We start from the raw sequence: 125,944 nt of genomic DNA, 5'->3' as shown, positions 1-125,944 counted from the left end.
CACATGATCAGTGCTCAACACTTGTTGAGTGATAAAATGCAATCACTTAGAAGTCCCCACTTTGATGTCAGTCAGGAACGTATGACTTTTGCTCTCTACATTGTAACTTTGGAAAATCCATTGACAATACACAAAATGTGAACTGACCAAGGTGTGCTCTTTTTGGTATTGTATTTGTTGCTGCCGTCATCACTAATATCATCTGTGTTAGGTTTGCCTTTCATGGTTATGTGACTCAAAAGAACCACTGTCTCTGTGACAAATATATGAAACCAAGGAAGTTTAGGGATTTTGCTTAGATTTGTTTTGTGCTGCTACTGAGAGTTTTTGGATTTTGTTCTGAGTTCAATTATTTACTTCAGATCATTCTGAATAAAAAAGAAAAGAATAAACATTGAAAAAAATTTAATATAATAAGGCCTACTTCCTTACCAACTGATAAGGGGAACAAAAGAAACCTGAGGTAGTACAGCATGAGTCAGTGGGTTGAATCATGTTACTTTTATTTTCTACACAGAGAGGTAGCTTAAACATATTTTGAGGCAAAGAAGACATCTTCATCACACGTGGACAAGTGGCCCCTTCTTCCCTGCGTGTTTCTAGCCACTATGGCTGTTTAGACCCTGAAAGACCTATTTTGAGACTCAGTTGTGATTCAATAGACAGTTTGACTTTTTTTCAGCTCTGTATATTCTATATGTGGGTTTTTGCACCCAGGTGACATTTGCCAATGTCTGGAAACAGATTTGGTTGTTACAACAGGTTGATTCGCCCTCTTCTCTGGAGAATTAATTTCCCTTAACTGAAATAGGAGATTCTCTGACTAAGATGATGGCCCCCATACAATCCCTGACAAATGGTACCGATTCCAGCCCCTTTGCTCCAAGAAGGGATCAACTCTGGTGCTCTTTGTGCTACAGAGATCCCATGGGACCAGGCTGAAGCCAATTTCCACCTAGACAGCAGCCTCTTTAATTTTTATTTTCTTGCCCTTTTCTGTTTGCCTCGGACCCCTTCTACTGAAAGCACTCTCAGTAATTCACTTGCACATGAATCTGTCTCTGAGGTTTTCCTTCTACAGAACCTGACCTATGACATTACTAATCCTGCTTTCTGGTTTAGTGTATGCAAACTTCATGTGAAGGTTCCAAATATGCCTTAAAAAGATGAGCATTCTACCGTTGTTGGGTGTAAGGTTCTACATTAATGCATTAGGCCAAATGTCTTCATCATGTTTTTAAAAAGATTTCTAACTTTACTGACATTTTTGGTCTGTGACTTTTCTGACTTATTGAGATGTGTTAAAATCATTTTTATATTTCCTAGTATGGAAATTAATATTTTTTTCTGTTCTTTAATTGTTTATATTATAAATGACAATATTTAGAATTAAATCGTGAAACTGAAAATTACTCACCTTGCAAAACACATCAAGAACTTTACAACACTTCATTTATATCCCCACCCTCCTTGAATTATTTTATGTGAATTCTAGCTTCCTGTTTTGATTCCAGCGTACATTATCAGGATTGTTTCATGCTGTCAATATTTATTGACTGCTTCACATATCGACTGCTGTGTTGTATCTTCCTTTTCTTTGTATTTCAGACTTTCTAACTGGGATCTCCTTACTTCTGCCTTCAGTGAAGTATTTAGAACTTTTTAAGAGTCAATCTGCTTGCAGTAAACTCTCCTCCGAATCTGAATTTTGCACACATTTTTGGAAAATTTTTATCTGCATGCATTTAGTTTGACAATTATTTCTTTTCCACCTGTACCATTTCTTTCATGCACTATCGGTTGCCTTTCATTGATGCTACTGAGAAACATTGAGATCTTAAGCCAACTAATGGGCAGGACTTCTGCTCTTTGTGGGCAAAAAATTCCACTGATATCAGACATTTAGGGTATGGGGAACCCTATAATAGAATGCTGTAATAGGTAAAGTAGACCCCTCCATGCTCCTCCCTAAAATTTCCCAACATATTTTAAAATCACAGGATACTTGTCAGAATCTGCCCAATAATTTTTAATCACTATGCACAACATCAGAAATACATATCCACAGTATCTGTTACTCCCTAAACAATGTGATCTATTTTTACTTACTTTGTAAGGTTCCCATAGATTATAAGCTGCATGAGGACATGATCTTTGCCTTTTCCTCTTCACGGAATCCAGGACAAAGGCAGGTCAAAAAGAACAATTTAACAAACTGCAAATAATTGAAACTAAGTATACCTTAATGAATATTAGCATAACTATGTGAATAAATTGTTAACTATTTTTGAAAGCCTTTTGATTTGCTATTAAGAGATCAATGCATGTTGATTTTTTAAAAGGAAACCAAAATGTTTCGAAGAGATATGTGCACTGCCATGTTTATCACAACATTGTTCACAATAGCCAAGACATTGAAACAATCTAAATGCCCATCAATGAATGAATGTATAAAAATGTATGGTATGTATACACAGTTGAATATTATTTATCCATGAGGAAGGACATGGATGGACCTTGAGCACATTACACCAAGTGAGATAAGTCAGACAGAGAAAACCAAGTACTGTATGATATCACTTATGTGTGGAATCTAAAGCAGTTTTAAGCCTTTTTCTTTCTGTTCTTCAATCCGGGGCATCTCTGAAGGATTAGAACATCTGATTCCAGCTCTCAATGGGAACAGATATTTCTACAGAATACCTTGCTTTTCCATTAAACCCTATTATTTATTGGGTTCCTAAAAAAGCAAAGTCATTATTTCTTCTGAACACCTGAAGCCACAGTTGGTGTAACACTTTAAAATTTCCACTGCAGACGTGTTAATATCCTCACGAAGGCACAGAGACTGTGACACATGTGGTCACATACAGGGGTGTACTTCACCAGAAATGTTTCTGTTGTTCTGCTAACCTTAAAATCACCCTGGAGAGTTTAACCTGTTATCAGAAATCCAAACTGTGTATTGCCTCAAATCTTTGGAGTGTTCATGGAATTCTAGCAATTAAAAACAATCATGCATGTGTCAACATTTTTTTTTCCAGAAGATGCTTTCAGTACATTCTATGCCTAAACATACTCCAAGGAGATGTACAGAAAACATGCAATTGTTCCTGTCCTCAGATTATTTTTATTTGAAAAAAAAATTACAAGACCGCAATTAGTTGCTCCTGGGTGAGGAATGCATTTAATATTTGGATCCCGTGTAACCCTACTTTAACAGGGAGACGGTGATGTCTTTCCCATATCTAGTATCACTGCCACTTATATCCTGATTCCTAGCATCTTCAAATTGTTTGGGCATCCCAATTTCCCCAAGACACAGGTACCAAGTAAATGGGCAGATGTCCCCTAAAAAAAGGGACTGCAAAAATCATTATCATTATTCCTTGTCCCCAGGTTCAGGGTCCTTTGTCTTGGAATCCTGTCCACCCCACCAGAAGACAGGCTCAGGTTCTCATATTGGCTTAGGTCAAGGCTAGTTAGGGATGGAGACATTTTCTCGTGACTACCTCTCAGCCTCCTGACACACCTAGATTCCATTTTATTGTTCTCTTCCCCCTCCCTTTTGACTCTGCAGATCCCCTGTTGTATTCACCATCTTCAAAATTCTTTGTATTCAGGCTGCAGACTATCACTCCAACCATGTTATGAACTGAATGTTACGTTCCCTTAAAATTCATTCGATAAAACCCTAACCCACAATGTCCCAGTGTGATGGTATTATATTTAGAACTGTGGCTTTGGGTAGTAATTTAGGTAATAAGGGTGGGACCCTCATGAATCCAATTGGTGTCCTTGTAACAAAGAGTCATGAGAGCTTGCCCCAACTTTTCCAACATGTGAGGACAGAGCAAGAAAGCAGCCCTCTGTAAAGCAAAAAGAGGGCCCTTACCAAGAACCCACCAATGCTTGGCACACTGACCTCTCATTAACAGCCTCGTCCAGAAATGGGAGAAATAAAAGTTTGTTACCAAGCCACCCAGTTTATGGTAACTTCTTATAGCAGCCTGAACAGACTAAGAGAAACCATAATGCTCATTAGTATAACTGTATGTACATGGCTCTGATATTTAAGTGCCAACACCTGTCCTTCATGTATCAGGGTTTATCATCCCCAACATTATCAGGGCACCCAGTTCTACAATGGCACATGTCCCTCTGCTCTTCCTTACAGCAGAGAGGCCACCACTGCACTTTTAAGGACGATGGGATCCCTCTCGAGATGCATAGTCTTAAGCTGGGTAATTTGTTTCCAATAATTTAAAAGCATAGTGCAAAGATAAGAACTAGAGGCTACTCTTCTGAGATTTGAAAGGGCAACCTGAAAGTTTATATCTTAGTTTTAAATCAAATGTAAGAGACTAAGAACCAGGGCCAAAATAAAAACAAGATTAGTATATAAATGTTATGCTTTCTCTCACACTGATCTTAATCACAGACGCTTCATTGTTCAGGCTGATGCCATTTCTAGAAGCAACGAGCAATTTTATCACTGAATAGCCAATTTCACATTCTTTTCATTAGTAGTAGTGGTGGTGTTATACTTTACATTTTTGTTATTTATGCAATGGCAATATAAGTTTTATTTACAATATTCAAAAAATAGAGTATATAATGAAAAGCATGCTTCTCTTCCACCCTGATGACACTGAGTTCTCCCCTGAAGTAACCAAGGATACTAGTTTCCAAAGAAACTTTCCAGATATACTCTATGTGCACATACATATGTTTGCACACAATAATTACATTTCTTACATTATACTCATCTTGTGTTCACTTTATGGTATATTTTCAAAACTGTTCTATATTTGCAAAATAGAGTTACGGTCTCAATTTATTTACTGGCTACACAGTATTCCAGTATATGTACATGCTAAATTTATGTTACCAGTTTATATGGATGAATATTTAAGTCTTTTCCAATCTTTTGTCATTTAAAGTGAAGCCCTAATGGAATGCTCGTGTATATATATATATATATATATATATATATATATATATATATATATCTGTTATCTTTCACATATATATTTCTTAAAAGTGAATGTGCTATATCAAAATGTATGTGTATTTATTCTACCTAATGTGGGCCAGGCATTAAATCCTCTATAGGCACTTTTTATGTTTAAAATTTGGCTGAATGAAAGCAAAAGGCATACATGCCAAAAATAGGACAGAACATAATTTCTTTAAAAGGAGAACTATTTGTTTTTAAGTAGTGAGCTCAAGCCTGACACAAGCTTACCAAGAAGATTAGCAGGAGCAGACAATATTGAAGTGACCTCCCTGCCAATTTTTTCTAAAGTTCTTGCTATCCAGGGAGTATTATCATTTTGAGTAGTAGCAATCATATTTTTCAAATGATTTATCTCTGCATTCATCTCTTCAGATTTTTCTCTAAATCCTTCAATAAGTAGATCTCTTTGGGCCTAAAAATAAAATAAAATAAAAAAATAAAAGTGAGGAGGGAAGTAAAACTTTAAAAATAACCCATTTTCTAAGAATCACATTTTATATTTAAAAAGTTGGGCAAGGTATCCTTGTTTTACAACTAAAATTGTTCTCTCTAGCAAAAGCAAGGTGAATTTTAGAAAAGGAATATGTCATGCCTAGAACCTGAACATTGAGAGGAAGCATAGTTTACAGCCTTGTTAACATTCACAAACCATTAGGGTTTTGTAAGAACCCTAAACCTGACATTAGGACAAATGTAATATGTTCCAGTCAAAAAACACCGGTTGAGAAGTAGCCTGGTCTGTGGGCGCTAATTCTCAGTTCCACTGGGATACTACAATCAACCAAATTTTAGAAATAATGGGAAGTTACAAGCTGTTCTAGAAATCTGTTATAAACATATAATTCCAGATAGACCACCAGCATTACACCTGTGCCATATGATAACTTGGATAAACTATCCACATTGGGGGACAATGCAGCAAGGTTAGATGCTGTCACTTCCCTGTATTTTGAAGTCTGGACATTTCTGATAATTATTGTCAGCGTAGGTGGACCTCAGGTCTCTGGGTGGTAGTAGGGTTCCTAATAATTGGCAGTGATCTTGACAAAGCAAAGCAGTTGCCTGCTCATATGAAATACACAATTAGAATATCTGTCTAATCAATCTAAAATCTCCCAAAATAACAGCTCAAACCAATTTATATTCTCCAAAGACTTGGAGGAGCCATACTTTCCTCCAAAGTCTATGAGTTCAAAGGCTGAGAAGGAGAAGAAGAAGGAGGAGGAGGAGAAGGAGGAGGACAAGAAAGGAAAGGAGGAGGAGAAGAGGTCAGAGGATTCGGGGTTTTAACAAATCACAAGCAGTAAATGGCAACGGGACTTCCCTCCATGGCCTTGCTGAAACCTTCATCCCTCCCACCGAGGTACCAGGACAAGGACCATGGAGCGCAGCTGAGGCCGCAGCTAGATTTACCTTCAGTTTATGGTCCAGCATCATACTCTGCTCTCTTATTGCATTTTCTCTTTCCCTCTCCAGCTTCTCTTTCAGTTGGAGGATGTTTTCCTGGAGACTCCTCTCTTGTGCCTCCATCCGCAGCTGCTGCTCCTGCAGTTGCTGCCGCAGCAGCTCCTGTTCCTTCTCAGCTGCCTGCTTCCTGGCCCGCTCCTCTGCCACAGGAAGGTTTTAGAGAGGAAGGAAAATTAAGTGAGGATGGACCTTTACCCTCCCGAAGAAAAAGGAGACGAAACGAAATTGGAAGGGCGGGTGGGAAATCTCTGACTTCCCCCCGTGTCCACACCAGCATGAGCACACTGCAGAATGTGATGGGAAAGGCCCGGCCTGGCTGAGGTACTACTACAACTCCCCTTGTGGTTTTCAGATTTAGCAGACGCTGTTCCACAGAAGAGGAAGTTCCTTGTTGCAGGAGGGTTTTGCTCTCACACCTGCCTAAGGGCACTGCAGGAACCTACCTGCCCATTGTGAGCCCAGACCAGCCCCGTACCTGCTATGGCCTTCTCCCCATCAGTGAGCGCTTTGTCTGACTGCAGGATGGATTTCTCTATGGCTGCCTGTGACTGCAGGAACCTCTGAAACACCTCATTCGCCTGAGGAAACAAGAAAGAGCAAAGGACTTCCATCTCCACTGGGGAGAATGCTGCTGCAGAAACTAGAAGGTCCACATAGTTTTTTCCTTCATGTTTAAAACTCTACAGTGGCTCCAAACAAAGTGTGTGCAAGCTCTGTAGAGTCACCACGGGTTGTCCATATCCCCTGCTTCCTGCCTCCCTCCTGTCTCTCTCCCAGTGCCTCTTACTTCTACCCACTCCTGGTTCCAGCCAGTGAGACCCCTGTTCAATTCTACAAACCCACAGTCTCAGGTCTTTTTAATATTCGCCTTCCCATTGTGAAAGTTTGTCTCTAGTGCTACTGTTCTCCTCTGCCACTTGCTGGCCATGACTTCAGGCAAGCTGTTTTAACACAGCTCTGCCTCTCAGTTAAAATGTAGAAAATGTTGACAATGGTGTAGATGCTTCTTAATGCTATTTGAAAGATGAAATTCAATCATCTAGACAAATAACATTATGCCTATAACAATAGCAGTTCGATATATATTAGTTGCATTGCTATGATCATTATTGTTTTCATTGTTATCGTCACTTACATAGTTCGTATCCCAAGTTCATAAGTGTTACAGCTCTGCATGTATTGTCTATGTGTTGGACTTCCTTTTTCACTTGAGGAGCCTTGAGTGCACAGACTCTGACTTTAATTTGTAAATTGACAACACTTGGCACATTGAATGTCATGTTGTTGAATGAAGAAATTAATAACTTCTCCACTGTCTCTTGTGGGTTTCAGAAATGCATACTCATTTTTGAACATTTCTACTCTACTAAGGAAGAAAGAACAAATGTGGACCTTAAACGCTGTCTCTGTCATGATATCCCCTTGCTCTCTTATGACACACAACTGGTGCTTTCCTCTCAGATTTTCGGGAGAACCCCTGCCCCCCGCCTTGATTTTAATCTGTAGGATCCCATGCTCCCCTTCTTCCTCACCTTCACTCCTTTCCTGGGCACTTGCCAATAGTTCCGTTCAATCCTTTCCTTTGTTTCCAAGTAAAGCTTGTGACCGCCAGAAACAGAGAATATTCCTGCTGAAATACTTTCCAATAGGGACGTTGAAAGTTGATCAAGTTTAGCCTGGCAGTATTTAGCAGATGCCTCTTCATTCTGCAGCAAGAAGTTCTCTTTCTTATTTTTTAGGATTACCTGCAAGGGAAATGTAGAGGGATGTCACTGGAAGAAAGGAACAGAGAAGATTAAATTCCAAAGAATCTGATAGAAAGAAGTCTACCTGTGGTCCTTATGAGAAAAGCATTGTGTTGGGGAAAGACATGGAATAAAGTAGGAATCACCAGACTTGATTTACTCTGAAACATGAAAACTCTCTACAAGACTATGGAAGTTTCTTAACTACCCTGGGTTTCAGGTTCTTTATCTGAAAAAGTAGAATTGCTTTACCAACTTTCTATGGTGAGTTGCAGCTGTAGCATTCAGTGATTCTATCTTCGATGATCTAACAAGGGGCAATAGAGTTGAAAAGGGTCTGGAATTAGGGTCTGATAAAATTCTTGGTTCCTGGAAATGGGAGAGTATTCTCAAAAAATTGACCAGCTCAGGACTGACTTTGGGTGTTCTGGGTAGGCTTGAAACCAATAGAAGTATTCACTTCAGGAGGCTCTTTATACTGATTATGTATCAGAGAACACAGAGATTTCTGGATAAAGAACCTGAGTTTGTGTGTGGCAAGGGTGGGTGGGGGACGTAGTCCTACGAAACTTCATCCCCATGAGTCCAGACGATCCATGAGTGAGAGAGGAGCCATGGGGTCAATAAAAGCACTGCTAAGCTTTAATTCTTCAAGAGGAAGGTTAACAGAGTAAAGAAGTACTAAGACAAAGTACCACAAGATTCTTCTGGAACTCCTGGTTTTCATCCTTGAAGGAGTGCTTCATGAAGATTTCAATGGCTTCCCTCTCACAGGCTGCGTGCAGGTCCAGCAGCTCCTGGAGCGTGTCTGTGGGGAACCTCACTCGCTGGGCCATCTGCTCACTGTAGTGGTCGGCTGCCTTCTGCACAGCCGCTGAGTTCTCAAGCTGGGCCAGAGTTGTCACTGCATTTTCCAAACAAGGTACTGCTCCACTATTGATGGCATCCACATAGGTCACCACCAGAGTCCCCAGCCCTGAATAAGCCAGGAAGTTTAGAGGATGAATTTAAAGTTATCACTCAAGAGGATCCAAGATTCTTAGACTACATTTCTGAATATTTCTCTCTCTCTCTCTCTCTCTCTCTCTCTCTCTCTCTCTCTCTTTCTCTCTCTCTCTCTCTCTCACGCTCACACACACACATACACACTCTCTTCTTCTATCATCACCTTCAGTTTTCTACTGACTCTTGAATTTTATAGTTCTTCAGACCACAGGGCTAAAAAAAATTAAGTATCGACCTTCATCTATCATACTGAAGGGTATCTGGAAAACATAATTTCCCATTAAAAAATTAAAAGCAAAATTGTTTACATAGGTAGACAGATAGGTAGGCAGGGTAAATGAGATATATAGTTTCAGGGATTCATGGGCTAATATTTGTTAATGGACTGTTCTAAATTCCCAAAATATCTTTTGTATTCTCCTTACAAATTACACTTATTGTACAGGACTTCCCTTGAGAAAATAGTATATATATTTTCATAACTACTTAGAGAATTCATTATCAGTAAAGAATTTTATCAGATAGGTGGAAGCCACAGATATTAGATAAAATTTACAATTTTGGACAGGAATTAGTAAATAAAAAAAGTATGGTAATTATGAAATACAAATATTTCTTCATTGGGTATTTAATATTAGTAGACCTATAGTTCTATATAGAATCAAACTAAAATACTTGAAAAAACACATCGCCATAATTTATTCAATATGTATTAGGCCTCCCAGAAATGTGAAGAAGAGACTCACGTTTCCCAGTGACCATGATTCCCTCTCTCAGGGTCTTGATTCTCGCCTGGCTGAAGATATAAGAACAGAAATTCTTCGTTTGTTCCTGGAATTCAGGTTCCAGCTGTGTTTCTGTCACATTCTCAATATTGGCTAGGAGTTCTTTGTCATTTGTTGGCCGGTCAAAGACAAAACACTTCCGTTTTGGGAAGAAATGCCGGATGGCCTCTCTGGGAAGATTGGACATTCGGACTTTGGAATTTCTGCCTAAAGAAAAAAAAAAAAAAACAGAGATGATTACAGGAGGAACAATCTGAGGGACAAGGAATGCAAAGACTTGAATGACAAAGATTTTTGTATCTCTGCCATCTATTGTATCCTTGCCATCTATAAATAGAAGTTCTGTTTATAACTCCCTTAATATAGAGATCCAATGCTTTTTAAAACATCAAACGTACCAATGATACAACTCTGGGTAGAAATTTGAGGAGAGATCTAACATGGCAATAAGAAGCCTATTGTCGTTATTTCCAGGCCTAAGCTGTCTATATTGTTTACTGAATAACTAACAGAAAAGGAGTTCAAATGTAAAAGTTTGATCTACTTGATTCCACGTAGAAACTGAGTTGAGGGACAAAAGGAAGAGCCACAAACAAGGGATAATGGAGCAATATTAGGAATGACATCCTGATTATTTACAGTAAACTGTATGAATGCTAAAAAATCTTGTGTGAGCATCAGCTTTTGTTTTTAGCAAAAACCTCTGAAAACCAAATAAAACTAAAATGTAATTTTAAGATGTCACTACTAGTATCTATATTCTTTAAAGAACTGTATTTGATTTGATAGTATTTTTCTTCTGCCTAGCCAATTTCTCATCAAGTGTTTTTATAAAAGCATAAATAGAAACATGAGGACAGGAATGAATAAAATGGAATTGATATTTCTCTCACAGTCATTAGATACTCACCCACATAAATGTTACCCATTAAAATAATTTATTATTTTGAAATTATAGCATGGGGAAATTAATAGAAATCTATGACATAGAAAATAAAATATTCTCATAATTATTAGAAATATTGTAAAAGCATAGATTGAAAAGACATACATTTCTTGAGGTTCATTTAAAACATAAAGTCATGGGAGGCCAGATGGCTCAGTTGGTTAGAGTGGGAGCTCTGAGAAACAGTGTTGCCAATTCGATTCCCACATGGGCCGGTGAGCTGTGCACCCCTGAAACTAGATTGAAAACGGCAACTAATTTGGAGCTGAGCTGTGCCCTCCACAACTAAGATTGAAGAACAACAACTTGACTTGTATCTGATGGCTCCTGGGAAAAACACACTGTTCCCCTTCTCCAAAAAAATCTTTAAAAAAACAACAAACATAAAGTCATCTTTGTAGATGACGTAGGGTGTTGCCCCAAAAATAAACCCCAGTTAAGATCTCAGCCAGACGGACACATTTAGTACGTTATAACCATGTTCCGAAGATGACATGACTGTATTTGAATAAATGTAGATTGTTGTACATGAAAAAAATAAGACATCCCCTGAAAATAAGCCCCAATGGCACAAAAATTAATATAAGACCCGGTCTTATTTTCAGGGAAACACGGTATCTATACAGTCAATAGAAAGTTACATCCCTATTTCTAAAGAATAATATCTATTTGTATGCAAATTTTTTGTTTTTATTAGATAGGCTTTTCATTGCAATTTCATGCATAACAAGTATCTGCTCAGTTGTTTTCCTCAACACAGCAAAGCAGAAGCCAAAATAGGAAACACAAGTGTCTGGTCTTTAGAAGGTTTTTAGCACCCACTGTATTCTAAGCTACAATTGAATGCTAAATTGTGTGAAGAACAAATTGGTTTTAAATAGTTATACTCTACTTTAGGCTCTGCTTTTCTTACCTGCACTCCAGTCCCTAGAGCTTTACAACCCATCTTCCCATCACTATTTCTACAGACTTCAATCTAATGTCAAATACATTGCAACCCCAGCGATGATGGACAGTGTTTGGTACCTCTCACCCCCTATTGGACCATCCACTGCCCAGGCCGTGCTCTGATACCTGGAATCAGCTTCAAGGCATTCTCCAGGTACTCATCTTCTGTGATAGGGAGACCGTTTAACTTCAGCTCCAGGGTGAAATCCCGTACAGACCAGATAAAGTCTGGAAAGAAACTCACAAACTCTGAGGAATCTTCTACTTCTTCTGGGGAAGGGGAAGACTTTGCCCTGATGAGTTCTGTCAGCTCTGTCACATAGCTACAATTTGGCTAAGGAAAAGGAACTTCCTCCCCACAAATCCCACATTCTCTAACAAAAAGTTATTATAAACACTCTCTTTTGCTTTGGGTTTTTCTGCTTCAGCAAAGGCAACTAAGTGACAGAAGGAGAATCTGTGTCGATCTCCAATCCTATAGACTCAACAACCCAGGGGTTCAGTTCCTGGAAGGATACTGCAGCTGCTCCAGGGCCTGGTGGTTGATGGTCCCCATGCTGTTGTAGACAAAGCTGCTGCTCAGAAGCACGGCCAGCGCGAAGATCCACGAGTCATTCTTGGGGTCGCCCTAGAAAGAACATTCGAGTAAGATGTTTAGGAGTTTACCTTGCAGAAATTCATTCAGACAGTAAGTCTATCAGTCTTCCATTTATTATTTCAGCTAATATATTTACCATGCAAAGAAATAAATTTGAAGACAGACATAAATACAGATATCAGCTTTGACAATTACAAAGACGTTTCTTGTGACTGTGTTTTATCATATACAAAGAAATTGTACTCTTCACAGAGCTTTCTTTTAATTCAGTTGGATGAAATAAAATAACATATATAGAATAGCTAGTATAGTACCTGGAATGCAATTAGGTATTCAATGGTGGGTGTTAACACAGACTCATCTACACATATTGATTGGTCATAGGCAATGTCAAATATACCATTGTTGGCATATCTGGGGATTCAAATTATATCCAATTAAATTCAACAAATGTTTATGGGAAGTACTGAATGTTTCCCACTGTTCTTAAATTTCTTTTTTTTAATTATTTTTATTGTTTTTGTGTTCTTAAATTTCAAAAGCAAAGTCTAAAATGACAATGACTACTTTCATGATATTTCAAAGCAGGGACAAATATTCATAAGAATAAACACAACAAAGATGATAACATCTAAGGAGCTTACATCTTAGTATGTTTATAAACAGTGGAACTTATAGTTACAATATTAAAGTTTAGAAATCCATCAAGGAAGAACAGAGCTCTGAAAGTTGGAAAAGCATACCTGACACGAAGTTTTCCTTAATGTGTTGAACTGCACATTAAAGAATTGATAGAATGTGGACTTGAAGAAATGAAAGTGATCTCACAGGTAGAAAGACTCACAGAAGCAAAATTATATATGGCTGAATGCACAGGTCTTTGAATTATTTGATTTGACTGAACCAGAAGTAACATGCAGAAGTTAAGCCTCATGCAGCCCAACAAAGGACTGTAAAGGCCAGGGTGATTTGTTTGTATAACTTATAATAGCACCTAAATAATGACGTAATCCAGAAATTATTTCTGTTACAAACAGTGTTGAAAGTTGTGCCCTAGAGGAAATGTAAAACCTTGGATTTACATCTGGAAGAGTACATACAAGAGTTTGGAGGGAAAATAGCCTACTTCTTCGTTTATTTCCCCAACCACAATTTTTTTTAAGTAATCAATTAGGATAAGGAGAAATGGCATTTATGACAAACAACAAACTATTTAAATAGCAAGACTATATCATTGTTTAATATATGAATTTAAAAATAAACATAGAATTTATAACTCCTCTTTGAGTAGAAATAGACAGATATAGAAATTTAGATACTATTTTCAAATAAGTCTCAAAGTAATCCAAAAAAGGAAATATCATTCATTTCACCAGTTAGTATAAAGCTAAACTATTGAAAAAATGCATCTTAAAATGTTTGTTGTATAACAAACAAATGCTTTTATAGAACCAGCACACTCAGACATGTGTCAAAGCCTTCCAAAATGCTCTTTGGGCACTTGATGAACTTCACCATAGAACTGCAGACTCACTGAGGGCAGGACCTTAACTTTGGTCACCAATAGTTACAGTGCTAATCCCAGAGACCTTGGAATCAGGTATTCAATAATCATTTACTAAATTGAATCAAATCATTTACCTCGTGCCAAGAAATAATAGAAAATTTGACTTATATACCATGAGGCCTTACCTAGAAGTGTGTTCAAACAAACCAAAGTTTGCCTCATTTACTACAGTTGGATTTCTAGATTTCACAAATAGACCACAGGGCTTAAATGATCAAATATCATGAAGAAATAAGGAGAAAATCCAGGTTACAAAGGACTATCTGTGACTCTTTGCCTTACCTTTTCCACATCACCCAGGCCCTCGGTGTCCAGAAGGACCAGGGTGTGATTTGGCTGGGAGGGGTGGGGCACACACCACATCCAGATGCCCTTGGTTTTAGACTGCACAGTGGAGCCCAGAGGGAAACCTGCAAAGGATATAGAGAACAACATATGGTGAGAGCAGATAATCGAAGCAGCCAATTGGTTACAATGTCAGACTCATTAGAATTACGCTACCCCAACATACAAGGTGCTGCTTTCTCTATTGCATAAAAATGTTCTACTTTGTGCGTCATCTATTTCAAGGAGGAGGGGATGTTAGCTGTGAGACTGATACCAGGCTAGAGCTCAAGATGGAGACAAAGAGATATCCATGAACTGGACAAAATAGGGGTTACTGATCACCATAACAAGAATATTTTGAAAGAATGGTGAAGCTCAAAGCCAGAATGAAGTGTGTTAGAGAGAGACATTGGAAGGGAAAAGTGAGGAAGGAAATTGTTATAACGTGATTTTTTGCCAAGCAAAGTGATAAAAAGAGGGTGGGGTTAGTAGCCACAATGGAATATGAACTCACAAAGTGTTTAAGATAACAGATATTCAAAGATCTTTGTATGTTGATGGGAATATTCCATAGAAAAAAACAAAATATGTCGAGAGGAAGAGAGAGAGAGAGAGAGAGAGAGAGAGAGAGAGAGAGAGAGAGAGAGATCAACACAATTGTAAGATCCCAGTGTTTGCACAGGTAAAAGAAGGTAGGAATCTGAACATTGCTAAGAGAGAATTTCCTTAACAGGAATAAAACAAGAAATATGGTAACAGATTATAGTAAAGTAGTAATTTATTGGCAAGAATTAGAATTAAAATGTTGGGTTATTGAGAGGAGTTTGGTTCTCCCTTCACGTGACCAGGAAAGAAAACCAAAAGCTGTGATATAGCTAGAGCCAAAGATTGGCCCTTGCCTGAAACAACACCTACCGTGGTTCTGTCCTGCAAGACGGTTCATCAAGTAGGATTTGCCTGTACGATATAGTCCTACAATGGCCACGACCACCACTGGCTGAGAAATCTTGTCAAGAATCTGTAGAGCTTTCTGGTTCACTGACAGCTGCTCATTGTTGTTTTCCACAAGACAAATGGGGGCCGTCATGTTGTGTCCAGATGCCATGGCAACCTGCCAACCTAGAAGAGCCTCCCGGTAGAAATAAGATTGCAAATTTATTCTCTGACTCAGAGTTATCCAAAGCACCCAACAATTTAGGACTGAGTGAAACTTCTGTACTTTCTAAGGAAACAAAGGTAACCTTGAATTAGCAGACTGTAAAGGACTTGCTCTATCATCCCACCAAATCTCTGATGATGCTAGTGATGAAACATAGGATATTATCACTCTCCCAAGTTTTGCTTCCATAGTATAATAAAATTCAATTATCATATACTGAGGATCTATAATATACCAAGCCCTCTTATACATACTTGGCCTCATTGATACTTAGAAGAATCTGCAAATTAGAAATTTTATATCCACTTTGCAACAAGACAAATGAGTCTCACAAAGGCTGAGTGAATAAGTTACAGAGCCAGGGTTAAAACCTAGACAATCAAGCAAAATGGCAGACTAGGAAGACTTAAGCCCTTCTTCTTCATGGAGACATCAAAAAACAAGGTCCAAATTGGCTAAAATAACTTTATATTAGTTTTGCAAAACAGTCAAAGGCCTAAAGCAACCAAGCAAACACACAATCTAGAAAAAGCCGCATTCAAAATGGTAGGAGATTCTGTGGTATTTATGTTGGTCCTTCCCCCACACACCCTCCGTGTGGTACATACAGTCTGTCTACAGGAGGTGGCAAGCCCATTGCCAAGCTCTTCCTTTAATTCAGAGGGAACAGGAAGACCTTGTTTGCAAGGTTCTAACCTGTTTGGGAGCTAAGCTATCTCTTCAGGGCTTTGTTCTACCTCACATGGGTTTCCAATGGCCAGGGGAGAAGAGAGTGTTAAACGCCGATCTGACAAGTTTAACAAATGCTACAAATGACTCCAATGTTCTTAATGAAAAACAAAAAGAGAGAGAGAGAATCTGAAAGAGAAGGGGGAGCAGGGAGAGAGAGTCTTGACTAGATAGTTACTTTCAAAAATAAAGATTGGAGATGTGGGGACTAAATTTATTTCTACATAGAGATTACAGAGCTCTCACTCCAAAGCTTCCGTAAGTATGACTAATAGAAAGATTAAAAATAAACGATCTCTTTGCATTATAATGGCCTGTAAGTTTCTTGAGGGAGAGTGTCCTGCTCTGCATTCCAATGCCTGCCCCAGAGCCTGACAGAGCAAGGCAGACAGGCCCCCACAGGGGCTCTTTCCACTCTACTTGCTGCTGCCCTGCTGCCCTGAGTTGATGTTAGGAGAGCAGCACATCCAGGCGTCACTATGCACTTGGTGTTACTTTGCAGAGAGGCTGAGCTTCCCCCAAACTAACGCTAGCCACAGACCCTTGCAATCCAGACAATAGGCCACCTGCCTTTCCTGCCCATTCCTTAGTTGTCACTCTGAATGAGAAATTAAGTTTTGAGTTCCAGATGAAGTGAAGTTGGAAAGGAACATGGACATACCTGCTCTGTAGCGTGTGAGTCCAAGAACAGTTTCAGCTGCCTCTCGGCACAGACTCACTTGCTCCTTCACTTTTCTCTCCCTCCCTTACAAGCGCTAAGAAAGAGACTGAGGAAGCTAGGCTTTGTACCAGTGAATTGGTGTGATAAAACTGAAACTAAAAGTAAAAGCAGTTTGTGGTATTTCTAAGAGTTAGCTGAGACACGCTGAGCCAGCTGAGAAGAGCATGAGTATGGGAGTTTGGTGCAGGGTGAGAGGAGGTTAAAAAAACCCAATTACTCGAGTCACACCATAGTAAACACATTCCACCAACTGTCTTGTGTCTTTTCCATCTTGAAAGGCTTTCACTATCTCTCTTCTCAATACCTCTCTGCCAATTGTCTTAAGATTCCTTGGTACACAAGAAAACCAGAAAATCCATAGCAAAGCTATATAAACCAAGTGCATTTAAAGCCATGTTCTCTTTTGGGATTCCTGGGGACTTTTGTTAGTGAAGAGCTTTTAACAGTTTAGATATGTTCCCTAATACATATTTAATTAAACAAGTATCTTTTAAAATAAAATCATTAGAAATTAAAGATAAGTAAAATAGAGATGAACAACCATTAATTGCTTTAGCCAGAGAAACTGCCATTTGGCTCAGCATTTATTCTTATACTTCCCCAGCACATGGACTCTCTCCTAACGTAAGAACCCTTCTTTCTGTAGAAGTTTAACCAATTGGCCCAGTTCCAAAGGAATTGATTCAGTCAGATGAATAAGTGATTGGATGTGTATGTTTGTTTGTGAGGAAAGAAAGGAGCAAGAATATAATAGGAAAATGAAAGGTGCCGTAGGGAGATGCAGCTGGGCTAGTGAGGATGAAGAGAATTCTCCTTCCTCGTCTTCTTCTCCAGTTATCTCTCCATCCTCCTTACCAATGGACACTTTTTCAGAAGGGGCCAGGTAATAAACATTTTAGGATTTGCAGGCCATTGGGTCTCTGTCACAATTATTCAGTGACAGCATCATAGACAATAGGTGTAGCTGTATCCCAATAAAACTTTATTTACAAAAGTAGGCAATGGGGCAGATTTGGCCTATGGGCCATAGTTTGCCTGCCCCTGATTTAGGTCAATATGCTACCTACTAGAGGTTATCATGGGGTGATTACCTCCTGTATCCATTGGCTTACAGGTCAATGGTCCAGTTCCAGAATAACAGTCTAGGTCTGCTCCTAGGGACATTTGGATCACACGGGATATGAAAATTCTTAATGTTCCAGAGCAGAGATATGGAAAAGGAATGTATTTACTCCATCTGTCTGAGTATCATCTAAACGAGTTCCTCCCTGGGTGCCTGGGCCATGCGTCCACATGTCTGTACAACTAATTGTCTAACTCCCAACAACATAGCACTGCCAGTAGCTTCTAGGTAGGCCAAAGAGAAACCAGTAGTGATAGAATATAGTCAGTGGTAATGAAGAAGAGGCTGATTTCTGGGGGAGAGGGGGAGACACCTGCCCAGGAGACACCTGCAGGCCTTTGTGAGTGAGCGAGGAAGCCTAATGTTTGGGTACATGTCAAGGTGACTTCAGCTAACCTGAGTGAACTGGGCATTAATGAAGGTTATATGGAATTTTCTGGGGTATTTCTGCCTGCATTTTCTAGATATGGCCTGTCTACTCCAAACAGAATAAAAACAACACAGCTGCCATGGATGTAGCACAAGGCCAAACCTAAGATATAAAGGCTTGCAGGCACTGCCATCATGTGGTAACTCAAAACCATAATTTATCCAGTAATATATGAATGAATGAATTTCTTATGAAAACTGCTTTATTGATATCAATATAGAATTTATAGAAATTTGATTTTAATAAAGTAAAAATCCACATGTACAAATATATCATGTGCTTGTAATGATAATTTTGCCTCTATATGTTTCCTAACATAAATATTGGCTTTAATTGTAGGTTCTTTAAAGGTTAATTGAAATTATGAGAGAAGCAGTAGCTCTTAAGGTCCTATGGAGAGAATGTGTTTTTATTTGGGTTCTCACTCCTAGCAAAAGAGATTTGGATGCATTATAATTTATTTGGGAAGTGATGGCAGAAAGCCATAGGAAAGGAAAAGAGTAAAAGGGAGAGTAAGACAGATGAAATAAAAAGTCAAAAAGGTGAATTGTTGAGCTTATTGCCATTGTGGGAAACTGGAGATCTATCCCAATGCAAATATTCTGAAGAACTACTGTGGGGACAGAGCCAGGAGTGCAGTTTCCAGGCTCTCGCCTTCACGTGGAAAGGTGCTCACTCAGGTAGTAAATGGCCATCAACTGTGATTGGATGGCCATCAGCTGTGGCTAGTTGGCCGTCAGCTATAACCAGTGAGCCATTGGCCACTAATATAACTGCTGTGGCTACGCTAGCAGAAAAATGGGGGCTAGCAAGAAAATGGTGGCTGAGCTAGCAAGCGTGGATTGCAGTTAGCAAGTGGGGTCGGTTGGTTGGCAGAGAAGCAGATGGCAGGTTGCAGATCGTGTGGCTCCTGCTTCCTGTGTCTCCAACCCAGCTGCCAGCGAGACTATAGTGGTATGACTCCCCTACCTACAGCTCCGTGGGTGTTCCTTTTTGGCCTAGCCATATCCTGCGTTCTTGTGTGGGGAGAGGGAGTTGAGACCCTGCATTACACATGGTGCAGCCAGCAGGGTACGGTGCCGGCCAAAGCTCTCAGAAGGACTGTGGAGCAGTTTGTGCATATGAACACTCAGTCTCAGGAACACAAGGAGGAGCAGCTGCCGGAGAGCTGGACCCCCGTGGAGGGGTGGGAAGACGTGGACAGTTCCCCAACCAGCACAGGCTGGAAAAAGCGAATGTTGTTGCGGCCCTGTGGGCTGGGAAGTTCTTGCTGAGGCGCTCACCCCCAGGATGGGGACGACTTGGAGCCCTCACCCTGCAGAGGGCACAGATTGTGAGGCTAACGCAGAGCCCTGGCAAATGACTGTGGACTATGGAAAATTACCTTCCATCTCTGATTTGATGGACCGCTTGACTGTTTGCTTGGAAACGTACCACCATGCAGTGGAACTGGTGGATGTTTGCTTCTTGTATCTCGACCGACGGCCATCGAGAATATGTAAGCACCTTGGCTGTGAGCCACTATTGTTCCAGCATGGTACCCTAAGAAACCCTGGCTGTGTCCAGGAAGTCTGGCTGTACCCAGAGATAGTGGCAGTGCCCTGAGAGGCCCTGGTTGTTCCCCGAGGAGACTAGTGGTACCCTAAGAAGCCCAGGAAGTCTGGCTGTGCCCAGAAGGACTGGTGGTGCCCTGAGAAACCCTGGCTGTGCTCAGAGAGCCTGCCTGTGTCCAGGATATTGCATTCACCTCCAGGCTCCTTGCACAGGGCCCCTCACGGAAGACGCTTGTCGCGTAGATTGTGAGGCGAGTGGAATGTGGAGGGGTGGAATGTGGGGACCAAGCCAGGAGTGCAGTTTCCAAGTTCTCACCTTCACATGGAAAGGTGCTCACTCGGGTAGTAAATGGCTATCAACTGTGATTGAATGGCCATCAGCTGTTACAAGTGAGCCACTGGCCACTAATATAACTGCCGTGGCTACACTAGCAGCAAATGGGGGCTAGCAAGAAAATGGGGGCTGAGCTAGCAAGCATGGATTGCAGTTAGCAGGGCAGATTGCTGCTATCAAGTGGGGTTGGTTGGTTGGCAGAGAAGCGGATGGCAGGTTGCAGATCATGTGGCTCCTGCTTCCTGTGTCTCCAACCCAGCCGCCAGCGAGACTATAGTGGTATGACTCCCCTATCTATGGCTCCGTGGGTGTTCCCTTTTGGTCTCACCATATCCTGCATTCTTATGTGGGGAGCGGGAGCTGAGACCCCGCATGACACCCTGCATGACAACTACATAGAATGCATTTCAGAATTATCCCTTTGAAAGGCAGTATGGGATTTATCCAATAACCCGTTTCCCATTGATAGAGAGTTGCCATTGGGGTCCTTAACCTCTCCCCCTAAACTTACAGGCTCTGCTCATGCAAAACGGTCTGCCTTTCACAGCTTAAAGAAAAGCTGGAGAGAGAATAGGAGAAAAACACTTCCAATAGGATATAGGTAGCATTACACTGGCTGGTACCATGACTGCCTATTGCAATGGGTTAGAAAGTTGAGGCAACAGACAGAATGCACAGACCATGAGTATCAGAAATAACTGAAGCCTAGGGTTTGGGAACTGTAAACAATATTTAAAATTCTGGATTAAGAAAAAGTTTAATCTTTTCAAAAGCAATAAAACAATTGATGACATCACTAGGCTATATTCCAAGGGAAAATAAGGACATGAAGAGTTAGGTAGAGCACTGACGCTGCCTTTTCCTAGTCCCATTTTCCAAACAAGGGAATGTACCATTAGTTTTGAGATAAGGAGTGGAAGTTCAAAAGCCAGAGCTTGCTCAAAGAAGAGTCTCTGGGGATGCAATGTGCAGCTTGGTGACTGTAGTTAGTAATAGCCTATTGTATCTTTGAAAGTTGCTAAGAGAATAGATCTTAAAAGCTTCATCACAAACGAAAAAATGTGTGACAATGTGTGGTGACTAGACTTACTGTGGTGATCATTTCGCAACATATACACGTATCAAATCATTATGTTGTACACCTGAAACTAATGTAACGCTAGATGTCAATTATATCTCAATTTTCAAAGTTAGCACAAAAGCCATGTATCAAATTAACAAAATAATATGATTCTTGGATCAACAATTGCTAGCCTATTGCTAGCAATAGGAAAAATAAAAGGTAGGGGAGTTGGTTTTAATAACGTGATATTAAACACCTGTGAGAAGTAAAGTCAATAGAAAATGGGATGGGTAAGTCTATACTCTTGCTCCCAGGAACACTGAGGAATAACAAGATGACAACACAGATCGATTTGATACAAGAAGAAAGGTGATGCTCCAATAGAAAAGTGTCTTTATTAATGAGAAAATATGTTCTGTTTGAACATTAAAACACGTCCAATGTTAGGAAAAACAAAGTAAAGAAAAGCAAGGTAGACGACACCATGCGGAAAAGAGCAGACAGATCTTATGGGATACTCTATAAGAAAACAAATCAAGTTTCTTCAAAAAGTCATTAAAAATGAATAAGAAGCTAAAAACATAGATGACTCTTCTAGACGGAGTCTACACAGATATACAAATAAATTACCAGCCATGAAACTTGCTTTGGTCTTGGTTCAAAAATACAAGTAAGCAGCTTTGAATATATTTTTAGAGGCAATTGGGGAAACTTGAATAGAGGCTGACTATCAGGTTATATTAGAGAATTGTTAATTATTATAAACTTTCCTCGGTGTCCTAATAGCATTGTGCTTATTCAAGAGATTGTTTTTATTCTTAGGAGATGCATGCTGAAGTGTTTAGGGGTAAAGTATCATAAAGTCTGCAGCTTATTGTTAAATGGTTCATCAAAAAAAAAAGTATGTAAAGAGGGAGAAAAAAATAAACGTGGCAAAATATTAACAAATTTTTAATTTTCATGAAAGGTGTATGGATATTCATTACACTATTTGTTCTATCTTTCTGTATGTTTAAAATGCTTCAGCGTAATGTTGGGAGGCAGGAAATGTCCGTGTGCATGAAAACTTATTATATAGCGCTGTAAAAATATTAAAACACTGGGCACAATCTAAATATTCTGCAATTAGAAATTGCTTAGGTACATTTGGTACGGTCAGTCCACCCATAGAATGAATTCAATCAGTGAGTCAACAATATCACCTGAGCAAATTCTTCGCATCAGATACCACCCTAAGTTCTGAGGGTATAGTGACAAAGAAGACAGAGAAGGTCTCAGCTTTCAGGAAGCCTACATTCTGCCAGGAGAAAAGCCCCAAACAAGCAAACAAATAAATGAACGAGATCATTTTAGATAAGAGTAACACGTGACATGGAGGAAACGATAAATAACTGAGGAGACTCCCTAGATGGAGGGGTTAGAGAAGACTACATTGGGGTGGCAGTATTTGAGCTGAGGATTGAACAATAAGGAGCCAACCAGGAGGACACCTCCTAAATCTTCCTGTCCTCACAAAGCACAGCCCAATGCGAAGGCACTAATGGGAGCATGAGAGGGGCTACACAGCATGAAAGATGGTGTAACATACATCATAGCATAGGAAATGGATGCGATTGCTGTTGTGTGAAAAGAGTGATCTAAAACCACTTCTATAACAGAATACAATTGTTCAAAGATGTATGTATAAATAAGGTGATAATGCAAACTGTCAACAGCATGACAGTATGTTGACATTCACAGGTGACTTTTATTGTTTCTGTTTCACTATCTGCTTTTCCTAAAGAATGTACACATAAACGTGTTAACTTTTATAATAGAGAATAAATTATTCCCCACCTTGGGGGTTAACAAAAAGCAACCGAAGTAGCTTTACCAGCAGTAACTCCCTGGTGCCCAGAATAGAGATTCTGGACACCAGAGAAGGACTATTCTGATCCAGTCTGGGAACACTTCAACAAGTGTTAGGCTGCCTGGTCCAAAGTGAGAAGTCCAGTCTCCACAGGGAACGGCTTCATACATCTTTTAATAAAAAAATGTTTTTATTTTCTTCCTTAACTTCAAACCTTGGAACTGAGACGGGAAAATAGGAGAAATTACTTTTATGCTATCAGCAACAGGAAACTAGCTGAATCTATCAAATTAAACCAAAGACTAGTGTAGTGGTCGCTGTGGGTCAGTGTCCTAGCTCCCACCAGAGAGGAAAGCAACCTGCAAGGAGCCCATTTGTGGGAGGCAGGTGGTAATTCCACAAATTCTCTTTAACTATTTACCAGCCAATTTCATTAGCTTTGAGGAGCATGCCTGCTAATCAGCGGATATCCACAAGAGGGCAGAAGAGGGTTATTTTGTGCGTTTTTAATTTTTAATTTAATTTTAATTTTTTATTAGTTTCAGGTGTACAAAACAATGCAATAGTTAGACATTTCACCCCTCACAAAGTGATAACTCCCCTCGCCCAATCTATTACCCCTCCGACATCGTATATATCTATTCCAATTCCATTGACTCTGTTCCCTATGCTGTACTCCATATCCCATGACTATGTATATTCAATTATAGTTGACATACTTTGCTTTGTTTTTAAAGGCTGCAGCCTCCTTTACAGAAGTTGAGGGAGAGACAGAGGTAGACGTTGGGCAGAAGGAGGGAGAGGGGAAAAGGTTGGGGAGGGGGAGAGAGAGGGAGATTTTAAAATAAGTTTATAAATAAGCAAGTTTGTAATAAATTTACACACTTTTTGTAAAATTTGTAAAAGTTTATAGGAAAAGATTCAGGGCAAATAACCCGAAGATGGTAAAAGGAAGAGGTAAAGAAATCTGATCCACCAGGACCTGCTATTAGTAAAGCAAAAAAGGGATGAGAACAAGTCAAGAACAAATAGAAATCAACTTTTGGGGAGATGGCAGGAAATAGTAGTCAGCAAACCACATATTTCAGGATATTGTGTTCAAGGGTAGTTTTAGATTCACTTGGGGACAATTGATAATATAGTGGCATCTGAGGGGTCCCATAAGTCCTATCTGTCTATAAATATCTCCCCTTCAAGTAACCAAAGTTTTATTTCCTTGTGTTATTATGATGATTTGGGATTAGAGCACCTAATATATATATTTGAAACAAATATATTTTAAGCCTTTAATTTATGTGTTTATTTTTTTCTCCCTGTATTTTTTGCCTTTCTCACCCTCATTCAAACAGGTAGCTGTCTCTGCATTCCATTGCTTTTAGAGAGGTCTGTAGCAGAGCCAAAACCAACCATTTCCAGGTTTCATTTCACAAAGCCCAAACCCTTGGGACAATTTAGATTTGTAGAGGAGAGATGAAGGGAAAGGGAAATTACAAGCAGAGTCTCTTGGAAAAAGCAAGCAGGACAGAGGGGCCAGCCCAGAAAAAGGACATCCCCTGGGAGGGGAACAAGAGAAGATGTGGGTCCCTGAAGCTTTAGGTCCAAGGACAAGCCAAGACCCCAGAAAGCAATGGTTGTGCCATTTTAGACAAATGAGACAAAGGCCAAACTTGCCAAAGGCCTTGTGGTAGAGCCTAGAAAAGCCCATGTAGGTCCACGCCAGGCCCAAGACAACCATTCCTGGCTGAAACATGCAAAGCCGTAGGTTCCCCCTTACAGTGTGCGTCCTTACAGGGCTCACCCACAGCACCGTTCCCCCAGCAGTAATGACCATCTCTCATCACAGAACTATAGGCTGGTCATGCTCAGAGACCCTCACAAACAGGATGGAAGAACAAAGGGAGGAAGAAGATGGAGAATACCATCCTCCCCAAATCACGTCTAAGTCTGATTTTTTTCCCCCAGGCCCTTCACTTTCCACTTCAAACTCCTTTCACCCATTTCTATGATCACAGGAGCAAAGATGGTAGAAAAGGAGGCAAGAACACACAAAACAGGTGCTTCCTGTTAATGTCTAGTGGGATAAGGGGTGAAGTATTATAATGTTGAAAGTAAATATGGTATGTTGTCTATGGGTTTCGTTTTTTTCCCATACCGTTCCTGTTACTTAATGGCAATGAAGTGTGGAGATCTGCCTGCATTTTATTGAATGTTTGATTAAAAACAAGACCATTCGCTGTTGTTTTCTGGACTGTCATAAGTCCAGGAAGCCTAGCAGGCCCAAAAGTATGAATAGCCACTGGAGTAGACCCATATTTTCTGACCTCTTAAGCATTCCAATCTCTTTTTCCTTTAAAGTACCCCCTTCTCTTTTCTGTGCCCTCAGGCCCCAGACACACACACCTCCACTTCCACTCTCTACTCTGTCCTCAATAATCACATTCCTTTGGATCCAGTGCCTGGTGATAGCTATCTTGTCTGATCAACTAATCTATAGCTTCATGTGTTTTGCACTCTCTGGTTTCTAGCGTGGAAGTGACTGGCTCTTAGAAGGCTTTTTTTCCCTGTGAACTTAGTCTGCCTATCCTTCCACACTGAGGGACCTCATAGCATAGCCAGAGTATGAAGTCACTCCCCAGCATTAGTCTGCTGATGTTATCCCATCATTTAACAAATATTCATTATTTATTATGTGTTGGGCATTGTGCTGCATGTAAGGGAGTCAAAACGAGTAAGTCGTTGTGTCTATCTTTCAGGGTTTCCAGGTAACTAGGAGGGGACAGAGTAGAAGTTATTCAGTCCCACAGTTAACTTTCTGAGATTTTCACCATAAACAAGCAGTGCATGTCCAAAATCTGCTGTGAATCATTTTTCTCTTGGTCCATGGTTGAGGAATGCATTCTTGTCAGTCAGGGCATTTTTGAAATGGTTGACTGTGTCCCCAATGCACACACATACATACAGCTTTGTTAATCATTTTGCCCTGCTCAATCCGTGGGCAGCTGGAATGGCAGAGTTTTAGAAAACACGCCCCAAATCCTGAGCTGAACTCAGCATGACCCCTTTTGCCCACTGGCTCTTTCCAACCCCAGGACAGCTTTGGAAAGTTCAGTTCACACTTGGCAGAAACTTGGTGCTGACTAACTGTTGACCTAAGCTTTTTTGTCAAAGCTTAAGTTGAATCATTTTGAGTAAAATTCAACCAAAACAACCATCATGTTTCTTACAGTTGAACTGCTATAGTAGTCAAGGGATATTTCTTCTGAACTTACTGATTTAGTTAGAAGGAACCTCTTCTGTGACTGGTTACTTTTCAGAGAGGCTGACTAAAACCATATTTTCTTTTTCCTTTTATAGGCAGTTGTAATTACCTAGGACAAATGCAAGGACATGACCCTTGGAATTCCCACGTCTTAGAAGGGCTTTGGGCCAGCAAGGCCAGGATGCTGGGGTGGGCCTGGCCCTCTCATGCTCAGCTGCCTCCCGACTGCCCTGCAGAAGGACAGGAAGAGAGGACAGTGGAGAGGAGTAACAACCTTCACAACATGCCCCGACACTCGCAGCAAAGCTAGTTTGTTGGGGCTGGAGGGACAGGGCAGAAATGACACTGAGTTTTGTAGTTGCTACAGGCAACCTGGTAACAGTACGTTTTAAAAATTAATGGCAAGTAGAGCCAGCCAGGTTTTTTTGCTTTTGCTGGCACCCTGCCCTTAGTTCTAAAGCTGAGATTGTGTATAAATGGAGCGTGAGTTACAATTTTAGGGGCTTCAGAAGAGATCACTGCCCAGCTGCCCCTCTCACCTATCCGTATCTTCAGTGTGAGACTGAGATTTCTGCTCTAATGCAGATAGTGTTGGGAGAGCAAACCGTTACACCTTATGGCTCATTTACCCCTTGACCTGAATCAGGTTTAGATTCCTCCTGAAAGCCAACAGACAAGGGCCAGAAAGACTAAGAATCTGAGGAGTGAGAGAGTGAGCACCTAAATGGGAAATGAATATAGATCTATACACACACACACAAAATCTATACTAAAGGCAGATGGGGCTACTGTACACTGTTATGCCAGGCCAACTCTATTTAGAATGGAGGAAAATATCTTCTGGCGGGCACCTTTCCATGGCAGCATGATTTTTTTCAGAATATTAGTTGCTAGAGATAAAGACCTGCCTTTGTGAGAAAATCAGAGAGCTTGTGTACCATGGTAATATTTAAAGAACTGTGACTCCAGAGGGAAATAAATGTTTAGATAACTGAAGATACACATTCCACAAAGCATACATTTAATCTCTTGCTCCAAAATGAAAGCTTTGGGCTAAAAACACATCAGAAAGTATCTGACAGCCCACAGGGCTCACATTATGTAGAAAGGATCGATAACCATGACCTCTCTGAAGTTGGGAGACTGTTTGCAATTGTGCATGTACATGAAAGGACTTCATGAAGTACTATTTTAATACTATAATTTATGACTACAGAAGCAGTCTCATAACACTGCACCTTTTGCTGTAATTGCAGGTTAAGCAAGAAGCCTCAGTTTATATTTCAAAGATAATTCCCAGTCGCTATGCATAAATGCATTATTTATCCTTCAATAATTTATAGCAAATGCTGGAAATAATTCTCTAGTAGTTTTAGACATTGTTCTTAAGGTCTCATCCAGTGCCAAGAATCAAAGATTACATGTGTCATTTTCACTGAATTCGAATCAAAATTGTAATAGAAATTTTAGGATACCTCAGCAAATTTAGGATGTAGAAGAGTAAAAGTTCATGAATAGCAAAAATTGTTCTTTAAGTATAGAAAAGAGGAGGACTCTGTCTATTAGAAATTAAGACATACTACATACATATAGTAATTTTTAAACGTACATGGTACTCAACTAGGGATGGACTGATAGATCAACGGAATTAAATATTGAGTTCAGAAACAGGTCCATGGGGATGTGGAAACTTGCTATATGATGGACATGGGACCACAGGTACGTGGAGAAAGGATGTGTTCCTTGTGAGATGGTATTAAGAAAACTGGTCATTACATGGGAAATAATTAAGTTGGATTTCTACCTCATGTCATACACAAAGGTGAGTTTATAAGGACTGAGGAACTAAAAGTGTAAAGGAATATATAAAGACAATAGAAAAAAATATAGGAGAGCATCTTTGTTATCTTGGTTTGGAAAGTAAATTTTTAATAAGATCCCAAAATCATATACCATAAGAAGGAAAATTGTTGAGTTTCTTTTCATCAAAGGAACCTGCCAACCTTAAAATACAGGTGACGGGGCACAGATAGTTACAGTATTTATAATTGACATGCTATCAGAGTATATCTAGAATATATGTCCCAAATAAAGTTAACCAAAAGGTGAAGATTTGGACAAGAAATTTGAAATGTCTAATACCAACAAAGAAGTAGCATCTAGAACATTCAAGGGACACCAGTAAATTAACGAATAAGTACAAAAAGCTAGTTAAGCAAAAAAAAAAAAGCAAAGAATTTATATCTATATAAACTGTGTATATATATATATATATATATATATATATATAAACTGTGTATATATATATATAAATATATATATATATATATATATATATATGGTCAGAAAATTAAATTTGTGAACTCGTCCTAGAAAAAGTGCTACATACCTCATTGCTGAATATCACTATGGTCACCTTTGAAGTACTCCCCTTGGGAAGCTATGTACTGATGCCAGTGCTTAGTCCACCCTTCAAAGCAATTTTGGAACTCTTTTTCTGGAACGGCCATCAGAGCTGTCGTCGTATCACACTTTGTATCCTGAATGTCATCAAAATGTCTTCCTTTCAATATTTCCTTTATCTTTGGGTAAAGAAAGAAGACATTGGGCCCAGATCAGGTAAGTAGGGAGGGTGTTCCAATACAGTTATTTGTTTACTGCCTAAAAGCTCCCTCACAGACAGAGCCGTGTGAGCTGGTGCATTGTCGTGATGCAAGAGCCATGAATTGTTGGCAAAAAGTTCAGGTCGTCTAACTTTTTCATGCAGCATTTTCAGCACTTCCAAAGAGTAAACTTGTTTAATTGTTTGCCCGGTTGGTACAAATTCATAATGAATAACCCCTCTGAAATCAAAAAAGGTTAGAACATCATTACAACAAGCTCATGAACTTAATTGCCAGACCTCATATATATAAATATATATATATATATATATATATATATATATATATATATTATATATATATATATATATAATTACTTGTGTTAATAGAATGGAGAAACCTGAAAAACAGCAAGTATATAAAGCTATGCTTAACTCCACTAGTTAAGAAATCAAAAAAGAAATAATAGCACTTTGTACCCATTAGATGGCAAAAATCACAGTCAGAAAACACCAAACATCTGCAAATAGTAGTTATGAAGAACACGTGTTCTACTGGTGGAAGAAGCAATTCTGTAGCCTTTTTAGAGAGCAGTCTGTCAATGCTTATCCCAGGTCCCTCTTCCAACTATTCTATGCATATCCCAGAGTAACTCTCACACAAGTCTATGAACGAGCATGTGGACCAATATTCATCTGTAGTACGTGGTAGATGCCAGTTGCCACAGCGTGGATAACTAGCCTGTGCTGGGAGAGACAAGTCTTGAACAGTGCAACCATCAGTGGCAAAGGAGGAAGCTACAGACCCACTCTATAGCCCATTCCATAACATTTAATTTGAAACATAACATTTAATTTAATTACCCAACAGTGTATATTTTAAAAGAATGTTTAGAAATCCAAAGACACATAGCAAGCACATTAGAGAGAAGACAGTGGAAGAAATGGGAATGAGAACCAGAAGAAAAGAGATGAGAGGTCCAATTTTTAAAAATAAAACACATAGAGGAACTTGCCTGAGGTCACACACTGAATTAGAAGAAAGGCCTGGGGGTGAGTAGTGTCGATTCACTTAGCCCTTGACCTGTACTAGTCATCATGCTAACAGCTTGACATACATGATCTCATTTCATCCTTGAATGAAAAAAAAAATCCATATTATGATTCCCATTTTACAAATGAAGAAGCAGAGACTCGGGGAAATTCTGTTACTTGCCTGAGGTCATACAGCTACTAAATGGTCTAGCTGGGATTTCAATCTAGGTCTATATGACTCTGAAGTTCATGCACTAGATCACTTGTCGTCTGTTCACAATTCGAAGAAACAAGTGAAATTTCCAAAACCAAGTTCATTCTTTCCTACTCTGTTGCCCAGGCCTGTGGCATTGACCACTTCGGTTTCTGTGGTTGAATAATGCTGCCACCCTCCCCACTCCCCGCCGCCCCATATGTCCATGTACAAATCTCTAAAAGTGCTAAATGGTTCCTTAATATGGCAAGAAGGTCTATGCAGATGTGACCCAGATGATCTCAACTATTCAGGTGGGTCTAATGTAATCACAAGCGTACTTATAAGAAGGACATTGAAGGAGTCAGAGAGAGGAGTAGGAGATGTGATAATGAACGTGAGTTGGGAGTGATGCCCGGAAGAGGCCATTCGCCAAAGAAAACAGGCAGCCTCTAGAAGTTGAAAAGGGCATGGAAGGGAATTCTCCTGTGAACTCCTAGGAACTAACATCTTGGTTTTAGCCCCATAAGACCCATTTCTGACTTCTCACCTCCAGAACCATAAGAAACTTCATTTGTGTTGTTGAAAGCCATTAAGTTTGTGGTAATTTGTTGCCACTGTCATAAGTAACTAACACAGTTAGAAGTATTTCAGACCCAATTCAAGATCTTTAGAGGTGTCAGAGAGGTAGTAGATATGTTTCCAACAAGGTCTAACAACTAGTTAATACCAAATGTGGAACTGGCATCTGGGTCTCTTGATGCCTTAGTGCTAGGTTATTTCCAATACATCTTTCAGTTGACATGCAGTCTCTGGAGTAATAGCAACAGGGATTTTGAAATCAAATAAAAGGTAGACAAGGGAACACATGTGTAAACACCAGACACAGAGATAAAATAATCCATGATTCTGTTACAGAGAATAGCCCAAGATACACAGAGCAACCTTTCCTTGCTTAACGTCCCATACCTAGCTATTTGTGAAGTAGAATGACTCAGGTTTGATTCAACTGCTCTCACAGTGCTATCTATACATATTAATGGGTTGTGAATAATCTCTTCACAAGGCAAGGACAGATATAAATAATACCATTGTGGAGGCTACTGTAATATTGTAATTTTGAAAAACTGGCATTGAAATCAGAATTGTATTCAACTTCCAGCTCTGCCATTAGGTCTGCCACTTCGGTAAGTCAGTTCACCTCTCTGGGTCTCAGACTTCTCATCCATGGAATGACCTGCATCATCCATGACAGCTCTTCCATGCTACACTAAGTCATTCGGAGCTCTCCAGGGAGACGCTGCTGTCCTAACACCAGCACCAGGCTTGGGGCCAGAGAGAGGAGCCCCGATGTGCACCAAGGGCCTCCTGAGAGCCTGGTGCTGTGCTCACACTTCCCCCTCTGTCATGTTGGTCAATGCTCACAGCTCCACAAGGTGGTGTTATGATCCATATTTCACTGCAGAGGACACAGAGACACAGGGAGTTCAAGTAACACACTCAAGTTCATGCAGGACATGTTAGTTAGAACCAGTTCTGCCTGACTTGAAATGGTGTGATTTAGAATCCTCTGCCATCTCATATCTCCTCCACAAAGGTTACATAAGGTAACTAACATTTAGATACACATTCAGGTTACAGATAGCTCCACACCCATTAGTTCATTCAATCCTATCAGCAACCCTGTGACAAAGCCAAGGCAGATGAGGAAACTGGCTCAGATATATTTAAGAATCCTGTTCAAAGTCACAGAGCTAGGAAATGGCAGAGATGGTGATACTTGAATTTGAGTTTCTCTGACACCCTGCTCTTTCATTAGGTCCCAGTACCCGACTCTGCCACTACTAAAGGGACCTCGGGTAAGTCACTTAATATCTCTAAACTTCAGTTCCTTCTATTCTAAAATCTTAATTATAATACCTGCTCCGAAGCCATCCTGAGGATTAGATAAATCTGTTTTGCAGGCTTTTACTAATATACAAATGACAGGAGTGTTTTAGCTCCCTTGAGTTCTTTGTTTGAAAGGTTAGACAGAGCTATCATAACATGTTAGGAACTAAATACCTCTGTGAAATACAATTTGATAGTGCCTGGTACAGGCTGAGGCCTCCATAAACATGTGTTTGCTGTCGTTAGTAGAAGAGCCTTTAATCAGTAGCTGTTTCAAATAACAAGCTAACAAATGCTCCAATCATCAAAAACAACAGCATGTAGGGCAATAGCTGTCCATTAACTGGTGTTGAAACCAAAGTTCCATGTCATTGCATTTCAGTGCTAGGAAAGAATCCATTTGCCAAAATGAGCTTTAACTGGGCTTGCTGTGGGATGGAAAAACTGAAACCAAATTAAAGAAAAATTGTTGTATTAGGACAGGTCATACAAAGTGGTTTCTTCTGCCATATTGGTAAATGAAGCTATTATGTAGTTAGCAGACCTATTGTGTATTGTCAACCACAAAGAAAGAGCTGTGTGTCATGGCAAATCAGTCTTATCAACAAGTTCCTAACACACAAATGCACCTATCATATGAACTCATATGAGATATAACCTGGTATTTGTTTTTCATGAGATTGACCTGGTTTTTGTAAATCATTACATTTTCTTCAGAGCAGTTGTATTTTTTTTTTTTTTGTAAGAGAAGAGGTAACATCTTTTGCTTTTTCTTAGAAATGTGTACATAGTATGGGGAAGAAAACAAAAGAGAGGGAAGGAAAGGAGAAGCAAGTGGGTAGGAGAAAATAAAGGAGATAAAGAGGGTCATTTCACAATGATAAATATTTAATTCGTGAGAAAAAATATTTCTAAGATTTTATACATATACTAACAGAACCTCAGAATAAATTTTCAATAAATTTCAAAGGATTGAAATTATTATAGATTATACCTTTGGCCACAATAAATTAAGCTAGTAATCAAAAATAAAAAACTAATTAGAAAAATATTTATATATATTTTAAATGATCCATGGGTCAAAAAGAAATGACAAATGAGAATTAGAAAATATTTTGAGCTCTTCTTTGTAACGACAAATGATATACGAGTATGCTTTCTTAACGTGAGTGACAGTCTCTGGATTTACTTTTTGCTATCTAAAATACAGGGCATATTTCTGCTCAGCTGGAAAAATCCAACATGGTACTTTCACACTGAATGTAATTCCCTGCTTCGTGAAAACACATTCTGAGAATCAGGATTGAATCTCCATTTGCTTCACATTAATAACCTCCCACTCTTGTCTCAAGTTAGTTCTTCTTGGCTAGAAGTGAGGCTTATATTTTAAAATAACAATGGAAGAAAAAATAGATCCAATCATTTTATTCCAGCTTTGTACCATGAGTGTCAATTGCGGAAGGGAAAAAAGGCTCTTTAATGTGATTTTCTGTATGCCTAATTACATGAGTTTATGGGTAAAGACACTATGCTAGTCAAAATAATTTCTCAACCTGATATATTGACTATCAGCTTGCTATAATGGTAATAATTTAATTTTTAAAATCTTATTAATAACTAGGCAAAGAATGACTTTTTAAAAGTCTTTCTTTAATGAAAGACTTATCTGTTGATGAATATCTTTGACTAACATTGTAGTTCACTTTGATTATGAATTAATAACATATATTTAAAATAAACCACAGATCCCCCATGAAAAGTTGCTGAAGAATCACAGATGGTGCATTTTAAAAGAATGTTACCAAAATATTTTTATTAGAAATTTTGAAATATGTAGAGTCATTTCAAAGTATTCATAGTGATAGGAATCGGGAATAATTTAAATTCATGTACATCCCCAAAGCAGCTTCTTCTATCAAACCTTTTATCATTGCATAGATTCTGGAGGTGGAAAGTGCTTAAGTCTTAGCTCTGCCACTCACTAGCTGTATGCTTAAAATTTCTAAGCATGTTTCCTTATCTGTCAGATGGGCATAATAATGATACCTTAAGGGTTTATCTTTATCACATTCTGTATTGACTATGAAAATGTTTTATAAATTATAAATGTTAATTAATATTGAATATTAATAAATAACAAGACACTTGTTTGTTCAAATTCTAATAGAAGTTATTAGCTCTAGAGGACAAAGAGAATACACACATTTTAAGCTCTTCCTTGTCCTATTACATATTGAGAAAACAAAGAAAGGTATTCAAAACACTCAGCAAATGAAAGGCATGATTTAACCTGGATATAACTGAATCTGTGGAATACTAAGGCCCTCTAAAAGTTGTCTCCAGGTTACTTCTCAAGCTCACTCTACAGGGAAAGCATTAATACAACTAAGTAAAAATTATATGAATACTCTACTACCTGGAGGTGATAAATAGTGGTCTGTGTTATGGACACTAGAAAGATAATAAGGTAAAGGTAAAACCTCTGTCTTCAAAAGCAAAGAATAATGAATAGTCTAGTCCTAAATCATCATTGGGATAATTGTTTCAAGAGTTATTTCCTCCATCTCTCTCTCCCTCTCTGTCTTTCTGTGTATCTATATACATTTAAACATACAAGCATATATGCACAATTGAGTATGTACTCATATATCATCTTAATAGCTTCTAGAATCATTTCTTACCCACAAAATTACTTATCCCAAAACATATTCTTATTTCAGTCTTTCCCACCTCATTAAATGGCATCACCATTCACCTGGTTGCTCAAACTACAGGGAGCCTTAAAAAATAAAAGTGAAAATAAACATTAGTTTATAAATGACTTTGAAATCATGAGAAGATATGATAATAGTTAATAACGATGGAAGACTTATGTATCAAATAGTTCCCATCTCACTAAAATCTCAGAACTATGCTATAAAATAGATATTTCTGTCAACCCAATTTGCAGATGAGAAAACTGCAAATAATAGTTTTGGTAGATTACCCAAGGCCATCCCGGTAACGTATAGTAAAAGCTGGCATTAAAATTTAGATCTGTCTTATTGTAGAAACCATTTGTGTTTGTGTGTGTGGTGTGCCTGGAAGGAAGTATGTGTAGTTATTACAAAAAATGCAATAAGGCAAACATAAACATCTCATTTGTAATGTGGCAAAATATAGAACAAACCTGTGCATATTAACGATCATCAGATAAAAATTAAAAGGTCAGATTCCATAAAAGGACACATTTTAGGGGAATAAAACTGATTCCTTTTTAGGAATAAAGGAACTCATGAAAGAGATGTTTTAATGGACTGCTCTTGCTGTCTTGAGACGGTAAATTGTTTCCACAGATGGCCACCTTCCTCTCACCTCTGAATACCCAGGCCACTTCCTCCTGAAGAGGTGGAATCTATTTCTAGTCCCTTTGAATTTGGATTGTCCTTGTGATTTGTTTTATCAAAAAGTATATGGCAGAAGTGACTCTTTGACAATTCCGGGTCAATGTCTTAAGAAGCATCATTGTTCCCATTTTTACTCTATTGGAAGGTAGCAGCCATATAAAGAAGTTCAATTATCATTTAGAGACAGAAGTCACTTGCATGGATAAATGGGTGCATGGATGGGTGAGTAGGTGGGTGGGTAGATGGATGGATATAGACAGATAATCCTAGATAGGTACATGATAGACAGATAGATAGATACACAGACAGACAGACAGACAGACAGACAGACAGACAGATAGATAGATAGATAGATAGATACCAGGTGTATAAAGAGAAGCCCTGAATAATAAGAGATTTTGAAGAAACAGAGAGAAGCCCAGTCAGCCCCCAGTTGATCCAGTCACCCCAGGTGGGCAACAGACACGTAAGTGAAGCTTGTAGACCATCCATTTCCAACTGAGCCACCCCAGACAATACCATACGGAACGAAGACAAGTCATCCCCACCCAACCCTCACTAAATTGCAGAATCATGGGCAAATGAATAGTTATTATTGCCTGTTGTTTTAGTTACCTATCGCTAAGCCACCCCAAATCATAAGCAATATGCAGCTGAAACACCTAGGAAAGTGGTTCATATTATATTTCACATTGAGCAACAGAACCAAAAGTCATGAATATATAATGACTTGCTAGGTTTTTTCATCAATCTGAAGCTAAATAAGTTTTTATTACTTGCAGCTTAGTGGTGACTATAAATCTTTTGTTAATATAATGCCAGTAGTGACTTATTTTTGTTGTTCAAATTTGGAAATTGCAGGGCTCTGGGCAACCATCCTATCTACCTCTCAAGGGAAATATGACAGATTTTGAAAGCTTAAGATAAAAAAACCTGAGTCTTTTAAGGGATATGATTAAGAAACTGGGATACCTAAACCAATTATAAATAGAAAATATTCCTCCCAAAACCTCTTTTCCAATCTGTTTAGTTTAAAACATCATAAATTAAATTTATTAAAGCTGGAAAGTTTGCAAGGAGAATAAGAAAAGGTAAAAAAAAAAATGTCAGAAATCATTTTACAATAGCTGGAGACAGTGAAGTTAATTTTCTTTCTTTTTTTTTTTTTTTTTTTAATTTCTGCCAATCTGGGAAAGACACAGATGAATAAGCTCCAGAACCAACCTCCATCCTCAGACTGAGGCATTAGTTTCAATCCACTCAAATTTAACAAAAATTTCAACCACTCAAATTCAACACTATTTAAAAACAGTGTATCTCTCTGGATTGGATTTCAGATCCCAATCTAACTTCCCTGGTTATCTAGTGGAACTCGAAATGGCCAAGACGTAGACAAAACCAAAGGCTAGGAAAGGTTCCTGAATAATTAAGAAATACTTTACAGGACTGAAAAGTTTACTCAGAAAACCTCTACATAAATTCAGGCGGTACAGGCCATCTGGCTGCCACGTGTCACTCTGTTTATCACGAAGGTTAATAGTTGAGTGAGGTGACTGAGGGTCCCATCCCTTCTCATTTAGTCACCCGTATTCCTATCAATGCTGCAAGGTCATCCCGGGAGAACAGTATTCCTCACCAAGAATGCATGAGTAGCTGTCCTTCCCTGCTGGATGCCCTAAAAAAGATCTATTTGTTGCAGGGTACTCAGGAAACCTTTCTCAATTACATTCAATGACAAGGAACCTCACATTCCAGAAATCTCTAGTATTTTGACCCTTCCAAATCTAGTGTAATAATCTAACAAGCTCAAACTATATAATGAATTTAAGAAATAATCAATATATGCTCCAGGCTCTGAGCTAGAGTATAAATAATAAAGGTAAGAACTTTTTAATAAATAAGGAAAAGCAATGTAGTTAACTCACAAATTATTTAAACCTCTGTCTATAAAGATGTTGAGATAAGGCTCTCAGTCTCGATCATGACTATTAGCACAAAAAGTATTTTTGCTGAGCCAAGTTCTCTGATACAAAATGAAATAACAATACATTTTTCTTAAATTCTATTCATTTAATTTTTAATAGCTAAAATATTTAAATGGTTTAAATACAAATGGGTATAATATTAAAATTAAAATTCCTATCCTGTCTCCCCACCACCCAGGTCCCCTGCCTAGAGTTTCTTGCGTAGTTTTCTAAAAGTATTTTAGGCCTTTACAGGCATATCTTTCCCCTTCCCAACACCTTTTTAAACTATAAATGACTGCCTTATATTTGTTTATTGTTCTATAACGCACATTAAGAAAACTATGTTCTTAAGCCTCAAAACCCCTTCAGGTAGACAGGCATTTATTCTGATTTTACAAATGAGGACACTGAGAAAACATTTAAAAAGCACTTGCCTGGTGCAGAGACAGCGCATAAACCCAGCTTTTCTTGTTCCGATCCACGTTCCTTTTACGGCCCTCCAGCTTCCTTGTTTATTCACTCATCACCCACTTATTATGCAAATATATATTAAGCTCCTATTGTGTGCAAAACGTTATGTTAGGTGCTTCGGAGTCATATTTTGGTGAGACACAATTTCTTCTCCCCAAGAGTTTAAATTGTATAGCGGACATAAAATAAATTTAGATAAGATAGAATGTTACAGTGTAAATATTTTGCCTTGAGATATCAAAAACAATGGCCTTTGTGTCAAGCTTTAAACTACAAGTAGAATAGAAATAACTCAAACATATCTGCACAATTAAAATACATTTATTTACATAGTATTACAATCATGGTAGAGGCATCTAGTTAACTAAGTAAATAAAGAATTTTTCATAGGAATCAGATGTGAACCCCCCCTAACATTTTTTTTAATTAAAGTTTATTAGGGTGACAATTGTTAGTAAATTTCAAGTGTATAATTCTGTATTACATCATCTATAAACCACATTTTGTGTTCACCACCCAGAGTCAGTTCTCTTTCCATCACCATATATTTGATCCCCCTTACCCTCATCTACCACCACCCCCACCTTTACCCTCTGGTAACCACTAAACTGTTTTTTGTGTCTATGAGTTTTTGTTTCTCATTTGTTTATCTTGTTCTTTTGTTGTTTTTGGTTTATATGCCACATATCAGTGAAATCATGGTTCTCTGCTTTTTCAGTCTGACTTATTTCGCTTAGCATGATAATCTCAAGATCCATTCAAGCTGCGTGCCCATGAAGCCAGCTCTGCCCAGCAGATCCACTCCTAGGTTTATAGCCAACAGCAATACGTGCATATGTGTACCAAAAGACACGCTTAAGAGAACTCAGAATAGCCTTATTTCTAGTGGTCCCAAACTGGCAATAACTCAAATGTCTACTGACATTAAATGAATAATATCAGTATATAGTATATGCATTCATAAAATGGAATATTATATAGTAATTACAATTAAAGAACTGTTGCTCACCACAACATAGATTACTCTCACACATACAATGTTGAACAAAAAAAGTCAAACACTAAAGAATATATTCTGTGTGATTCCTTTCATAGAAAGTTTTACAACAGCCAAAATGATGCTAGAAGTCAGGATAATGCATACTTCTGGGAAAGAAGGAAGGAGGCATTGATTGAGAGATGGATGAAGACAACATTCTTTCTCTTGGTATGAGTGGTGATTACACAGGTGAGTTTATTTTGTGACATTTTTTTGAGCTGAACACGTAATTTATTCTTTTTTTGAATTGTCATGCTTAATTATAATTTTTTAATTTAAAAAAATATGGGAAAAAAGCGTTCCTTTACCTTTCTTTATCATAGTTCTACAGTGGAAAGTATGAGATCACAAAAATTTTTTGTTTGACAAAATTTTAATGATCCATAGCATCTACGATAACAGTCATAGAAACCTATTAGCAAATGAGCACAACACAGCCTTTTAAGTGTGATACTTAGGAAGTTCCCCTTCCATTACCATTACAAATCACCATCAGATATCTGTCCTTGTCTAATGACATTATTTAATCCTGGTAGCTGTAGGTTGCTCCATACACCCCAATATCATAATCAAATGAATTGTGGAAATTATTGAGATTTTTATTAATTTTATAATCTCCTGTAAGATTATGACTTTTGTCAACATACATATATGGGATTTTCTTATGTTCTGCGTATAAATACCATGCATTGGAGAAAAACAGAGAACAAATAAGCTTTGAATTCTTTTATGGACTTCAGTTACAACGAGAAAGCAGCAGTCACAATCCAACCAGTCAGTGCCAACAAGGATGTCTTGATTCCTACAACTGTTGAACACACAAATCATGTGAATGCATAATAATTAGGCTCCCACATCTAATGAGTTGGTTGTAGGAGTAAGTAAGCTGTGAGAAATAGTCCTTTGTTTCTGAGGTAATGCTGGAAGACTGATCTTTGAGAAGCAAAACTCTTGAAGACTGAGCTTTGGCCACAAAGCATTGTGAGGGGTAGAATACTATGCCGATTCCAAGGCTTTGAGATCTAGGGTCACTCAGTGCCGCAAGAGAAATCACCGTCTTCACTAGCTTCAGCCATTCTAAATCCCGTACAGTACTCAGCCAGGACCAAGAAGGGAAAAATAATAAAACGAAGACTCAATGGCAGTACTTTTCTTGTTTGTCGACCGTATTTACTAAATAGACCTATTTTCCTTTTTTAGGACCTGATGTTGAATACTCAATTCAAACAGTCCACGTGGATATGTAAGGAAGAACAGAATAAAGTTCTTTCTCCTATCCTCAGTTCTCCTAGTGAACTCCAGTTCCTACCAGAACAATGTATGACGACAGAACTGTCCTAGAATCATTGAATGTTACTTATATTTATTAGACTGACATTACCTTGCTCTGTATCTATGCAGAAGAACTGTAAATGTGAATGAAAATTACAAAATCAGCAAGGTTCTATAACAATTATGTACCTCTCTGAGTTATAACACTACGCCATGTTTATTATAATATTTAATTGTGGCTTTTATATCATTTTTATATTTTTTCAAATTTGTGAATTTTCTTTATGAAAGGCTTATTTAGGTTGGAATGGATTACGTGTTCAAAATTAACCAGAAGTCAACAAAGAGGAAGTATTTATAATGACAAGGTAGGTGATGTAAACCCTTTGATGACATAATTAGTTAACCACAAATCTGAGAGAAAGAAACCACAAGACAAAGGCGTCAGTATGAGTAGTCCATTTTTGCTGCTAATGCAAGAATATGCTTAATTCATTGATGTCAGTGCTTTGTAAATTAGCCACACAAGCAAGATTTCTTCTTCCTTTTCTATTTGCGTAAACTAGATTGTGAAATTAAATGGCCAATTTTTTAATGCCTTCCTGTACCTAATATTACTTAAGTCATCCTTTTTACAGGATAGATTACTTTAAGATATGTTATGTCTTAAAATCAGACAACTGGAAAGCAAAGAAATTAAAACTATCTTCCTCAGTCAGTATATTACCTGTGTTGGTTTTGAAAATATGACCACAAATTCTTTGAATCTCCTCCCTTCAAGAGGTCAAGTGTAATTCCCTTCCCTTTGAGTGTAGGTTCACTTTAATGACTAATTTGTAGTGATTTGGATACAGCACATGTGATGGCATTTACTTCTGAGATTAGAGTACAGTCATGTCTCATTTTATTGTGCTTCACTTTATTGCACTTTGCAGGTACTGTGTTTCTTATAAAATGAAGGTGAGACCCTCCACCAGAAAGATTACAACTTTCTGAAGGCTCGGATAATGGTTATCTTTTTTTTTTTTAGCAATAAAATATTTTTTTATCTAAGAGATGTACTTTTTTTAGACATAATGCTATTGTACACTTAAGACTACAGTATAGTATGAACATAACTTATATGAACTGGGAAACCAAAACATTTGTGTGATTCACTTTATTGCAATATTGACTTCATGGTTGGGAACTGAATCTCCAATGTCTCCAAGGAAGGATTGTATGAAAATCTGCAGCTTCCTCTTTGGGAATGTGCTTTTTCTGTCCTAGATGACTTACTCTGGGAGAAGCCATGTATGTCATGAGCAGCCCTGTGGAGAGGCCCATGTGAGGAGGAATGGAAGCCTCTGCCAACAGCCATGCGAATGAGCTTAGAAATGGAACCTCTACCCCACCCAAGCCTCCATAGACTGCAGCCCAGCTGACGGCTCAGCTACAATCATGAGACAGCTTGAGTAAGAACCATCCAGCTAACCTGTTCCAAGCTTCCTGACCCTCGGAAACTGTGAGATAATAAATATTTGTTATTTAAAGCTGTTATGTTTGGGAGTAATTTATTACATAATAGATAACTAGTATAGAAGTGGGGTGCTGCAATAACAAAAATCTAAAATGCAAGAGTGGCTTAGGACCTGGGCAGTAGGCACCGAAGAGAGCATTAATGAAAGCCTAACATGCCTCAAAGTCGCTATTAATCGATGCCTCATAGTCATTGATAGGCAATGAGTGAGGGCTTACAAGAAAGGGAAGCAAATGTTACTGGAACCAAGAATCAAGAAGAACTTGGCATGTTAGTAGCAGAAAGTTCAGCAACAGTGTTGCATGTAGTTATCTGGCAAGTAAAAAATGTTCCTAATGAACTGGGTGATGCAGAGATTTCTAGTGAGGGCGTTAAAAGTGCCGCCTCGTTTGTTTTTGCTGCTTATAGTAGAATACAAGAAGAACAACATAAACTAAAGGAAGAATTGTTAAACCAAAAGCAGCCAGGAATGATTTTGAAAATTCTTAGGTTCTTAAGATGGCAAATGATGCTAAAATTAAGAAACGGCTTCCAGGCAAAGAACAAATCCAGAGCATTGCCAGAAAGAAAAACGGGTCAAATATGAAGCCAAGGGTATGACTGAAAAGTCTTCTGTTAAAACATCAGGAACATTCATGGTGGTTCCTCAGAGTACAATCTAGTCTGAAGAAGGCAGTCTGGAGAGATTTACCGTGTGGATCACAGATGCTCTAATCAAACAATAGGGCTCTGGAAAGCTTGAGGGTGTTGTCCCTCCTCAGCAAAGACCCAAGGGAGAGATGGGAGAGACGGGGTTACATTGAAAGGATTTTGAGGTATGGCTTTTGTCTAATGGTATAACTCAATAAAATTCACACAAGAAATTCATAATGTTTTTAAAAGAATTATACATTCAGAAGAATTATCTGAAAGGGACAGAGACAGCACAACATGCAAAGTGGTCCTTGGACTAGTGAATTCCACTGGAAGGAAGCAGGCTGAGAAAACTGCTCAGCTGCAATCCTTAAAAGGAAGGATTGCTCAGAGCACAATGACAAGAGAGCAGAGAAAGGCACTGAGAAGAGGAAGAATTATTCCCAGGCCTAGAGACCTAATCAAGGACTTTCCAGCATATCTGATGGGACCTTACCGTGACCTTTCCCCCTTCTTGTACAGGAATGTCTACAGCAGTTATTCTGTGCCTTTCCAACCATTGTATGTTTTGAGCCATCCCATGGAGTACCCCATGTGGACAGTAACTGAAGCCTCCAGCCAACAACCATCGCTGTGGGCCAAAGCCATTCTCCAGATGCACACCGGGCTGGGGTATGACACAAATCTGAGGACTGTGGCAGGATGGCTGTTAGTCTGAGGGCTGGGACAGAAGTATCTAAGAGATTTGCTATTGTTGGCTCATCAACAGAGAATGAGAGCTGGTAGAATCTTGTCCTGGAATCATTTTAAAAGAGATCCCACCTGCTCAACCAGGGCTTTGGCCAAAAGGCAAGAGATCCCAATGGAATCTGGGCTTGGGTTGGACTGCTGGACATCTAGAGGTTGAGGAGTGCCAGTAAACAGCAGAATGGGGGGAGCTGCTCACATTGTAGGATCATAGGTGAGAGGGGCCCAGCTGGTGAACTGTCAACGAATCCAGGATGGTCCCAGAGAGAAAAAGTCAGCTTTAAACATCATCTGTCCCAGAAAGTAAGAAGATAGAATGAAAGCACCAGTCAAATAGGAACATTCTGGTCCTTTTCCTTCTTTCCCTTCCTGAGCTCTAGAGTTAATAGTATAATATTCAGGAGGGACCTGAGGCTGCTTAGGTGGGAGAAGCAACCCACAATCCCTCCCTGCCAAGATTGCTAGAAAGCAGCTAGGGACAGGAAGGGGAAGGAGAGGGGAGAAGGTCTTACCTTTAAATGAAAATCAAAATTCAGACTAGACATGTTAATTTCTGAATTAAGCTCTGTTTTGCAAGTTAAAGCCACCATGGTACTTTCTGTTATTAAGTCCCCTTGAGCTTTTCCAGCAGCGGGAAAAACATTTGTCTTACTGAATACACTTTAATGTGACAATTGGAGGCAAACATAAAATTGCTTTTCTTATTACAGCTCTCAAACCATACTTATTCAACATACCAGTTGTATTTATTATAATGGAAATATTATTCAAGGTAAATTATGAAGAAACACAAGAATGTAAATGGAATATTGCATTGCTATCATGAAAAAGTATGATTATAAATAATAGCCACAATGCCTCACATTTAAAAAGCTTTAAAAAAAAACCAAAACGTAAAAATCACCTTCACATCTAGTTTTCATTATCTTTATAACACTTCACAGTAGTAGCAGAAGATGTTAATTAAGTATCACATCAACAGACCTATATACACATAGCTCAGCCTGGCTCCTCACTTCTATATTTCTCCCCACCCGGAATCACTGGATTGGGATCAGGGCCTCACCAGCTGGCTGGGTCCCTACGCCTGGCCTGGGACTGCCCCATGGTTCCATGTTGCTCCCCTTGTTCTGAATATGACTCTGGCTCTAGCCCCCACTTCTGGATCTGGGCCTTCACCGCATTCCCAAGTTTTGGCATCTACTCCGTGGCTTACAGTTAGCTTCTGCCCATCCTCAAGTTTTTGATCACTTGCCTATATTCCCGCTCCTCTACCAAAGATCACTTCCAAAGGATTGGAGGCCTGTCCTAGAAATCAGCCTAGGGAACCGAGCCTTCACATCCCTTGACAAATACTTCTCAAGTCTTCGTTGTTGTGTCTTGCTCAAATACTGGTACTCCCTGATATTTCAGTGTCAGCCCTGTTGCCAACTATTTGCCTGGTTGACCCCGACTGTAGTCCTCAGAAAGTGTGCTAACCTGACAGCCTAAACCATAAGGTTCCAGATCCCCTTTGGGTGAGTTTATCAGTGGTCCTAGCCCCTCCTATGAGCCTCGTCTGATGGAAGTAAATGATGCGCTCTTTCAAATCCCAGTAATAATGAGTTCACATTTATTAATATCTTATTAAGTCCCAATCACTGTGTGAACTATTATAGTATTTTATTTGGTTCTTAAAACAATCCTATGAGGTAGATACTAATTGCCTTTAGAAATAAGGAAATCAAGGCATATACTGGTTAGATAACTTGCCTAGTATTAATTGCTCTTGGGTAGAAGAGACCAAACTTGGCCCAGCCATGTACAAGTTTCTAGGACAATTGATAATGTCATGCATACACATTCACAGAAGCGGAGGGTGGGGGGCTGAAGAGGGGGTGGGGACATATTCAGTTGATCCAGAAAATGGCACAGAAAAACTTCAGCCATGTACAGACGAAGTCTAAGAGTATTTTAGGAAAAGGAAAGACAAGTGAGAACAAGTGATGTTAAATTTGTTGATACACAGGTGAGAAGAGCGATAAAGAGGAAAGAAAAGTTGAATCTGCTAGCTGGGCAACTAAACAACACTTGGAAAGGACACAGAGAAAAAGACTGGTTTCTGGAGAATAACCTTCAGTAGCCAAAACCCTGGAGAGGAAAGAAGGCTTTTTGGAGAAGAACTGGACCGGCTCCAAAGTGCTGCGGGAAGCTGTCGGGTCTGGCACATCAAGCACTTTGACTCTCTGTCCAGGAGAGTTTTCTACCACTTCATAAGGAAAAAACAAAACACAAAACAGTGTAACGTAGCTGCATTTGGAGCCTAACAGAACTTGGGTTCACAGCATTGGGGCTCCACTTCTTACTTTGAAAAATCGACTTGTTTTTCTGAGTCTCAGTTTCCTCAGTTATAAAACGGGAATATTATTAACTCCCATGCAAGATTATGATGTTGATGAGAGATACTTGTGTAAATCACCACCACAGTGCCTAGCACAGCACAAATGCTCAGCAAGTATTTAATGGTACCATGATGATTTGCGGGGAGAGAAGGGGCAAGATTACCAGTTGGCAAGAAAAGGACTGGGAGCTGTATTCCTAGCTCCTAGCAGAGTTCCTTCTTTCCTATAGAAGGAAATCTATAGATATCTGTTGAGTGAATGAAGGAGTAAAACAAGGAAGGAATGAATCCTAGTGACTCCATCCCAAGGCCCAGAACTTAGTTGCTTGCATAAGAGAGGGCAGCATATGTTCTGATAGCTGATATGTCATCCAAAGTTTTGTTATTCTCTATGTCTCATGGGGCTTCTGGGTCTTGTAGGCTCTGAGGCAGGATTCAGGAATGCTGCCACACTGGGATGCTGTACAATGTTCTTCTAATGCTTTTCTTTAGCATATAGGATTCTTTCAAGTACTGAGATGTCACATCTGCCTTTTCAGAACTTCCGTGTGTCTAATGAGTATTTTTCCAGGCTTTACCCTGGAGGTAGAGTGAGTCAAGAAAAGGATAAATCAGTCATTTCATAGCTTAGATCGCTCAGTTGGGTAACCTCTTGGTCCATATGCACTTGGTAAAAGTTGGTAAAGGGCATCACTTAAATATGGACACAGGAAAGTTCTGAAGTACCATACATAGATGTGACATTCATTACTTTGACACAGAATTGTGAGTTGGAGAGAAGCAATAGAAGGAGTTTCAGGAGTAGACAGGGTGGATTAAAGGAAAGTCAATAAAGAAAGAAATCATATAAGAACAATGCTCAGTCATGTGGCAAAAATCTTTCACCACTTTCTGAGAAATTGGCCGTACTCACTCCATACCAAGAATGAAATAAAATACAGCATCATAATGGCCCAGAGATTTTCAACCTTGTGATCTTTTCATAAAGAGGAAACAAAGAATTACTTATACTGATGGTATTTGAAGAATATTTGAAACTAGTAAATAATACCAACTCATGCAGCAATTAATAAAATATCCAAGGCCAGTGATATGGAAGGTGGAAACCAGATGCTTTCAGAGACCCACCCTTTCTGTGAAGGCTGAATCCCCAGAGCAAAAATGATTACTAATGAAAAATGACTATCAAAATGGATAGCTGGAGTCATCACATGGTAGTTGGTTCAGTTCTAATTCAAACAGCAGACCAATCTGTGGTACGCTATCTTCCTACAGGCCAGCACCATGTAACCAATAGGCCTTTGGTACTGCTGGGGATGGTATCAACGAGAACAAACATCTATTTACATAAAGACAGACTTCAACTGCTAAAATGACCCTATATTTGGTATATCTGACTCATAAAGACTGAGCATGTCATATGCCAGTATGCTATAATTGGTCCAATGAATTGTTTTCTTCAAGCATGGTAAGTTTTCAGTGTTTTTCAAGAGGCTAAACCTACAATTTGTAAGGGCTTAAATTGTTTTACCTTAAAGCTAGGTAACTAGAAGAGTTATTTTACATGTGGTTGGAATGTAACAATCTGGCCAAAACATATTTATCTATTATTTCCTTTCAAAAGTAAGGGGTTTTTTTTAGTTCCTTTTTTTTTTTTTTTTTGTAGTTTCAGGTATACAAAGCAACATAATAGTTAGACATTTACACCCCTCACAAAGTGATAACCCCGTCCCCCAAGCTACTACCCCTCTGACATCTTATACTGTTACAATACCATCGACTATCTTCCTTATGCTATACTCCACCTCCGGTGACTATATATATATATTTTTCTTATAATTGACATACAATATTATTCTACTTCAGCTTCAGTTGTCCAGCTCATTGGTTCCTTTTTTAATGGTAGATAAATGGTTGGTTGGTTGGTTGGTTGGTTGGTTGGTTGGTTGGTTGGTTGGTTTTCAAAAGGCATATACTTTAAAGGTCTGTATTCTAAATTTCTTTCCAGCACTTAAGAGCTGGTTATTCGTAGCCCTCTGTTCCTGATCCACAAAGTAAGAATAGAAACACTCACCTCAAAAGCTGTTCTGATGCTAAATGGGACACAAAGAAAGCACTTAGCAAAGAATCTGGAAAAACTAAATTTAAATAACTATTAGTTATCTGCTTCCTTCTTCTCTACCCTCAATGTTACAAGAGAATCAAATATATTGTTTTTAAAATTTTTTAAAGTAATTTGACCTAAATATAGCACTCTCTATAACTGGATGTATTTTTCAGAAAGTAGCTCAGATAGGTAAATCTATGAAACTGTAAGGGTAACAGGTATAGCCCTAACGACGGTGTACAAATTGAATTTTTAAAATCTAATTAGTAACAATGATGTTTAAGTCAGAGTTCACACTTTAAAATAACCCTGTGAAGTACCCTTGCTTAATATAACTAACCACCCTTAATTAATCTGTTTTGTAATATGAATTCTTTGAATACTATATGAATACTTTGTCTAAAATGGGACGTATCTGTTCTTAGTTCTTTGCAAATTGCATATTTATTTATCAGTAGACTTTGAAAAATATTGGATAATGTTTATTATCTTTCATATCTGAAAACATACTCTTGTCAGAAAGATAATAATATTTGATTTATTCACAATCATAGACCATTATTACGCTTCAATCTTCCATGGTAAGATTGGTGTGTGTGTGTGTGTGTGTGTGTGTGTGTGTGTTATAACATGGAATATAAACATATACATCTAGTACATATTAGATGATTAATGACTTTTTGTGGCAGTTTATTGATTTTAGAAAATGTTAAGAATTATCAGCGACTAACAGACACTTCTTGAATTGATGTAACTAGCCAGAGTCCCAAGGGTCATCAAGAGGAGAAATAATATTGAAAGCCGGTAGAGGGTCTGATCCCATCCACTGAGAGTTGACTTTGTCAGGAGTTAATGGAGCATCAAGGAAACAATAGGCCACTGAAGACAAAGATTCAATCAAATGGAATATATCTGAGGGAAAACACATAGAAATATTAAAAATTGCTGCATGTAAAGTGGAAGTTATTGTCCCACTGTATTGTGATTTATCTAAAGTACTGTCTATTGTTCTACTTGCATCATAAAATAAAAATAATAATAAAAATAATGGTGAATTACAGATCAATCTGATTTTGTAAGGAATTAAACATCAAAAGTGGTCATCTAGCAACAAATACCAATCACTAATATCATGTTCTGCTTAATCCAGCTGTGAATCTGAATCTATTTCTACAGGTACAAATAAGGAATCATTTCCTAAGGAGAATTTAGTTTTAAGGTCTCCTAGAAACTGCTGTAAGAAACCTTAAAAGCATATTGAAATGCCATCTGCTAAAAAATATCCTGGCATAACAAATTCAAACAATGTGAAACACAAGAGATTAAAAATATGGTTCAATTATGTTACCAATCCTGACTGGCATTGAACAAGCAGATGTTAGAGAAAACTTTAGAAAGTATTCTATTTGAATACAATAGATCTAAAATTTCCCCAAATATCTTTGTTAAAATTCCCACAATATTTGTATGCCAATGAGGTCTTTGTGGTTTTGTTGTTCAAGTTATTAACTTGTCAGATTGTACTGGTTTTTCTGGGTCTAAAATCGCAACTTCTGTTTTAGGAGAACAAGAGAGTTAGTGCTTTGTGATTAAAATCACCACTTTCAAATATTTCTATGGTATTCCAATGACACATCATTTGCAATCACAGGTGCCATTTGAGAGTTACTTATCTGCTAATATATTTTAAACTAGCAAGACAAAGTGAAAAAGTGATGTCTAACTCCAACTACATGTTCACTAGCATAGATCTGTTTAGTTAGGTGCCTAACTTATTTCAGTGGAATCTTATTCTCAATGAATGGCACTTTCTCTTTAACCTAATCGTAAAAAGCTAAGGTTTTGAAGTGGTTTCTAAGATATGTAGTTCAGGCAACATCTTTAATGAAAAAAAAGAGAGCATTTATAACATATTAAAGAATATGGATCAGTCTGTAAGCCCTCCTTCACTTTGTCCTTATTAGTAAATATCATATTGTCACTTAATAAAGAGAGACCAGGTGCATGCATACCCTGTTCACAAAAATATAGCTCCTCCTGAAGAAATTGCTGCCGGGTGTTGTTTAAATTGATGTTCGTGTAGAACCTTAATATTTAGCACTTGAACCACAATGGGGCTTGGGGGTATATAGCACCACTTAAAGACTCTCCACTGCCAATTAACTTGAAGGAAAATATTTGCTATGCAGGGTTCTTGCCTAGGGAAATAGCTCTACTCTTGCTAAACCAAATAATTTGAGGATAATTAGTGGGAAATAGGCACATGTGCAATGTTTCCAAAATTCTCACTCCTTAGATGATATTAACCAAGATTTTTCGGCTTTGTTGAACTCTGACAAGGCTGATCTCAGAAGGCTTAGGCCAAAGCCGAGGGCATTTGTACTGCTGAATGGCCAATGGAGCGATTGTTGGTCTTGCCTGGGCACTCCCATGCATGCCTCTGCTTTTTGCTTAGCATTTGATTCTTTTCTCCATTTCCTTTCTTTCATTCTCCTTTTATTTCTCTCTCCTTTAATTATTCTTGGATGGTTTTCTGTAGGTAATGAACAGAGGACAAGCCTTGAAGTCAGACAGTCTGCATCTGAGATTGAGCTGCAGAACCAAGCTGAGTGACCCAGACCAGGTGAGGTCTAATTATTTCATGTGTAGACATCAAAGAATAATATCTAATTACTGTATTGTTATATACAGAGAGTTAGAGATAGTAAGTGTAAAGTTCCTAAAATGGTAGAAAGCAGAGCGTAAAAGTAGCTGTTATATTATTTTTATTACTACCAGTATTACTATGATTATCTTTATGAGGTTGACTTAGATTCTTGCAGCACCTGTTATTAAACTCCATTCTGAGTCTCTTTCCTAGGACAGAGTGTCCATCCCAGTAAATAGGTACTGGCTGCTATCAGCTCACACCATCTCTCTCATGAGAAGCCTGGTAACTTACATCCTTCCATGTCACCACTTCACTAAAGCTTTCTCCTGAGGACTCCCTCAACAAATCACCTACAGGAATTTCCATGTTAGGTTTTGCTTCTGAACTACTAATCTAAGAAAACTATTATTACTATTACAAATACAAATTGGGCCTTTCACCAGCAATCAAAGATACCTGAAGCACTCAGCTAAAGACAATGGTAATCTATACATTACCAATGTTTCTCCTTTTCGGTTCCACTTCTGGAATGACAGTGTGCAATTCAGACTTACTCCTCAGCAAAATTGATGAAAATTATTTTTAAAATAATCATTTAAAAATGGTTGGCCATATGCGCATACAGTAAATGAAGAAACATTTACTCAAAACTGTTTACTGAAACTCTATAAAACTGCAAGAGTCTTCAGTGTAAACCTACACCTTCTTTCCCCACTCCCAGATCAATGAGCCAGGAACTTCACTCCAGACTGGTACAGCCAAGAACACAAGGTTCTGACTCCCCCGAGCTTCCAGCTAGATGGCTATTTTCCTGGGAAGTACAAGACATTAGCATTTCTCATGCTGCCCCCAGATACTTGCTGCTGAGGCCAAGTTCTGGGCAAGTGCAGCCAAGAGGCAGGGACGTCATTCTTCTACCAAGCCCCCACTCAGTGGACAAAGACTATACCTTGGGCACAGTAGAACAGTGAGGTCCCTATTGCCCTTGCCTCAGCTCAAAGGGCAACGGTTCCCTGCCAAGGTAGAAAACCCAAGGACACCTGGGGCTGTTGGCCCCTCACCCATATCCAGTTCTTTAAGCAGGGGTGTCACTTAGAGAGAAATGAGCCATTGTCCCTTCCCCCAGCGCCAGAGCTGTGGCTCACAGATTTTTGCCTGGGAGGAGCAACAGCCCATAGAACAGACAGCTCAAAATCTCTCCCCAAAGGAACCAACTTCATTTGTAAGCATAAAGTTCAAGTGTACAGGTACTTTCAAAAACAGTGGAAGTTTTGGTACAAGGCAATTGGGAGGAGATTGATAGAGTCACTGAAGATATAGGCTAAACAGTAAGCCAACTAGTTGCTGTAGAAAAAAACAGCTGGAAGAGCCTTCCTACAGTATGAATAAACTTCAAACAGTGACTTCAGGAAGCATCCCTTCAAAAGAGACTGAATTTGATTGGATTACTGTGAAGCAATTTATCCCCAGGGTATTTTACAAACAATAGAGGAATCCACCAGTAATTAGTGGAGCTTCACAGAGGGTGTGGTCAGTCAACCAGAAAGACAGAGAGCCCTGCCAAACCACTGTCCTCCCAGAGTGACTGTCCAAGGATGCACCCGGAGGAAAAACATCGGTCTTCTTCATTGTCTTTGTATTTGGGAGGGTGGGAGGGAGGGGCGGGGAAGTAACTTCACTAAAATAATCCAACCAATCTCCGAACAACTTAACAAAGTGATGACAACAACAAGCCCCAGAGCAGGGGAAAGATGGAGATCATACCCAAAGTTACTATATGTTATCTCAAATGTTTAGTTTCAAAAAACTATTATGAGCCATACAAAATAAACAGGAAAATATGACCCATATACCACAAGAAAAGCAGACAACAGAACTGCCTGTAAGATTGACCAGATGTCAGATTTAGCTGAAAAAGATTTCAAAGAAGCCATTATAAATATGTTCAAAGAACTAAAGGAAATAATGATTTTAGAAATAAAGTACAATGACAATGTCACATAAAAGGGGGATTATGAATAAAGACAGCATTTATTAAAACCAAATGGAAATTCTGGAGTGGAAATGTGCAATAACTAAAGTTTAAAAATTCAGTAAATGGGTTCAATAGTAAATTTGAACTGGCAAAGAAAGAATTAGAGAACTTAAAAATAGGTTAACAGAAATTATGCAAGCTGAAGAATAGACAGAAAAAAAATGAAGAAAAAATGAACAGTTTCAGAGAAGTGTGAGACACTATTAAGTATACCAACATGCAAGTAATGGCAGTACTAGAGAACAGAGAGAGAAAGGAGCACAAACAATATTTGAAAAATTAATGGTGGGAAACTTTCCAAATTTTCTGAAAAATATAAATCTACATATTCAGGAAATTCAACAAACTACAAGCAGCATAAACTCAAAAAGATCCATCAATAGGCACATTATAGTAAAAATGCCAAAGAAAATCTTGAAAGCAGTAATAGAAAAATGACTCCTCACTTATAAGCAAACTCCAATAAGATTAACAGTTGACTTGTCATCAGAAACAATGGAGGGCTGAAGGCAATGGGATAACATATTTAAAGTCCCCCAATTAAAAAAACTCTCAACTAAGAATCCTATATTCAGCAAAACTATTGTTCAAAAATGAAGATCAAATAAAGACATTTGGATAAATAAAACCTGAGAGAATCTGTTACAAGCAGACCTGCCTTACAAGAAATACTAAAGTAAGTTCTTCATGATGAAAGCAAGTGACCCCAGACAGTAATTTCAATACAAACAGCAACAAAAAACACTAGTAATGGTAATTATGTAATCTAAAAGAGTGCGTATTTCTTATTCTTTCTTCTCTTAACTGAGTTAAAAAGCATAAAGCAATGGGTATGTAATTATATTGGTGGGCCTATAACAAACAGAAATGTAATATATTTGCCAATAATAGCACAAGGAGGTGAGTGGGAAACAAAACTGTATTGGACTAAGAATTGACTCCAGATATTAACTTGAATCTACAGGAACAAATGCAGAGAACCTGACATGATAAGCAAGAAGATTAATATAACAAATGCTACAAATATATAGATGGCCTCCTTTCTTTTCTCAGCTTCCTTAAAAAATATAAAATTATGCAAAGTAATAATAATGATTAACAATGTATTACTGAATTTATAACATGTACAGAGGTAATACATATAACAACAATATCACAATAAGAGAGAAAAGAGCAGAATTATATGGGAATGATGTTACTATCATCTCCTTAGAATTATTAGTATAATTCTGAAACTGCTTTTGATAAGTTATGAGTATATGTTAAGTGCTAAAGCAACCACTAAGGAAATAACTCAAAATATATAAATAAAATCATCAAAGAAATTAAAATCATTAAAGAAATTAGAATATAACATTAGAAAATATTCAATTAATGCAAAAAAAGCAGTAAAGGAAAAATAGATAAGAATATTTAAGGTATATAGAAAACAATAACAAAAATGGCAAATATATCTGCCAATAACAAAAATAGCAAATAACAAATATATTACAAATGTGAAAGGACTAAACAAACCAATTAAAAAGAAAAAAAAAACAGGATCCAATTTTATGCTATCTATACAAAACAGTTTATTGTCAAAATTGTAAATAAATTGAAATTTAAAGGATGGGAAAAGATACGTCATACAAATGACAGCAATAAACTAGAGGGGCATTTTATAATGATAAAACTATCAATCCATCAAGAAAAAATAACAAATAAATATATATGCACCTACCAACAGAGCACCAAACATATGAAACAAAAACTGACAGAATGAACAGAAAAATATATATTTAAAATTCCCCTTTCATATCATCCTTAAGTCCTGGCCAGCATTTATTATAAGCACCCAAATGTACAGTTTGGGGAATATTTAAAATTCCCCCTTTCATATCATCCTTAAGTCCTGGCCAGCATTTATTATAAGCACCCAAATGTACAGTTTGGGGAATATTTAAAATTCCCCCTTTCATATCATCCTTAAGTCCTAGCCAGCATTTATTATAAGCACCCAAATGTACAGTTTGGGGAATACAAAAACTGACAGAATGAACAGAAAAATATATATTTAAAATTCCCCCTTTCATATCATCCTTAAGTCCTGGCCAGCATTTATTATAAGCACCCAAATGTACAGTTGGGGGAATTCTTTTATACTTTTTATTTTTAAAAATTAATATACCTAATGGTTTGCTTAATAAAAGTCAAAAAGTTTCAATTCAGTAAAACAGAAATAACCAGTTAAATTGCTTTTTTCACTCCTTAATCAGTTCCGTTGAGGCAAGGCAAAGGCAAGCTTAGATTATTTCTTTACTTGGTAAAAAAAAAAAACACGCAACAACAATCAGAAATCACTTAACAGGCTTAGCTTCCTAGGAGATCTGTATGGCAAATCCAGGTTCAAAAGATCCAGCAAAGACTGAAATTTTGTCCTATGGTTATTGAAATTGGGTGTATTTAGAGGGCACTGATTTTGTTTAATAGCAGCTATATTGAGATGTGATTCAGAAAATTCATCTTTTTAAAGTGTATGTTTCAGTGTGTGTGTTTTTCATATAACCACAGAGTTGTGCAACCATCATTACTATCTAATATCAGAACCATTACTATCTAATGATAGAACCATTACTATCTAATATCAGAACATTTTCATCATCCCCAAAAGAAACCCTGTCACCATTAGCAGTTGCTCTCTGCCCCTTCCTCCCCAACCCCAGAAACTACTAATTTACTTTTTGTGTGTATAGATTTACCTGTTCTGGGCATATCATATAAATGGAATGGGTTTTTTTGTGATGGGTTTCTCTCACTTAGCATGTTTCCAAGGTTCATCTATGTTGTGGCATAGATCAATATCTATTACTTGTTATGGCCAAAAAATATTCTGTTGTATGAATATACCACAATTTGCTTATCCACTCATCAGTTGATGAACATTTAGGCTGTTTCTATCTTTTGGTTACTATGAATAATGCTGCTATGAATATTCATATACAGGTTTTTCGGTGCCCATATATTTTTAATTCTCTCGAGTATATACATACCTAGGAGTGGAATTGCTGACTCATACAGTAATTCTATGTTCAACATTTTGAGAAACTGCCAGGCTGTTTTTCAATATTGCTACACCATTTTACAAGCCCATCAGCAATGTTATAAGAGTTCCAGTATCTCCACATCCTCACTGAGACTTATCATTGTCTTTTTATTTAAATCATCCTAATGAGGTTGAAGTAATAGCTCGTTGTGGTTTTGATTTGCATTTCCCTAATGGCTAATGATGTTGAGCATTGTTTCATGTGCTTATTATACATCTGTATATTTTGGGTTTTTTAAGAAATGTCTATTCAAATACTTTGCCTATTTGAAAACTGGGTTATTTCCTTTTTATTGTTGAGTTGTATTTGTATACATCCTGGATATAAGTTGCTTGTCAGATATATGATTTGCAAGTATTTTCTACCATGCTTTGGCTGGTCTTTTCACTTTCTTAACATTGATATTTTAATTAATGCTGTCCCCCCTTTTTTATTTATAATGAATGAAAAAAAACACAAAATTTGCACAAATGTACAGATACAAGTACTCTGAAGGAAGGGCAGAAATACCCAGCTAAAAAATGAGACTTGGTGTTTGAGTGTAAATCATTTCATCCTCAATGCCATAATACCAAATCTGTACTTGCAACACAGATAAATATTTCTATCTGCCATATCCTATTTCTAAAATCCAGGACTTCTGAACTCAAATCAGAATCTGCCATCAAAAAACCAATCAATTGTAAATTCTTGCACTATGAATATCTCCAGTGGAGAGCACTAATGTTTTGTTTTTTAATATTTTGTGTAACTTGAAAACTAGAAAAGGCTTAGGAAGCAGTGCCCCGCTATCCCATTCCCACACACCTGGGAACAGAAGATACAAGGCATTTATTCACATTCATTAACTGTTAATTGAGTACCCACCAGCCCCAACTACCATGTTAGGCCTTGGTATAGTGAAGAAGAAAAGATATACGTCTTACCCTTAAGCAATCGGAGTCTGGTGAGAAGCTTACCTCCATCTCCCAATAGCCTCTTCATCCATCCATCAGGGACAGAGTTTACTAACTAATCATCCACTTCCCTATCTCTAACCACACACATATATGTACAAAAATGCATGCACTAACTTCCTTTGTTTGAAAACAGTAAATTAAGGAGGACTTTAATGATAATCTTATCAAAACCTTTCATTTTATACATGGAAACTCTAAACCCAGAGTGGGTGATTTACCCAAGACCATGGTAAGAGCTAAGATGAATAATGAGACTTATGTGTCAGGAACTGCTCTAACCAGATTATTCACTTAATCCTCACCACAACCCGTTTTTCAAATAGAAAACTAAGGCACAGAGAAATTAAGTAATGACAAAATAAAGCAGCTTACCGGGGCAAAGCCAAGATTTAAACCCAAGTAGTCTTGGCTCCAGAATCTATAATTTTAGCCACTGTGCTATATGTGGGTGGCTATTTCTAAAGGTAATCATGACTTTTTGATTCCTGTCTTTATACTGCCTTGTTATTTTATGCTATTCATCATGGTTTCTAGCATCTCCAAAGGCAAGCCTCTGGTCAAAAATAATTAATTTCAAGATGAGATGATACTTCAAAGTCACAAGACACTCAAGTTGGAAAAAAAGGCCCAATGCCAATGAGGATATTATGTTACCAGAAGGAGGAGGAGATTAAGACATCCACCGCCATGAAACATATAATAAGTAACCTTGTAACTAGTATTTTTTTTCAGCTAATTTTGACAAATCTTGCCACTTGTATATCATTCCCTTGTCTTCTCTAATCACATTGTGCACTCATTCCCACTTCCAAATCCAAGTCTTTTAAATTTGTTGATTCTTCAATAAAGTAAGAACATGTCAAACTGTGAGACCTATAGTGGACATAGCTAGGGGTTAAATCCTGAGATGACACTGGAATTTAACCTTCATTTCATTTCTTCATTCATCATTTGACAAATATTTATTATGTGCCTACTATGTGCAAAACACGGTAACTGGTTTCTGAGGATGTACTAGTCCATGCAACAGATGTAGCCTTTGCTTTCCTGAGGTCCACAGTCTCCCAGCATTCCTCCACAGGATGTTAGGGATCTGCCTTTAACCAATTGCCATCTTTCAACCTATTGGGTCTCTGAATGATGGCTAAGCTGCAGGAAGTTTAACGGAGGACTCTGAAAGGGGAAGGACTGCTAATAGATAGCATTACTCTTAGGCATATGAACTACAGAGGTAAGAGCATATTATTTAGAAATGACTATAATACATTACATGTGATTGCATGAACTATAGTTTATAAATAGAAATTATTTGCATTATCATTGTATTTTGACAGAATGCACATATCCTTTTTGTCCTTGAGGACCCTAAAGAACAAAAGATTATATCTGCTTATTGAATTGGTAAGTAAATTAAGTAAATCCAGGAATTTTATAGGACAATCAAGTTTACTCAACGATGAAAATAAAATTGTAAAATTTCCACCCACCTATATAAGAGTACCTGTTTTCATCCTTCAGTATGTTTCCCCTTCATCTTTACTTGTAATCAAGCTGTCTGTAACTCCCCCACCCACACTGAGGTCTTTGTCAGCCACCAAAAGTTGTTCTACTCACTGAAACAACAGGCTTTCTTTGAAGCCCTAAGCTTTTTAATTCACTCATCAAGTCTCAATTTCTCTGAGGAGTCTTCCCCACTTTACCCCTCTATCTCTTCTATCAATGTCGGACCTGGCTATCTTTGCCCCCCAATTTTGAGATAAAGAACATCTTGTTTATTATTTACTGCTCTTTTTCATAATGTACCCAGGTTATATTCGGCTATCAAAAAGCATATCTGAGACATAGGCTCTGAGCCATGTCAATATCCTGTCTTAGGAGATTCTACTAGGCCGCATATTTGCTCCCATATCTGGCTACATATTTGCCTCTATTGTTTTAAGTTTTAAAAACTTTAAGCTTCAGGAAAACAAGTGTCCTATTGCTTTAATCAGCTTCAAAACCAACAATTTGGTGGATATAGTAAATTAGAATGTAAAGAAGAATGCAGGGATAAGTTAATAAAAGAATGAGCACATAATTGGAATGTATGTCTGCATTTGGGTATGTAGGATTCAGGAGCCTAAGCCAAAGAGGATCCTGGTGCTGTGGGGACAGACTGGAATCTGGCTAGTTAGTCTTCATTGATTTATCACGCCCAGCCTAACGTTCTCTGGAAGAATGCTAGGAGACTATGCCCCTCCAGATGACAGAGCCTGCATCCAACACATGGATAACTATATTCGCACAAACCACTAGAGTGTTTTGCACATCGGAGGCACAGAATAAATATTTGTTGAATGATAAATGAATGAGCGAAATAAAATGAAGTCTGAGACTTCTGAAACATGAAATATACCCATCTTCTTTTCTTATATAGGCCAGCATAGATATATTAAACACATTGGAAAATAGAAACTCTTGCCACTGCTGTTAGTAGCTTGCCCCGGGTTTCATGGCCAAAAGAGCCACCAGTAGAAATCAAGACTACAAGTCCAGTGCTCTTTCTAGCACATATCTCTTTCTTTTCCAGCTGTGAAATATTCTGAATCTTGTTGTTTTAAAACACTTTGATTTTTTAAAATTCTCAATAAACCACAGAGCTGTATTAGCTCCTGGATTTAGAAAATTAGTTTAGATGAGAATTGAAGCCCAGTCTTCAATATGTATTCTAATTAACAGATGGCCTTATAATAGGCCAAGAAACACGCATACATGTATACATACACACACAGCTACTGAGGGGGGAAGAAGGTGGAGAGGGAACCAAGGTCTGGAGTGTGTTAGACCTGGGTTACTCAGAACCAAAGAATGGAAAGGTTAACTAACTATATTGAGCCTCAGAAACCAGCCGTTTTCACAGCACCAGGAAACCTCTTGCTCAGATTTCCACATGGTTCAGGAAACACAGGATGAGTCCTCACAGGGACCCCAGTAAGCACTGTCTCAGTCACCAGCAGAACTCGCCAGACCACTTTGCAGAGGCTGAGGAGCACCAGCTCTGCTTTAATTCCAAGCTTTCAGCCTGGCTTCACTACGAATATTTTCTTAAGTTACCTCCTTTCCATGGACATGAGTCAATAACTGGCTGGCTGCTGTGTGGTGGATTCCAGTACGTGACCCAGATGACAGTATATATTCTTCAAATGGGATTCATGGGAAACTTTCAAAGAAATATTTGGACAATTTCCCAGAAGACAGATCAACTGGGGACGTGAGGCATCCTGCTGTCGGAACTGGTGTTTTTCCTTCAGCAAAGAAGCCAGAGGTCACCTTCTGGGCACCTGTCTTGTAAGGAAGGGGCACTGTATAGTTAGGGCAGACTGGGTAATCAGTACAGCGGGTGGTGAGAACACAAAGTAACTAGCCGTGAATATTTCAGACTGAGACCATAACAAGGGATCAGCTCACACAGAAGTACACAGCCAGCTTTGCACAATTACAGTTTGGATTTCTAAGTCAAGTTACTTATTCCAAACACATGTGCAATGTCCTATTCATCCTATCCTCAGAATTCTCACGACTGAGCTCATTCTCAGGGATCATTCTCAGACTTTCCCTCAGGCTCAAGGAAAGCTCATATTAAACCTCTGCAACCAGGAAATTGGAAAGGTCAGGAAAACATGGTAAAGTGGCCAACATAAATAAAATTCTTTATCAATGACAGTTTGCCCAATCATACACAGCTGAAGGAGGGGGATTCTGGCAAACTTTCTGAGAAGGCAAAACTGTAAATGACTTCTAATTTTTCTTGTGAACTGACATCTTGGTAGAACTAACAAACTTGAACCATGATGCTGAGACATTTAAAAGTAATGTTTTAATTTCGAACCTTAAAGCTAGCCAAACTTCCTCAGACTGATGTTCAGTATGATTCTCCTTCAACCCTACAGGGCCCACTGACTTCACCTCCTCTTTAATATGCTGTATGCTATTTGGATATAGCTTCTCCACTTACTTTAAGCGTACATATCTTAAAGAAAAGGAATGATCTTTATCTTGGTATTCTCCCTCCCCTCTGTCAGATCCCCAGTGTTTTCTTTTATACACTGTAGACATTAAATGTTTAATTAAAGTAGTATTTTTCATGATCATAAATAATATTTAGAATAATACATTGGAAAAGAATTGTTAATACTGGATAATATTCTTTCATTAATCATAAACATTTTCTTAGGACTCAGAGAAAACTAAACTCTTATCAAAGCCGCCACATGGAGCATAACTTAATACTAATGTCACTCAGATTTTTTTGTGGGGAAAGGGGGGATTCAGCTCAGAAGTGGCCTGCCTAACCCAAGAGTTAGTTGACTACTTCATATGGGTCATAGAATTCAGCCACCAGATGACCAAATTGTAGTGCTCCTTTCATGTCTCTTATTTGAGACTTTGCTTGTGTCACTGGGTAGAACAGGCCACAGTTGCGATTCATAATCATCCCTTTGTCACGTGAATGTGAAGACCCTACCAGTAGCTCTTCTTCTACTCAATGATATGTTGTAGAATATTTTTACTTCTGCTTCTTCTAGACATTCTTAGCTTACCAGAAACATATTGACTGAGCCCTGTGGGGGGATTGGTCATCTTAAGACAATATTTGGGGCAGATAAGGCAAAGGTATAGAATTTAGTCTTCCTAAATCCTGCTTCTCTTTCAATACTTAGTTTAAGTTTCTCTTTCTTCAGAAGGCTATTTCTGACTACCACGCACATTGTTCAATCTATTCATCTGAGCCTAAGTAACACTTGATTGTTTTCTGTGTGTTCGTCTAAGATGTGAGCAGTTGAGGTCAGGGACCAGGACCAAGTCTGATGCTTCTTTGGTATCACCCATGATGTCTAGCATATTAATGGACACATAGTAAGTGCTTCCTATCCGTCATGGGATTTTGAATCACTGTTTTAGACCTCAATGAATTTGGCTGTGGAAATAGTGACTGAGTCTTTCAGAACTTTCTTTTGTCAAAATAAATTGGTCAGAGTCCCTTAGAGAATTTCAGATACTCCTGAAAGGACTGCATATCTTCCAAAATTCCACAGGTCCTGTTTTCAAAGAGATTATAACTAGACACAGGCATAGAAAGCCGAACAGTACTTGTATTTCTCAAGGCCTATGCTGGAATGAAAATAATTTCTAGTTACTAAAACAGTCTCTCTCTTTTTTGGGCCCATACCATATGCATAGTATTAAAGTTCTCCTAGAACAGCATTTGAGGATAATTATCTTTCTCCTCACTATAATGCAAGCAGAAGCTTATATGAAGCGTTGCAGAAGGAAGAAGAAACAAGAGAAATATTTATTTGATGTTACAGTTTCAGAGGAGGATTACCAGAAGCAATATCACATATTTAGAAAACCGCTTTCTTCAGTGTCAGTAATAAATTCACCATGGAGGGTGATTTTGTTAATGAGAATTGGAATAAAATAAACATATTTATAAACTACGTATCTAAGATTAACCCAAACCTAATTCAGTTTTAATGAATTTGATCACTTTAACTTCCTGCTAATGGTGACTTGGGTTATCAAGCAGGGAGTCACTTACTCATTCATCATTGGAATTGGAATTTTAACAGATCGTCTAGTTTATAACTTATTTTATAGATGAACATACTGACACCCAAGGAGGTTAAGTAACTACCCCAAGTCACACAGGTAGTGATACTGCTGTAATAGAATGGGTTGTCTATTGATGGATTTGAAAGGGGAGAGAACATTCTTTTTCAAACATTCAAACTTACATATGGAAAATCAGACATTCTCAATTTTTAATGTCATGACTTTACAATCAGTATCTCTTCTAGCACCCACCTTTTCGTTTCATATTTAATTTTGTATATTTTTATTTTCCTCTCCAGGTAGTAGGCAGTCTGAGGACCAAACCCAAATCTAAATTACCAGGTAGCTTACTAGATCTGTACATACATAGTGTCTCTCACACATAAGCTCAATAAAATAAATTTATGAATGACCAAGTGAAAGAATGCTCTTTCTGCCTTCTACGACTCAGGAAGAATACAGCTGCCAACCCAGAAAGGAATGGGCAAGGACATCGAGCAGTGTCATAAAGAGCCTTCTTGTCCCCTTTGAGGGTGATTTAAATTGTGGTGTTTATCTGAACAGTCTTTGTGTGACACAACTCCGTCTCACATAACTCAGTCATGCGACTTTCTTTATTCCCATTTACACAAACTGATCAGATAGGGCCCAAATGTTAAATGGTTTATAGTCTTCATTTACTTTTTGGGAGGCTCCTGGAGGAACACTTTTTAAAAATGGGAATGTGATTGGCATAGCAACTCAGAGATATAAATGTTGTCTAACTGAATCTTTGTTGAAGATGATAGTTTGTGCAAAAAGACTGAGTTAAATCTGGCATAGGGTTAAACGAATATGACAAATAACATTAAGTCCCCCGAATCCCTGGGTTTGGATTATTTAACAGCCTGGCCACTTTACTGCCTAGGGAAATGGGTGGGAGAGTGAATGGGGTGGACCTGCAGTTTATTAGTTAAATGTTGGTTATGAGTATAGCATGGCCCCTTTATCCTGTTGTTCTCTCCCCATCCCGAGGGTAAGGACATTTGAGACAGATGGATAGTACTGCAGGCCCAGAATCCTAACTTAAGACGTTTAGTTTGGTACAACCGTAAACTCTACGCACAACCTCGACTCCCTTTCTACTAAGCACGCAGTATAAAGAAAGGTAAAGGAACTTCTGTCTGTAAGAAGTGGGTTCCCGCGTGCTCCACCCAAGCCTTCCCTTAGGGCCCAACACGTTATGTAAATCACAAGTTACTCCGGGGTGCACACGTGAGAAGGCGAGGCGGGGGGTGGGGGAGGGAGGAGGACGGGACGACGGTGGGGGACACAGAAACACTGTACTTCCAAAGTCCCTTGCACGGTGCTGTTGGTGGGCAGCCCTCAGCCCCTACCCCCTCTCTCTCTTTTTGAAAGCAGCCCCCGCCCTTCGTAGCCCCCTAGTGAGATGCGTAGCCGTGCACTGCTCCCTGCGGACCAAAGGCTGTGGCGAGCGGGCCGGGGCGGCCACATGGCGCGCTCCGGGGTGATGGCAGCTGTGCTTTGTTCCCATCAGCAAAGGGTGAGTCACCGGCCCCCGCAGTCCCAAAGCTGGGCAAACACGCGGGCCAAGGCGGCTGCACATTTAACAGCAGGAGCAGCTACCGAAGCAGCCCCAGCCTCTCTCTTCTTCCTTCTCCTCCGCGGCCACTGCCACCGCCACCCCGCAGTCGCCGCCTCCGCCTCCTGCCTCCGCCCAGTCCCCTCCTCCTCCACCCGCGAACTTAGTCAGCGGTTCGCGCCGCGGCGCCACGATTGGCCGGCGGAAGGCGCCGCGTCACAATGGAGCCGGTCGGAGGCGGCGAGCCGGCCAGCGCTGGGGCTTCCCGCTGAGCCCGCCGCGGCCGGCAGCCGAGAAAGTGAGGGCACCCGGCCGCCACCCGCGCGCCCCGAGCGGCGCGGGGCGGACGCCGCGGGGAACGCCGGCGCCCCGGGCTGGAGTCGCGCAGGTAGGTTGGAGCGGGACGCCCCCGACTCACGGAGGAGGAGCCGAGCCGATCCAGGTGGTGGCGGAACAGGACGGGGTGAGGGGGCGCAGCAGGTGGGGTTTGCCCAGCAGGTGCGGTTACCTGTCCACTCCTCACCTGCGAGCCAGGCCTGTGGGCAGGTGGCTCGGCCAGAGAGATGAGTCACGGCTTCGTTGCGCCCTGTCCTCAGCCGCAACGAGGCGGTCCCTTCTACCCTAGAGATCCGGGCGCTGCACCTGAGTGTGAGTCCTGGGGCGCAGCGGGAACAGGGTTCTGGTTTTCCAGGCTGGAGTCTCTCCTTCCTAGGTGATTAGACCTCTCCTGAGGGCGTCCGCGTTTGGTCGCTCTCGTTTGCCCCCTGCCCTGGCGCTGTTGACAAACATTTTATACTCATTGGATTTATTGGACGCCTACAATTTGGTGGTGGTGTTGGCGTTCCTTTGTTAGAGAGAGAAGGGGCCGATCTATACCCATGGAAAGAGAGAAGCTAAGAGTTTACTTCTCCTGGGCTGCAGTTGAGCAGGTGCTGAGAGGTCAGGAGGGAGGAGGCTCAGTGTTGGCTCTTTACTCTGTGTCCTCAACTGACTTCCCAAAGTTCATAGGTTGCTAAGCTCATAGGTAGTCGACGTTTGTGGAAGACCTTTCTTTAGGGTCAGAAAGATGCCCTCTCAGCACCCCCCACCCCTCCGCTCAAGAAAAGGACAGAACTAAATTTACAAAAACCTATGAACTTACAAAAACCTGTGAACTTCCTTGAATAAATTTGTCTCGCCTAAAAACTTTTTAAAAACTCTGTAGAAATATATCAGTATGAAAATTTTTAATTGCAGTTATGCAGCCAACTTGAAACAGGCAATTTGTTCGCTCCTTTCTAAGAAGGGATTAAATGGCATGCGTCTGTCAGGCTGTTCTGTTTTCTAAACCTGTGTAGGGTTGAAGCACACAAAAGAAGTCACACTGCAGTATAATTATTTATGTCCAGTACCTTCCATGTGTTCAAGTTAGACCTCCTGAGAATCCCAAATGCTCTTTGAGTTAAGAGTGCCAAGGTGATTTTCTTTTGTCCCTGGCTTTCCTATTCCGGAGCTCCCCTCTTGAAGAGAATATAAAGTGACAGCTAATCTCTTAAGTAATTGGGCCTATGTGATTTAAGAATATAAACCCTAACAGGTCTGGTATTCTCTTAGTTCAGGTAGTGAAGGAGGCAGAGTTGTCACTGAGTGCATCGTGGCACTTTTATTTACTATGTATCCCCGCAAAATGTTTTTATTTTACAAAAAACTCTAAATGTTAGAATTAAATTTACTATTTTTCAAAACTTGTTCTGATTTCCTTTAATTGGAAAGGTGTTACAACATTGCCAGCATAACATGAATATTTTCACATTTGGAGTGATTTCATTGAACTAGTTGTTAAGATTTGCTTTTTTATGACCATTCTGCATTGCTGTTTCATTCTTCAGAATCCTCAGAATGAAAGCAGCATTAGTTAAAATGAAAAGGGCCCTAATCCATATATATAACTTGAAAAGGATACCGGGTCCTCCAAGATTTTTTATTTAATAGACTTTATTGAGAGTAAAGCGCAGAGATTTCCCATATGCCCACTGCCCCCACTCATGCATAGCCTGCCTCTTTATCAATACCCTCCACCACAAGGGTACATTTGTTCCAATGGGTGTACCTAGATTGACACGTCATTAGCACCCAAAGTCCATAGTTTGCATTAGGGTTCATTCATGGTGTTGTACATTCTTATGAGTTTGGACAAATGTTTAATAACATGTATCCACCATGATAGTATTATCAGAGTATGATAATATCATTGCTCTAAAAAATCCTCTGTGCTCTACCTATTCATCCCTCCCTCTCCCCAACCCCTGGTAACCACTGATATTTTTACAAGCTCCATAGATTTGGCTTTTCCAAAATGTCATGTAGTTGAAATTATTAGAGTCTATACCTTCTTACACTTAGTAATATGGATTTAAGTTTCACCATGCATTTTCATGGCTTGATAGCTCATTTCTTTTGAGTGCTGAATAATATTCCATTATTCCTTCAAGTGTTTTTTTTTTTTTTTAAACTGTGTGGGTATTTTCCTACAGTGGCCTGAAATTTGTGATTTTTTGTTGTTGTTTTGTTTTCTGAAGTTGAAAATGTTTTAAAATGTAGAAGATTCTTGTTTTAACTAACGTTTTTATTTGTAAACATTTTTTAATTTTCCAAATGCTTTTTAATGGCATCTGACTATTTTTATGTTCCTTTTTGATTTTTTACAGCCCATGCCAAAATAGCCTACTTAATCTAGTCCCCAATTTTCATTTACTGTCTCTCAAGATGAATTTCCAAATTTTATTTTTGTTTCTCCTTTCTAGCATCCTTCTAGCTTACACTCATATTTACAGCAATGAATGTATGCTGAATCTGTCGTGTTACTCTGGACTTGGTGGAATGGTTTACATTGCCTTCCATGTAGGAAGCACGTTCCTCCCTGCCCAACTCCATAGGACAATATCCTACAGCAATTTAGACCTGTGACCAGACAAAAGGAATTTGGGACACCCAATTAGTTAACCAATTGTAAAATGCATTCTAAGTTGTGCCATGTCTGTTTCCATATTGCTGCCTTTTATTTTATTTGCATTGCCTGTTGTCATTTTTTTCCCCATCTGTATTTTCTAAACTTCCTCCATACCTTTCTTATGACTTAGTTTTTTTCTAGTATTTAAAATAATGGCTTTGGCAGATATAACTTATTTTTCCTTTTCTAGGTCATTATGATTGATCTTAAGTAAATTCAGATCTAACTCCAGTTACTGAATCTCTCTTTGAAATTCTTCTTATCACTGCTGTTCATTTACAAATTCTCTAAAGGGTAAATAGTAGTAAACGCCCTATTCTATGATACCCTTTCATTTAGGATTCTACTGTATTCTAACATAATATAAATTCTTTTCAGTGCTGTTGTGAACCCCTGTAAAGGAAATGAATGAAAATAAGTTGTTGGAGTTTCAACCTTGACCTTTCTTTTTGCCTTTGACCTTTATGCTGTCTTTGATATGGGTCACATGATTCTGCTTGTCCCTTTCCAGACGCTGTATCTTTGAACTTCATCTGTTGCATCTTCAATTTCAGTCCCTTTCAGAATCTGTCTCATTTTGTGGCCATTTCCAGGGCTCTATTCTACAATGCCTACTCCTCGGCCAACAGCTTTCACAAAAGCTACCAGCTGCAAAGCTTCTATTTCTCTTCTGTTTCCAGCTCCGTGCAGGTGCCTGAGATCTTCCTCTGCCAGTCTCTGATGGAGACTAAATTCTTCATTGTCAAGTAGCATATTCCTGATTGTTTGGCAGGTATGCCGATTTGAGAGCATATTCAAATCTTCTTTTCTTCTGTTAAATTCCTTTTCAGTATTTTGCTACTCGCCCACACATCTATTGCAGATTATAAGCAGGAGTCCTTCAGGCTTCTACCTAAGAGCATATACTTTGCAGATTGAAAACCCTGCACCATCACTTTGGATGAGTTGTTGGATTAGTTAAGATTAGCTGCCAGTTACAGAGACTGCAAAGAACAATGGCTTAAACAAAATGCTGTTTGTTTCCCTTTCACATGGAAAAAAAAAATGTTTGTAGAGAGACAATCCAGGGCTGGTAGGATGGTTTTACAGTCTTCTGAGACCTGGGTTGGTTCCACCTTTTAGATCTACTATACATCAGGTGAGGCCCTCAACCTGATGGTCCCAGATGAAGTGTCAGCCACACATCCAGGTTCCAAGCAGTAGAAAGGAGGAAAGAAGGAAGGAGACAGGAAAGACAAAAGCCTTTCTTAAGGAAGGTCTTTTAAGGAACTTTTCTGAGGCTGTCATACAGGTCTTGTTACATTTCACTGGCTAGAATTTAGTAATGAGACGTCACCTAACTGGGATAGAGACGGGGGAAATACTGTCCTTCTTTCTGACAAATTTATGCTCAGCTAAAATGTGGGAGGTTCACATATTTGGAAGAAAGGGGGCAATGAACATTGGGTACCCAAACATCAGTTATTCTACACCTCTTTTTCTTGACTAATGTTACCTACCTCATAGGATTCTTAATATTAAAAGAAATATTACACATTAAAGCATCTAATACAGTATCTGACATAAAACAAGCTTTCAGTAAGTGTTAGTTCATATTCCTCCTTATTCCTCTTTCATGAATTGTCTAGTTTCCCTGCTGCCACATCATTGGCATCCAAATCCTATTTTAAATACTGGGGCATTTGCCCAATTGGTGGTACCAGTTGGTACCACCCTGGGAGGTAGCAACACATTATTAAATGTCAATGTTTATTTCTTAGTTTAAAACATGGCTTGTATTAAAAACGTAGGTCTTGGAATCAAATGGATGTGAATCCTTGCTCTGCCACTTACTCAGTATGAAACCTTAGCCCCTCTACCTTCAATTTCCTCATCTGTGAACTGGGAATAATAATTAGATATGAGGATTAAATAAAACAAAATGTGTATAGAGTGCTTAATACTGTGCCTGATAAAGTAAGTGGTAGCTTTTCTCTTTTAATTTGGCCTAATCTGAGTGAACCTTTTTGAAAATGAACTCTTATTCCATTAAAAAAATGTTTTAAAATTGGTCATCTCCATACATGTCCAAATGAGTATTATTAAATTGTTAGTCAAACTTTTTGAGAATTGTCTCCAAAAGCAGTTTAAACCCAAACAGTGGCAAATCTTTTGTGTGTTGTTTAACCTTCCTCAGCCTTAATTTGAATGATTTTGAGTTGATCCATTCTCAAAAGCTGTAACAGATCGACCATTGAGCATATTTCATAGTATTTTTTTTCAGCAGCTATTTATTAACCACCTACTGTGTGCCAGACACTGTGCTAGGTTCTGGGTATACAGTGGTAAGCAAAAATGCACATGGTCCCTGCCATTGTGGAGGTTGCAGGTTACTGGGTGAGCCAGCAAATAAATGAAAATTTGCCACTGTGAATGTTGTCAGGAAGGAGATGGACAGTGCTGTGAAAGCATGTGCAGATGTCTTGTGGTCAGAGGTTAAATGGTGACTTTAGGAACCAAAAACTTGACCAGCGAACTGAAGTAAAGAGGTGAGGCAGAAACGTGGTTTGAAATGAGCTCAGACATGAGCTCAGCCTGCTCTTAGACAGGGACCCGAGTGTGCCACCGGTTTCCAGTACCATTGCAAAGAAGACCTTTTTTAATGTTTAGAGCCATCTCTAAAATAAGTGTATATAATATGTAATGTCTCGATGTGATACCCTGAAAGGGGCTACATCATGCAGGAATAATTTAATTATTTTACAGCTAATTCATGCTATATTGGCAAACTTTTGCCAAGATACTCTTTTGATGCACCAAGCATCTGAGATGCATCTGAGCAAGTTGGCTGTAAAGTAGGATGTTTTCAGACAGGGACAGGGTTGATCTGCATTGCCTTTAGCATGCGGAGTTGGAAGCCTTTTGGCTGAATGGGGGCCATGTGAAAGACTGTTGGTAGAAGAACTGGTAGCCCAAAAAGCAGCAGTGGAACATGAACGCAGGATGGGAAGTGTGGACAGTATGTTCTGGAGAGCGATCTGGACTGCTGTGCCTGGGATGGCCTCTCAGCCAGTGGGCACCTCCAGCGTCCAGTTCCTCCGAGGCTTTTGGTTTTGTGTAAAAAGGAACCCAGCTCCGCACATTGGCAGTGGGGTACTATTTCTCCTTGCCCTGTCCAGCTGAGCTCATTGGGGATCCTTGGGAGAAAATGTTGCCTCTTTACTCATTTTTAGAGCCTTGGAGAGTGGCTGCGAGGCTCTGCTTCCATGGAGCATGAGGGGGCATGACAGCTTCAGGGGCAGAGCTGCCTGCAATTGGACTGCAGGTAGTTTCTTGCTCTGAGTAGATAAATTTAAGATAAATTCTGTTCATCAAAAGATTTTAAAGGTCATCTCTCTAGGCAAAACTAAATGAGTTTTTTCTTGGCCCTATTTCAATGCCGAAATAGGCATTCCTCAACTAAACATGACGTGTCTTCCCAAAGCGTTTTGTGAATCATGATGCAATTTTTCAGGCACACAGTGTTGTGCATGCTGGTCACGTCCCCAGACGTCCCCAAGAGAGCTTATGTTGTGCCACTGCTGCCCTGAGGTGCTACATGTCTTTCACCTTCACCCTCCCAGGAATGACCTTGGAACTGGGACTTCCTCTTGCTCCCCACTTGCCATGTATTTAACACAACAAGCTTGTTCCTATCTCAAGGACTTCTCAACTGCTGTTCTCTGCCTGGAATGTTCTTTGCTTATGAATTTGCATGACTGTTTCCTTCTCCTCAATAAGGAGTCAATTTAAACGTGACCTAGAGATACCTTCCCTGACCCCCTCAGGTAAAGCCCCCGGAACCCCAACACCTACTCCTATCATAGTCTTTCAGATCTGGGTTTATTGTTTGCTTGCTTGTTTATCTTCTAGTCTCTTCACGCCCCCACAAGAATATAAAATTAGTTCTGTGAAAGTATGGACCTGTCTCCCTGTTTACCTGCTCGTGAGCCTAGTTTATACCATGTTTCCCTGAAAATAAGATGTAGCTGGACCATCAGCTCTAAGGCGTCTTTTGGAGCAAAAATTAATATAAGACCCGGTATTATATTGGACCCAGTATTATATTAGACCCAGTATTATATTTATTATATTATATTATATCTGGTCTTATATAAGTAAGACCCGGTCTTATATTATATTAAAATAAGACCAAGTCTTATGTTAATTTTTGCTCCAAAAGACGCATTAGAGCTGATGGTCCGGCTAGGTCTTATTTTCAGGGAAACATGGTAGTAAGTTTCCCAAACTGCTGCATGTAATATTGGCAAATAATTTTACCCCTTTGAGAATAGAAAAGGGCCAATAATATACCTATGGTACCTGCCTCATAGAGCAAATGAGGACTTGGAATAAGTAAACTGAAGATACTTTCTTTTCCCCCAAACTTGCTATTCATCTTTAGATTTCATATTTTTCAAATAACAATACTGTTTACCAAATTATATGACTCAGAGAAAGCTAGAACTCATTCTGGGCTTGTCTTTGCCTCATTCCTCCAGTATATTGCTCCTCACACAACTGGAAAGCAACTTGTCCAGAGGCCATATTCTTAAGGTTCCTTCTGTCAGCACCTTTCCTCCAAGCCCCTGAACTATCTTGAGTCTTTTCCAGGATCACTGCTAATTGTCTTCCAGCAGGTTAGTTTGTAGTCTTTACTGTCTTCAACCCCCAAATTCGTTGTGCACACCACAGGGCACAGGGAAGTAATCTTTCTGAGAGCCAAATCTCATACCATCACTACACAATTTAATAACAACCCTTTAATGACTTGATTAGCCTCAGGGTCAAGTCCAAACTCCTCGGTGAGCCATATACTACAGTCTTCCTTTGTTGGCTTCCACAACTCCCAGCTTTACCTCTTCCCAGCCTGTCATTGCTTAATCACCAGTGCATGCACCATGGACACAGCACGCACAATCACACCTTCATAGACCAGCCATCCTTAACTATTTACAGTACAGGGAGGAGGATGGCTCAGCTCCCTGGCTTTGTTTCTTGCCTCTATCTAGGGGGCTCGTAGCCCCTTGTCAAATGCCTGGCCATCTTTCAAGAATCATTTCAAGCATACCTACTCTAAAGACCATTCAAGACGCTTTCCCTCTGCCTACCACCCCCAGAAGCTCCTCATTCTCTGTTCTGTGCTGCCTCGGAGCCTGTACGCCTGTGATTGTGTCTAAGCCAGAGAACAGCTCTGCCCCCTCTTAGGTCCTCTTGGCGATAAAGATTATTTTGTTCATCTCCAGGGCCTCCTGGACCAGTTATCATATTTGGCATTTTAATGGAAATCGGGGAAAGAATTTAGGGAATAAAATTCAGCATGCTTATTACCTAATCCAGGGCTTTGTTTCAATAACATGTTTTTGACTGGTACTTGACTAACGTTTGAAAGCTCTCCTTGAAAGTTAGAAATAGAAAGGTATATTATATATATTTTTATACATACATATATATGCTATTAATAAATGCTATTAATAAATTATATATATGTGTCCTATTAATAAATAATCAGTTGAATGGCCATAATATTTTGTCAGTGAGTGTGTATTGAACATGTTCTGTATTCAGAGTACGGATTTGACAGTTTGCAGGAGATGCTTGAGACAGCTTTTGCCCTTTTCTGAAATAATCTTGGCTTTGTTTTTCTATTAGAAGTCAAAATTTTAAATGATCAGTACAAGCACTTGACTCTCAGACAGTTTAGAACAGTGTCTCCGAGTGTTTTTCTCCCAGTCCCCCAAAAGGATTTTGAAAACCTATATGCTCTCCTCATACATGTTAGAAGTTAATAACTAAAATTTTTCATCATGATTTTAAATAGTTGTAAAAGATGACATTAATAGTATGATAAGTATTGATATTTTAGAAAAAAACTTGTTAATGTACCCGATAGAAGCTAAATTAATACCAGAATGATTTCATATCTACCATATCATCCATTTAAAAAACACAGAAACAATCTCTTCTAGAAAATCATGAATTTTATAGTTGTTTCCTTCATGGAACTCATTTCATTCCTCTTCTATAAAACTTAATCCCAATGTAACATTATATTTGAAAAACTTTCACTGATTATCTTATCATACTCTTGTGACACACAAACCTAAACATACACTATATTTTTTAAGTTCTGGACAATAAATTTCTGTTAAATAAAATTTCTTTTAGATTGAGTTATGATTTTTTTACTATACAATTTGACCAGAACAACAAATATATTAGAATTTTGATGAACCGTTATTAGTCATAGGTAAAATTTTATTGGAAAATTATCTCTCAGTGAGATGCATGGGGCTTAAAAATTATTTATACATAGTAAATATTACTTATTGCTAGAATAAGCTAGGTTTCATATTAAATCAAGTGCTTTTCAAATGCAAGTGCTTAATACATCTTGCCACATAAATAAGTATATGGGAACAAAGGCAGTATAATTCCACCAGGAGTTTTTTAAACTCCTGAGTTATATGCCGGAAGTTATCTAGTGATTGATCATAAAAGTGATTTTCAGTTTTCTGTTGTCTAATAACTTGATTAGTTCTTCTTCCAGTCTTGCTCAAAGCAAAGAAATGGAAACTTTCCGCTGACTTCCAAAAGGATTTGTTTCTCCGTCATGAAAGTCATTCACTTTTTTAATATCTATAACCCTACAGGTATTTCAAAATATCCCTTTGGTTGGGGCCGTGGAGATTTTTACTCCCCAAGGCAATGCATTATAGGCAGACTCCTGACAGGTGAGATGGTTGCCTTTTGTTTAGAATGTGGGAAAAGAGTGGATGTGAAAACAGAAGAAAAGAGATGGCTAGAAAGTACCAACAGGAAGGACATCGGCAGATACTTTTGGACAAGGGTTAATTGATGATCTGGAAATAAATTCTTCCAGAGAGGGTAAATTATCTCCCTTCCCTCCCCAAGAAAGTGGGGGACAGGCAAGCCCCATAGCCCTGTTTGAAGATGAACTGGTTTGGGTGTTATAGAAAAATTTTCAACCAAATTAACTATCAACTCTAAGGGAAAAGCCCCTCTACTAGGCCCTAAAGATTTCTTCTTGATGGGCAGTGACGTTCAACAGAGAAAGAAAGAGCATGGTGAGTGCATATCATAGGTAGGTAGGTAGGTAGATGATAGATAGACAGACAGACAGACAGATGATAGATAGACAGAGATAGGTAGATATAGCTATCTCTGACAGAAGCTAATTTGCTACCAAAGTGATTTAATCACCATCATCCATTTTAAGAATACACAAACTCTCCTAGAACAGTTAGAAATTGTATATAATTTTTTTTAGTACCCGTTCTTAGACTAGATCCAAAAAAAAGAAAGGTGAAAATCACCAGATGCTTGACTGATAGTCGGCTGAGTCAGTGGGTGACTGGTTTTTAAGAACAAGTCTCAATCCCATTGGGAAAAAAAAAATTCTTCAGCATGTTATCAAGTATGCTGATTTCTTCCCAGAAGGAGGTTGTGATTACAGCGTGCAAAAAGATTTGGTCCCAGGCTAGATTTGGGACATTTTTTCTTTAAGGAGTAAGGCGATCTGAAGGGAGAGGAGTTAAGCATAGCCGCATCCTATGGAGTAGGAAGCCTTTACTGGGTCTCCCTTGGTTCCTGGATGCTCTGGCCTGTGTGAAGACACTGTTCTGCCTGCTCCCAACAGCATATATATAGCAAATCTCCCCTGAAGTACTTTTCAGGAACCTCCACATTACTTACTATATTAAGTGTTTGTACATCACTTCTAACATACTACAGCATTTACATTCACACTTATTCTCCTGCTGACCTGCAGTATCTACTGCAGGGGCAAGTATTGTCTTCCTGATACAAATGTAGAAGCGAATGGGATACGTGACTTGTGTAAGCAAACCCCACAGGTTAGTGGCAGATCTGGCACATGACGAAGCAACTTTTTCTACAGTATATTGCCTGGCTCCCTTTGCCAGGTGTCTTATTTTATAAAAGGCTCTTAGGATCAGAAAGCTTGACTTAAAGCGATCCCATGAAGAAGACTAAGTGAGATAGATGCTTGAGAAAAAACTTAGTAGAGTACATGGCTCTTGGCAGGACCCCAGACTTTTTAAAAAGAAAAATAATGTGTTTGAGTTTTTGTACTGCTGTGCTTCATTTTATGAATTTTTAAAAATTCATTCAACAGATTCTTTTTTGAGCACTTAATATTTGTCTGGCATCATGCCAAGCACGAGGAATACACCCAACAATGAAACAAACAAACAAACAAACACTTTTGGGGTGGAGCACGCGTCCTAGAAGAGGGAAGTTAGACAATCAGCAAATGCAAGATACAATGTCATGTGCCAAGTGCTATGGGGGAAAATAAAGCAGGGTAAAGGGCTAGAGAAGTGGTTGGTGATGGGGATTACACGGGGTGATCAGGGACAAATTCCCTGGGTGGGGACTTTTGAGTCAACCTGAATATTATGCTCACCTGATTCTGAGTTCAAAATCATGAGTTGATTCGGGTAAGTTGATTCAAGTCGTGGTATTCTAGAGTTATTTAGAAGAGACCTTAGAGAGTATCTATTGATTATTAACTTTTTTGTGTTGTAGATGTCCTTGAGGGTCTTTGCCAGAGTAATACACACATGCTTATATGCATAGCTTTTTAACATGCCTTGAAATCATTCTTATATCTCCTCAAGTTTATGTCCTTATTCTATTTTAGTGCTTTATTTTTACTGATAAGACAATCAATCAGGTTGAGAAAGACAAAGTAGAAATTGTCCACAGTTTCACCCTAGTTTGTGGCTGAGTCAAGGACCTAAAATTCCCATAAAGTTGTCTGCTGCTTTTTCTACTAAAATCTAAGTAGCTAGAATGTTAAATTTTCTAAAACAATTGTCTATAAAGCATCTCCTGCTTTTTTTTTTTTGTATATGCACCATTTTTATTTGCATAGAGTAAAACTTCCCCAAGTAGCTTAAATGGCTAGTGGGGTTCCTTTTCCTATTTCCTGACCAGTAACAACATAAATAATATCCCAAGTATTCCAGTGTCCTAGAAAATTTTGAGAAAGGATGACTCAGGCTGGCGGCAGGAAAGGACAAAACACAACAATAACAAAATGGAGATATCGGAGTCAGGGGATTTCTCTTACAGATGGAACTTTGGGCATGTGGTAGCTTTAGAGAGCAGACAGGGACTTGAGAGTACTTTTGAAAGTCTTTGAATGTACAAACAACAGAGGGGCTGGTGATGGGAAAGACGGTTTTCCAATTTTAATGGCGCAGCGACTCCCTAGGGTGAAACAGTAGCTACCCCCACGACCCCACCCAGTGATTTCCTCTTGGGACATTTGATACTAAAACTTGGAAGATAAACTTGTCACTTTCAGGAAAATATTCATTGTATCAATTTATCTTCCCAGCCACACTTCCTTTCTAGATGTCTCAACTTTTAGTACTACAAAATAACCAAACATTTTGAGTAATAATAATCCACCCCGTGGAATGAGTACTTGATTTCCAAAATTGGATATTGTGTAAAGGTTTCAATTTGCATACAAGATTTTCTAATAAAATACATCTGGCTTTAATCCGCTGAAGTTCGGCAAGTTCATCTCCTATAAACATTAATATTTATTAAATTTTTAAGCTGCTTTCGATTGTTGTTCTCTTAAAATCAACTTTTTTTCCCATTAGAATTGCCCCTTAATATTGTGACACCTCCGATAGAAGAAATTCTAGCCTTTTCTCAGTGAAAGGCCCTGTCCTCCATATTCCCCACCCCCATTTCGGGGTATTTCCAGCCTACTTTTCCATCTGTGTGCCTTGTTACTATGGTGATGAGCACCAGAGAAATAGAGAACAAAGCAGATATAATAAGCATCTCCTTCATGGTTTACAATGCTAAAAAGGGATCTAGGTTCTCCAGGCATGGCTTGTTCTTTATCGGTGGCAGAACTGGTGGCAGAATTGGAACGGCCCATTTGGGAGGGGGAACTGGGGCTACAAGCTGATTCAGGCCCTACAATTCCCATTGTTCTGCACTTCACCAGACTTTTCTCTACCCAGAGTCATGAAGATGAAGGAAGAGTAATGGGAGCCTGTGGTACAGAAAGTGTCAAAGAAAGAGCCAGCCCACTGCAAAGACAAATCTACAGAAGCATACTACATGGGAGGGAATCTTGGGCGAGTTTTTAAATTTACCCGTCATTAATCCTATTGCTTGATTTTGCGTGGTTTAACTTTCAATAGAGAAGATTTTGTTTTAAATTGAATCTATCTTGATTGCTAATAGCTTGAAGTATTTTCTTCTGTGAATTATTTTAAATAATTGGTTAAACTACTGGCACACGCTTATTTTATGCTTGTTTTAGAATTACAATTAAATTTGTTCTAGATATTGTAGAAATTAGTTTTCCGTAGATTCCCACAGGTAGTTTTGAACCTTCTTACATGCATGTTCCTTCTTTCGTATCATTCATTTTGTATCATCTTCTTGTATCATGTTCTTAGACACCCCTAGTGAAATACCTAAATATTAAATAAAATATTCTAGTTAATCAATTCCATCTTTTGGACACTTATTTTTAAATTTATTAATTATATTTTAAGTTTGTATTGCTTATATTTTTATGTTTAAGGGCAGATACAGGGTAATATTATTTAGCACAATGTTTTAGAATATAAAGTCATGGGACTTGAATCAAATTTTTGGAGCTAAAGAAGCTAAATGTGCCTGTTGTACTGTGGCATAAGTGCCTGAAGTTCCTTCTAGCTCTAATTTCTTTGTCCATGTAGCGCCTTTCTTTTTGCCCAATGACCCATATTTTGCCAATTTTGATATCTGTTACTATGGCTCTTACACTGATGTGAAAATATGCTTGGAATCAACCTCACTCTTTGAGTTTTTAAAAATACCTATATAGTGTAGCCCTCTCCACCAAAGTCAACTTTTCCCCCTCTGTAGCATGGTTAAAAGAATGAGAGTAGTGGGGCGGGAATCGGAATGCTCTGAGCTGGCTCTGACTCAGCTGCTGCCTGGGCTGGGTTTGGAGATGCATTTTTAACCCTATAAATAGAATAGAGCTTCATCAGGAGGAGCCTAGGAGCCACGAGGAAGGTTTTGAAGCAGAAGGAGACATCAGATTTTTGGAGGGAAGGTATGCTGGCGTCTGTATGGAGGATGTGTTGGAGATGAGAGAGAGCACATTGGGAGACCAAGTAGGGCAGTGGGATGGAACAGGGGAGACTAACATGAAAGACATTTGAGAAAGAGGTCGTAGAATAAATATTCCTATTAACTTCCATCACAAGGATCCCATGGTAATTATTTAAGTCAAACTATGCTTACTCCATAACATCATATTTTTTAGTTTTTTCATAGAAGGAATGGTTTTAAGTTCCTCCTGATTATTTATTGGGTCCCCCAAATCCTCAAATTTCAGATTACCAGTGAACATAAATTATATTAGCACAACTTTGAGAATTATGGCTTCTACCATAGACTGAATGTTTGTGTGTCCCCATCGCCAAATTTACATGTTGAAACCTACTCCCCAAAGTGATAGTATTGAGAGGTGGGACCTTTGGGAGGTGATTAGGTCATGAGAATAGAGCCTTTATAAGCTAGAATCCGGAGAGCTTCCTTGCCCCACCAACCACATGAGGACACAGCAAAAACATCTTCGTCTATGAACCAGGAAGCGAGCTTTTACTGGCCAGTGAATATTCTGGCACCTTACACATCTCAGCCTCTAGAACTGTGAGAAAAAAATGTTTGTTGATGAAGCCACCCTGTCAATGGTAGTTTATTATAGCAGCCAGAACATTCAAGACAGCTTGTAATCATGAATGACTTCTGAGTGGAAATGAGAAAAGACATGGGGGAAGTCGTTTTTGTTCTGTGAGAAGAATAATGACTCTCTTTGCACAGGAGAGAGGAGTCTGCTGAAACCATTCAGGACAGCTGCTTGTCTTCCAGAAGGCTTGAAAACCCTGGACACATTGGGTAGGTTTTGTGGGGAGAACAGAGCTTATATTTGTGAGGAGTTTAGTCCTTTCTGGGTGATTGTTCTCTGATACCTCCTGGGCAGAGGGAGTTTCCATTGCATTTGATGTTATCATCAATGTGAAGATAGAAAGTAGGCCAGGTAGAATTATTTCTATTTTTACAATTAAGAAGTTGGCATTCTGAGAGACTGCGTAGCTTGGCTAAAGTGCAGGCAGATGGTAGGCAGGATAGCAATGCACTCTCCTGGGTCGTTTTGCTGACTTCTATTACTCTACTCATTACTGAATGAATGAGTGAATGCATGAATGCACGCTTACCCTGTTGTTCATTCCATTGAGCTCAGCTACTTTTTATTCTCCTCAAAGATTTCTTTGAAGGTTATTCACATTCAACTAGTTTTACTATTATGAGTTTACTAGTTGTGAAGGCTTAGGCAAATCACATAACTATCTCAGTTGCCTCATCTGTAAGGTGGATATAACCTCATGGAATTATGGGAACATTAAGTAGTTAACTGATTTAAAGGGAGTAGTAGGTTTAACACACGGTTTTCTTGTGATGAACATCAGCTTCCAAAACTTAATGATTATGAGCGTATTTGACTACGTCAACCTCCTATCAGCTACTTACTAGGGCCAATGTGTGCTCACACTGGACTTTTTGTTGTATCCACCTACGAGAAACACGGAGGGCCTGCTCCACCTGATTTGCCTTCTGATGATTTATAATTTGTTGTTTTAGTTAGCTAGCTGAAATGAACATTTCCTTGGTTAGCTCTTTAGAGTCAAATTACTTAATGCTGAAAAATTAGGCTTCTATAGTTATTGATTGAAAAGGAACACTACAGACAAATTAGAAGAAATTATAGCAGTCCCAGAACCAGATCAGCAAAGCCTCTAACTTTTTGTTGTAGCCTGAAATTTGTTCATTCTTCACGACCTCTGAAATTCAACCTTGAATTATTCATCAAATGGACAAGTAAAAAAAATTAGTGGTCCTTCACATTTTTAATGCTTATTTGAGATATATAGACTTTAACCTTGGAAAGTCTTTCATGATAATTATCAGCATGGGTAAGAGTACTCCAAGTAATATAAGTCAAGATGCTATAAAATCCTTATTTTTACTTGTTAGAAGTCTTAGAACTCTTTTGTTTCTTTTCCCTTGTGCATGAAAGTAACTGAATCAGTGACTCGTAGTTTCCTTATCTTAGAGTGATCTATACAAGAGAAAGTTTATTCTAGTAATATCTCATTTTTGAAAAACCATGAATTTTAAAAATCTCTCTATATGTGTGTTTATGAAGAATAAGATGGAGGATAGAGTTGCCTCATGTGTGCAGTAGGGGTTGATGAGAGGAAAAGGGGAATAAAGGAAGGAAACCATTGTTCTATAGTTTACCCTTTGATTTTTGTGTTTCTACTCTGTAGTGAAGTCCTCAGAGATGTCACACATGACGAAATCTGAAAAAAAAAAATTATTTTTAAACAAAATGTTTCCTTTCCTAATGAGGTTCCGCTTTCGTGCCTTGCTGTCAGTGTTCTGGGAATTTTGAAATGTTCTCTGTACATTTTTGTGATTTTGACCTAATAATCTTATTTGGATTTACCAGGCATAGCAGCTGTTGTTTTTACCAACTATTGCTAAATTGTATTAATGTCTAAAGTTGAAAAACTCTTTTTTCTATGTTGGCCTAGATTATTCAGTTTTATAATATTTAAGCCTTTTCCCCAACCTTTGTAATTTTCATTTACTTGCAAGAAACATAATGATATTTCAGGTGGATGGTTTAGATAGGCTGAATCAGTCTCTCACAGGACACAAATACAGCTTGCAGTGGGGTTCGTAGAACAGTATTTTCTTGAGAAAGCCATCGATCCCTTTTCTGCTGGAAGAAGAAAAGAGCTCAATTCCACTATAATTATTGTTCAGTGTAATATAATGAATGTTTGCAGTTTGTTATTAATGACGGTTCTTTCTCAAATGCAAAGTTCAGAAACCAAAGGCTTTAAAAATGTCCTGGAAGAGCATAAACTCAGAATTATAGCTATTTTATTGTATAATTTTGCAGTGTTATTTAAAGGAGAGAATCAGATGTTGATTTTTGTCTTTTCATTTAATTATTTAATGTAACAGGAACCTTTCTTAAAGAGCTGACAGTTTATCTTGCTTTCTTTGCAATCTCTTTTTAGGGGCCCTTCAATTTGTCTGTTTTCATTATAAGGTAGTGGTTTTTGAGGTGTCAGAAAGAATCTAGGTATGCTCTTACATTCCTCTCAGGGTTAACTTTGTTGGTTCTGAATCCCGCTTGTTCTCTATACTGTCTATCACATTCCCATTTTCCCTGTTGAGAACTTTTATTTATTCTTCCCATATACTCAGTATCCAAAACAATAGTTTTTCTTGTTGTCAAGTCACATAGCGAATCATTTCTGTATTTACAGGTAATGATGTGTATCAACAAAATGCTCTATCAATTACAAAGCCATTTTTGCATGTATAATCGCATTTCATTTCAGCAGCCTAGTGAGGGAAAGAGAGAGGATGGCCATAGTTAATTATTATTTTATGCGTGAACTCCAAGAAGTCAGTCAGCATACCTAAAAGAACACAAACTTCTAGGGCCAGGTCAAGGACCCAGGCCTTTGAACTCCATGCCCAATGTTCTTTCTGCCCCACCATTCTGTGTCAGCATACCCTGTTGTGTGCCATGAGACATTTCCCATGTAAGGAATTTGATCAATATGATGCATGAAATTGTTGTACCAAATTTTAATTAACTTTGTAAAACCAAGTTGTTGTTCTTTAGTTCTTTCCCTACTAAGCGTTTATTGTTGCACTGTATGTATAATGAAAGTGAGTATACAGTTTAAGGGTAAGGGACAGCAGGATAGCGATAAGAGAGATGTGCTTGGAGACGTGACTAAGTGACAAGTTCACTGGAAACAATGGAGGATGTGAGACCCGAGCTGAGCCTTGCAGGATGAGACAGAATTTGGAAATACGAAGGGGGTAGAAGGGAAATGTCTACAGAGGTGTGCAGAAAAGAAAGTATGTAGTGCTGAAATAATTGTGGGTGAAATGATACGTCCAGGATTTGCTTCAGAACAATTCTGGGCATGGGTATGATATGAGTTGATAATTGTTGAAGATGAATTAAGGGTCCATGAGGCTTCCTTGGACTATTATGTAAGCCTTTGTATGTGTTAGGGATTTTTCATAATGTTTGAAATGTAAAAAATGGTATGTAGTTTTTGGATACTGGGTAGGCTGCCCCATCTGGAATAAAGGATTTGTTCAAAGGCAGTAAAGAGTGGTGAATGGAAAGACTGTGGGAACAGATTTGGTTGGTGGGAGGGATTCGTGAATGTACCCTGTGGAGTCCGGCTGCGTAGTGGTCGACACTGGCTCATTGACTGACTTGAGTCTTACTTGACCTTGAGCTCAAGGAGGAGTTGCAGTGCAGTCTGGCTTCCTCATCAAGGATGGCAGTAACCCCATTTTATCATCTTCTTAGGCCCTACTGCATCTGACATGCCATAACTGGTTCTGGAAGGCACATTTAAAGAGAGCTTTTTGCGACCAGAGTTTCAATGGTGGGACATACAGGCACAGAAAGTTGTGTCACATCTTCTTAGGAATCTTCCTCGTAGAACTTTCCATCCATCAACTTAGGATTGTCTGCCTAGAAAGGACTTAACTTTCCCTTCTGCCAAGTCCCTCTCTTACCCCTTTACAAACTCGTTCTCTTGGCGGCCTGAGAATGGGTAGTAAAAGCAAAACAACAACATAACTACGATTCCCCAGTAATATGAAGGTACATGTGCATGAAATTTCCCCCCGAGAATAAGACCTAGCTGGTCAGTCAGCTCTAATGTGTCTTTCGGAGCAAAAATTAATATAAGACCGGGTATAATATAATATAACATAATACCCAGTGATAATATAAACATAATACCGGGTCTTATATTAATTTTTGCTCCAAAAGACGCATTAGAGCTGATGGTCTGGCTGGGTCTTATTTGCGGGGAAACACGGTAATTTAATCTCCTGGAAACAGACTTTAGCAGCAGACTGAGTTTGATACGCAGCAGCACCAAACCATTTGGGAAGCTGCACACTCTGGTGTAGCTTTCTGAAGCAAAGTTCTGTTTTCCTTCCTGCTTAAAATGTTTCTCTACTGCTGAGGAAAAAGAGGAAATAGAGAGATGCCAGAGAAATTTGGATAGTTGATAATATTAAGGAATTGTTAATTATTTGGATGTGATTCAGTGGATTGCTAGAGCTGACAAGGCCCAATGGTTATATTTTCAGGAATTTTGCAAGCCAGTTGTTAAACACAGCTATTAAAAAATTAAGTTATGCAAACTCAAAATTAGAGTATTAAAATAAAATTAATGCTTAAAACGCATCATTTCCTAATTATTTTACTATAATTTGCTATTATCGATGTTCTTCAGGTTATTTATGTCTGATGTGTCTGCATAGTGGAAGGCTTACGGAATGGTGGGCTGCACATTGCTTCTCAAGTCCACATTCAGTGACGGCATGTGGGTACCTGGAAATTGGCTGTGGTGGGAATATTTACATCATGGAAATGGAAATTGGCAAAGACTGCATAGGGGGGCCTTTTTATTTTCTCTCTCCCAGAGAACTGGTTGTTAAAATCTACCAGCACACCACTGGGTATGATTATAATATTATGGTTATATTTTTTTAAAGACTCTTTACCTTTTAGAGATACATACTGAAATAAGACAGGTAAAATATGACATCTAGAATTTGTTTCAAATAATCCAGTGGGGGTGAGTATCGCGATTGTTATATCAGAATGATAGACACATGGGCTTCATTATGCCAGTCTATCTACTTTTGTGTATATTTAAAATTTTCCATAACAAAAAGTTAAAAACAATAATTAAGGGATATTACCCGTGAAAATAAAGGAGTTGCTTATACCCCATAGACATAGACATTCAGCCTGGTATCTCAAACTTCTGTCTATTCCTCAGATTTCAATGCTAACATTCCTTTGATAAAATATTAGTCTCTAATTTTAGAGTCCTTATTTGTAATGGGCTCACACAGCTCATTGAGTTCAAATGTTTGTTTCTCATTAAAAAAAAAATCAAGAAATCACTGCCATGTTTCCCCGAAAATAAGACCCAGCTGGACAATCAGCTCTAATGCATCTTTTGGAGCAAAAATTAATATAAGACCCAGTATTACATTATATTATACTGGGTATTATATTATATTATATTATATGAGACCTGGTCTTATATTACAGTAAAATAAGACTTATATTAAGTTTTGCTTAATATAAAGCAAAACTTGCATTATAAATATAAAGCAAAAGATGCATTATTGCTGATTGTCCAGCTATGTCTTATTTTTGGGAAAACCTTATGTGCAGCTTACCGTACCTGCAAGGGCAAAGGAATCCAATAGAGCCCTCCCCAGGATACTAGGGAAGACCTCTCTTCACAGTGGGAGGAAAATGCATTTCTTAGATTGCAATCCTGTTTGCAGAACCAATTGTATACATAGGAGAAAATGAATCAAGTTATAGCTCACAGAGCTACTTGGGGCTATATGACAGCCCTTTAGATCTATTTTCAGTCTAGGTGGTTTGAGTCATTGCCCAAGAAAGGAGTGCTGTCAAGTAAATTGTCTTCTGTGCAGATGATGGGAACCTTTGTAAAGATGGCCTCACTGATACAATTGATGTGTTTGGAATTTTTGGCCTATGAATTAAATTAGACCAATCCAGGGACTTAAAAAGCTATAGGCTAGGTTCTACACTGGATGTTTCACAAAAAGTGTACAAGCACAACTTTTTTTTCCTATCATATATCTAGACATCACATGGAAAAGTTATGGCATAAATTACCTTGAAAACATCTTTTTTTCTAAATTTGATTTTGATATTTCTTAATATGAATATGTAATGATGATAATAATTTCTCCTTTTTTTGATTGCATTGTAATTCATGCTAACTAAATCCAGTTGACCAGGAAAAAAAAAATTATGTTGAATAAGAAATGCAAGTGGTCACTGTAATTATTCTATCAAACAGGGTGATGAGGAAATGATTAGGTTTTATAATGGGGACAGGGAAGGACAATACGAACCTTGAGGGGAAAGTAATCTATAACATCTGTCATGTTACTTTAAATTTTGTGAGTCTCTGGTCTGTGTAGGTTTAACCACACACAAGAAGTGTCAAACAATGAAAACAACAGATGTCAAACTCAGGTAACCTGGGGTTAGAATACCAAACGGAAGCCTAGACTGAAACAGATGCTGAAACAGGAATTGAGATCAGGAAACCAGAAGTCAGAGTAGGGTAAGAGAAGAATCGTAATTCCTCCTCATAAGACAGAGCCAGACAGAGGAATCACCTGGAGAGCCTCGGAGGTTTTGACACTTGGCTGCAGTTTTCTCCATGTTAATTCCTTTTTATCAATAACCTTCAATGCCCTGCAGGGTCCCACCACAATATAGGTACTGAAAAAATTTATTTGGAGTATGGAAATAGAAATCATGTTTCAAGGTTAAGTTGGAATATGGAAATTGAGTCATGAGTGCTAAGGAAAAACACGTGTTAAGTTCTTGAAATATAAAAATCACAGGACTGTGATTTATTCACTCAACAATTGTTTATTAAACCCCTGCTATCTAGGCTAAGTGCTGGGGATACATCAGTGAGCCCTACAGTTAAAAACCCTGTGTTCTTAGAGCTTACTGCCTAGTGGGCACACACAGAAAATAGACAAAATAATTGTATAGTACATTAAACAGATAAATTCTATAGAGAAAAACAAAACAGGAAGTATCCTCCACAATTAAACTCCCCAAGGATACATTTTCCAACTCTATCAAAGCTAGCAAAGGAAAGATTGATAATTATAAAAATACAAAACATTCTGCATCTAAAATTCCTTCATGTTTCTATTAATTTTGTTGATAAGCAAAATATATTAACTGTTTCTACAACCAGTGAGGTTAGAACACCAAGTTGAAGAAGCATGGGAGAGGTAGCAGTTCTTTTACATTGAAGTAAAACGAAAAATAGGCCCTTATGTATTTTGTTAGATAGTTGGCTATTCCTGATGAGGAAAGCAATGAACACCCCTACCAGGGAGGCTGCAAGTTATCTAAAAACAACGTCTTTGCTTGCATATTATTGTTTAAAAAACAAACAAAAAAAGTATTTGTTTCCAATGCTGTTTACCTCCATTTGGGCAAAACAAGTAGAAGCCATTCATAGAGAGAGAGAGAGTGTGTGTGTCTGTGTGCATGTGTGTTTTATAACAAGACTTTTTATCTTAGTCAACTTGATTACCTTCATAAAAAATTAAACTGGTTCAACTTTAAATGTAAATTTTCTGAAATGGAGGTATTAAGTGAACTCCTTTACGTAGGAGATGGACTTAGGCTACATTTCGTTCTTTATTTTAAATAACTTATTTTTTCCAAATTACCAAGTGCGAGCTTTTAAAACCAACCTGGGCCAGGGTCAGCAGCAAAAATGAACAGTCTAACAAAACTCATTCATATGTTCTCCTCTCCCCAGGGCTCCAGTTTGTATTTCCAGCTGCCTACTAGACATCACCACCTAAATGGGTCACAGGTACTGTAAACTCAGCGTTTTAAAAATCATGCTCATCACTCCCCTCCACTGACCAATTTTCACCACTGGCCCTGGCCAAAATGAGGGTGGCCACTTTTCCTTGAGTCATGGCTCTCCTTGACATCCAGTGTACCACCATTCCTCTGATCAATAGACAGTACCAGTCTTCTAGACTCCATGCCAATAAGCTATTTAGCAGAGTACCTGCTTAAAAGTTCTTAAAAGTGATGCCACTTAACTAATCAAACAAGTAAAATATGGTCCCTGTTTTCAGGAAATTTATAATTTACAGTAGAATAAAGGGAATGATAGTAACCCGAGCAAAACAACTAAGAGAAATGGAATTTGCTTGTTACCTTCGAAGCAAAAGGTACATTCCTCCAAAGCAAGTCACTAAAGATTACTATTGTTTCGTTGCAGAGTAGATTTGCCAACATGAAAATGATAGCTTTCCCTGTTCTCCATTCACGGGCGGGCTGGGTTAGTGCTTGCATTTCTGATGAGCCAGCCCAGCTAGAAAAAGATATTTGCATAGAAGATTGGGGAAATTGCCAAACAACAAAATGAAGACGTGTGCTTTTGAAATTCCTCTTATTACTGTTTTGATTAAATTGATGTTTCTAAGGTAATGGCTTTTTAAATGAAATTGCAATAGTGCCTCAGCTAATTCCAAATGTATTCTTTCATTTTACCGGGCTTTCACAATGGGATTATATTTGGTTTCACTTCCTGGTTTGTCCACACAAGCCTATTGCTGGGAAATATTTAAATAAAGTCTTTATGAGAAAAGAATATTTTTTTATAAGAGATGAAAGCATTTTGGATTGATTTAGATTTAGTTCGTGTGGTAATTTTTGTAGAAATAAGATTTCCAATGCCCAAACTAGTAAATCTGTTGCTTAAAGAAAGCTGAAAGACCAACAAACAAACAAAACTCATAGGCACTAAATTTAATTAAGTTACCTTGTGGTGAAATCCTCTACAAAACTGTTCCAGTAGGCACCAGCTGAGAAACAAATGAAATGTTGGCTCATAATTAGAATAATTGTAACTTGATTTTAAACAGAAGTTTGATTGCATGGTGAGTGACATAATGAATGACTAATGATTTTTCCAGAAGGACGACCCAGTATATTCTTAAGCTGATGGCTTATTTATGGTGTGTTTAACATGGCCACGAGTATATCTGGCACCCTTGTGTGTGTGTGTTTTAAATGGCAGTTCTTTTGTGTTACAGCATTGCATGAAATATTTAGCTATTAATTCTAAAAGTGATATTTTTACCCCAAGGCATCTAATTTCACCATTCAGGTACCAAACAGTGTAAAAAAACAAACACCAAAAAACTAATCAAATCCATTTCTCTTTTGAAAACATTAATTAAGACTTTCCAGAAAAATCTAAATGTAATTGTTTTTGGCCAGTTGCATCATTTTACTGGCTAATTTGATAGTTTAATTTTTTGTTAAGGATAACTAGTTTCCTACTTGAAAATTTCTACTTTAATTTTGAAGTTCATTTATGTTTTATTATTTTATTACACAAGGTGATCTGATATATACCCTAATAAAGAATTGGCCTTCCTGCCCTCATTCTCAAATCCCTTGCAGGGAATTCTTCCTGATGCCTTCAGATTAATTTCCCTAATATATACTAATATGTCCTTAAATGTGTTTTTTCCATGAATCCCCTGCTCAGATACCATCAGTGATTCTTTCCTGCTTGTGTGATCAAATCTAAATTCCTTTCTGCTCTCACAAAAATATTTGGCTATTAACTCTAAACGTGATGTTTTTACCCCCAAACAATCATTTCTCAGGTGCCTGTTATATGCTATGTTCTGATCTATGTCTTGAAAAGTTCTTAGCCTAACATTCTAAACTTTCTTTAATATTTGACCCTAACCTACTTCCTAATCTTATCTTCATTATTTCTGTCTCAAAAATACCACTCCATCTATATATGTCTCTTCACTAAATCCTTAAATTCACCTTGGATTCTTCCTACCCTCTTTATTTGTTCCTCTATTCCTCCACGTAAAATATTACGTACCCTATTACTCACCCCTATCCTTTTACCTCCCGCCTATATAAATCCTATGCATATTTCTCGGTCCAACTCATAACTCCTATGCCGTAACTATGATTCCTTTGGTGTGTACTGCCTTAAGACACAACTGTGTAATCCATTTGTTTGATCTTATATTTATGCTTTATTTCACCAAAGCTTAAGTTCCTTTGGAGGGTCATGTCTGAGTGTGACACCTTTCGATCTCCTTGAGCATCTGGGATGATGCTTTGCATCCAGCAGAAGCTAGGTCATGAATGAGTACACCTAGCTTAGAGTGGATACAAGACATTCCTCTTATACTTTCTCTTGGGGTCCCATCTCTGGTCATGCATGACTCAAGTTGGTGGTACTGAGGGTCCTCTTCATTTCTATGTCTAATCAATTAAGAATGACTATGTTGTTGCCTTCCTTGAATAAGTGAGAATTTCCACAACAAAAACAGATGGTGTTCCCAAATATAAATAGAAGAAATTGTTTCTTGTGAGTGGGTAAGGAAAGATACAGGAAAAAAAACCCACAAATAACCGTAGATTCATTTGCTGTGTACAAAGGAGAAACTCAAGTTTGACTGGAGATTATGCGTGTTGTGCAGCTGAATTTGTCACTGAACCAGACAAAGCCCCACCCTGATTTAGAAATCATGTTTTAAGCTTCCAGATGGGGAATGTGGCTTTTGTCTCCTGGGAAGCCATCAGAATTAGAAAATTCCCACGGAGAACATGGTTTCTCTTCTTTGCTAATACCAAGTGAAGCTGCACAGTTCTGCGTTTTGAAGCCCAGTGGACAGAAACCCTACCTGTCATCTTTTCTGGAACGTGGGCATTCTACCTGATTCTTCTTAGTTACTTGTGGGCTGCCACATCTGTATGCCCTGAGCTTCCTGCCTTCTATCATTCTTAATGTCGTGGCTGAGCTAACCCTCTCTTCTCTGCTGATGGGGCTCACGTGGAGTCTTTATGTGCCAAAGAGCTTCGGGACCTTTGCATGTCATGTAGCATTTGGTGAACTGAGGACAAAATGATGTGGCTGTTATAGGAAGTTGTTGCAGTGTTTGCTCTATGCAAGAAAGTCTCATTTTTATTCTTTTATCTGTTCATTTGATACTTAATAGCAGCTTCTGCCTGCTAAACCCTGGGTGTACAATGAGAGGAGGTAGACCAGACCTCCTCCTACAAGCTACATAGAGCTTGCAGCTTAGTGGAAGAGAAATAAACCTTTCATCGAACAGTTATATGAAGGTGTGTGATAAGTTCTATGAAAGCAAAGGATAAGAAAGTAAAAGAGCATGCTGTGGAGGCCTGGTTGGAGTGGTTAGGGAAGGCACACCTTAGGAAGTAACTTCTGTAAGTCATGGGCTCAGGAGGACAATGGCTTAAATGTTTGTCCTGTTTGGGCCTTGTAGGTGAGCTTGACCTTCTAAGTGGATTGCTTAGCACTTTTTCCAATTGCAACTGCTCTGTGTAAGAACCAGCCCTCCTGTGAGACTGAGCCTGCGCAGTGAGGTGCCATGAGTGATGTAATATGTACCAGTGTGTTTGGTTTTGCCCCCTGGTTCTTCGCACAGAGCTCCTAAAACCCTCGGAATTTCCTGGTGGGAGCACCTTTTGTTACTCATAATGAGCCCCCTTTCAACCATACTAATGAGGTGCTCCTCGGGGGCCCCTAGATAGCTTCAGGATGGGGGCAGGTCTCCAGAGGAACCAACATGTGACGAGAAGGTTGCACCTTTCAGTCTATCCCTGACCTCTGGAAGGGGGAGAGGCGCTGGAGATTCTTCAGTCACTAATGACCAGCAATTTAATCAACCATGCCTATATAATGAAACTTCCAGGCACCCCCCTCCTCAAAAGGCCAGGGTTCCAGGAGCTTCCACACTGGTGAACAGACTAGGGTGCTGGGAGGGTGGAGTGCTCGGAGAGCACCTGGAAGCTCTGCGCCTGCCCCTCCACAAAGTACCTCACCCTACACATCTCTTCCATTTGGCTGTTCCTGAGTTGTATCCTTTACAGTAAACCAGTAATACTATTATAGGTAAAGTGTTTTCCTGCGTCTGTGATTTGTTCTATGTTCTAGTGAATTATTAAACTTAAAGAGGGGGTTGTGGGAACCCCTGAATTTGTCATCAAGTCAGACAGAAGGGTGGGTAGTCTGGGTCCCTGGACTTGGGACTGGTATCTGAAGTGGGGACAGTCTTGTGGGATGACACTAACTCTCCGTGGAGTTAGTGTCAGAAGGATTGCATTGCGAGGCACCCAGTTAAGGTCACAGAAAATCTCTCAGAAAAAAAGACATCTCACTATGTTTACCTGAAATGTGAACCACACATTGTTCTGCTGCAGCAGAGGAGCAGGTGGAAACCAGTGATTCAGGCCAGCCGCCATTCACCAAGTTGCAAATATGAAGCACTGATTTAACTCCATTCAAGGTGAAAGTGGGCTTGTTACCTGAAGTAATAGGTGATGTAAGAGCCTGTTCTTTCAAAACTGACCTGTTTCTCTTTTACGTTCTTGCCCAATGCCTCATTTCCCACACCTTCTTTCAGGGAAAATTGGAGCCTGAGACGATAAGCTGTATTGGCTTTATCTGGGATGGGCAGATAGGCACGGCTGTGCTTCACTGGTACTGTGAGCCAAAGGTTGTGGGTGTTGTTTCTTCTCTCTCTCTTTCTCTCTCCCCTCCCCCGCCCTCTCTCCCTCTCTTCCTCTCTCTCTCCTTCTCTTTCTTCCTTTTCCTCAATTGGTAGACTAAATGGTCCATTATCAGTCCATATTGCAAGGTTGATTTGGAGAATTTTCTACTCAGATGGTTGTCTTCTCACAGTGCAATTCTGTGTTTGAGCCACATAGTTCTACCCGGACCCCTGAGCCTTTTTACAAAGTTCCTTTTGACATGAGTGGGACTTAAGAGTTAGGAAGTGGGGGTGACTGTAACACTTGCTGTTTTGTTTCCTTGGAACCAAAGTGGAGAGAATAAAGCTCACTTCGTGGGTGGTTTTGTTTCAATTTAAATAATGTTCCAGAGCCATCCTTTTTAAAAAATTGCTTTGCCAGCAAAAGACTGAATTGGCTTTCTTTATGAGTTCCCCTTTACATTCATGCACCACTTGAATGGTTCCAAAGTACTTCCACAATATTTATCCACTAATATCCACTCTTCGGGCTAGTATGGTTGTCTGTATTGTAAAGCTTAGGACAGGGAGGTTTGGACTGGCTGAGTGATGCCTAAGACCGTGCAGAGGCTGGCAGAGGCAGGCCTAGGACTCCTGGCAGTGCACATTTTTCACACTGCAACCGTGGAAAACCAGCCCTCTCTCTCAGTCTCATGGTGGGGTGAGTGGAGAAGCTGAGGCTTCGCTCAATCAGCAACAAGGCCCCTACAGTGGGAAGGAACAAAAGGTATAAAAAGGAAGTAAAATTGCGCAGTTTGCACTTGCCTAAAGCAGCTTCAGAACCTTTACAGGGAAACATGTCAGCGGGAGGAGCAATCACTTTATTCTCAGAACTGACTGCCGCAGTAGTGACAGCCACTGACCAGGAGGCAGAAGAAAACTTTTGTAAAGATGCCCAGTGTCTGGGAGCATAGACCCAAGTAACATGTACATAGAAACAGCTTGAGGCTTTAAAAATCCCTTCCCATCACATCTGTAGTTGAAACTATATCAGAAATATAACACAGGCAGTGTGAGCTGAGTTTAGAGATGGCCACACTTATATGGGAGATTGAGTGTGTCTTGTCCCCAGTGAGCCACATGGTGAAGCCTCCTTTCTTCCTATCCCAGCTATTTTCAGGTGATGAAAGTGATGGTCACAGTGAGTGATGGTCACAGTGATCACAGAATATGTGATCTCGTCTGCCAGCCTTTTGGGGTCAAACACTAGCATTCCTGGAAAGGAAATAATAGAGCCAATAAAACAGCAAGAGAAGTTGGATAGTACTTGTTTCCATCAAGTTCCATTGCCAGGCCTTGCCAACCCTCCCTGAGACATTATTTTGTCTATATAACAACAAAAACAAATCAGGAGGTGATATGTTTTAGAAAGAGCGCTCTGGCTACAAAATGGAAATGGGACTAAGGGAGAGAAGAGAGGAGAGTATTTGAGTTGTCCTTCCCAAAGATGGGGCTGGCTCCACCCTATGCAGTGGTATCAGGGATCCAGAAGGGACTAGTTTAAGAAAAGAACCGACAGAATTGAGGGAATAGAGGAAAAGAAGGCTTTTGGGTTAGGTACCTGAGCTCTTGGTATTACTAACACCCTTCAGCATCATTCATCTATTAGTCTTGATGTTGCTATCAATATTCAGCGACCCAAAAAGAGCACGTTTGTTGCAGGTGTGAGCAGAAACGGCAGATTCAGTGGATGTGTTGAGTTTGAGTTGCTTCTGCACATCTCAGTGGAAAGCCAGAAAGATGTTGGGGAGATGATTCTGAGGCTTGGGCTTTAGGAACTTGGCTTACTATGTAGTTTGGGAATCATCTACACAGAAGTAGTGAATGATCCTTAAGAGTAGAGGATATCACCCAGGAGAGCATAGGCATGAGCACAGAGGCTACTGGCCAAGCACTGAATCCTGGTGAACCCCAATCCTTGAGGGATGAGTTTGTTAGGATCCTCCCATGGTTCCCAGTGAGCTTTTTACCTTTGATTAAAATCAATGCTTTCATTTTATGCTTGACCTGTTGACCTTCTTTTCTTGCTATGACCCACTTTTACTCTCTTTTCAACACAACCAATTTATTAGTTGCCAATTGTCGACCATTCGGTGCTTTCTAAGAAAATATACATCATTCTTCTTGGAGTTAATGCTTTTCCTGGTGCTGTCACTTTTTTCCTTTAAAGCCCTGTCCAGTTCTTACCACTCCAGAGGAGTCTTTTCAGATTGTGTAGCCTTCAGCTCCAGCTGCAATTAATCAACTCCTAGGCTACTAGAATTCAAGACATGGACGGTCTATCAATCATCTGGCTCTCTCTCTAACATTATAAGTGAGGAAAGTCAGGTCAAATGAGGGGAGATAACTTGCCCAACATTATACTGTCAGTTAGCTGTAAAGTAGGTAGTAGAAATTGGGTCTCTGGACACCTAGTCAGGGGTCCAACTTAATAGATTGACTTCTTAATAAAAGATTAACAATTGGATCAAATATTTTAAATCCATTTAAATGTATTCATGATTTTTGTAAACATGTGGATGCTTCCATGGTTGTTTTCAGGGGAAAAAAATTCTGTGTGCTTAACTAGATGATCGCTAGAAGATTTTTGAATGTGTTAACTTCACATATAGTTATTTATCTAGTGTAAAAAAAGATTTATACTTTTTCTGGACAAACTAGTAGGTTCATATCTCTCGCACCCAAACCCTTCTCATTCAAGGTAACAAACAAAATTGATAATGAAATATTTAGTGTTTATTATAATAACCCATGAATTGTGGACAAAGCAAATTTGACAGGAAAAGTATACTTTGTGTATTGGCATGTTTTCTAGTACATTGGGGCTCACTGTATATTTAATTTGTATGATCCATTTATGTTCATTTTAAAGCAGTGAGAACAGTTTTCCTGTTTTACATGATTGTAGATTTTTTTGTGGTAAACTATATGTAACATAAAATTTATCATTTTAACCATTTTGAAGTGTCCAGTTCTGTGGCATTGAGTACATTTGCATTGTTATACAACTATATAGTTGTATATAGATTTATATATTTAAATATATAGATTTATATACTTACAACATGGCCTCTGCTTGAGTGACATTGGCTGTAAATGACTTGTTGGCAGCATGCATTTTGATTGGGAGACAAGCACTGCATCAAAAAGTGGAGGTTACTTTACATAGGTCAACATTAAAAAAAAGTTATATCACTGTGTCCTATGGGCACATATATTAAATAATTGAGGTAAGTTATGTTCACATTTCATAACACTGAAGTAGTAACTAGAGTCATGTGACATTTTGCAAAATCTAGCGTGGAAATCACTAACTTAGGTGGAAAACCAAACCCCTTAACATCTAATCTAGTTTCTCTTTGCAGGATAATACTTTTAAGCCAAACTTTAAAGGATTAATTTTAGATAAAGGTACTTGTTAATAAATTACCATTTTTGAGCACTTGCTTTGTACCTGCTTCTGTGCTAAGCATTTGATTTATAGTTACCTCATTTAATTTTCTTTTACCACAATTAATTCTTAAAACAACTCCATTAATATCCATTTTGCACATAGAAAATTGATACTTAGCTTATCTAAGATCAAGCAGGTGGTACATGACAAAGTCAGAACTCGATCTTAAACATTCTGCTACATTCTTCCCGGTCTTTCAAATATTCAAAAGAATTTGAGGATAGTAACTAGGCCTAACAAAGTAACTAACTTATTGAAAGTAACTAACACATTGAGGGCATTTGATACTCTTTTGTTAAGTCATTCAGAAAGAAGTTCACATTTAGGTGATATGGTGTTAATTTATTTTAATAGGAAGACAGGAAGAAAAGCCATGTAAAACATCATTTAAGCATAGATTAAACTTCAGTTATCCTTCTTGTCATTAAATTGGTAGGTAAATGTTTCTCTGTAAGAGGTTGTGCCAGCCGAATCCACCCTTGCTCTATCATGTTGATCGTAATTACTTAATAGAGAAGGCAGAATGAAGAAGGGAGCGCTTGGTTCTGTTTCACTAGATAGAATACTGAATAATGAGCTAGAAGAACTATATACATCTGATTTTTTTGGATTGTGTCTTTTTGTTTCTCTAAAAGATAGTAGATTTGTTTTTTTAAAGAGGGGTGTTATTCTATATAAAACTCGATTTTATATAGCTCATTGGAGAGGCAGTGTAGCAGATGGCTCTTAGTCAGAGCTGCTGTGAATTCTGGGTGGGCTTTGTGAGCTTGAGCAAGTGTCTTAGTTTCTCCGATTCTTGGTTTTCTCATCTTTAGAGTTGAGATGCTAATACCTACCATATTTCCCTGAAAATAAGACCTAGCCGGAAAATCAGCTCTAATGCATCTTTCGGAGCAAAAATTAATATAAGACCAGGTATTATATTATATTATATTATATTATATTATATTATATTATATTATAGACCTGGTTTTATATTATAGTAAAATAAGACTGGGTCTTATATTAATTTTTGCTCCGAAAGATGCATTAGAGCTAATTGTCCGGCCTGGTCTTATTTTCGGGGAAACATGGTACCTCACAAAGTGCCCAGTAAATGGTGGCCTTCCTTTTTCCATCTCCCACCACCTTTTTGCACTCAACAGATAATTACTGAGAATCTCTTGTGTGTTAAGTCCGGTCCTGTACACTGGACTCTCCTAGGAGCTCCAAGTGAGAGGTGGGAAGGCATCTGTCCATTTAGTGGTGCAGTTTAACAGCAGTATGACACAACTATCAGCACTCCCTAAATGCTGAATGAAGAAGCATGAGTTGTGGGGCAGCTATGTGCTTGGGGGTCAGTGCGTGGTGTTCATTTTAAACACCTTTTGTGTTTAATTGTCATTTAATACTTGGTGAGCATTAAACCTTTGTTTGTTTGTTTTTAAACCTTTGTATTTTATGGTCAGAAATTGGCTCAGTCTAAACATGAGGCTGATTTGCAATGCACGGCAATTTGATTTTTGTCATTGGATTAAGAATATGTTATACCAAATGTAGCATTCTTTACAGTGATCACTATTTTATAAGACAAAATCATCCCAGGACATGCAGTTAGATCATAGTTCCCAGGGTTTTAGATGACAGTACATATGGAGCACCTACTGTGTGGCAGGCCCTGGGGAGACCAGAAATGTCCTTGCCTTCCTAGAGCCCATGGTCTCATGGCGGGGGGTGTGGACAGGGCATGAGACACACCACCCTTGTTGTGGTGATATCTTGAGAATTCCACTGGTGATGGCATTATGCCTGTTGTATGATACTGTTAACTTATACAAAAGAAGAATTGTGAAATCATAATTTTATAAAATACTAAGGTCACTAGGGACACTGTGGCATTTATCCAGGGATCTATCACGGATTCAAAATGACTCACCATCATTACAGTGCAGCCAATCATGCTGAATTGACAGCAGTTTTCCGTTCAGATTGGTGAGATGTCATATTTGGTTGGGAAGTTGGTAACTGTGAATGGTCTCTTTTCTTCCTGAAGGGTGAATGCTTTGCCTCTGCTTCTGAATCTCTGTCCCTGTATAGGGTGATGGAAATGCATGAGGCTCGCACCATTTTGCTTCGCCACCCTTCCAGAGCCGTCGTGCGAGTGCACCAATTGTGTTCACAGATCTGTCAGTGAGCCAGGTCTCCTCCTCCATATCTTTGGTTCCTCACTGGGTGATGAAACCTGATTTGGTATTCGTTCACTCATTAATTATTTCCTAATTTATTTATGTATTTATTTTTTTCCAGTGGGGAGAAGGACAGGAGTGAGACATGGGAGTACTCCAGGTGGGCTAATAACTTGTTACCCTGGGCAGGCTAATGATTTAATGTCACTTCAGAATGTTATTCTTTAAACATTCATTCATGCCATTTTTAAGAGGAAAAGCCAAGCACTCTGTGAGAGGGAAGAGGGGAGCTAAAGAGGCCCTTTAGTTCCCCCTCTGCCAGTTCCCAGGATCGCAACTGACCAGAAGGAAAATAGACTCCTTATCTTTCCTTTCAGCCACATTCTGTACAATCCCTGAGAAAAGTTCTGGTAGATACTGTTTTTTTTGTTTAATCTAGTTAAGTTTCCAGAGATATTTTCAACACCCCACTGATGAATTGCCACATGGAAGCTGCCGTGAGATCCAGGTCCCTAGTCTAGCCCTGGAAAGAGACACTGGGATAGCACCTAGGGATATAGGTAAATAAGATACTGCCTTAGTCCTTAAGGAACTTGGGGCATTAGCTTATGATACACGATAAAACAGTGTGAGAAAACTATTAATAAAGTGCTCTAGGAACACAGATGGAAGAGCAGTGGATTCAGCCTGAGGAGGTTAAGGTGGCTCCTGGGTGGGGCAGATGGTGAAGTGAAATGCTCATTTAAGTACACCTGGTATTCATAGTTTGAACCTTTCAACTTGATGGAATAGGATACTTTAATTTTACATAACTTTTGGAATTGCACAAAGCAGGGTAAATAAGTGTGATATGTGAGTGATTTATGGCATTTCTGACCTGCAAAATGAGATCAAGTGGCTATGAGGAGATTTTTGACTTGTTGCTAAATCTAAGATTTTATTTAACTATCACTGAAAGACAAATTCATCCAAATGGAAAGCCATTCTCAGATTTCAAAATTTTCGTTCTTTGCTTTTCTGCAGAGGAGTTTGTTTTGTGAATCTCCATTATCTCTGCTGACCAGCAGAAAATAAGAGCATGCAGACTTCTCAGTTTTCAAAGTAAAAGCCTTGAGGCCTTCAGTTTTTCTATCAGAAAGCTGATTGCCTCTTATTGTTCATTGATCCACATTCATTTGGTAGTATTCCCTTATAAATTTCTCTTTGGGAACCTTCTGAAAGGAGCTCTTATTTGAGAAAGGGGGTTCTCAGTGTGTTGCTTGTCTTCCAGATTTGGAGATGACCTTTTGGAATTGACTTTTTAAGTGAAAATATATGTCTTGTGTCCTGTTGCTGGGGAGAGAAGTTGTTTTTGAAGGGGGAGGTAATGCCAGTTTTATAACACTCGTTGGCATAGCAAACTGAAGAACCCACTGATGCTGTCTCAGCAGCTTAGTCTGTCCGAATTCCTGTGACAACCTGAGTCCTGTTTTTATCCTGCCTAATATGGACTGTTTATTCTATTTAAAGAAGAATTGCCACTTAGTATTTTCATATTTCATCCTTCCAACTTGCACTTTTGTTAGCTGCTGGGAAGGAAGAAAGGCGCTGACTTTTTCTATGATTTCTAAAAGTAGAGTGATTTGGTTTTAGCCTGGATAAAGAAACTGAACTACATTTGGTTGTTTTTTTACTTGACAGCAATGGCTGCACTCTGAGATGACAAGACGTCATTATGAGAGAGCTTTCATTAAGGTATACATTTATATCTTCTCAACAAAATATTCCTCTGGTTTAGATAAATGTTAAATAGAAGAAAGGAAAGAAACTTGTTAATAAAACATGTTGAAAAGCATTCAGGCCAACTCAAAGAAATAAAGCAACAATAACATCATTTTTCATATATGGAATTAGCAATTTTTTGTTTTTTGTTTTTTTTTAATGATGATTCCCACATCTGGTGAGGGTGCTCTTCATATCTTGTTTATAGGAAAGAAAATTAGTATAACCTTCTTGGGAAATAATTTGACCATTACTCTCACTTTTGGAAGTCTGTACAAAGGAAATCTTATGAACAGAGTACAGATGTTTACAGCATCTGTGCTCTTTTATTAGTAATAAAAAAGGGAAAATCTAAAATTTCATAGGGAAATGGTTTTGTAAACTGTGACATACTGGTGTATGAACTATTATTCTTCCGTCAAAAATGACCTTTACAGAAACTATAACAACATCGAGAAAGCCAATGATAAATGAGGCAAAAGGAGATCTCCATGCTGTGCCATTGAATTTTACAATGGCACAATTGTGTAAAACCAACTGTCCAGCAAAAAAACAAAAAAAAACCTGGAAGGAGAAAACAATCTCAAATATTAAGTCTTTTTCCCCCTAATATTTCCCTATTTTTTGTATAAAGCATAGATATTTTCAATGGGTTTTTCTACCTTTTATTTATAAAATGAGTGGTGCCTCAGATATAATGATTCTCTCAGTTTTCATTAAAAATTTAATGTTCAGATTTTGTACCTTATAAATTGCCATGGTGATGAGATTAAATGTGTTAGTTATGACAGTGATTTGTTTCTTTTCCTGGGTATTGGTTAACACCTTTTGTGAGAGGTCACAAGGTGGTCCCTTTTAACAACACTCAAATTGTTAAAAAGTCATCTTTTATATGTTTCATAAAGTTATTATAGATGGAAATTTTAGGACCACATGAGTGGATAAATTATCTTGCAGTCCTGTGATGCATGAACTATAACAATATGTTTATTATTTCTCTTTAGGAGTTTTTCAAATAGAAACTAATTGCAGAGTTTCCAGTTGACCAACATTCATAGGGTAAGATTAACATTCTGAATTGTGAACACATGGTAAAGATAATTACGTTAGTAGCTTGGGGCAAACAAATATTGCATACTTAATATGTACAAAGAGATTACTATTCCTACAGACGTTTTGAGTAAAATATTTTTGATGTTTTTAAACCAGTTAAATGAAAATTAGATCTGTATACATCTTGGCAAAATATCACGTTACTGTGCTTTATTGGTTTTATATATAGAAAGGTTTTGTGTGTGTGTGTGTGTGTGTGTGTGCGCGCACGCGCGCATGTTTGATATTTGTCATTTTTAACATTAAAGATCTAAAGAATATAATAAATGTCTATGAGAGACTTTGACTGCATGATTCCATGTCTATATTTTTCGGCTTTAAGGTAATATTTTTAATGCATAGAATTGGTTTGCCTTATTTCCATAACTAAAAGCTGCCATGCTCTCCTAGAGTAGGTAAGTCAGAAACAAGCAAGCTCTGTGCACTGTTGCTTTCTGCAAACATCATTCTTCTTTTATAGTTGTGGAAGATTAATCTTACGTTAGCTCTGTGGCAGAGCCTTTGTCTTTGACATAATGAATGATGAATTTATACACTGTATTAAATAATAGGATTCTCTAGTGTTATGAATACGACGTATATCTTCAAAGTATGTCATCTAGTTTTGAACATAGAGTGCAGGGGAAGCAGTGGTGAGGACAGTGTGTCTGTCCCCTACTGTATTCTGAACACCCTTCTTTTTATAGGTGAAGGTGTAGATCCTTTGACTTCTTGAGTATGTACACATTTGCCTGCTGATTCATTGACTTGACTATACATTTTTAAAAGCTAATATCTGCAGGCACTCCTCTACTTATAACTCTTCAGTGGCTTTTCCACCTCTCCTGGACTATTTATTATCCACACTTTACCTTGGGTGCAAGTCCTCTGTCACTCTTCTACTTTCTAAAGGCTCCCGACATTCTAGCCAAGTGGCCTTCTTTCTGACCCTCACACATCCTAAGCTTCTGGTTCCTTCTTCCTAGAGTGATCTTCCCAGTATCATCACAGGGCTGGCTCCATTGAGAGCTACGTTCTAATGGCAGTCCCTCTAAACAGGCCTTTCCTGACCACCCAATCTAAAGGAGCTTTATAGTCTTCCTAGTGTTTTTCATTTTATTGTGTTTGTGTATTTGGTTCTCGTCTCTCTTCCCTTACTACCCAGTGATGTTGCTGAGAGCAGACGTCTTGTCTATCGTATACACCTGTATTTCCCTAACACGTAGAACTCTCCCTGGCACAAAGTAGGCGTTCTAAATATGTGTTGCATGAACAGAATACAGGAATGACCTCTCTTTGACAAGTGCTGTTGTTCGGTAATGCTTCACCCATTCTCTTTGGTTATTTTGTTTATATAACCAAATGTACTGTTTAGGTTTAGCTGTCATCTCACTCATTTTGGCACTGAGGTGACAGTATAAGATGGTGGTGCTCTCAACTATGCATGTTTTCTCTCCATAATACAATTGTAAATCCTGTGAAGGCAGAAACAATGACACATATCTCCTTGGTATGCCTTTATAGTTCTAGCCTCCATAACTGAGTGTATATAAATGTTAACTTTAGAGAAAGGGTTAAGACTCGTTGCTTAATCATATTTTTAAGTATTTAGAGTACACTGGTTTGTCTGCTCTGGAGCTGAAAAAACTCATTTTGAATTATAGTTTAAAAAAATATAACATAGAAATGTTCTGGACCATATTTGCAAGTTGATGTTTCAAAACCCTATTTTATTTTATTTAAATAATAATAGACTTTATTTTAAAGTCTATTATTATTAATTAGGCTAGGTGGCCAGAATCAGTGCTACCAACCTTCTAGTTCTTTTCCAATTAAGAAATTTGGCCATAAGCCCATGTTCTACTACCCTAGAGAAGCCACTTGAACAACTCTGAACTTTGGTTTCCTTATTTCTAAAAAGTTGTACTCTGATCTCTGAGGTTGCTGCCTGGAGTAAATAGTTCATATGAGTCTGCTCTTGTGAAAGGTAGGTCATCTATGGAAGAATTCGGAGAAGTAAACGGAGTGCTGACCTCTGCTTTCAGCTAGTCATTTGAAAGGAGACTGCATAGGAACTGAGTTTGGTTCTACTCGATGGCTTGCTTACTGTGGGGTGGTGAGAGGGGAGTCAGAAAACATTTCTTATAGATAACGAAGGTGGTGGAGGATGGTTTGAGGTTGACTTCCGTTTAAACGTTCTCTCTAATAAGTATGCAGACACTGGTGGCTTATACCCTGCTAATATTCTAATAATGTGGCTTCAACTCCTTTCATTATAAATATATTCCAGATAATTTGGTAGCTCACCAAAAGCATCAGAGAACTGAGAGGTCTTTTCCTAAAAAGACAATTACCATCTAAATTAAATACATGATGTATTCCATAACCACCAGGAACAAGGAAAAGTGAAGCAATGTTCCTTAAATTCAGAACAATTCAGCTTAATTAGAATTTCTAGGGTTATTTCCATGGCTTTAATTGTCGAATTCAGCAGTTTTCTCCCGGAGCTTTAGATGATTAAGGTTATTTTCCTAGAATTTAGAATAGTATTTATGATTGTTTCAGAGACCCATTACCAATCTACTGCTTTGGGTAAGACACTGCAGAATGGTAGTCACACATCTCTATTCTCCTTTGGTTTCTCTGTGTTACTTGACTATGATGTCTTCTGATTCTTTCCTTAAAACTCTTTGATTTGTGTGCTCCAGAAATACTGGGTTTCTCCTTTATTTCACTAACCCTGCTTCTCCATCTCTCTTTACTGTTCTGTGTCTAATAGTTCTTCTTCATCTGACATATTATTTGGGGGAGACAAGATCTGTTCTTCACTCACTAAATTTGTTCTCTCAAAGAATTCATTCATTTCTATGTTACTATCTCCTCCTTCAATACTCATGACTTCCTATCAGGGATTCAAGATAGCTGCAAATAATTTGTGAGTCTTCCCATCAAGAGATGGGATCTGTTTCTCCTCCCTTTGAATCTGAGCTGCCTCTGTTACCTTTTTTGACCGATTGAATGTGGCAGAAATGGTGTGGAGTAATTCCTAAGGCTGGACTTTAAAGAGACTTGTAGCTTCTGCTTTTGTGTGCTTAAAGTGTTCCTTCTGAGAATTTAGCCACCTTGCTGTGAGATGTCTAAACAGCCATGTGGAGGAGTGGCAAGGCCCAGGGTCATTAGCCCAAGCTGAGCTCCGGGCCAGCAGCCGGCCCCAGTGCCAGCCCTCTGACTGAGGCATTTTGGACCTTCCAGCCACTCTAGCACCGAAGCCAACACCATGTGAAACAGAATAACTGCTTCATCATCCCACAGAATCATGACAAATGGTAAATGGTTATTTTAACTGCTAAGTTTGGGGATGGTTTGTTACATAGCTACAAAGAGCCAAAACAAAAATTGGTTCCTAGAAGTGAGGAGCTGCCAATAACAAAACGTCTGCCATTGGCTTTGACACCATGTGGCAGTGAAGACCTGAAAGGAAGGCAGAAGGCTATTAAATGGTGGCTGGAAGCGCAGTCAGGACACTGCTGTTGGAAGAGATAAAGTGGTACCCTTGTTTTTCTACATGGACATAATCAGCACGACTGCCCCCTGTCGTAACGTGCAAGATAGAAAATCACCCCAATGAATTTGTGGACTATTGGAATATTCCAACAGAATATGGGCAGTGCCAATTGCCTTCTTGTTTTAACCACCTGTGATCAAAGCATCGCAAGACAGAGAGGAGTTAAAGAAGAAACTGTTCAGAGTTTAAGTAATTTTCAGAGGAAATATTTCTCATCCAGAATTTTCAAGGGCCATGAATAAAAGTGTTATTCGTTGCTAGCTTCTCTACCCAGCAAAAGGCACTCAAAGTAAGAAATGTCATCAGGTCAAAAGATCAGATCCAGAGCACTACCTACTGCCAGTAAAATTTGGTCTCAAGGTGAAAACAAACGCCAGGGCACAGCGGTAAGACCCTGTATTAAGACTTCAAAAGATTTAAGGCAGTGCCTCTTAGATCTTCTCAGCTAGACAGGAGGGTTCTAAGAATCGTAAGGGTCTCACAGCGTCATGGACCTGATTCAGATGACAAAATCATGGACTTCAAGCCTGAATTTGATGCCATAGTGGGATAAAAGTTTGGAGACGGGGGTCTTAGGAGATGATGAGTTTCGTATGTAAGAGGACTGTAAATCGTTTGTGAACAGAAAATAGACATGACCGCACATCCTTTGCCCATCGTCCCATTGAAAGGTGGTGCTTGCTTCCTCTGCCCTCAGATCTGAGCTGGCCTTGTAACTCCATTGACCAGTAGAATGTGGCAGACATGACATTGTATAGCCTCCAGGGCTCTGCCATAAAAGACTTGCAGCTTTCACCTCTATGCTTGGAGTGCACCATCTTAGAACCCAACCCAACTGGGTGAGGACATTCAAGCAGCCATGTGAAGTCTCACACGACGAAATTACCAGCCAGCGGTAAGAACCAACTCCCTGCCTGATGAACGAGGACATTTTGGATCTTCCAGCTATTTCTGTGCCAGCCAACACAATGAAGCAAAAGAACCACTTACAGAATCGCTAGAAATAAAACTTTTTTTTAAGCTTTGGAATATGCAGAATAGTTAGCCAAAATCCTTCCCCTCTATATAGCCTGCTCTTCCCCGTGGGATACACCCTGCCTAAACATCTGCACATATGATTTGCTGCCTTCTGCATTTTTGTATGTTCAATTCTTTAGTGTACAGATGTTTGTTGTATGCCGTGTGCTAAAAACTGCAGAAGACACTCCAATAGCAGAAAATCAAAATCTGATTCCATTTGGCTCCTGCTTCTCTCCATGGACTTCTCTGATGTTGGCAAGTGATGTGAATTTTCATTTGTAGTGACTGTTTCATTCTTTGCTTTCTTTGTATTAAAAACGTCTCCTACTATTTCTGGCCCACATGATTGAAATAGCTTTTCAGCTGCCCAGTTTGTCCCTCCCCTTACGTCCATCCTGCAAATCTCTACAGCTCAGTGACTTACTGTTCTTCTGCCTCACCAAGCTGAGTCTCTGAGGGGTTCATGTGGGAGATGGTAGCTATTCTTTGCAGTCTATAGAGGGGATAATACCTAGACATCTAGTCAAACTTCCAGAAGACTTAAAAGGTAGGCACTTTTCCTAGATATTTTATTGCCAATCAATCCTGTGAGCTTTCTCCTTCTGGGGAAATTTAGAAAAAAAACAATGATTCTGGCCTTACCTGGACCGATTTAATTGCTCTGTGGGAGTGGGGTCTGGTTTTAGGTTTCCTTTAATAGTGCCCCAGGTGGTTCTAATATGAAGCCAAAATTGACAACTGTGGTCAAAGATTTGTGGTTTTTATAAATGGTCTCTGCACTAGCCACATCTCACTAGTTCCACTAGGAACTAGAAATTAAGTAGAAATTTGTTAGAAATGCACATTCTTTGGGCCTACTTCAGACCTAATGAATCAGAAATTCTGAGGGTAGGACTCATCGCTTTGTGTTTTAATAAGCTCTCCAGTGATTTTTATGGACATTAATGGAAGAAAAACACTTTACTAGATAAATCTTAGTTCCCTTCTGGGTCTCAAAACTATGACTAAATTTGGGAAGGGTGTTTGTTATTTGAAAGTCGCTATACTGACAAGATCTGAAACAATTAGTAAAGGACTTAAACTGTCATACCAAGTGTCTCACTGGCGATCATTTAAAGTACTTGTCATCAGATCTCTGGATAGTGGTTCAGGGGGCTATTTAGAATAAAGGAGCAAATTAATTAGAGATAATGATGCCTTGTTTCCCAGAGAGAGAACTCAAAGAGGTGAATTTAAACTTCAGTTAGACATATGGTAGACCCAAAAAACATTCTGAAGTAGTACTGAACATTTTGAATGGATATAAGATCATTTTTAAATCAATTTTCAGTGAGAGTAAGTAGAGAAACTCCATTCTGAATTGTTTGGCTATGTCCCTGCTTAGGGTCAGAGTCAGGAATCTTTGAAGTACCGTCCAGTTCTCAACATCTAATGACTCTAAATACCATCTGATCATCATTTGTTTGTTTTTTCACTGGTTGTTTTGGAAATGCTTTCAAAGTAAGATAGGACTAGTGGGAAGTAAAGATGCCTAACTGGAGTGTTGTTGTTCAGTCTTAGAAACTTTGGGGTGAGATTGTCAAATGACTTCATGTGCTTTGAAAAGCTTTTATGATTGTTTAACGAGATTTAAAAGCTAAAGGAATGGGATTAGGACCATAAAAATCCTTACCCTTAATTGTCTCTTTGAAATGATTTAGTACATTTGTGTATTAGAAATAGAGATCTGGTTTGGGTTAAGTCCTTATTGTTTGCAAAATTATGCTCTAGAAAATGTTTCCTAGACACACAAACAGTATTAAATTTCGTAATGACAAAGGACAGCTATGCTCTAGCTCTCTAGTTAAACACGTCAATGAGAAAAATTAACATCAGTTACTGTATAGGAATGCTTGATCTTTTCATACGTCATTAAATCCAGATTCTATATACAAGGTCGGACAATTAAGTTCATGAACGCATCCTAGAAAAAGTGCTACCTACCTCATTGCTGAATATCAGAACGGTCACCTTTGAAGTACTCGTCTTGGAAAACTATGCACCAATGCCAGTGCTTAGTCCACACTTCAAAGCAATTTTGGAACTCTTTTTCTGGAATGGCCATCAGAGCTGTTGTCGTATTACCCTTGATGTCCTGAATGTCATCAAAATGTCTTCCTTTCAATATTTTCTTTATCTTTGGGTAAAGAAAGAAGTCATTGGGGCCCAGATCAGGTGAGCCGGGAGGGTGTCCCAATACAGTTATTTGTTTTCAGGCTAAAAACTCCCTCACAGACAGAGCCGTGTGAGCTGGTGCATTGTCGTGATGCAAGAGCCATGAAGTGTTGGCAAAAAGTTCAGATCGTCTAACTTTTTCACGCAGCCTTTTCAGCACTTCCAATAGTAAACTTGGTTAACTGTTTGTCCAGTTGGTACAAATTCATAATGAATAATCCCTCTGATATCAAAAAGATTAGCAACATCATTGCAACAAGTTTGCAAACTTAATTGTCAGACCTCGTGTTTATATATTTACTCTTAGATAGTTCAGTGGAAAATGTTTAGTAGGAAAAACTTGTTAACAGAACGTAGGTTATATAATATATAACTGGAGACATGGCAGAAAACTTTGACATTGCAAACATACATTTGCGTCCTTGTTTTTCAAAAGATTATAATAGAACCCAGTTATAATGCAGGTATTGGGATAAATTGATATCTTAATCAGTTGGAGCCGCTATGACAAACTGCCATACACGGGGTACTTAACAAACTTTTATTTCTCCCAGTTCTGGAGGCTGCAGAGTCCAAGATCAAGGCGCGTTACGTCTGTGGAGAGCTCACTTCCTAGTTGATAGATAGCCATCCTCTTGCTGAGTCCTCACATGGTGGAAGGGGCACGGAGCTCCCTGGAGTTCCTTGTGTAAGGGCACTAATCCCATTCACAAGGGCCTCCCCCTCATGACTTAATCACCTCCCCAAGGCATCACCTCCTAATACTATCACATTGGGGGGTAGGCTTCAACATACATGCTTGGGGAGGACACAAATATGCAGTCCAATGCAGTTGGAGAAGAGAGTTAAATATTCAGCTTTTTCTTTAGTTTTGGAGAGAAGTGAGACTGGCACAATTAATTGGATTGAATGAGACAGTGTGGGTTGGTGTGGACAAGGCTTGAGATTTGAGTTTAAGGATCTAGGTTTTTGTTGTCACTGTTTCTTGCTAGTTTTGTCCTCTTGGGTGTGGTAACTCTTTGGGCCCACCTTATTCTCTGTTTATAAAATATTCAAAATAATATTCATCTCCATGGCTTGTTATAAGTATGAAACAAATTAATAGCAATGAAAGTCCTTTGATAGTAGGAAACCAGATGTCAGATTATTATTAATAATAGATTTTTGCTCTCTTGTTGACAAAGAACTCTCATAAGGAAATCTGTGTTAGGTGATTAAAGGAAAAGGTGATTATTCTTAAAAAAGTAAAAGTTCTTTACAAGTAATTTTCAGTTAGAATGAATATGGAGAACCTGTAGTAAGTTATGGTTTGCTAACATCTTAGTTATAGTAGTTTCTCATTATGATTATTTTAAAATACTACTATAGTTGGAGGTTTGTGTCTTTCTGCTTTCATAGAAATACTGTGTTTAAAGTAAAAAAGTTTATTTGCAATATTTTTTAAAAACTGTGTTGTATGCAAGAGGTATCATGACTGAATAGCATTCTGGAATTATGCAATAAATTCCTTTTCTGGCACATTACAGATGCACTGCAATGAAATAGTTTGTAAAATGTTTCACACATCAAATGTCTTTATCATGCTTGCTACACATAAATGCAGTTGTGTATCGTATGTTATAAACCATTTAACAATGAATTGTGAACGAGAAACTTACACTCCAGTGGTGCTAAATATGAATTAGTATACAGCTAGATTTTCATACACACTAGCTGTGCTCTCTGGCCTGCAAAATAATTGGATAATGGGTAGTAATTATTAAGCAGGTTTTACACATGGATTGGTAAATACAAAGTAAATTTCAGACATGTCCAACTTTTTGATCTTTGAAAAATGACAAGGTCACAAGATTATTGCAAAAAATATCTTAAATATAATTTGCAGTCATTATTCTGGAGCTGGATTTCAAGTACTTAGTCAACCAATAAAGGATTGTGTCTTCAGGGCAAATATCAAATATATATAAACCTTCCCAGAAATTTTCAGAGATTATATAGGCACTAAAACATTTTAACATCCAATTTAAAATTGTTTTATTTTAGAATGTTCTCATTTCAAACTGATCAATATACGAGTATATGTAATTTAAACTATTGTAACTGCTTCTTTGAAGAAGATGCTAAGAATGTCTTTTATTAACCTACAAGGTAAAAAATGAATATAGATACATTTAATAATATCATAATTTCAGAGAATTTCAGCCATATTTGTGAGCTGTGTCTTAAAAAAATTATTATCTTGTGACTACTTCTAGTGAAATCAGTAGGCTAAATTTTAAGAGCACTGAGTGTTCTTATTTGGATAGATGTGAGGTTTTAAATTAGAGTGCAGAAATTACATGATTTGACAGGTTATCTGATAAATGCAAGTAAGTCCAACTAGATAAGGACTGAATAAGAGAAATTAACATTTGTAGACTGCTTGGAAAAAGCTAAGTGTTCATCTAAGTGTTATAGATACTGGATTTTAAAATCTGTTACATCTAAATTTATGTAGAATTTTTTCTGTAATTTAAGGGAGTTCAGGGAATGATTATGATCTGATATGTTGGTGAGGTCCTAGGTGTATAGCTTTGCCAGTATGAAAAGTGAGGTGATTTATGAAAATCTGTCGGCTGTATTATGATGGAGAAGGTCTTGAAGACAGTAACTCTAATTTTTGTTTGTTCAAATGATTGCAGCTATTTCAAGATATCTATGCTTTCTCATAGAATGAAGACAAACACAGAGATGGTGTGTCTAAGAAATTTTAAAAGGTGTAGGCCTCCTGATTGAAGCATTATTGACTTATTGGAATCATTTTTTTTTATTAGCGTAAGTTTAAATATTTAAAGTACTTTCTTTTGGTCACTGTTGACATGTATTCTTTGTTGAATAAATATTCTCTGTCAAACACCCTTATCATTGTTAGAGTTTACATTGTTCTGTAATTCCAGTTGCCTATCTTAAATGAATTTAACTCTCAGGACCTTTGAGAGTCAAATAAAGCCATAAACTTTGAGCTGGAAGAACCTTTAGAGATGATCTGGTTCACACTCTTGATTCATTACAAGGAATTCCTTTGCAAGGTCCCTGACAGATGATCATCTTGTTCACCGAAACCCTGTTCACCGAGACCCTGAAATGTTTCACAGAATGGCATGCTATGGATGTTCCACCACAAATTGAATCAAAATATGACTTTCTGAAACGTCTACCCACCTAGTTCTGCCTTTGGAGCCACTTATTCTTTCATCCAAATAATAGTCACATAAAAATCTAAACTTAAATTCTCAGGTTTCCCTAGTCAGCTTTTATCTCAGCTGAATCTCATCCATCACCTGTGTTTCTCAATAGGAAATGGTTTGTAGACAAGTAGTTCCTGACTTTGTTGTTGTTGCCCACTTAGTCTTTAACCTGTGACTGAGCACTGGGTTGCAGGTGTAATCTCACCAGAAAGGCACAGAAGGACTGGGTTCCTTTTATCTGGGTTCATCTATTAATACAGCCATAGATTATAGTCATATTGTAGCTATGATTAACATTAATACAGCATATAGGTACACTTAGCATAATAGCTATTACACGATTAGCTAAAAATATTCATTCATGTCAACTGAAATCTCTAAGTATTTTTCATATGTTCATCCAGCACCATTTTCTGCCATCCTGCCTCCCATCATGTTATATGGTATTTTGGGGTCTAAGTCCAAGACTTTCTATTCGTCTCATATAATCCTCTTGTTTTTGGTTTTCGACTTGTCTTGACACACAATTATGGTTAACAGCAGTGGGATGAGGCAGAAATGGGAGGAGCTGAGAGTCAGAAATAGACCGACTAAACTAGACTAAAGGAGGGAAGCCCTGGAGAGTTATATAATCAAGCCACAGGTCCTAAAAGGACATGGTCCTCATATGATATGATGTCCAGAGAAGATGCAGGCAGAAAGTGGTGCTCCAGTCCAGCAGTTAAAGTCAGGGATCATGGGATGATGCCCTAACAAGTGGGAGAGCACGAAGGTATAGGGTGCAGGGGCAGATGATCAGAAATATGTTGGGGCTGATCAGCAAAAGAGGAGACACTGATTGACAGGTAGCAGAGCCTCTGTAATGGAATTCTAGGGTTGAAGGCAGGATGCCAGCCCCTAGAAAGAGGGCCACTGAGGGCAAAGAAGCTTTGGGGGTTCTACCAGTATTAGGAGAAACTCAAACACAGGAAAGATGATAAGACTTCAGACTCAAGAAAGTACAAGAGAAGCCCTTGGACATAAGTTAGAGCTAGACCACCAGCAAAAGATGACCTTGCCACTGTGACTTTTTTTTGCTTACCAGATACATTATTAGATTCAAATATTTCCTGCTATCTGTCTTACTCTATTCCATCTCATAGATTTTACTAATTAGCAGTTTTTAAAACATTCAGCGTTTTTTAAAATGTTTTTTTAATGACTTAATTGATTTCAGTAATGTTTTGTGTAGTTTTCTGAACATTACATAAAGCATTTATGTAAGGAGCATTGCCTGAATACTTTTAAATATTAAATATGGGAATGCAAAATCCACCTTGTTTTTCTGAAGGAAAAAATAATTTAATAATAGAGCGTGCCCTTAATCATTTATATTTTGATTTGTATTAGTATTTTGCCCTGAAAACATTAAACATGAGACTCTCCCTAGTTGAGTGTCCTAACTGGGTTTTTCTTCCCTATCCATTTTTAAGCCATCACTGTTGTTTGTCAGCTTTTAAATCCTCTGAGTTAGACATGAACTTGAGTTACAAAGCAAAAGGTTGGGGGGAAAAGAGATAATGCATTAAATCACATTTTGCTTCAAACATAGACTTGGCAGATCCCTCTGGGATTATCCTAAGGGATAATTTTATAAAGCAGTGCTTGTTCAAACGAGGTTCCTTGGAGTGACTGAAACACAACCCTTAGGCTGTCACTGATGGGGTTACAATGTAGAAAAGAGCTTATTCAGACCTTTTAGAGGGTAGGAAATGTAGCTGTTAGAAATTAGTAGCATAAGAACACATTTTTTCAATGTTGATTGCAGAAAATTTGGCTTCTGGTTTTTAATAGCTTAGCATGGAGTCGAAATCCAGAAGGAAACTATGTGTAGACAGCTGCTTCCCATCCTGCCCCAGGTAGCTGTACAGATCCAGTCTGGTTATCACCAAATGGTCTCTCATTTAAGGGACTCTACAGTGCACAATTTCAAATTAAACCAGAAGACATCTACTCCTCTTGATCAGTGCTGCCTCTCAGGCTTTGCCCCTGAACTAAATCCCACTTAGCTAGGATATGTGTGCAGACATTAGAGGTAAATTCTTATTTTGGATATCTAACGTCAGTGGTTTTTCTTTTATGTCTTCTCTTCTAGTTTCTGTGCTCCTACAAGGGAAAGTCATGATTACACTAACAGAGTTAAAATGTTTAGCAGACGCCCAGTCATCTTATCACATCCTAAAACCCTGGTGGGACGTCTTCTGGTATTACATCACCCTGGTCATGCTGCTGGTGGCTGTGCTGGCCGGTGCCCTCCAGCTTACGCAGAGCAGGGTTCTGTGCTGTCTTCCATGTAAGGTGGAATTCGACAATCACTGCGCCGTGCCTTGGGACATCCTGAAAGCCAGCATGAATACATCTTCTGATCCCGGGACACTGCTTCCACTCCCCCTCAGAATCCAGAATGACCTCCACAGACAGCAGTACTCGTACATTGACGCCGTATGTTATGAGAAACAGCTCCACTGGTTCGCAAAGTTTTTCCCCTATCTGGTGCTCTTGCACACGCTCATCTTTGCAGCCTGTAGCAACTTTTGGCTTCACTACCCCAGTACCAGTTCCAGGCTCGAGCATTTTGTGGCCATCCTTCACAAGTGCTTCGATTCTCCGTGGACTACCCGCGCCCTGTCCGAAACAGTGGCCGAGCAGTCGGTGAAGCCCCTGACACACTCCAAGTCCAAGGTTTTGATTTCCTCCTCAGGGTGTTCAGCTGATGTTGATGCCAGTAAGCAGGCATTGCCCTACTCGCAGCCTGGCTTGGAGTCAGCTGGCATAGAGAGCCCAACTTCCAGTGTCCTGGACAAGAAGGAGGGCGAACAGGCCAAAGCCATCTTTGAAAAAGTGAAAAGATTCCGCATGCACGTGGAGCAGAAGGACATCATTTACAGGGTGTACCTGAAGCAGATAATAGTCAAAGTCATTTTGTTTGTCCTCATAATAACTTATGTTCCATATTTTTTAACCTACATCACTCTTGAAATTGACTGTTCAGTTGATGTGCAGGCTTTTACAGGATATAAGCGTTACCAGTGTGTCTACTCCTTGGCAGAAATATTTAAGGTCCTGGCTTCATTCTATGTCATTTTGGTTATACTTTATGGTCTCACCTCCTCCTACAGCCTGTGGTGGATGGTCAGGAGTTCCCTGAAGCAATATTCCTTTGAGGCGTTGAGAGAGAAAAGCAACTACAGCGACATACCTGACGTCAAAAATGACTTTGCCTTCATCCTCCATCTGGCCGATCAGTACGATCCTCTTTATTCCAAACGCTTCTCCATATTCCTGTCGGAAGTCAGTGAGAACAAGCTGAAACAGATCAACCTCAATAACGAATGGACTGTCGAGAAACTGAAAAGCAAACTCGTAAAAAACTCCCAGGACAAGGTAGAACTGCATCTTTTTATGCTCAACGGTCTTCCAGACAATGTCTTTGAGCTCACGGAGATCGAAGTGCTGAGCCTGGAGCTGATCCCTGAGGTCAAGCTTCCCTCCACAGTCTCGCAGCTGGTCAACCTCAAGGAGCTTCACGTGTACCACTCGTCTCTGGTGGTCGACCATCCTGCGCTAGCCTTCCTAGAGGAGAATTTAAAAATCCTCCGCCTGAAATTTACTGAAATGGGGAAAATTCCACGCTGGGTATTTCACCTGAAGAATCTCAAGGAACTTTACCTGTCCAGTTGTGTTCTGCCCGAGCAGTTGAGTACCATGCAGCCAGAGGGTTTCCAGGACTTAAAGAACCTGAGGACCCTCTACTTGAAGAGCAGCCTGTCCCGGATCCCACAGGTTGTTACCGACCTCCTGCCTTCCCTGCAGAAGTTGTCCCTCAATAATGAGGGGAGCAAGCTGGTTGTGTTGAACAACCTGAAAAAGATGATCAATCTGAAAAGCCTAGAGCTGATCAGCTGTGACCTAGAACGCATTCCACACTCCATTTTCAGCCTGAACAATTTGCATGAGTTAGACCTCAAGGAAAATAACCTTAAAACGGTGGAAGAGATCATCAGCTTTCAGCATCTCCAGAATCTTTCCTGCTTAAAGTTGTGGCACAATAACATTGCTTATATTCCTGCCCAAATTGGGGCGTTATCTAATCTAGAGCAGCTCTCTTTGGACCATAATAATATTGAGAATCTGCCCCTGCAGCTCTTTCTATGCACCAAACTACAGTACTTGGATCTAAGCTATAACCACCTGACCTTCATTCCAGAAGAAATCCAGTATCTGAGTAATTTGCAGTACTTTGCTGTGACGAACAACAATGTAAGTAAATCCATTCTTCCTTTTATTTAGCCAGTCTTTTGACCATCTGCTGTTACAGAGTGTAAGATAGGTAAAAAAAAAAAAATGGATATTAGGTGATACTAAGCATCCTCTGAGCCTGGCCTGACTACCATTTACTAGACATGTGACCATGGACAAATTACCAAAACACTGAGAACATCCATTTTTAATCCAACTTACACGTTGTCATGGAGATTTTATGGGGGGGGGAAACAACAATGGGCACAGTTCCTGACACTTAGTAGTTGCTCAACATATGTTCTTTTTATTCTCTTTTCCCACATTTTACACAAACATCACAGTTGAAGTATTTTAAACTAATTAGTTATGATAGAACTTTTCATTTTGGAAAGGCCTTAACTACTTAGAAAGTTTCATAACACTTTTCAGTTTTCCAAATCTGACATAGAACTTTTTGTTAAAAATACTGGGATCGTGAGTTATTCATAAATCTCTTTTTGTGATGCGGTAAAAAAGATTTGAAATCTACATGCATGTCTAGAAAGGCAATTCGAAATGAAAGGCCTCGTTCTATAATGCAACACTAGGGCTTCTTAGGAGCTTTTTCCAGCATCTATGCTTTAAAAATGAACCATAATTTGCAACAGTAAAGCCAAGTTAAGGAAAACTTAACTTCTCTGAAACAAGAGAAAACAAAATAAATGAGTAGTTTCCTAGGTTAAAATGTGAAGGAGGAGGAAAAAGGAAAAAAAAATCATGCTAGCCGAAAGGACGAGAGAGTGATGATAATGTCCATATGGGAAGAAGAAAAAAACCTGTCAGGAATCAGGTCTGCCGAAAGATGAAAGTGATCTTTCTCAAGTTGAAATGGGGAACTGTTCTCTTCTACTCTGCCCAAAAGTGCATTAATTCCTAGACTTTTTGGAATTTGTATTTCATGCTAAATATAGCTATGAGCTTGATATTGGCTAATAAACATTTATCACCAGATATTGTTTTTGAAAACCATGGATTGTTGGAGAAATACCAGAAAGTTAGGGAATGAGAGCAAAATTCATGCTGATTTTGAGAACTCTTTACTCACATGTAAAAGGATAGAACCCATTATAAGATAAATGAGAAATGTTCAGGTCTTAAAGGATTATGAGGTTTAAAACGCCTTTAGGATTGACGCCTTCTTTAAAACGCCTTCTGGATTAGCAGTGCACATCAGAATTATCTGAAGGGCTTGTTAAAACAGATGAGTGGGCACCACTCCCAGGGTTTCTGATTCAGTAGGTCTGGTGTAGGATCCGAGAGTTTGCAGTTTTTAAAAAGTCCCAGGTTAAGTTGATGCTAATCTGGTGTCCATACTTTGAAAACTACAGGTCTAGAGATTTATCATTAGTGTTGTTTAATTATGCAGTTTGATTAATGTTAATATTTTGGTTACATTCTTCCATTGTTAAATCTATAATAAAAAGTATAAATAATTATTGTAAGAGGCATTGCTTCCACTAAGTTGTCATACAGTTAAATCACGGCATGAATTTTTGAAATTTGCAGCCGATGAACTTGTTAGCTGACCATTAATTATTTAACGTATAAGTAGGTTACCGTTTTTTTTCTAGTTTAATGTAATGAGAACGTAAGACCATGGGCACTTTTTGATACCAAGTTCATTGACTTCTTTTCTGTGTCTGAAAGAGAGACTAGGAGTACCAGACGCATCCTATTCTGAATAAATGAGGGTGCTTGGTAGCATATGAAAGATCTTATGCTGAAGGTAGCTTACAGCCAAAGTAAAATGGTATCTTTGATGGGTTGTCTCAGAAGTACAAGAAGCAGTTGCTGAGGATCCTCAGAGCCATAATAATGACCATGACAGCTACTCAGGACACTCTACTTAGAACTGTGAAGAGACTTATTTAATAAGGATGTGGAGGAACTGAAACTTACTCAGAAGACAACGACCGGAGAGGTGAAAAGTACCTCTCTCATGGAACAGGTTAGCTTAATGATGGGAAGTATTGGGGAGGGAAGGAAGAGAGAATAGTCCACAAATTGTCTTCAAATATTTGAAAGACTTAAGTAGAAAAGAAAGCTTATTGGGAGTACCCATAAGTGTTAAAACTAGGACAAGCAGAAGATTTCTCATCTTTCCCAAAACACTGTTGAAAGGTTGAATGAACATTTGAGAAGGGAGAAGTGATTTTCTTATTAATAAAATGGTCCGGATTATAGATTGTTCAGCACTTAGTAGGAATGTTGTTAAAGAGAATCGGGGATTCAGGTTTCATGTAGGGATTTAACTAATTGCAAGGTTCCTTCTAACCTTGAGGTGCTCATGATTCTGTTAGGTAGACCAAAATACTTATAACAATTAGAAAACAAAACAAACATTAAATTGGATGTATAAATATTTAGATATGCACATACTCAAAAATGTGAGTTGATTCATCCATTTGGAATGAGGTTTCAGATTCCCAAAAGATTCCTGTTTTTAAGACTTTTTAAAAGACTTGAGCGGTATATCAGATTCAAGGATGGAAGCAACAGATACTATCTCTGGGGTTAAGCAGAAAAGGCATTTATTGAAAGGACGTTGTGTAGTTCTTATCATCCCTGAAAAGCCTGCAGAATCAAGCTTGGAAAACAATCAATCACAAAGTTAATCAGACAGCCAAAAGGACCACAGCCAAAATCAAAAGCAAAATGGTAGGGATACCCTGCCACTGACCATACGAGCGCTGGACACCATTGTTGCCCCTGAAATCTTAATGCTGCTGAAGCCCTTCCCCCGCCACACACAAAATGGGTTCTTCATGGTTTCTGCTTCTTTGTGACACGAGCCCCAATTCAAAGTCCAGGCCTGCGCACCTGATTGGCAGAGCTAATGAATGCCCACACCTGAGCTACAAGGAAGCTGGGCACACAAGAATCTGGTGGTGTCGGTTCCTCTAGTGGGAAGTGGGCTCTGCTTCCCACTTAGAGTCCCACCAAGATCAGGGAGAGAATTCTCTAGATATTGAGCATGTTGAGCAGTCCCCCAAACAACAGACATTCACTGACTGAGAGGGCGCTCCAGAGTTTCTTCCACTGGATAATAATAGGTGCTATCACACACACACAAAAACCAAACATGTATTTTTTTATCATGGTTTTGCAGCAGGATTCCTCAGAGCTTTAATGCATGAGTATACATTGTGCTTCTCCAAGAGGGGAAATGGTACGCAGCGTTTGCCAAACATAGCTGAGCAAGACGCTCTTTTTCATAGTAACTCTTGAGAGGAGTGTTCCATGGAACACACCCTGAGAACACTGGATGCGGGAAATGTAAAAAGATAGAGGTCATGCCCAGAGGATTGCAACAGGTATGCCCCGATGTGACAAGGAACAAAAGCATTTAGCAAGGTGTTCAGAATGGAAAGTGCCTTGAAGTCTGCCAGTGAAGTTCATCTATGATTCATTGGATGATGGCTGAGGTGAGACTTGAGCTTGAAAGTGCTAGTTCGCTTGAACTGGTACCTTCAATGGAATTCTGATTGTAGCATATGGAAGAGTTGGGAGAGGACAGTCAAGAAACAAACCCCATGAAAAGGTTTAATCAGTTATGATTTCGGAGTAGGAATACAGATTTAAAACAAGAGACAAAGACTCTTATATCTAAAAGGAACACGATGGGCCAGAGGTTGGCAAACTACCACCTAGGAGCCTAATCTGCCTACAGCCTGAGCTAAGGATGTTTTTTAAATTTTTATACAGCCCTGAGCTAAGACTGGTTTTTGAATTTTGAAATGGTTGGAGGAAAAATCAAAAGAATGATAATATTTTGTCACACATAAAAATTATATGAAATCCAAATTGTATTGTCCATAAATAAATTCATTGTTCTCATTAGTGGGCCTGTATTACCAAAAAAAAAAAAAAAAAAAAAGGTGTTCAATTATTATAGTTTGAATTTCAACACTTAAAAAATGTATGATTTTTTTTTTCTCTCTTGTTATATAAGCATCTAAAATTTTCAGTTTTGCCTTTTGGCCCACAAAACCTAAAATATTTACTATCCTGCTCCTGTAGAGAAATACTTTGCCAGCGCCCGCACTCATCCATGGCCTTCATTTTACTGGTACTGAAATTGAAGCTCAGAGTGATTTGCCTGAGGTCTGGAGCTTCCTGGTGATGGATCTGGGATGGAACCCAGCTGTTCCAGCCCCTCCTCTAGTGCTCTTTTTACTGCATCTTACATGCATCAACCCAAATGGTATTACATAGGAAGCAGTGGTGGGTGTGGGTGGGAGTGAAAGACGCGCGAGGAAGAGGCAGCATCCATCTCTATCCCAGTGCCACAGTGCAATTGGATTCTGATGGTATTGAATGTGATAGAGAAGCACAAGGAAAGGGGGAGGATTTAATAGCTTCCCTCAAATCTTTAAACCACTCCAATATATACCTAAGTCTTCTGACGTCTACATTTCTGCTCTTAATGTATTGCATTTATTAACTCAAAGACTTCTAGCTAGAAGGTGAACAACGTGGAAATTCCTCCTGAAGTTTAGTTATGTTGCAGGGCTTGCTGTTGTTTTTGACATCACTACTTAGAAACAGAAACGTTCAGCTTTGTTTCTTGAAATGATTGGATTTAATGATTTGATTAGCATGTCCTGTCCACCTGGCAACAGTGCCAAGGTTGAGGAACTCTGCATTAGACTGAGGTTGTTAAAGACCCATCTGTCTTGCCCAGCACTTTATCCCCAACATCCAGCTGGGAGCCTGGCACAAAACGGGGCTGCTCTCAGCACGTGTTTCCGAATACAGAGGGACCACGCTTTCTCCCTTTTTAACTAGTTTTGCCTACATTATAGCTTAGACACCAACAGGGACTCTTACATTGACCAGGACTGATTGTTCCCTCCAATTGTATGTCTCTGACCCTAATTCTAAGCTGTAGAGGTCTGACCAGAAAGGGTTGCTTTAGAAAGGCCTTACATTTCTTCTGTCTCTCGTCTCTCTGCCATATCGCTATATTGAAATCTACAGATGCATGGTTTTTGCATCTTGAGAAGAGAAGGAAATAAAAGGGTAGCGAGTTTTCCTTTGCTTGTACTTAGTATTTTGGAGTACAGTGATGAGCTATATTAAACACCAGTTTTCGCAATGTTAATGATTACATTTATTTTCAAGGATATCCAGTACTGAGTGTATGTGTGGGTGATAAGAGGAGAGGGGCGTTTCCAATATAATGAGCATTTTTTAACGCACTGCGACCATTCTTTAGATTGTAGAAAGAATGTTTATGCTTTTGAGGAGATCAGTCTGGATGGCCCTGGAATTTCCAACGGAGAGCTAGCTCCATGGGGCTGCCTTAGCCCGTCAGAGAAGCAGGCTGGCTCCTCTGGAGTGCCTCTTTCATCCCTGTTTCTACCAAAGTGACTTCCTAACCAATGAGCCTACATTGTTTCATAGTTGCCAAGATGGCTTGTTCCCACCTGCACACATACGTGCAGTGTTATAGGGTGGGGTGTATGTAGTCCTGCCCTGCCTGGCCCAAACTCTCCTCTCAGTGGCATGGCGAGAGTAGAGGGCCTTGTGCATGCCCAGCTCTCTTCTAGATGTCTTTCCCCAATAAACCCTGTTTCATATAAACACTGTGGCTCCCTTGGAAATTCCCATGCAACCTACCCACCAGCTAGGGGGGGCAGTTCAGTTGAGCGGCTCTAGGAATTTACCTTATTGCAGGTTATTTATCATATTTAAAATTATTTCTCTGTGTTACATGATTTAATCGAACCCACCAGAAAGCAGGAAGAATGGTGAATACTCATAAGAGTGTATGTAGAGAGCAATGAAATGTACATGTATATGTTATCATATCTTCTTGTCTGCTTCTGCTAACTTTTTTTTTAAACAGAATAAAATTTTCATCTATGTTGTGAAACTCTAAAAAAAAATAGCCTCGTGTCTGTTCCCAGGATATTTTTGAGGATGTTGCTCATTACGTTAAACAGTAAACTTTTTGAGGACTCTTGAGAGCAATTTATTTCTGATCTAGGACTCAAGAATAATAACGATTCTTCTGAGTTACTGGTTTATTTTTAATCTTAGGGAGAATGAGTATGTAACTGATTAGGTTTTCTTTGAGAATTGCTTGTTAGAACGTTTAGAGCCAAATTTGTTCCCACACTGTATAACAAGGGTTTCTAAGTTTACGATGGCCTTAGTGCTGACTCCATGTCAGAATGTCCTTATTTTTCCTTTATCTTTTCCACGTACATCAAATTTATCATCATTGTCATATGGACCTCTGTGAACATGCAGAAATGTTTTTGGGAAAAGTTAGGAGTATGCGTAAGTAAATGTATTATCATAGGCCATCAAAAACTAGTTTTACTGGCTTCTTTTTTTTTCCCTTTCCAGATTGAGATGCTACCAGATGGCCTGTTTCAGTGCAAAAAGCTGCAGTGTTTACTTTTGGGCAAAAATAGCCTGATGAGTTTGTCCCCTCACGTGGGCGAGCTGTCGAACCTTACTCATCTGGAGCTCATTGGTAATTACCTGGAAACACTTCCTCCTGAACTGGAAGGATGTCAGTCCCTAAAACGGAGCTGTCTGATTGTGGAGGAGAATTTGCTCAATACGCTTCCTCTCCCTGTAACAGAACGTTTGCAGACTTGCTTAGATAAATGTTAACCTAAAGCGAAAATAATTTTTAAAAATATGCCCCAGGGCTTTAAACGAGAACTAAAATTCCCTAAATTATAAAGATTTAAAAAAATGGATAATAATTATGACTAACTCTAGCCAAATGTCTTATTAAAGCAACTCCGTGTCTAGCCCTAAATTAAACAGGTAAAAAGTGTTAACACTGAACTGAAATTTTGTGAATAATTGATCTTTTACTTCTTGAGATGTAAGAAGTACACTTTGAGGGTGGAATGGGGGACGTAAAATTATTGAATCTCTACCTTGCAGCTTTTATCTTGAAGATCAGATATTCTTTCTTCTCCTTCCCCAGCCCCCATTACTTATTTGCACACTATTTCAACTGACTTCCTGTTTGGAGATTTATCACCTAGGCCATAAACTCATCAATATAAATTTCTTTGATGTATACTGAGCACTGTCTTTGATTTATGTTCTTAAATATTTTAAGGCCATGTGCTTGGCGGAATTCCTTCTTGGCTTTATCCTTCCTGTCCCAGTTTGCTTGAGACTTCCTTCATCTGGTTTTCTCTTAACAATGATGAACCCTGAAAAAGTGCCTGCTTTTGACCTTTGCAAAAAACAGGAGCAGGGTACGTAGGACTTGTCATCCTCGGGGCATCCTGAAAATTCATGTATTCTCTAAAATGTCTTCTTGTGTATGTATCATCAAAGCCTTTTTTATTTGCTAATTTTTTATAGTAAATGTAAAACATATTTTTATTGTATAATCTTGAATTCAAAATCTGTGGGTATAATTTTTGTGAGGTACGGAAAACACATGCATCTCTTTAAGAATTTACTATTAATGTACTTGGTTTTGGCTGCTTATGATTCTCATATTTGTTTTTCAGTATGTTTTCTCCAGTATGCATTCTCCAGTATGTTTTTGTACTCTGCAACTAATTACTTTTGGATAACAAAAGCCTTGTGTTTCGTGCCCTAAAATATTTGGGGGGGTTTCCTTATAAGAGGATGGCCACATCATCTACCTTTCTCTTCCCTTGTTGCTGTGCTTATTGTACGGGTACAATTCTTAATGACTTCAGAAACTGTGATGGAGGGCAGAGGTACAGATTTGGATCTTTAAAATTGGTTTCAAAACACCTTGCAGAAATTAAGTAAGTGTTAAAGCAAAATACTTTCCTTCTCCATCTGCATGATCTCTAGATACGACTAATGTAAAACACTCATCCTCTATTCAGTGTTGAAGATGACTGCTCAAAGCTCACAGAAAAATAGATCCATTTCGCTGGAATTCATCTCATGACTTTGTCTAACATTTCTGGTGTACATTTGGCTTTTTTTTTTTTTTTATGAAGAGCTTTTGTGTTCGGCCTTTTATTATCATGAATATTGTCAAATAAACTCAGCTGACTCATTTTTGGGAAATGTACATTTTTTAATGTGTTTTTCTCTAATGGGTCTATGCATTATGATGCCTTCTCATTTTGGATGTAACTATGGTAATGTATTAACCGCACCGAGACAAAAACTGGAAAACATGGTGGGTAAAGCAGTACTGTAAATGTGGAATTGTGATGTGTGGTATTTTTTCTTGCTTTGCCCATTCCTAAAAGATGAAAGTGAGTCTTTAAATTCTAACAAAATATAGCTTCCCTCACCTGCCACACACCCCTGACTGGAGCTCAGACAAAAGAACTGTTTGCGTCAAATGAAATTTGACTAATGTCATCTATAAAAAATATACAACACCAACAGCTGCCTGAACCTTATTGTTTATTGTGAATGAAAAGAAATGGTGTGGAAATGTAATTCTTACCAAAACCTAAACCTTATTGTTTATTCTGAATGAGAGGGCATGGTGTAAAAATGTAAATCTTACCAAAACTTGCCTTTAGCCAGAACATTCAAGTTCTCAGGGACCCAGGCATAACTGATGAAACTTTCTTCTAGAACTTCAGAAAACAGACTGACTATTCTAGAGTTTTTTGTTATTTTCATTTTTTTAAAAAATGTGAGTTGATGGTCATTTTAATGTTTTCTAATAGAATTGTCATGCATGTTGACTCCAACGTTGGATAGGATTATCTTCAGTTGTGGACGTGAACATGATACATGGAGAGGTATTTAAATTTGGGGGTCATAAAATTAGCCATAATTTGTATGAAAAATTCCACACTCTTCTATAAAGAAGAGTTTCCAAAACAAATTTTAGATTGCTACCATTCCCCTGACAAACTAGAATTCTTCATGGCTAGTGACTGGTTTTGTTCACCTGCCACAAACTCATTGGCTAAGTCTTTCTTATCACCTCTCTAAATTCTGGAAACGCGTTTACGAACTCTGAGACCACCACTTACATAGGAAAATTTGGTGTTTAATGCCACCTTTACTGCATATTTGAAGCACGTCTGAAGTCTGCAGAATGAAGTTTGTTCACTTACAGTTATGAGACTTCAGTTGGCATTTGATTTCCAAGAATGTGTAGTACATTTTCCAAAAAGAAATGTGGATGATATTCAGAACCAAGTTGACGGCTTACGCTAGCAGTAAGTTCATTTTATTTACATGCGTGTGCACAGAGAGATGCACACACACACATACACACACAACTTTGCACACACAAAGGGACACACACACCCCTGTGTATGCAAATGTGACTTATTAGTTTAGGATATGTTTAGCATTTTTTCCCAAAGTTGCAAGAGGTTGTAGGTTAGTGCTAGGATATTCATTCTTTTTTATTCATTACTTGTAATCATGGAGTTTTCTATTCTCTTAGTTGTAATATTTAAAAGACAACTGAATGCTTTAGTCTGAGAACGTAAGCAGTTTTGAGCCTTTCTGGTAAGGTGTAGTATTCTTTCCCTAACCTACATCAGGGTACATCTATGTGGCACATAGATACTGTTTTCATTCTTCATCCTCAGTCTTAATTTTTCCCCCCAGATGTCACCATATGTCACTGTCACTTAACAAATGTTTGTGTTAAACAGGGTAAGTCAAGATCCTAAGATCCCAGCACTGTGGCATAGCTCCAATTGGTGTGCTGTGGTGAGCAGTTATTTGCATAATATTATTGTTTGATAGTGAAAATATTTATTGCTGTTCGTCATGTGTTCCATTATTCAAATTTTGTATGTTTAATTAAAATGTTGCATAATATTGATGGGTTCAGAAACCATTAAAATAATCAAACAACTATTTTGTGGATTTATAGCTTTATTTCCTTGTCTTTTCAATAAAATGCTCTTTCCATCTGTACGTTTTCTTACCATCACCCTATCCACATAAGCTGTTTTCTTTTCCCTCTCTACTCACCTACCCCTTAAAGTTAATGAGCACTTGTACAGCAATGACATCTTTGGGCGACAGAACTTGCAGTGATACCTGAGCATATATTTATTTGGGGGGAAGCCAGAGCCTATAATTGTTTAATTGAGCAGTTCTACTTCACCCATCCCCGCAGTATTTACAACTGATCCAATGCTCTTTCATCCCTTCAAAAGCATAAGAATATAACTAATTTCACTTTATTTTTAGGAACAGTATATTGCATCAAAATCTGTGTTGTGTGTGTTTTTTTTTTTTTTTCAGGAAACAAGAGGAAGGCTAGTGGGAGAAGGGAGGGCTTATTTTGTATCCTGGTTTGAATTATGAAGACATTGTATACATGAAATGGTATAAACTAAAAACTTACAAAATGCCCTGATTATAATTGTTTCTCATCTTCAGCCGGGTATGAAAGCTGAAGCAGGGAAAAAACTGTAGTTCTGTTTAATTGCTTTCTTCCAGTTTCCGGTCCATCACTTCTGCATCCACTGGGAACTACCTACTAAGGACTGTTGATAATAGACTATATTCTCTTCTTTTTTTTACATGAAGATTTCATCTACACTAAAGCATTAACATAGAAAATATGAGCCAAAGTACTGAATAGAAATGGCTTACAGTTGAATTTAATTCATATTTAAGTCTTGCTTTTTACTTGTATGATAATATACTACTGCTGAGAAAAAATAATTATGAATGCCTCCTGCATGTTATATATTCTCTCTAACAGAGATGGTGCAATTTGAAAAATACAAAGGGGCATAGAATTAGAATAAATGTGTTTGTGCATATATGTGTTGTGTATAAGCCTAAATATGTTTAAATATTTTTGAAACTCTTCAAATGTTTCACTTTCAGTGAAATAAGGGCCAATCTTCAGTAGAGAAATTTTCTTTTCTTAGTTTCACAGCGAAGGCTAGCATCGGTTATTTGTCTTTGTCATATATTTTGAAACATACATAACCGGTTTTTGCTTGGCTTCTGGTAATAAACTTAGAAAATGTAGGATTTTGTCATGAGTTGAATGTTTTTAGCCCTCAGGTTTACCATGTAAATCTGCATTTTGGTGGTAAATCCCTTTGCCTGAGATTTATTAGTTTTTGCTAAACTTTACTGTTTTTAAAGTATGTTTTGTGTAAAATAAAGATTGGATTTTTCTAATAAATAGCAAATAAAAACAGATTACATGTTGGAAGAAGTTGACTGTGCTAATTTTTACCTGTGTATATGTACCAGTGCCCAAACGTGATTCTCTTCCTCTTCTCACACTTCCCTGTGCAGTTACATGGTTACATTAGTCTCCAAATTACAGATTTCAGGTTACACATGAATCTCCTAACAGTAGTATGAGTTTTCAAAAGCATGCTACAAAAGAGCAAGCCCCTGAAAAAGAGCTGGATTGATTCTAGAATGCCCTGCGTGGGGCGGAGGGTGAAAGCTGTCAAATAGGTCCATTTTTCTGATAGTGTTCATCCTTGAGGACTGATCATCACAAACCAAGCCATCTTTCTCTCTCTCCTTGGCTCCTATTTCTCCATTTACTGTTAGTTTAGCGCTAACACTGAATACTAGACCAGATAAATAGAAAGTAATAGACTGCAAGAGAGGAAATATTCAGAAGGTTTAGTAAAGGGAAAAAAAATGGAATTATTGGGTAAAATAGTCACGTAATCGGTTGACCCCGTGGATAGAAGACACAGAGAGAGACGGAGAGACACACTTTTCAGGAACACTGATACCCAGATTAGAAAGCTTGATACCCAGGTCTTTTCTCTGCTGGAGGACAGACTTTGATATGCACTGAACCAGATTATGAAGGAAAGCCCTGAAACTAGATGGACATATTTTCCCCTGGAAATGCAGTACTTAGAGGAAGGCTTTCCTCCACCTCTTCAGTGCCTTGGGAACGGGAACTATATTGAGGAAATGAAGCCCGTGCCTGACTAAAGCATTAGCAGCCATTCAGGGACTGCTTAGAGTTTTGGGACACTGGGGGCAGTGACATGCCCCCCATGCGTGGCAGCAAATGTGTCTTCGTGTTCTTCAGCATTCACTT

At 38.6% G+C, this 125,944-nt stretch overlaps 2 protein-coding genes across 8 annotated transcripts; one reads left to right on the top strand and one right to left on the bottom strand.

Moving 5' to 3' along the window:
- Positions 1-2,009: 2,009 nt before the first annotated feature.
- Positions 2,010-17,114, bottom strand: LOC308500546 (guanylate-binding protein 6-like). Of its 2 annotated transcripts, none has more exons than XM_081055604.1 (11): positions 16,958-17,114; positions 15,324-15,537; positions 14,364-14,491; positions 12,435-12,544; positions 12,043-12,239; positions 9,984-10,229; positions 8,928-9,208; positions 8,020-8,232; positions 6,963-7,065; positions 6,434-6,627; positions 2,010-5,432 (listed from the first exon to the last, which is right to left on the bottom strand). In XM_081055604.1, the coding sequence occupies exons 2-11, from the start codon at positions 15,511-15,513 to the stop codon at positions 5,205-5,207; spliced, it is 1,890 nt and encodes a 629-aa protein (XP_080911730.1). In that variant the 5' UTR covers positions 15,514-15,537; positions 16,958-17,114; the 3' UTR covers positions 2,010-5,204. The 2 variants fall into 2 exon arrangements, with proteins under 2 accessions (XP_080911730.1, XP_080911731.1); XM_081055605.1 differs by having other exon boundaries at positions 15,324-15,527; positions 16,958-17,065.
- Positions 17,115-63,838: 46,724 nt separating this feature from the next.
- Positions 63,839-125,086, top strand: LRRC8B (leucine rich repeat containing 8 VRAC subunit B). 6 transcript variants are annotated; one of them, XM_081055006.1, is made up of 9 exons: positions 63,839-64,161; positions 67,443-67,534; positions 78,679-78,753; positions 86,337-86,393; positions 98,431-98,484; positions 99,516-99,570; positions 109,114-109,216; positions 111,764-113,928; positions 120,307-125,086. In XM_081055006.1, the coding sequence occupies exons 8-9, from the start codon at positions 111,790-111,792 to the stop codon at positions 120,577-120,579; spliced, it is 2,412 nt and encodes an 803-aa protein (XP_080911132.1). In that variant the 5' UTR covers positions 63,839-64,161; positions 67,443-67,534; positions 78,679-78,753; positions 86,337-86,393; positions 98,431-98,484; positions 99,516-99,570; positions 109,114-109,216; positions 111,764-111,789; the 3' UTR covers positions 120,580-125,086. The 6 variants fall into 6 exon arrangements, with proteins under 6 accessions (XP_080911132.1, XP_080911131.1, XP_080911133.1 ...); XM_081055005.1 differs by lacking the exon at positions 67,443-67,534; XM_081055007.1 differs by lacking the exons at positions 67,443-67,534; positions 78,679-78,753.
- The last annotated feature ends 858 nt before the right edge of the window (positions 125,087-125,944 follow it).

This window comes from Rhinolophus hipposideros, assembly GCF_964194185.1.
Source record: "Rhinolophus hipposideros genome assembly, chromosome: 8".
Classification (NCBI taxonomy): domain Eukaryota; kingdom Metazoa; phylum Chordata; class Mammalia; order Chiroptera; family Rhinolophidae; genus Rhinolophus; species Rhinolophus hipposideros.
Note: the sequence above shows the minus strand (reverse complement) of the source record. Positions and strands in the feature narration are given on the sequence as shown.

Excerpts from the sequence above, each read along its gene's own strand:
- LOC308500546 (XM_081055604.1), bottom strand. The coding sequence starts at position 15,513 with ATGGCATCTGGACACAACATGACGGCCCCCATTTGTCTTGTGGAAAAC. Across the intron at positions 12,545-14,363 it reads GCCTGGGTGATGTGGAAAAG|GGCGACCCCAAGAATGACTC; the intron begins GTAAGGCAAAGA and ends TGTTCTTTCTAG. Across the intron at positions 5,433-6,433 it reads TGCTGGACCATAAACTGAAG|GCCCAAAGAGATCTACTTAT; the intron begins GTAAATCTAGCT and ends TTTTATTTTTAG.
- LRRC8B (XM_081055008.1), top strand. The coding sequence starts at position 111,790 with ATGATTACACTAACAGAGTTAAAATGTTTAGCAGACGCCCAGTCATCT. Across the intron at positions 113,929-120,306 it reads TTGCTGTGACGAACAACAAT|ATTGAGATGCTACCAGATGG; the intron begins GTAAGTAAATCC and ends TTCCCTTTCCAG.